This window comes from Callionymus lyra, chromosome 18, assembly GCF_982586985.1.
Source record: "Callionymus lyra chromosome 18, fCalLyr1.hap1.1, whole genome shotgun sequence".
Classification (NCBI taxonomy): Eukaryota; Metazoa; Chordata; class Actinopteri; order Syngnathiformes; family Callionymidae; genus Callionymus; species Callionymus lyra.
Genome location: NC_141835.1, coordinates 12,417,397 through 12,539,292, shown reverse-complemented (window position 1 = coordinate 12,539,292; position 121,896 = coordinate 12,417,397). Strand labels below are relative to the sequence as shown.

At 44.3% G+C, this 121,896-nt stretch overlaps 11 protein-coding genes, 2 long non-coding RNA genes and 5 pseudogenes across 15 annotated transcripts; all 18 read left to right on the top strand.

The window, feature by feature from the left end:
- Nucleotides 1-319: 319 nt before the first annotated feature.
- On the top strand, nucleotides 320-6,006 carry LOC148060524 (uncharacterized; the record flags this gene model as incomplete). Its single annotated transcript, XM_087780419.1, has 15 exons — nucleotides 320-403; nucleotides 461-517; nucleotides 770-934; nucleotides 1,031-1,144; nucleotides 1,384-1,432; nucleotides 1,497-1,587; nucleotides 1,653-1,794; nucleotides 2,797-2,901; nucleotides 2,970-3,069; nucleotides 3,132-3,282; nucleotides 3,361-3,435; nucleotides 3,497-3,596; nucleotides 4,074-4,162; nucleotides 4,351-4,466; nucleotides 5,943-6,006. Coding segments are annotated over 15 exons (1,479 nt in total), but the record flags the coding sequence as incomplete, so codon positions are not given.
- Nucleotides 6,007-6,075: 69 nt separating this feature from the next.
- LOC148060523 (tripartite motif-containing protein 16-like) lies at nucleotides 6,076-7,674 on the top strand. Its single transcript, XM_087779273.1, has one exon. The coding sequence runs from the start codon at nucleotides 6,076-6,078 to the stop codon at nucleotides 7,672-7,674; it is 1,599 nt and encodes a 532-aa protein (XP_087635399.1).
- Nucleotides 7,675-20,806: 13,132 nt separating this feature from the next.
- On the top strand, nucleotides 20,807-22,432 carry LOC148060522 (tripartite motif-containing protein 16-like). Its single transcript, XM_087779775.1, has one exon. The coding sequence runs from the start codon at nucleotides 20,807-20,809 to the stop codon at nucleotides 22,430-22,432; it is 1,626 nt and encodes a 541-aa protein (XP_087635901.1).
- Nucleotides 22,433-28,515: 6,083 nt separating this feature from the next.
- Nucleotides 28,516-30,042, top strand: LOC148060521 (tripartite motif-containing protein 16-like). Its single transcript, XM_087779779.1, is given in 2 exon segments — nucleotides 28,516-29,871; nucleotides 29,933-30,042. Coding segments are annotated over 2 exon segments (1,446 nt in total). The 5' UTR covers nucleotides 28,516-28,535.
- Nucleotides 30,043-36,595: 6,553 nt separating this feature from the next.
- LOC148060520 (uncharacterized) lies at nucleotides 36,596-40,850 on the top strand. 3 transcript variants are annotated; one of them, XM_087779776.1, is made up of 9 exons: nucleotides 36,730-36,852; nucleotides 36,922-37,062; nucleotides 37,884-37,989; nucleotides 38,058-38,157; nucleotides 39,239-39,389; nucleotides 39,463-39,537; nucleotides 39,609-39,708; nucleotides 40,173-40,261; nucleotides 40,467-40,850. In XM_087779776.1, exons 3-9 carry the CDS (start codon nucleotides 37,987-37,989, stop codon nucleotides 40,597-40,599), a joined length of 651 nt encoding a protein of 216 aa, XP_087635902.1. In that variant the 5' UTR covers nucleotides 36,730-36,852; nucleotides 36,922-37,062; nucleotides 37,884-37,986; the 3' UTR covers nucleotides 40,600-40,850. The 3 variants fall into 3 exon arrangements, with proteins under 3 accessions (XP_087635903.1, XP_087635904.1, XP_087635902.1); XM_087779777.1 differs by lacking the exons at nucleotides 39,463-39,537; nucleotides 39,609-39,708; nucleotides 40,173-40,261; nucleotides 40,467-40,850 and having other exon boundaries at nucleotides 36,596-36,852; nucleotides 39,215-39,362; XM_087779778.1 differs by lacking the exons at nucleotides 39,239-39,389; nucleotides 39,463-39,537; nucleotides 39,609-39,708; nucleotides 40,173-40,261; nucleotides 40,467-40,850 and adding an exon at nucleotides 38,220-38,255 and having other exon boundaries at nucleotides 36,596-36,852.
- Nucleotides 40,851-42,368: 1,518 nt separating this feature from the next.
- On the top strand, nucleotides 42,369-44,000 carry LOC148060519 (tripartite motif-containing protein 16-like). Its single transcript, XM_087780414.1, has 2 exons — nucleotides 42,369-43,277; nucleotides 43,308-44,000. Exons 1-2 carry the CDS (start codon nucleotides 42,369-42,371, stop codon nucleotides 43,998-44,000), a joined length of 1,602 nt encoding a protein of 533 aa, XP_087636540.1.
- Nucleotides 44,001-44,269: 269 nt separating this feature from the next.
- LOC148060518 (uncharacterized) lies at nucleotides 44,270-46,444 on the top strand (annotated as a pseudogene).
- A 419-nt stretch (nucleotides 46,445-46,863) lies between these two features.
- LOC148060516 (tripartite motif-containing protein 16-like) lies at nucleotides 46,864-59,718 on the top strand. Its single transcript, XM_087780413.1, has 4 exons — nucleotides 46,864-47,802; nucleotides 54,964-55,316; nucleotides 59,447-59,564; nucleotides 59,632-59,718. The coding sequence occupies exons 1-4, from the start codon at nucleotides 46,864-46,866 to the stop codon at nucleotides 59,716-59,718; spliced, it is 1,497 nt and encodes a 498-aa protein (XP_087636539.1).
- On the top strand, nucleotides 51,913-52,703 carry LOC148060517 (uncharacterized). The gene is made up of 3 exons (XR_015709295.1): nucleotides 51,913-51,931; nucleotides 52,002-52,101; nucleotides 52,616-52,703. It is a non-coding gene; the product is annotated as an uncharacterized LOC148060517 (long non-coding RNA).
- Nucleotides 59,719-63,476: 3,758 nt separating the features above from the next.
- Nucleotides 63,477-65,895, top strand: LOC148060515 (uncharacterized; annotated as a pseudogene).
- Nucleotides 65,896-66,198: 303 nt separating this feature from the next.
- LOC148060514 (tripartite motif-containing protein 16-like) lies at nucleotides 66,199-67,938 on the top strand. The gene has a single exon (XM_087780086.1). The coding sequence runs from the start codon at nucleotides 66,234-66,236 to the stop codon at nucleotides 67,881-67,883; it is 1,650 nt and encodes a 549-aa protein (XP_087636212.1). The 5' UTR covers nucleotides 66,199-66,233; the 3' UTR covers nucleotides 67,884-67,938.
- A 6,015-nt stretch (nucleotides 67,939-73,953) lies between these two features.
- Nucleotides 73,954-75,615, top strand: LOC148060513 (tripartite motif-containing protein 16-like). The gene is made up of 2 exons (XM_087780087.1): nucleotides 73,954-74,862; nucleotides 74,923-75,615. The coding sequence occupies exons 1-2, from the start codon at nucleotides 73,954-73,956 to the stop codon at nucleotides 75,613-75,615; spliced, it is 1,602 nt and encodes a 533-aa protein (XP_087636213.1).
- A 269-nt stretch (nucleotides 75,616-75,884) lies between these two features.
- LOC148060512 (uncharacterized) lies at nucleotides 75,885-78,058 on the top strand (annotated as a pseudogene).
- A 419-nt stretch (nucleotides 78,059-78,477) lies between these two features.
- Nucleotides 78,478-80,112, top strand: LOC148060511 (tripartite motif-containing protein 16-like; annotated as a pseudogene).
- Nucleotides 80,113-82,889: 2,777 nt separating this feature from the next.
- LOC148060510 (uncharacterized) lies at nucleotides 82,890-83,281 on the top strand. Its single transcript, XR_015709261.1, has 3 exons — nucleotides 82,890-83,008; nucleotides 83,077-83,176; nucleotides 83,239-83,281. It is a non-coding gene; the product is annotated as an uncharacterized LOC148060510 (long non-coding RNA).
- Nucleotides 83,282-86,174: 2,893 nt separating this feature from the next.
- On the top strand, nucleotides 86,175-87,701 carry LOC148060509 (tripartite motif-containing protein 16-like; annotated as a pseudogene).
- Nucleotides 87,702-97,688: 9,987 nt separating this feature from the next.
- LOC148060508 (E3 ubiquitin/ISG15 ligase TRIM25-like) lies at nucleotides 97,689-102,362 on the top strand. Its single transcript, XM_087780412.1, has 5 exons — nucleotides 97,689-98,601; nucleotides 98,656-99,066; nucleotides 99,254-99,313; nucleotides 100,660-101,580; nucleotides 101,665-102,362. Exons 1-5 carry the CDS (start codon nucleotides 97,689-97,691, stop codon nucleotides 102,357-102,359), a joined length of 3,000 nt encoding a protein of 999 aa, XP_087636538.1. The 3' UTR covers nucleotides 102,360-102,362.
- Nucleotides 102,363-103,590: 1,228 nt separating this feature from the next.
- Nucleotides 103,591-105,486, top strand: LOC148060507 (tripartite motif-containing protein 16-like). Its single transcript, XM_087779566.1, has one exon. It carries the CDS (start codon nucleotides 103,696-103,698, stop codon nucleotides 105,295-105,297), a length of 1,602 nt encoding a protein of 533 aa, XP_087635692.1. The 5' UTR covers nucleotides 103,591-103,695; the 3' UTR covers nucleotides 105,298-105,486.
- Nucleotides 105,487-121,896: the final 16,410 nt, after the last annotated feature.

Here is a 121,896-nt window from a genome sequence, read left to right as displayed (position 1 = left end):
TTTCCTGGTGACATGTTTTCATCCTCTACGTCTTGTCGTCTCTTCTTATGTGTCCTTTATCCTCCATTTGTCTTTTTTACTCATGTTTAAATTCTTTCTTTCACAACTCAATTCTTCTGTACTATATTATGGCTGGTTTGTCCAGTTCTCTATTGTATTTGAATCATGCACATGATGATTTAGTCAAACATTTGAAAACCTTCTTGTATTTGTTCATTTATTTGAAGAGAGATTTGTGAGTTTGTGTGCATCAGCAAGAATCGAGGTGTGTCCAGGTCAATGTCCAGAATCAACACGTGATTTCAAGGAAGTTTGATAATATGTGAGTCAGCAGATTGGAGAGCTGATAGAACAAGAGGAACGGCTAAAAGAAAAAGCTGCTCGGGTTAAGTGTAAAAAGAAGGTGAGATTTACTTATGAGGAATTAGACGAGTTTCTTGTACATCGGTTTTGTTCACAGCGTAAGAACGAGAAGAAACGTCTGGCGAAGGAAAATGCACTTCAAGAAAATTCATCTGTGAGTGTTGAGGTGCAACATCTACTAACCTTCCCTTCACCTCCTTCTCTTGAATCAGACATTTTTAACCCCTCCATCCTAAAGTCAACTACCTGTTATTATTTATCTAAACATCAAATAAAGTTGAACAATTACTACTCAATGTCTAAAACTCTTCCATCATCTCTTGTTCTTTCCGTTTCCTTGTTGAATTCACTGTGAGCTCGATTGTTTTAGTCTGTCTCCTCACAGTCATCGTTGCTTTCATCACAGTCTATAGCAGACGACGAGCAGAAAATCGAAGACGATGGAAATTCCATCACGTCCGACAACTCCGCTGAATCTTCTTCGGGTCGTAACCACGACGACGACGAGGACAAAGACAAAGAGAATGATGGAGAAGAAGTTTGCCGGACCACAACGACGCGGCGAAAAGAGGTGACTTTAGTTGTCGGATCACTTTTAATCCGTGTCCCTTTTCTCAACCGAGTTTCTTGGATTTCCCAGAGAGTGAAGCCCAAACTGAAGCGTTAGCAAAAGAGGAGCAACACGCCCGCAGAAGCAGCAACGAAAGAGGAAACGAAGACGGACAAATCCAGCAAAATGGTGGAGAATCTGGTGGAGAAGAGCCTTGAAACCGAAGCAGAGGTGAGTGATGGTAACTTGTTGCTCTGGTTTGGATTCTTGTGCTGTTGCTTTACCGTCATTCCGAGAAACTAAGTCTCGTTTATATTGAATGAAATGGCAATAAAAATGTTTTTATGTTCAATATTTTTGTGGAATTGCTTTAACAGCTTAAATTCCCCCATATTTTGAAAGAATAAAAGAATATTGTATCATAGAATTTTATACTGAGTCTCTTCACATTCCTTTCATTTGTGGAACAGAAACCTCCGGCAGCAGAGCTGCACCTCAGACAAAGCGCTCAGCTCGCAGGTACAACGTTTGTTGTCATGTTGTTCACTTCCACGAGACGATGACGTTTCTGACCCTCCCGCAGACTCCGGAAATCATCTGGCGGCCACCGGACAGTACGAGCTGGCGGTGAAATATTTCACCGACGCCATCAAACTCACCCCGCTTGAGTTCAAGTGAGATGGTGGGAGGCGGGATTTTTGAAGGAACAGTTTGAGTGAAAACTTTTTTTTTCTTTCAGGTTATTTGGAAACCGCTCCTTGTGTTTGGAGAGGATGCAGCAGTACGAGAGGGCTCTGGCCGACGCCAACATCGCTCTCTCCATGGAGCCCAGCTGGATTAAAGGCTTGTTCAGGAAAGGGAAAGCTCTCCTCGGGCTGAAGGTACCGTGAACCGCTCGATTGTTCGTGTTTGTTTGAGGAAATGGAGACTTTCATCTGCTGTGTTGATTTAAGTGCATCTTAAATATATGTTGGACTCTATGGTATCATCGGTGTCTGTTTGTACAAAACTCTTTTCGTTTAAAATGATCTTAAGCCCCGCCCGCTGAAAACACTTTGTTTTTCTGGAGATTAAATCTTGTTGACCATAACCACACCCACTCTGCTGTGGTTGGTCAAACGTGGAGGTTTGTCACCACACGTCATCAATCCAATAAGTCTCCACCCCAAGGTGACTCGTTGTATAAACAAAGCATGGTGTGATTACAGGAGGAGGAGTGAAGCCATTATTACGTCATAATGGACTCTCGTAACCTCTCGTTCGCCCAGATTTCAGAGCAACTTAATAAAGCAATCATTTGAAAACATGGACATGATGAGGAACTTACTGCATCTTGGAGAAGAAGATTCAACATTTGAAACATGCCAGTCAGGAGAGTTGGAGTCTGACATTAGTTGACCTTGAATAATTTAGACTTTTTTCTTTAAAGCTTAAAAAAGAGCTGTGGGTAATTGGATTATCTGCAGTAAAAAAAAGGATTTTCTCTCGGCATGGATCAGACTTTATTTATGCGGCCCTCGTAATGTCAAAGTAAGATCATGTATAAATGGTTCTAATGCATTAACAAATCTATTTTGTATTTATTATTAATTTACATTTTCACATAACAATAAACATAAAATTGCAGCTTATTTATCTTAATAAATGTCACGGCCTAATGACGCATGTCAATTTGTTTTAGGGATTTTTTCGTCTTTCTTTTTTCTTGACGGCCCCTAACGACATTCACAGAATTGAATGTGGCCCTTGAAGAATTTTAATTGCCCACCCCTTGGCATAGACCCTTGTATGTATATTTTTCTCACCAAAACATTTCTCTATAAAGTTCCTCAACTGGTAAAAAGCAACAAAGACTCATAAAGATTCTCTTCTGTCTCCCGCAGAGATACTATGATGCCACGCTGGTCTTTCAGGAGCTTTTAAATCTGGACAGTTCAAGTGCAGACGCAAGAAAAGAGCTCGAGCGAGCGCAAACGCTTCATCTCATGGTGGGAAACACTGTCATGATGATCATTTCAAGGAACTTGACATCTGAGGTGTGATCTGATCTTTCTAGGAGATGGGCTTCACTCAGGAGCAGAGCAGCGAAGCCTTGAGGTCTCACCCGACACTGGAGGAAGCTCTTCAGTCTCTGTTCGGCGGGAATCTTCCAGAAGGTTTGTACGTTTTTCTTCATCTCGACTTTGGGTTTTAGTTCAAACGTTCACTTGGATCGTAGATCAGTCCGAGGAGGAAGACAACGACTGGATCGTTCATCAGCCTCATCGTCCAAAAGCATCACAACTCAAAGAGCCTGACGATCACAAGGAAACTCTGGCGAAAGTACAAGTTAAAAATGTGCCTCTGAGACCAAAGAATGCTGTGAAACCGTAGGTTCTGATGATCGCGTTATTTTCTTTGTCTGTCACTATTCTTTTTTTTTTTTTTAAACCTCTGTTTGTGTTCAGGGATCTTCCCTCCGTTCTCGTCGCATCGATCGCTTCTTCAGTGACTTACGCTGCTCTTTACCAGCTGTTCAACGGGTACATTTGTCTTGAGAGTTTGAATTTATTTAAACGTCCTTTTTTTTTTCGCCCCCACAAGAGTCGGGTCAGTCTTCAGCATCAAGATGTTGCTCGACAGCCAGAGTGCTTTTGTCATCTACAAGCAGAAGGAAGACTGTGACAAAGCCGTTCAACTACATGTGTGTACTCTCTGTTCTATGGATTTTTAAAACGCATTTAACTTGATTGATCACAAAAGAAAAAATACAGATAAAACCAAAATGGAAGCAAGAAGAAGTAAAACTGTTTTGTTTTTTTCTTACCTCTTTAATTATTCTTCAGTTTGTACAAACAAATTTCTACAGATATCCATAAAATACAAAACGTATATCTCGTCCTGTAGTATCTATATTAAACAATTAAGACAGGGTTTGATTTGATTTATTAAAAAAAAAAAAAAAAGTTTAATTTAACACCATTTTTAATATTTCCATTGTTAAAAAAATTGACCAGAAAAGTTGTATTTTTAGTAAATATCTCTAATATATTTTTCACAAACGATTAGTGAAAAGAAATATTTAAAAACATTTATAATTGTATTTAAAAATGGCAACATTTGGGTGAAACTAAAACCACATGTGGTTTGATTTGATTTGAGAAGTTTTTTTCGTCCACAGGGAACAGTTCTGGAAGGATCTGCTCTGTCTGTGCAACACTGTGACAAAAGAACCAGAATCTTCGCTGACTTTAACCTCACCGTCCCAGGGTGAGGAGATTAACTAGATTAGATCAACTTTAAACTGCTTTTCTTGTGATTTTGACGAGAGGGGGAAAAAAAGAAGAGCTGAGCCAAAGCCTCGACTTGTAGTCGTTAAAATAAAAAGTACTATTGTTTTCATGAGTTTTGTTTTAAGGGAAATATATATTTTTTAATGATTCACTTTCCTTTGTCAGGTACAAGAGGGAGTGTTTCTTCTGGAGGACGGTGGGCTGCACACGCGAGGCCTGCACCTTCAGACATGTTCCCGAACACAAGGGCATCGACAAAGACAAGTTCGATGGTAGACCTGGTCTGTCTCACACTTGAACACCGACCTCTCTGCTCGTGACACACGTTATTACCTCAGGTTATTATGAAATTTAACATCCATGCGTGTTAGAAGTGGGTTATTATCTCTATATTATTTTATTCAGCTGTTCTTGCCAATTGCTCGTTTCGCCACTAGGTGGCGCCATCACCGTTCACTTACTCGTGAAGGAAATGGGAACTGTTTTATTTTTTTATGGTTTTAGTGGGTTTCAACCGCCGTATGGTTCATGTAACTAGTCGCTGACATCTAGAGAAAGACTTGAAACACAATCACTGTCATTAAAATCAAGTTTAAAACCGGGTTAACAAAGGTTTCACATTTATAATGACTGCTTGAGACTCAAACTCAGGATTAGAAAGTAAATCTTGAAAAATATGTGATTTAAAAGAAAAAAAGTGTAGCTCCTGGGTCACATGACTGCTTCACCGTCAGCTTTGTTATGTAATCTTTGGTATGAATTCCACATCACGACTCGCTGGGCCTCGTCGAGGACTGAAGGATCCAGTCTGGGAGGAGAGTCGGATTCTTGGCCTTCCCGTCAGATTTCGGGTCACAAAAGCCCCTCTGGTCTGTGTGAGAGCCAGGAGCCCGTAACTGGACCCCCATGAACTCTGGCCGAACTCTTGATAAATGATCCACCTGCACGAGATAAGAGGTCCGACTCTAAACGTCACACACAGAACCGACCTCTCGCTCCACCACAGCAAGAACGTCTCGTTTAAACGTTTGTGGATCTTTTTAAAGTCCGTCGAACACAAACACTGCTTCTTTAGAATGGCGTGTCTGGCGCCCCCCAGAGGACACGGGGAGGACTTTTATTCACATTGATGAAGTGATGACGAATGTTCATTAAATCTTCATCCATCTTTGGAGTCTTTTTTTTAAAAGTAAGTAAGTAAGTTAGTAATATTTATTTATATAGCGCTTTTCCAGACCAGGGTCACAAAGCGCTTAAACAAACAAAACAATACTCAAAAAAGTATATACACTTTAAAGATCAAGATAATACTGAGAACAACACAGGAGTTCCAGAAAATCAAGGAAAAGCCTGAACAAATAGAAGCGTCTTAAGATGTTTATTAAAGTCTCAAACTTTCATTCAGTATAAGTAATACTTTATTTTGTTTAGACTTCCTACATGCTTGTCCTTTTTTTTCAGCAAAATTCTACCTTTCACTCCTTCTTTATCCTTTTCTTTAACATCTTTTAGTCCGAAGATCTCACCGTGTTTTCATCCTCATGTATAACTCTCTCTAGCATCTTCATCCTCTTTCAATCCTTCTATTTTACTTTACCTTCATCTTTTAATATTTCATCCTTTGGTCAGCTCAATTGTATTTGAATCATTCACATGATGATTTAGTCAAACATTTGAAAACATTCTTGTATTTGTTCATTAATTTGAAGAGCGATTTGTGAGTTTGTGTGCGTGAGCAAGAATCGAGGTGTGTCCAGGTCAATGTCCAGAATCAACACGTGATTTCAAGGAAGTTTGATAATATGTGAGTCAGCAGATTGGATCATATTGTGGCAGCGTCATGAGAGTATAAAAGTGTTGAACTGTGAAGGGAGTGTTTCAGTCGCAGACATGGAGAAGACTAGAGTTGACCTGTTGTCTTGTTCCATCTGTCTGGATCTACTGAAGTATCCAGTCTCTCTTACCTGTGGACACAACTACTGTAAGGTCTGTGTTGAAGGTCACTGGCAGGACAAGAACATCTACAAGTGTCCTCAGTGCAGACAGAGATTCGGAGAGAGACCTCTCCTGCAGAAGAACACTGTGTTAGCAGAGTTAGTGGAGCAGCTGAAGAAGACTGGAGCAGCTAAGGACGTCTGCTCTGCTGGACCTGAAGATGTGGCCTGTGACGTCTGCACTGGGAGGAAGATGAAAGCTGTGAAGTCCTGTCTGGTGTGTCTGGTCTCCTACTGTGAGGAACATCTTCAGCCTCATCTAGAGGCTCCGGCCTACAGGAGACACAAGCTGGTCCAGTCGTCCAAGCAGCTCCAGGAGATGATCTGCTCTGAACACCAGGAGGAGAAGAAGATGTTCTGTCGTTCTGATCAGCAGCTCATCTGTACTCTCTGTGTGGACCAACACAAAGATCATGACATCGTCTCGACCACAGCAGAGAGGAGGGAGCGAGACAAGGATGTGGATCAGAGTCGAGGAAGGATCCAGCAGAGAATTCAGAAGAGAGAGAAGGAAGGGACGCTGCTCCAGCAGGAGAGAAAGAACATCGAAGTCTCCGCTGATGAATCAGTGAAGACCACTCAGGAGACCCTTGGCCAGATGATCCAGATCCTCCAGAGAAGAATGTCAGATGTGGAGCAGCAGATCAGATCTCAGAAGGAGAATGAAGACGACCGAGTCCGAGGACTTCAGGAGCAGCTGGAGCAGGAGATCCCTGAGCTGAAGAAGAAAGATGCTGAGCTGCAGCAGCTGTCACTCACCGAGAGTCACACCGTCTTCCTGCAGACGTTGACCTCACTCTCAGAGGTCAGTGAAGACACGTTCTCCATCACGACCCTTCAGCAAACTCGACGCCGCTTTGAGGAAGTAACAGCAGTCGTGTCAGCCTGCAGAGACCAAGTCCAGGACCTTCTGAGAGACACATGGTCCAACATTCTTCTGATGTTTGATCCAGAGAGCAGGACCAGAGACTGGTTCCTCACATACTCACAGGACATCACTCTGGATCCAAACACTGCATACTCACAGTTGATGTTGTCTGAAGGAAACAGGAAAGTGACAAACATGGGAAAAGATCAGCCTCGTCCTGATCATTCAGACCGATTCATTGATAAGTGGCAGGTCTTGAGTGAAGAGTCTCTGACTGGACGTTGTTACTGGGAGGTGGAGATAACAAAAGGACATGCTCTAGTAGCAGTTTCATTCAAGAACATCAGCAGATCAGGAAAGGAAAGTTTTTTTGGAAAAAATGATAATTCTTGGTGTTTAAATTGTAACTCTGGTTGTTCATTCGGACACAACAAATTAAACACTACAGTCTCTAATATAAAACCCTCCACAGTCGGGGTGTTCCTGGATCACTCTGCAGGTCTTCTGTGCTTCTACAGCGTCTCTGAGACCATGACTCTCCTCCACATGCTCCAGACCAGGTTCACTCAGTCTCTATATGCTGGAGTCTATGTTCAGTCCTCATGTGAGTTTGTGAAGCTGAAGTAGACAACGGTGTGAGTTTGTGTCTCCAGGAGTGACATCATCACATGAAGCTTCAATGTTTGGATGAAAGTCTGAGAACTTTGTTGTTTGTTTGTGATTCACGTGTGGATTTAATCATCTTATAACTGATGGTGACGAGAATGTCTTCATGCAACTTCAGTAAATCTTCTTAATAAACATGGTTCATGGTCAGACTGGTGTGATTCCTTCTTCTGACGAGTCAAACCTTCACATCCTGAGAGAAAATATCTTTAAAAATTATGATTTAAAACATGCAAGAGGTTCCACACTGTGCAACATCTCATGGAGGGAAGTCAGAGCTGACACCTGTGCTGGCCAGGAGGATTTTGAAAGAGGTGGAAAAGAATCCAAGGCCATCTTGGAGAATCTGGACTCTGCTGGTGGCAACATCTGGAGGTGGACTGTTCCACAGACACTGACCACTGATGAGTTCCATGTACCAGACCAAGGAAGGCACCACTTCTACAGTTAAGGCTCACAAACGCCCGCGTGACCTTTGCAAAGGCTCACGTGGACAAAGAAGAAGACTTCTGGTCATCTGCTTTATGGTCACACGAAAAACTTTCAATAAAAGTAGCTCTTAGTCTAGATGTGCTGGAGGTATGAACAACTTTGGGCTCCACTGTACACACACACACACACACACAAGCATGCATACGCTCACATACACACACTCGCCAACATACACACAGACATGCAAGAATACAAACTCTCACACACAAACATACACTTTCTCAGTCACGAAAATACACTCATGTACACAGAAACTGACACACAAATACACTGAAAGACACACATGCACTCAAATACAAACATACACTCATGTACACAAAAACTGACACATAAATACACTGAAAGACACACATGCACTCAAATACAAACATACACTCATGTTTACAGACACACAAATATACTGACGGACACACATGCACTCAAATACAAACATACACTCATGTACAAAGAAACTGACACATAAATACACTGAAAGACACACATGCACTCAAATACAAACATACACTCATGTACACAGAAACTGACACACAAATACACTGAAAGACACACATGCACTCAAGTACAAACATACACTCATGTACACTGTTCTACGTCATATTGGTGCTCCGCCCTCTAATGGCTTCACTATTGGTTTACCCCGAGGCACCGCCTCGTCTCTGAGAAAGCTTTATGAACTCGCCACCCAGCAGGGGGCAGTCCACTTCCTATAAAGGCGGGAAACACCCGCCGCACTTCCTCCTTTACAACTCAGCGAGAAAGCTCCTGACATGTAATGATGGCGAATGAATATTGAAGTGAACCATGTGTGCACGAAGACTCCCTGACACACAAGACACACATGTCTGCTTCGTTTGCCTAGGCCCAAATCACATGTGATGATTATGTGGCCTTCGGAGCGCTTCTCACGGCTTTTGACAGTGACGGGAAGTGTTCGAGGCTTGTCGACTCACGCCGCCTCAGATCATGATTATGATCAACACAGGTTTATGCAATGTTGTTTAAGGAAAACAAACAACATGGCAGTCCTGTGCGGTGTACTCGACGGGTTCACCTGAGAGAGATGTTAGTAGTGTGCGTGTGTTTCCGCCTGTGAGTGTGACGTATTCACAGGTGTCATTAGAAACTTTCGCCGCTAATGCTAAGCTAACATGCACCGCCGTTCATAGACGGCGAGAGTTTCCTCTCAGAACACAGTTCGAAGGAGGTTTTAAACCCCTTCGTCCGGGTCATGCTGAGACTGTAATAATGGAGTCTGTCCACACGAATGAGGGGCAGACTCCAACCACATGTGTTTTATTTACAGGCGAGCAGAGGTCCGCGGTGCCGCCTTCAGCGGTGTTTACTCCCGCGTCGACCAGCGCTCGTGCCCGACAGAGCTTGACAGCTGAGGTGAGTGGAACTAGTCCGGACATGTCTATATTGACCGGAGGTTGTTCCTTCCCCCACAGCGCTGTCAACAAGTCATTGGCACCGTGGAGGATGTCACTTATGGCGGCAGAAAAGAGAAAACGGCATGGAACTGACGCAACGCGGCGCTTTACGCGTGAGTTTTCTCGCCGTTCTGAGACCAGGCGAGGGCAAGGAGCTTTCGCCCCTTCTGGTCGATCATCTGGAGAGGTGCGTGGCGGTCGGATCTCACGAGTGATGAGCAGGTCAGGACCGCCAGCGGAGTTTGAGAATGTACTAGACGCGGTGAGTGATACGGTGTTGACGCGCGCACGACCTGTTCTGAACTCACATCAGCTCTGGTTTAATTCTCCAGCACATTCCTCCACATCTCGGGTTTTGTCAGCTCCGGTGACACTAAGAAGTGCTCAGGGAGCTGGGAAGACTCCCGGGGGGGGGAAGGGAACACGCACGATACGCATCTGAGTTTTCTCACGCGCACTTGCGCGTTTCTCCCACAGAGCCGGTTTTTATGTATGAGAGTGGGGGTTCTAGTGAATCCAGCTCGAGTACATGCTCTGTTCATTCAAGAGATAGAGAAGCGGCTTGTGTGATGCCCTTTCGTCTACGGCCCGCTCTGGGACGTTCGCAGGGGCGGGCCGGAGGACAACCCAAAGTTCGTCAGGGCTGCGGTTCTGACAGAACATTATTCGGCTTAGAGTCGCCTGGTTTTACTTCATTCCAGATCTCAGAGGGAAGTAATCAGGCGGGGCTATGCGCTCCAATTTGCCCGTCATCCCCCGCGTTTTTCAGGGATTCTCTGGACACGCGTGGCGGAGCAGGAAAAATTATCCTGTCTAAGAAACGAGGTCTCTACTCTGCTGCGGTAGAGCTGCTTCCTGTAGCAGAGATGATGACAGGGTTTTACTCCCGGTACTTCCTTGTGGAAAAGAAGACCGGGGGTCGGAGACCCATACGGGACCTCAGCTATTTGAAGAAATTCATAGCTACCCGCCCGTTTCGCACGTTGACGGTCAAGAAACTGCTCACAGGTGTTAGTCCAGGAGATTGGATGACATCTATCGACCTGACCGCGTACTTTCACATCGAAAGTACTTGCTTTTGCCCTCGAGAATCATGTGTTTCAATACACTCTGTTCCCGTTCGGCTACGCTCTGGCACCCAGGACCTTCACCAAGTGTGTGGAGGCGGCACTGGAGCCATAAAGAGTGAGTGGGGTGAGGATCTTGACCTATCTGGACGACTGGTTGATCCTTGCCCGGTCAGAGGCAGAAAGTTACACTCACACACAGAAGGTGTTGAGCCATATTGCCACCCTGGGGTTCACGGTAAACCTCAGCAAGAGCGCTCTGACTCCAGTTCAACAGTTAGTTTACCTGGGGGTACTGTTGAACATGGAGGAGGGATACGCGCGCCTCCTGGACGTGCGTATCCAGTCCATTCTCCGACTGACAACACAGTTGCTGGAAGCTTGGCGTCATGTGACGACAGCAGGCACTGTTATGTCCCTCCTGGGGCTCATGGCAGCAGCTCACACGGTAGTTTGGCTGTTCTTTCTGCATATGAGGGAGCTTCAGAGATGGTAGGTCGTTTCAAGCTAGACCTCAAGCGGGAACAGGGTCGAAAGTGCGCCTTCCCGCTCGGGTTTTGCAGGACATCCAGTTTTTGGGACTCTCTAGCCAACCTCAGATGGAGAGTTCCATTGGGTTGCATCCTTTACAACCTTTGGGTTGATCCTTTGGGTTGATCCTTTGGGTTGGTCCTGCGGCGGTGTTCTTGAAAGACTTTAGTGACTTCTTATCTTCCATTATTCAAATGGAATCTGTTCTTATTCTTGGAGACTTTAATCTTCATGTTGATGACGTCACATCTTGTTCTGCTAAAGAACTTTTAACTTTAACTGAAGCCTTTAATTTTGAGCAACATGTTTCTGAACCCACTCATCAAAAAGGCCACATTTTAGACTTAGTTTTTACTCTTGGCCTGAACATTTCTAATGTATCTGTACATGATGTCCATCTGAGTGATCATTCTCTTGTCTTGTTCAACCTGGACTTCATCCCTGAACCTAAGCCTTTGAAAGTTAGGTCTCAGAGGCGTGTCATCTCAGCCGATACTGCAGACAGTTTTTCTGCTATGTTTGACCGTCTTTCCTTTGATGACTGTCCAGATGTGGACAGTTTGATTCACTGTTACACTGATCATTGTGTTGAAATACTGGATCAAGTGGCACCTGTTAAATCGAACTTGAAAATTCAGAAAAAACGGTGCCCTTGGACAAATGAAGATCACCTGAGTCTGAAGAGACTTTGTCGAAAGACTGAGCGTCTCTGGAAGTCTACTAAACTTGAGGTGCACAGACTTCACCTCAGGGATCTGTTGACTTCTTACAATGAGATGGTAGAAACTGCTAGATCTGATTACATCAGAAAACTGGTAGCAGCAAATAGGAAAAACCCCAAAGTTTTGTTTGACACGATTAATTCTCTCGTGTCTCCTGCTCCTCAAATCACGCCGGTCTTCTGTGAAGCTGACAGCAATGCATTGTTGAGATTTTTCATTGACAAAATTAAATTGATCAAAGAGAAAATCTCTCCCCCTTTGTTGGGAACCCCTACTGTCTCTGAGCCCATCTCCTCCTCTTGGTCATCCTTCACTGCTGTATCTTTGGGTGATATTTCAGCACTAGTGAACAAGATGAAACCCTCCTCTTGCTCAGATGACGTCCTTCCTTGTAGGCTTTTTATCAAAGGTTACCAATATGGTGAACCTCTCCCTTTCCACAGGGGTTTTTCCCAATACATTTAAACATGCCATTGTGGAGCCTCTGCTCAAAAAACCAGGCTTAGACCCAACTGACCTCAGTAATTTCAGGCCTATTTCTAAGCTCCCTTTCTTGTCCAAGATCTTGGAGAAGGTGGTGTCCGAGCAGCTGTCTTTGTTCCTGGATCAGAGCGACATCCATGAGAAGTTTCAGTCTGGCTTCCGTAAACATCACTCTACGGAGACAGCTTTATTGAAAGTGTCCAGTGACATCATGATGTCGGCTGACTCTGGCAAATTCACTGTTCTGGTTCTCTTGGATCTGTCGTCAGCCTTTGACACAGTTGATCACCAGATCCTGCTGAGAAGACTAAGGGATGAAGTGGGACTGTCTGGGTCTGTGTTAGAATGGTTCTCATCTTACCTTTCTGGGCGCAGTTTTAGTGTATCTGCCAATCAAATGAGGTCTGAATCGGCAGATCTGTTGTGTGGAGTCCCTCAAGGTTCTGTTCTGGGTCCTTTATTGTTTTTGCTGTACTTGATTCCCCTTGGTAAAATCATTCAGAGATTTCCAGATGTTTCTTATCACATTTTTGCTGATGACATCCAGCTCTACTGCTCTTTTGACCCAACTGAGCCCCAAAGGCTGAACAGCTTAGTCAATTGTTTGCTAGAAATCAAACAATGGCTGAGTGAAAACACTTTACAGCTTAATGTGGACAAAACTGAAACTCTGGTGATTGCTCCTGATGATAAGATTCCAGGGTTGAGTCAGTACTTGGGTGACTTAGGTCAGTCTGTCAAACTGAGCCTGAGAAACCTGGGTGTTGTATTTGATAAAGACACGTCTCTTGTTCAACACTGCAGAAAACTGACCAGAAACTGTTTCCTTCAACTGAGAAAAATCTCTAAACTTAGGAAAATGTTGTCACAACATGATCTGGAGCTTGTAATCCATGCGTTTGTTTCTTCTCGTCTGGACTATTGTAACAGTTTGTTTTCATGTCTTAACAAGAAGGAGCTGTCTCGTCTGCAGTTGATTCAGAACTCTGCAGCGAGAATTCTGACCCGCTCAAGTAGGAGAACTCACATTTCTCCGATCCTTAAAACTCTTCACTGGCTTCCAGTTTCTTTCAGGATCAACTTTAAAATTCTGGTTCTTACTTTCAGAGCTATTCATGGTCAGGCTCCTCCTTACATCACTGATCTGATCCAGCCTTACACCCCAGCTCGGTCTCTGAGGTCTGTGGATCAGAATCTACTTATGGTTCCACGCACACGGCTCAGGACCAGAGGAGAGAAATCTTTTCAGGCTGTTGCTCCTAAGCTTTGGAACAATCTTCCTCTCTCTTTGCGCTTGATGGAGTCTACTGACTCCTTTAAGAAACATCTTAAGACGTTTCTATTTGTTCAGGCTTTTCCTTGAATTTCTCGAACTCCTGTGTTGTTCTCGGTGTTGTCTTTGATCTTTGAAGTATGTACTGTTTTGAGTATTGTTTTGATTGTTAAAGCGCTTTGTGACCCTGGTCTCGAAAAGCGCTATATAAATAAATATTACTTACTTACTTACTTACTTTACAATCAGGTGTTTCCGGACGCTTCTCTGACAGGTTGGGGAGGCACCTCGGGTCAGGCCTACGCCAGCGGGATAGACCAGTGTACAGTCACATAAACTGGCTAGAGCTAAAGGCAATTTACAACGTCCTGCTTCACCTCTCTCCCCAACTGTCACGGTCCAACGTCCTAGTGCTATCCGACAGCTCCAGCGCCGTGGCGTACATAAATCCCCAAGGTGGAGCCAGATCCCCAGCCCTTCTGAGTGTGGCAAAGAAGATTTGGCTGTGGGCAGACCGTCACTTGCTTTCTCTCAGAGCTCAGCATGTACCGGGCGAGATGAACGCAGTAGCGGACAGACTGTCGGGTGGGGGCCGTCCACGACGAATGGGGTCTGTCCGAGGCAGTGGAGAGCCGAGATATGGTCTCGGTTCGGTCACCCGGTGGCAGACCTCTTCGCCAGCAAAGAGAACTTCAGATGTCCTCTCTGGTTCTCCCTCAGGGCGTCGGATTGCCCCCACTAGGCTCGGACGCTTTAGCCCACTTGAGTTGGCTGGCCGGACTACTGTTCGCCTTCCCTCCTCCGCGGCTCCTCCTCCCCTTAGTTCGGAGGACGAGGCGGGAGGCGCTGAGGTTAATACTGGTAGCGCCACCCTCTGGTGGCGCGTTTTTCTTACGGGGTGCCTGCAGGCTTCGACCTCCTGCAAGGCCTTCCAGCCCTCAGTGGGATCTCCAGTTTGTACTGGACTCTCTCACAGGCCCAACCTTCGAGCCTCTTGACCAAGTCCCACTGGATATCTTGTCTTCAAGGTATTGCTCCTTGCCATCCCTTGGGCCCCGCTGCCCTGGGCCGGCCTCTCAAGTGTGGCTCCTGCACGGGACGAGCTGAGCGGGACTTTGGACCCGGGCGTTCTCCACACCCTGTCGACACGCGGGTTTCATGCCTCGAAGTGGGGTATTTTCTCCCGCTGGTGTGCAGACAGGTCCTTGGACCCCAGCTCCTGTTTGGTCTTATGCTGTCCTGTCTTTCCCGCAACTTTTGGTGCGGGGTGCCTCAGTGGGATCTCCAGTTGTACTGGACTCTCTCACAGGCCGGACCTTAGCCTCTTGACCAAGTCCCACTGGATATCTTGTCTTCAAGGTATCGCTCCTTCTGACACTAACAACCACGAAGATTGCGAGTGAGCTTGTGCTCTCTCCAATAGCACCGAGTGTCTTTTCTTGGCGTCGAGGAGATTTCGGTGTCTTGCTGCCAGTGGCTGTGTTTAGGCGCTCTGATGCCCTATTCATCTGCCGCAGTAGATGCCGAAGGGGTGAGGCGATCTCCTCCCAGAGGTTTCTCATTGGGTGAGATCGGCCATTATCCGGGCCTACCAAGCAGCGGGTGGATCTGCTCCTAGCGGACTGAGGGCACATTCCACCCGTGGTGTTGCAGCCTCAGTGGTTTTTTCACTGGGTGTGGCAGCAGAGGACATCTGCTCAGCTGCGTCTTGGGCGGCCACGTCAACCTTTGCTAACGCCTATCTCCTCGACGTGACGGCGGGATCAGTAGCTCATACGCTTTTGAGCGCTGCTGTGCCCCTCTCGAGGCCCACGGCTCCAGTAGACTTAGATCCTGGGCTGGCAGGGCCCTAGCAATGCTGCTTCAGGAGCGGCGTCCAGCTGGGGGTACATTTATCCCGTCAGGCTTCGCCTTGGGTTTAAACCAATAGCGAAGCCGTTAGAGGCCTCAGGTTCTACGAATTGGTGCGAAGCCCTCTAACCTCGTCGCCCAGCGGCCGCCCTTCTCGCTGAGTTTTCAGTTGAAGGAAGTGCGTCGGGTGTTTCCCGCCTTTATAGGAAGTGGACTGCCCCCTGCTGGGTGGCGAGTTCATTAAGCTTTCTCAGAGACGAGGCGGTGCCTCGGGGTAAACCAATAGCGAAGCCGTCAGAGGGCTTCGCACCAATTCGTAGAACCTGAGGTTATGATAGATAACTCAGGGGTTATGTCTCGTGTGTCTTTCTTGGTGTTTCCTGTTTTTATTTTGAAACCTGCTCCCTTCTGTGTCTGTGAGTTTCCTTTCCGGTCCCTCCCCCTGCTGATTGTTATTGTCTCCACCTGTCTTGCTTTCTCCCGTTCTGCAGCTGCCAGTGATTGCTGGCAGCCTTCATATTCTTCTCACTCTCTCAGTCTTTGTCGGTTCGTCACACTTGTTGTCCCGTGTTCGTCTAGTTCGTGTTTCACGTTTCAGACTTCCAATTCGAGATTGTTTTGCCTTCCCGTTTTTGACCCTGGTACGTTTTCTCGTTTTTCTGCCTGCCTGTGCCCTTGACCTGTTTTTCTGGATATCGTACCCGTTTGCTGTTTACTCCTGAACTACCTGTGACGATCCCTCTGCCTGCTCCAAATAAATCTGTCAAGTTTGACAATCAGACACTTTCTGTGCCTGGGTTTCCTTCCGCATCCTGACATGCAGACAAACAATTACATTGAAAGACACACATTCACTCAAATACAAACATACACTCATGCACACAGACACACAAATACACTGACGGACACACACATGCACTCACATACAAACATACACTCATGCACACAGACACACAAATACACTGACGGACACACGCATGCACTCACATACAAACATGCACACAGACACACAAATACACTGACGGACACAAACATGGACTCGCATACAAACATACACTCATGCACACAAACACACAAATACGCTGAAGGGCACACACATGCACTCACATACAAACATACACTCATGTACACAGACACACAAATACGCTGAAGGGCACACACATGCACTCACATACAAACATACACTCATGTACACAGACACACAAATACACTGAAAGACACACATGCACTCAAATACAAACATACACTCATGCACACAGACACACAAATACGCTGAAGGGCACACACATGCACTCACATATAAACATACACTCATGTACACAGACACACAAATACACTGACGGACACACATGCACTCACATACATACACTCATGCACACTGACACACATACACTGACGGACACACACATGCACTCACATACAAACATACACTCATGCACACAGACACACAAATACACTGAAAGACACACATGCACTCAAATACAAACATACACTCGCGTTCAAAGACACTGACACAGAAAATCGAAGACGATGGAAATTCCATCACGTCCGACAACTCCGCGGAATATTCTTCAGGTGGTAGTCACGACGACGGCGAAGACAAAGACAAAGAAAATGATGGAGAAGAAGTTTGCCGGACCACAACGACGCGGCGAAAAGAGGTGAGGTTTAGTTGTCGGATCACTTTTAGTTTGTGTCCCTTTTCTCAACCGAGTTTCTTGGATTTCCCAGAGAGTGAAGCCCGAACTGAAGCGTGAGCAAAAGAGGAGCAACACGCCCGCAGAAGCAGCAACGAAAGAGGAAACGAAGTCGGACAAATCAAGCAAAATGGTGGAGAATCTGGTGGAGAAGAGCCTTGAAACCGAAGCAGAGGTGAGTGATGGTAACTTGTTGCTCTGGTTTGGATTCTTGTGCTGTTGCTTTACCGTCATTCGGAGAAACTAAGTCTCATTTATATTGAATGAAATGGGAAAAAAATGTTTTTATGTTCAATATTCATGTGGAATTGCTTTAACAGCTCAGTGTCTGTTTGTACAAAACTCTTTTCGTTGAAATGATAGAAAATTATCTTAAGCCCCGCCCACGGAAAACACTTTTTTCTGGAGATTTAATCTTGTTGAGCATAACCACACCCACTCTGCTGTGATTGCTCAAACGTGGAGGTTTGTCACCGCACGTCATCAATCCAATAAGTCTCCACCCCAAGGGGACTTGTTGTATAAACAAAGCGGGGTGTGATTACAGCAGCAGAAGGAGGAGTGAAGCCATTATTATGTCATAATGGACTCTCGTAACCTCTCGTTGCCCAGATTTCAGAGCAATTTAATTCAAGTTGAAAACATGGACATGATGAGGGACTTACTGCATTTTGGAGAAGAATTGGAGTCTGACATTAGTTGACCTTGAATAATTTAGACTTTTTTTTTTAAGTTTAAAAAATAGCTGTGGGTAAATGGATTATCTATCGTCAATAAAAGGATTTTCTCAGCATAGATCAAACATTATTTAGTCGTCCCTCGCAACGTCAAAGTAAGATCATGTATAAATGGTTCTTATGCATTAACAAATGTATTTTGTATTTATTATTTATTATTTACACATAAAATTGCAGCTTATTTATCTTAATAAATGTCACGGCCTAATGACACATGTCATATTTTTTAGGGATTTTTTCGTCTTTCTTTTTGCTTGACGGCCCCTAACAACATTCACAGAATTGAATGTGGCCCTTGAAGAATTTTAATTGCCCAACCCTTGGCATAGACGCTTGTATGGATATTTTTTTCACCAAAACATTTTCTCTATAAAGTTCCTCAACTGGTAAAAAGCAACAAAGACTCATAAAGATTCACTTCTGTCTCCCGCAGAGATACTATGATGCCACGCTGGTCTTTCAGGAGCTTTTAAATCTGGACAGTTCAAGTGCAGACGCAAGAAAAGAGCTTGAGCGAGCGCAAACGCTTCATCTCATGGTGGGAAACACTGTCATGATGATCATTTCAAGGAACTTGACATCTGAGGTGTGATCTGATCTTTTTAGCATTATCTCTATATTATTTTATTCAGCTGTTCTCGCGTTGCCAATTGCTCGTTTTGCCACTAGGTGGCGCCATCACCGTTCACTTACTCGTGAAGGAAAAGGGAACTGTTTTATTATTTTATTATTTTTTATATGGTTTATGGTTCATGTTACTACTCGCTGACATGTAGAGAAAGACTTGAAACACAATCACAGGTTTCACATTTATAATGACTGCTCGAGACTCAAACCCGGGATTAGAAAGTAAACTTTTCTGATTTAAAAAAAAAAAAAAAAGTGTAGCTGCTGGGTCAGAACTTTGTTATGTAATCTTTGGTATGAATTCCACATCACGACTCGCTGGGCCTCGTCGAGGACTGAAGGATCCAGTCTGGGAGGAGAGTCGGATTCTTGGCCTTCCCGTCAGATTTCGGGTCACAAAAGCCCCTCTGATCTGTGTGAGAGCCATGAGCCCGTAACTGGACCACCATGAACTCTGGCCGAACTCTTGATAAATGATCCACCTGCACGAGATAAGAGGTCCGACTCTAAACGTCACATACAGAACCGACCTCTCGCTCCACCACAGCAAGAACGTCTCGTTTAAACGTTTGTGGATCTTTTTAAAGTCCGTCGAACACAAACACTGCTTCTTTAGAATGGCGTGTCTGGCGCCCCCTAGAGGACACGGAGAGGACTTTTATTCCCATGGATGAAGTGATGACGAATGTTCATTAAATCTTCAACCATCTTTGGAGTCTTTTTTTTTTTAAGTCTAATCCTTTCATCTTGTATAAGTAATACTTTATTTTGTTTAGACTTCCTACATGCTTGTCCCTTTTTTTTTCAGCCAAATTCTACCATTCACTCCTTCTTTTCCCTTTTCTTTAACATCTTTTAGTCCGAAGATCTCACCGTGTTTTCATCCTTACATCCTTCTTTTATTTTATCTTTAATTCAGTCTTTTTAAATCCCTTTCTCTTGCCATGTTTAACTTTTTTTTGCTCTTCCCATGTTTTCATCCTTTCATTCTATTCTCTAATCTTTTCATCTTTAACTATGTTTATACTTTTATTCTTCTTCTCATGTATAACTCTCTCCAGCATCTTCCTCCTCTTTCAATCCTTCTATTTTACTTTACCTTAATCTTTTAGTATCTCATCCTTTGATCAGTGCTTCTTTCCTTCTTTTCCTGGTGACATGTTTTCATCCTCTACTTCTTTTTTACATCCTTTGATTCCAAACAAATCCTTCTCTAAAGTTTTGTCTCTTCTTATGTGTCCTTTATCCTCCATTTGTCTTTTTTACTCATGTTTAAATTCTTTCTTTCACATCTCAATTCTTCTGTACCATATTATGGCTGGTTTGTCCGGTTCTCAATTTTATTTGAATCATGCACATGATGATTTAGTCAAACATTTAAAACCTTCTTGTATTTGTTCATTTATTTGAAGAGAGATTTGTGAGTTTGTGTGAGTGAGCAAGAATCGAGGTGTGTCCAGTGCTGTGTCTCAAATCGCATACTAATCTTAGTATGCTAGAAGTTAGTATGCATCAGTTTAGTATGCATACTAACTAGTACGCAAATTCTCCGCAGATAGTATGTCTCAAATCAAACCCTGAAGTTACACACTAACCGGAAATCACATGACAGCTTCTTCTTCTACTTCTATTTAACGATGTTTCAAGCAGCTGTTTGAATGCTATCGCCGACACCTGCTCGCAGCACGTATTGCAACTTTGGAAAAAGAAATAAAGAAAAAATATGAGAATCTAAATAATCGCGAGATATTTAAGCTGGTATCAGCAGTGAAGACGTGTTTATCCTCTTACTGCTGCTGAAAATACACATTTAAGTATATGCATATATATGCATTTATATATGACGTAACTTCCGTTTAAAACGTCACTAAAATGGCGGCTGTTTAGTATGGTTAGTGTCCATCGAACCATGCTTGTTTTGTGGGCGTGTTAGTATGCCAAATTAGTATGCATGGCGCACTCAATTTCGCATACTAAGAATTGAGACACACTAACGTACTAAAAATACTAACTTTTAGTACGCTAGTATGCGATTTGAGACACAGCACTGGTCAATGTCCAGAATCAACACGTGGTTTCAAGGAAGTTTGATAATATGTGAGTCAGCAGGTAGGATCACATTGTGGCAGCGTCATGAGAGTATAAAAGTGTTGAACTGTGAAGGGAGTGTTTCAGTCGCAGACATGGAGACGACTAGAGTTGACCTGTTGTCTTGTTGTATCTGTCTGGATCTACTGAAGGATCCAGTCTCTCTTCCCTGTGGACACAACTACTGTAAGGTCTGTGTTGAAGGTCACTGGCAGGACAAGAACATCTACGAGTGTCCTCAGTGCAGACAGAGCTTCAGAGAGAGACCTCTCCTGCAGAAGAACACTGTGTTAGCAGAGTTAGTGGAGGAGCTGAAGAAGACTGGAGCAGCTAAGGACGTCTGCTCTGCTGGACCTGAAGATGTGGCCTGTGACGTCTGCACTGGGAGGAAGATGAAAGCTGTGAAGTCCTGTCTGGTGTGTCTGGTCTCCTACTGTGAGGAACATCTTCAGCCTCATCTAGAAGCTCCGGCCTACAGGAGACACAGGCTGGTCCAGCCGTCCAAGCAGCTCCAGGAGATGATCTGCTCTGAACACCAGGAGGAGAAGAAGATGTTCTGTCGTTCTGATCAGCAGCTCATCTGTTCTCTCTGTGCTGTGGACCAACACAGAGATCATGACATCGTCTCGACCACAGCAGAGAGGAAGGAGCGAGAGAAGGATGTGGATCAGAGTCGAGGAAGGATCCAGCAGAGAATCCAGAAGAGAGAGAAGGAAGTGAAGCTGCTCAAGCAGGAGAAAAAGAACTTCGAAGTCTCTGCTGATAAAGCAATGAAGACCAGTCAGGAGACCCTCAGCCAGATGATCCAGATCCTCCAGAGAAGAATGTCTGATGTGGAGCAGCAGATCAAATCTCAGAAGGAGACTGAAGACGCTCGAGTCCAAGGACTTCAGGAGCAGCTGGAGCAGGAGATCTCTGAGCTGAAGAAGAAAGATGCTGAGCTGCAGCAGCTGTCACTCACAGAGAGTCACACCGTCTTCCTGCAGACCTTGACCTCACTCTCAGAGGTCAGTGAAGACACAACCTCACTCTCAGAGATCAGTGAAGACACCACGACCCTTCAGCAAACTCAATGCCGCTTTGAGGAAGTAACAGCAGTCGTGTCAGCCTGCAGAGACCAAGTCCAGGACCTTCTGAGAGACACGTGGTCCAACATCCTTCTGATGTTTGATCCAGAGAGCAGGACCAGAGACTGGTTCCTCACACACTCACAGGACATCACTCTGGATCCAAACGCTGCACACTCACGGTTGATGTTGTCTGAAGGAAACAGGAAAGTGACAAACATGAGAGAAGATCAGCCTCGTCCTGATCATCCAGACCGATTCATTAATATGTGGCAGGTCTTGAGTGAAGAGTCTCTGACTGGACGTTGTTATTGGGAGGTGAAGATAACAGAAGGAGATGCTCAAGTAGCAGTTTCATACAAGAACATCAGCAGATCAGGAGTAGAAAGTTGTTTTGGAAATAATGATGAATCTTGGAGTTTAATATGTGAAATCTCTGGTTGTTCATTCGGACACAACAAATTAAAAACTACAGTCTCTAATATTAAACCCTCCACAGTCGGGGTGTTCCTGGATCATTCTGCAGGTCTTCTGTGCTTCTACAGCGTCTCTGAGACCATGACTCTCCTCCACAGAGTCCAGACCAGGTTCACTCAGCCTCTACATGCTGGAGTCTGGGTTGAGTCCTCGTGTGAGTTTGTGAAGCTGAAGTAGACAACAGTGTGAGTGTGTGTCTCCAGGAGTGACATCATCACATGAAGCCTCAATGTTTTGATGAAGGTCTGAGAACTTTGGTGTTTGTTTGTGATTCACGTGTGGATTTAATCATCTTATAACTGATGGTGACGAGAATGTCTTCATGCAACTTCAGTAAATCTTCTTAATAAACATGGTTCATGGTCAGACTGGTGTGTTTCCTTCTTCTGACGAGTCAAACCTTCACATCCTGAGAGAAAATATCTTTAAAAATGATGATTTGAAACATGCAAGAGGTTCCACACTGTGCAACATCTCATGGAGGGAAGTCAGAGCTGACACCTGTGCTGGCCAGGAGGATTTTGAAAGAGGTGGAAAAGAATCCAAGGTGATCCTGGAGAACCTGGACTCTACTAGTGGCAACATCCCGATGTGGACTGTTCCACAGACACTGACCACTGATGAGTTCCTGTGCAGTAAATACACAATGAACAAAAACAATAACAAAAGATAAGATGCTAGTTTCATCTCTGTGAAATAAAGAAACAACTGCAAAATACTTTTAAGAAAAAGAGTGTGTTGTCGAGATTCTGTTGATACGATACAGGGTCAACGATACGATTTATTGTGATACTGTAGTAACAACGAAAATTGTGTAGTATTGTTGAGTACTTGACTCGACTCTGGTGTTGCAGAATTTACAGACCACATGACTCTTGACGAAGTCGCTTTCATTTGATTTTGAAGCCAAAATACGTCCAAATATCAACAGCTGCTGGAGTCACTGTATCCTCTCGTCCTCAGTCGATCTCGCAGGATTTGATTGTCCCTTCGCAATACATAATGCAAGTCTTCTGTCAAGCATAACATATTTTGTCTGTGTTATAAACCTTTAAGCACACGTTAAAAACACTTTCCTGATCTCAGCAGGTCAGTGAAACTGTGAATGGCTCTTCTTCAGGTGCTTCAAGGGACTACAAGTATTGTATTATGACTTTTACTACTCACTTCATCTTCCACCACTTGTTTTTCTATGTACCTAAATACAATGTTTATTATTAAAGGACGAAGAAGAACACTTCTGGTCATCTGCTTTATGGTCACATGAAAAACTTCGAATAAAAGTACCTCTTAGTCTAAAAGTGCTGGAGGTATGAACAACTTTGGGCTCCACTGTACACACATACACACACACACACTCACATACACCTATTCACACACACTCACTCACCAACAAACACTCACGCAGCGACAAACACACACACATACAAGCATGCTTACGCTCACATACACACTCGCCAACATACACACAGACAAACAAGAATACAAACTCTCACACACATACATACACTTGCTCAGTCACGAACAAACACTCATGTACACAGACACTGACAGACAAAAACACTGAAAGACACACATGCACTCAAATACAAACATACACTCACGTTCAAAGACACTGACACAGTAAATCAAAGACGATGGAAATTCCATCACGTCCGACAACTCCGCGGAATATTCTTCGGGTGGTAGTCACGACGACTGCGAGGACAAAGAAAATGATGGAGAAGAAGTTTGCCGGACCACAACGACGCGGCGAAAAGAGGTGACTTTAGTTGTCGGATCACTTTTAATTTGTGTCCCTTTTCTCAACCGAGTTTCTTGGATTTCCCAGAGAGTGAAGCCCAAACTGAAGCGTGAGCAAAAGAGGAGCAACACGCCCGCAGAAGCAGCAACGAAAGAGGAAACGAAGTCGGACAAATCAAGCAAAATGGTGGAGAATCTGGTGGAGAAGAGCCTTGAAACCGAAGCAGAGGTGAGTGATGGTAACTTGTTGCTCTGGTTTGGATTCTTGTGCTGTTGCTTTACCGTCATTCCGAGAAACTAAGTCTCATTTATATTGAATGAAATGGGAAAAAAATGTTTTTATGTTCAATATTCATGTGGAATTGCTTTAACAGCTCAGTGTCTGTTTGTACAAAACTCTTTTCGTTGAAATGATAGAAAATGATCTTAAGCCCCGCCCACGGAAAACACTTGTTTTTTTCTGGAGATTTAATCTTGTTGAGCATAACCACACCAACTCTTCTGTGATTGGTCAAACGTGGAGGTTTGTCACCGCACGTCATCAATCCAATAGGTCTCCACCCCAAGGGGACTTGTTGTATGAACAAAGCGTGGTGTGATTACAGGAGGAGGAGTGAAGCCATTATTACGTCATAATGGACTCTCGTAACCTCTCGTTCGCCCAGATTTCAGAGCAACTTAATAAAGCAATAATTTGAAAACATGGACATGATGAGGGACTTACTGCATCTTGGAGAAGAAGATTCAACATTTGAAACATGCCAGTCAGGAGAGTTGGAGTCTGACATTAGTTGACCTTGAATATTTTAGACTTTTTTCTTTAAAGCTTAAAAAAGAGCTGTGGGTAATCGAATTATCTGCAGTAAAAAAAGGATTTTCTCTCAGCATAGATCAGACTTTATTTATGTGGCCCTCGTAATGTCAAAGTATGATCATGTATAAATGGTTCTAATGCATTAACAAATGTATTTTGTATTTATTATTTATTATTTACACTAAACATAAAATTAAAGCTTATTAATGTCACGGCCTAATGATGCATGTCAATTTTTTTCGTCTTTCTTTTTGCTTGACGGCCCCTGACAACATTCACAGAATTGAATGTGGCCCTTGAAGAATTTTAATTGCCCACCCCTTGGCATAGACGCTTGTATTGATATTTTTTCTCACCAAAACATATTTTCTCTATAAAGTTCCTCAACTGGTAAAAAGCAACAAAGACTCATAAAGATTCTCTTCTGTCTCCCGCAGAGATACTATGATGCCACGCTGGTCTTTCAGGAGCTTTTAAATCTGGACAGTTCAAGTGCAGACGCAAGAAAAGAGCTCGAGCGAGCGCAAACGCTTCATCTCATGGTGGGAAACACTGTCATGATGATCATTTCAAGGAACTTGACATCTGAGGTGTGATCTGATCTTTTTAGGAGATGGGCTTCACTCAGGAGCAGAGCAGCGAAGCCTTGAGGTCTCACCCGACACTGGAGGAAGCTCTTCAGTCTCTGTTCGGCGGGAATCTTCCAGAAGGTTTGTACGTTTTTCTTCATCTCGACTTTGGGTTTTAGTTTAAACGTTCACTTGGATCGTAGATCAGTCCGAGGAGGAAGACAACGACTGGATCGTTCATCAGCCTCATCGTCCAAAAGCAGCACAACTCAAAGAGCCTGACGATCACAAGGAAACTCTGGCGAAAGTACAAGTTAAAAATGTGCCTCTGAGACCAAAGAATGCTGTGAAACCGTAGGTTCTGATGATCGCGTTATTTTCTTTGTCTGTCACTATTCTTTTTTTTTTTTAATCTCTGTTTGTGTTCAGGGATCTTCCCTCCGTTCTCGTCGCATCGATCGCTTTTTCAGTGACTTACGCTGCACTTTACCAGCTGTTCAACGGGTACGTTTGTCTTGACAGTTTGAATATATTTAAAAAAAAGATTAAACTGTCTTCAGCATCAAGATGTTGCTCGACAGCCAGAGTGCTTTTGTCATCTACAAGCAGAAGGAAGACTGTGACAAAGCCGTTCAACTACATGTGTGTACTCTCTGTTCTATGGATTTTTAAAACGCATATAAATGAATTGATCACAAAAGAAAAAATACAGATAAAGCCAAAATGGAAGCAGGAAGAAGTAAAAATGTTTTTGTTTTTTTCTTACCTCTTTAATTATTCTTCAGTTTGTTGAAAGAAAAAAACCTACAGATATCCATTAAATACATAACGTATATCTCGTCCTGTTTTATCTATATTACATAATTAACATTATATACAGTATGTACTATCAACTCATGTTATAATATTAATGTTAACTTTAAGACAGGGTTTGATTTTATTAAAAAAAGAAAATAAATTTTAAATATTTCCATGGATAAGAAAATCGACCATAAAAGTTGTATTTTTAGTAAATATCACTAATATACGATTAGTGAAAAGAAATGTTTAAAAACATTTATAATTGTTTTTAAAAATGGCAAGATTTGGGTGAAACTAAAACCTCATGTGGTTTGATTTGAGTTCAAAGTTAAAGTAAAGTTATTTTCGTCCACAGGGAACAGTTCTGGAAGGATCTGCTCTGTCTGTGCAACACTGTGACAAAAGAACCAGAATCTTCGCTGACTTTAACCTCACCGTCCCAGGGTGAGGAGATTAATTAGATTAGATCAACTTTAAACTGCTTTTCTTGTGATTTTGACGAGAGGGAAAAAAAAGAAGAGCTGAGCCAAAGCCTCGACTTGTAGTCGTTAAAATAAAAAGTACTATTGTTTTCATGAGTTTTGTTTTAAGGGAAATATATATTTTTTAATGATTCACTTTCCTTTGTCAGGTACAAGAGGGAGTGTTTCATCTGGAGGACGGTGGGCTGCACACGCGAGGCCTGCACCTTCAGACATGTTCCCGAACACAAGGGCATCGACAAAGACAAGTTCGATGGTAGACCTGGTCTGTCTCACACTTGAACACCGACCTCTCTGCTCGTGACACACGTTATTACCTCAGGTTATTATCAAATTGAACATCCATGCGTGTTAGAAGTGGGTTATTATCTCTATATTATTTTATTCAGCTGTTCTTGCCAATTGCTCGTTTCGCCACTAGGTGGCGCCATCACCGTTCACTTACTCGTGAAGGAAATGGGAACTGTTTTATTTTTTTATGGTTTTAGTGGGTTTCAACCGCCGTATGGTTCATGTAACTAGTCGCTGACATCTAGAGAAAGACTTGAAACACAATCACTGTCATTAAAATCAAGTTTAAAACCGGGTTAACAAAGGTTTCACATTTATAATGACTGCTTGAGACTCAAACTCAGGATTAGAAAGTAAATCTTGAAAAATATGTGATTTAAAAGAAAAAAGTGTAGCTCCTGGGTCACATGACTGCTTCACCGTCAGCTTTGTTATGTAATCTTTGGTATGAATTCCACATCACGACTCGCTGGGCCTCGTCGAGGACTGAAGGATCCAGTCTGGGAGGAGAGTCGGATTCTTGGCCTTCCCGTCAGATTTCGGGTCACAAAAGCCCCTCTGGTCTGTGAGAGCCAGGAGCCCGTAACTGGACCCCCATGAACTCTGGCCGAACTCTTGATAAATGATCCACCTTCACGAGATAAGAGGTCCGACTCTAAACGTCACACACAGAACCGACCTCTCGCTCCACCACAGCAAGAACGTCTCGTTTAAACGTTTGTGGATCTTTTTAAAGTCCGTCGAACACAAACACTGCTTCTTTAGAATGGCGTGTCTGGCGCCCCCCAGAGGACACGGGGAGGACTTTTATTCACATTGATGAAGTGATGACGAATGTTCATTAAATCTTCATCCATCTTTGGAGTCTTTTTTTTAAAAGTAAGTAAGTAAGTTAGTAATATTTATTTATATAGCGCTTTTCCAGACCAGGGTCACAAAGCGCTTAAACAAACAAAACAATACTCAAAAAAGTATATACACTTTAAAGATCAAGATAATACTGAGAACAACACAGGAGTTCCAGAAAATCAAGGAAAAGCCTGAACAAATAGAAGCGTCTTAAGATGTTTCTTAAAGTCTCAAACTTTCATTCAGTATAAGTAATACTTTATTTTGTTTAGACTTCCTACATGCTTGTCCTTTTTTTTCAGCAAAATTCTACCTTTCACTCCTTCTTTATCCTTTTCTTTAACATCTTTTAGTCCGAAGATCTCACCGTGTTTTCATCCTCATGTATAACTCTCTCTAGCATCTTCATCCTCTTTCAATCCTTCTATTTTACTTTACCTTCATCTTTTAATATTTCATCCTTTGGTCAGCTCAATTGTATTTGAATCATTCACATGATGATTTAGTCAAACATTTGAAAACATTCTTGTATTTGTTCATTAATTTGAAGAGCGATTTGTGAGTTTGTGTGCGTGAGCAAGAATCGAGGTGTGTCCAGGTCAATGTCCAGAATCAACACGTGATTTCAAGGAAGTTTGATAATATGTGAGTCAGCAGGTTGGATCATATTGTGGCAGCGTCATGAGAGTATAAAAGTGTTGAACTGTGAAGGGAGTGTTTCAGTCGCAGACATGGAGAAGACTAGAGTTGACCTGTTGTCTTGTTCCATCTGTCTGGATCTACTGAAGTATCCAGTCTCTCTTACCTGTGGACACAACTACTGTAAGGTCTGTGTTGAAGGTCACTGGCAGGACAAGAACATCTACAAGTGTCCTCAGTGCAGACAGAGATTCGGAGAGAGACCTCTCCTGCAGAAGAACACTGTGTTAGCAGAGTTAGTGGAGCAGCTGAAGAAGACTGGAGCAGCTAAGGACGTCTGCTCTGCTGGACCTGAAGATGTGGCCTGTGATGTCTGCACTGGGAGGAAGATAAAAGCTGTGAAGTCCTGTCTGGTGTGTCTGGTCTCCTACTGTGAGGAACATCTTCAGCCTCATCTAGAGGCTCCGGCCTACAGGAGACACAAGCTGGTCCAGTCGTCCAAGCAGCTCCAGGAGATGATCTGCTCTGAACACCAGGAGGAGAAGAAGATGTTCTGTCGTTCTGATCAGCAGCTCATCTGTACTCTCTGTGTGGACCAACACAAAGATCATGACATCGTCTCGACCACAGCAGAGAGGAGGGAGCGAGACAAGGATGTGGATCAGAGTCGAGGAAGGATCCAGCAGAGAATTCAGAAGAGAGAGAAGGAAGGGACGCTGCTCCAGCAGGAGAGAAAGAACATCGAAGTCCCTGCTGATGAATCAGTGAAGACCACTCAGGAGACCCTCGGCCAGATGATCCAGATCCTCCAGAGAAGAATGTCAGATGTGGAGCAGCAGATCAGATCTCAGAAGGAGAATGAAGACGATCGAGTCCGAGGACTTCAGGAGCAGCTGGAGCAGGAGATCCCTGAGCTGAAGAAGAAAGATGCTGAGCTGCAGCAGCTGTCACTCACCGAGAGTCACACCCTCTTCCTGCAGACGTTGACCTCACTCTCAGAGGTCAGTGAAGACACGTTCTCCATCACGACCCTTCAGCAAACTCGACGCCGCTTTGAGGAAGTAACAGCAGTCGTGTCAGCCTGCAGAGACCAAGTCCAGGACCTTCTGAGAGACACATGGTCCAACATTCTTCTGATGTTTGATCCAGAGAGCAGGACCAGAGACTGGTTCCTCACATACTCACAGGACATCACTCTGGATCCAAACACTGCACACTCACGGTTGATGTTGTCTGAAGGAAACAGGAAAGTGACAAACATGGGAAAAGATCAGCCTCGTCCTGATCATTCAGACCGATTCATTGATAAGTGGCAGATCTTGAGTGAAGAGTCTCTGACTGGACGTTGTTACTGGGAGGTGGAGATAACAAAAGGACATGCTCTAGTAGCAGTTTCATACAAGAACATCAGCAGATCAGGAAAGGAAAGTTTTTTTGGAAAAAATGATAATTCTTGGTGTTTAAATTGTAACTCTGGTTGTTCATTCAGACACAACAAAATAAAAACTACAGTCTCTAATATAAAACCCTCCACAGTCGGGGTGTTCCTGGATCACTCTGCAGGTCTTCTGTGCTTCTACAGCGTCTCTGAGACCATGACTCTCCTCCACATGCTCCAGACCAGGTTCACTCAGCCTCTACATGCTGGAGTCTGGGTTCAGTCCTCATGTGAGTTTATGAAGCTGAAGTAGACAACTGTGTGAGTGTGTGTCTCCAGGAGTGACATCATCACATGAAGCTTTAATGTTTGGATGAAGGTCTGAGAACTTTGTTGTTTGTTTGTGATTCACGTGTGGATTTAATCATCTTATAACTGATGGTGACGAGAATGTCTTCATGCAACTTCATTAAATCTTCTTAATAAACATGGTTCATGGTCAGACTGGTGTGTTTCCTTCTTCTGACGAGTCAAACCTTCACATCCTGAGAGAAAATATCTTTAAAAATGATGATTTAAAACATGCAAGAGGTTCCACACTGTGCAACATCTCATGGAGGGAAGTCAGAGCTGACACCTGTGCGGGCCAGGAGGATTTTGAAAGAGGTGGAAAAGAATCCAAGGCCATCTTGGAGAATCTGGACTCTGATGGTGGCAACATCTGGAGGTGGACTGTTCCACAGAGACTGACCACTGATGAGTTCCATGGACCAGACCAAGGAAGGCACCACTTCTCCAGTTAAGGCTCACAAACGCCCGCGTGACCTTTGCAAAGGCTCACATGGACAAAGAAGAAGACTTCTGGTCATCTGCTTTATGGTCACACGAAAAACTTTCAATAAAAGTAGCTCTTAGTCTAAATGTGCTGGAGGTATGAACAACTTTGGGCTCCACTGTACACACACACACACACACACAAGCATGCATACGCTCACATACACACACTCGCCAACATACACACAGACATGCAAGAATACAAACTCTCACACACATACATACACTTGCTCAGTCACGAAAATACACTCATGTACACAGAAACTGACACACAAATACACTGAAAGACACACATGCACTCAAATACAAACATACACTCATGTACACAAAAACTGACACATAAATACACTGAAAGACACACATGCACTCAAATACAAACATACACTCATGTTTACAGACACACAAATACACTGACGGACACACATGCACTCAAATACAAACATACACTCATGTTTACAGACACACAAATACACTGACGGACACACATGCACTCAAATACAAACATACACTCATGTACAAAGAAACTGACACACAAATACACTGAAAGACACACATGCACTCAAATACAAACATACACTCATGTACACAGAAACTGACACACAAATACACTGAAAGACACACATGCACTCAAGTACAAACATACACTCATGTACACTGTTCTACGTCATATTGGTGCTCCGCCCTCTAATGGCTTCACTATTGGTTTACCCCGAGGCACCGCCTCGTCTCTGAGAAAGCTTTATGAACTCGCCACCCAGCAGGGGGCAGTCCACTTCCTATAAAGGCGGGAAACACCCGCTGCACTTCCTCCTTTACAACTCAGCGAGAAAGCTCCTGACATGTAATGATGGCGAATGAATATTGAAGTGAACCATGTGTGCACGAAGACTCCCTGACACACAAGACACACATGTCTGCTTCGTTTGCCTAGGCCCAAATCACATGTGATGATTATGTGGCCTTCGGAGCGCTTCTCACTGCTTTTGACAGTGACGGGAAGCGTTCGAGGCTTGTCGACTCACGCCGCCTCAGATCATGATTATGATCAACACAGGTTTATGCAATGTTGTTTAAGGAAAACAAACAACATGGCAGTCCTGTGCGGTGTACTCGACAAGCTCACGTTCCAACGTGTTGGACCCTGATGAGTCGAGCTGAGTCGTCCCTCGATCATGAACAGACGCCGACGAGGAGGACGACTGGCTCGCTGCATGGAGTCGACCATGAGGTATGCGAGAGCGATCAGGTAAGTATCTCTTGCAGGCCACATGGCCCTCCTGCAGCGCACTCGACGGGTTCACCTGAGAGAGATGTTAGTAGTGTGCATGTGTTTCCGCCTGTGAGTGTGACGTATTCACAGGTGTCATTAGAAACTTTCGCCGCTAATGCTAAGCTAGCATGCTCCGCCGTTCATAGACGGCGAGAGTTTCCTCTCAGAACACAGTTCAAAGGAGGTTTTAAACCCCTTCGTCCGGGTCATGCTGAGACTGTAATAATGGAGTCTGTCCACACGAATGAGGGGCAGACTCCAACCACATGTGTTTTATTTACAGGCGAGCAGAGGTCCGCGGTGCCGCCTTCAGCAGTGTTTACTCCCGCGTCGACCAGCGCTCGTGCCCGATAGAGCTTGACAGCTGAGGTGAGTGGAACTAGTCGGGACATGTCTATGTTGACCGGAGGTTGTTCCTTCCCCCACAGCGCTGTCAACAAGTCATTGGCACCGTGGAGGATGTCACTTATGGCGGCAGAAAAGAGAAAACGGCATGGAACTGACGCAACGCGGCGCTTTACGCGTGAGTTTTCTCGCCGTTCTGAGACCAGGCGAGGGCAAGGAGCTTTCGCCCCTTCTGGTCGATCATGTGGAGAGGTGCGTGGCGGTCGGATCTCACGATTGATGAGCAGGTCAGGACCGCCAGCGGAGTTTGAGAATGTACTAGACGCGGTGAGTGATACGGTGCTGACGCGCGCGCGACCTGTTCTGAACTCACATCAGCTCCGGTTTAATTCTCCAGCACATTCCTCCACATCTCGGGTTTTGTCAGCTCCGGTGACACTAAGAAGTGCTCAGGGAGCTGGGAAGACTTCCGGGGGGGAAAGGGAACACACACGATACGCATCTGAGTTTTCTCACGCGCACTTGCGCGTTTCTCCCACAGAGCCGGTTTTTATGTATGAGAGTGGGGGTTCTAGTGAATCCAGCTCGAGTACATGCTCTGTTCATTCAAGAGATAGAGAAGCGGCTTGTGTGATGCCCTTTCGTCTACGGCCCGCTCTGGGACGTTCGCGGGGGCGGGCCGGAGGACAACCCAAAGTTCGTCAGGGCTGCGGTTCTGACAGAACATTATTCGGCTTAGAGTCGCCTGGTTTTACTTCATTCCAGATCTCAGAGAGAAGTAATCAGGCGGGGCTATGCGCTCCAATTTGCCCGTCATCCCCCGCGTTTTTCAGGGATTCTCTGGACACGCGTGGCGGAGCAGGAAAGATTATCCTGTCTAAGAAACGAGGTCTCTACTCTGCTGCAGTAGAGCTGCTTCCTGTAGCAGAGATGATGACAGGGTTTTACTCCCGGTACTTCCTTGTGGAAAAGAAGACCGGGGGTCGGAGACCCATACGGGACCTCAGCTATTTGAAGAAATTCATAGATACCCGCCCGTTTCGCACGTTGACGGTCAAGAAACTGCTCACAGGTGTTAGTCCAGGAGATTGGATGACATCTATCGACCTGACCGCGTACTTTCACATCGAAAGTACTTGCTTTTGCCCTCGAGAATCATGTGTTTCAATACACTCTGTTCCCGTTCGGCTACGCTCTGGCACCCAGGACCTTCACCAAGTGTGTGGAGGCGGCACTGGAGCCATTAAGAGTGAGTGGGGTGAGGATTTTGACCTATCTGGACGACTGGTTGATCCTTGCCCGGTCAGAGGCAGAAAGTTACACTCACAAACAGAAGGTGTTGAGCCATATTGCCACCCTGGGGTTCACGGTAAACCTCAGCAAGAGCGCTCTGACTCCAGTTCAACAGTTAGTTTACCTGGGGGTACTGTTGAACATGGAGGAGGGATACGCGCGCCTCCTGGACGTGCGTATCCAGTCCATTCTCCGACTGACAACACAGTTGCTGGAAGCTCGGCGTCATGTGACGACAGCAGGCACTGTTATGTCCCTCCTGGGGCTCATGGCAGCACCTCACACGGTAGTTCGGCTGTGCTTTCTGCATATGAGGGAGCTTCAGAGATGGTAGGTCGTTTCAAGCTAGACCTCAAGCGGGAACAGGGTCGAAAGTGTGCCTTCCCGCTCGGGTTTTTGGGACTCTCTAGCCAACCTCAGATGGAGAGTTCCATTGGGTTGCATCCTTTACAATCAGGTGTTTACGGACGCTTCTCTGACAGGTTGGGGAGGCACCTCGGGTCAGGCCTACGCCAGCGGGATAGACCAGTGTACAGTCACATAAACTGGCTAGAGCTAAAGGCAATTTACAACGTCCTGCTTCACCTATCTCCCCAACTGTCACGGTCCAACGTCCTAGTGCTATCCGACAGCTCCAGCGCCGTGGCGTACATAAATCCCCAAGGTGGAGCCAGATCCCCAGCCCTTCTGAGTGTGGCAAAGAAGATTTGGCTGTGGGCAGACCGTCACTTGCTTTCTCTCAGAGCTCAGCATGTACCGGGCGAGATGAACGCAGTAGCGGACAGACTGTCGGGTGGGGGCCGTCCACGACGAATGGGGTCTGTCCGAGGCAGTGGAGAGCCGAGATATGGTCTCGGTTCGGTCACCCGGTGGCAGACCTCTTCGCCAGCAAAGAGAACTTCAGATGTCCTCTCTGGTTCTCCCTCAGGGCGTCGGATTGCCCCCACTAGGCTCGGACGCTTTAGCCCACTTGAGTTGGCCGGCCGGACTACTGTTCGCCTTCCCTCCTCCGCGGCTCCTCCTCCCCTTAGTTCAGAGGACGAGGCGGGAGGCGCTGAGGTTAATACTGGTAGCGCCACCCTCTGGTGGCGCGTTTTTCTTACGGGGTGCCTGCAGGCTTCGACCTCCTGCAAGGCCTTCCAGCCCTCAGTGGGATCTCCAGTTTGTACTGGACTCTCTCACAGGCCCAACCTTCGAGCCTCTTGACCAAGTCCCACTGGATATCTTGTCTTCAAGGTATTGCTCCTTGCCATCCCTTGGGCCCCGCTGCCCTGGGCCGGCCTCTCAAAGTGTGGCTCCTGCACGGGACGAGCTGAGCGGGACTTTGGACCCGGGCGTTCTCCACACCCTGTCGACACGCGGGTTTCATGCCTCGAAGTGGGGTATTTTCTCCCGCTGGTGTGCAGACAGGTCCTTGGACCCCAGCTCCTGTTTGGTCTCTGCTGTCCTGTCTTTCCTGCAACTTTTGGTGCGGGGTGCCTCAGTGGGATCTCCAGTTGTACTGGACTCTCTCACAGGCCTGACCTTAGCCTCTTGACCAAGTCCCCCTGGATATCTTGTCTTCAAGGTATCGCTCCTTCTGACACTAACAACCACGAAGAGAGCGAGTGAGCTTGTGCTCTCTCCACTAGCCCTGAGTGTCTTTTCTTGGCGTCAAGGAGTTTTCGGTGTCTTGCTGCCAGTGGCTGTGTTTAGGCGCTCTGATGCCCTATTCATCTGCCGCAGTAGATGCCGACGGGGTGAGGCGATCTCCTCCCAGAGGTTTCTCATTGGGTGAGATCGGCCATTATCCGGGCCTACCAAGCAGCGGGTGGATCTGCTCCTAGCGGACTGAGGGCACATTCCACCCGTGGTGTTGCAGCCTCAGTGGTTTTTTTCACTGGGTGTGGCAGCAGAGGACATCTCCTCAGCTGCTTCTTGGGCATCCACGTCAACCTTTGCTAACGCCTATCTCCTCGACGTGACGGCGGGATCAGTAGCTCATACGCTTTTGAGCGCTGCTCTGCCCCTCTCGAGGCCCACGGCTCCAGTAGACTTAGATCCTGGGCTGGCAGGGCCCTAGCAATGCTGCTTCAGGAGCGGCGTCCAGCTGGGGGTACATTTATCCCGTCAGGCTTCGCCTTGGGTTTAAACCAATAGCGAAGCCGTTAGAGGCCTCAGGTTCTACGAATTGGTGCGAAGCCCTCTAACCTCGTCGCCCAGCGGCCGCCCTTCTCGCTGAGTTTTCAGTTGGAGGAAGTGCGTCGGGTGTTTCCCGCCTTTATAGGAAGTGGACTGCCCCCTGCTGGGTGGCGAGTTCATTAAGCTTTCTCAGAGACGAGGCGGTGCCTCGGGGTAAACCAATAGCGAAGCCGTCAGAGGGCTTCGCACCAATTCGTAGAACCTGAGGTTATGATAGATAACTCAGGGGTTATGTCTCGTGTGTCTTTCTTGGTGTTTCCTGTTTTTATTTTGAAACCTGCTCCCTTCTGTGTCTGTGAGTTTCCTTTCCGGTCCCTCCCCCTGCTGATTGTTATTGTCTCCACCTGTCTTGCTTTCTCCCGTTCTGCAGCTGCCAGTGATTGCTGGCAGCCTTCATATTCTTCTCACTCTCTCAGTCTTTGTCGGTTCGTCACACTTGTTGTCCCGTGTTCGTCTAGTTCGTGTTTCACGTTTCAGACTTCCAATTCGAGATTGTTTTGCCTTCCCGTTTTTGACCCTGGTATGTTGACCCTCGTTTCTCTGCCTGCCTGTGCCCTTGACCTGTTTTTCTGGATATCGTACCCGTTTGCTGTTTACTCCTGAACTACCTGTGACGATCCCTCTGCCTGCTCCAAATAAATCTGTCAAGTTTGACAATCAGACACTTTCTGCGCCTGGGTTTCCTTCCGCATCCTGATATACAGACAAACAATTACATTGAAAGACACACATTCACTCAAATACAAACATACTCATGTACACAGACACACAAATACACTGACGGACACACACATGCACTCACATACAAACATACACTCATGCACACAGACACACAAATACACTGACGGACACACACATGCACTCACATACAAACATACTCATGCACACAGACACACAAATACACTGACGGACACACATGCGCTCAAATACAAACGTACACTCGCGTTCAAAGACACTGACACAGAAAATTGAAGACGATGGAAATTCCATCACGTCCGACGACTCCGCGGAATCTTCTTCGGGTCGTAACCACGACGACGGCGAGGACAAAGACAAAGAAAATGATGGAGAAGAAGTTTGCCGGACCACAACGACGCAGCGAAAAGAGGTGACTTTAGTTGTCGGATCACTTTTAGTTTGTGTCCCTTTTCTCAACCGAGTTTCTTGGATTTCCTAGAGAGTGAAGCCCAAACTGAAGCGTGAGCAAAAGAGGAGCAACACGCCCGCAGAAGCAGCAACGAAAGAGGAAACGAAGTCGGACAAATCAAGCAAAATGGTGGAGAATCTGGTGGAGAAGAGCCTTGAAACCGAAGCAGAGGTGAGTGATGGTAACTTGTTGCTCTGGTTTGGATTCTTGTGCTGTTGCTTTACCGTCATTCCGAGAAACTAAGTCTCATTTATATTGAATGAAATGGAAAAAAAAAGTTTCCACGGGGGCTCGTTGTATAAACAAAGCGGGGTGTGGTTACAGCAGCAGGAGGAGGAGTGAAGCCGTTATTACGTCATAATGGACTCTCGTAACCTCTCGTTCGCCCAGATTTCAGAGCAACTTAATTCAAGTTGAAAACATGGACATGATGAGGAACTTACTGCATCTTGGAGAAGAAGATTCAACATTTGAAACATGCCAGTCAGGGGAGTTGGAGTCTGACATTAGTTGAGCTTGAATAATTTGGCCTTTTTTTTAAAACATAAAGAGCTGTGGATAAGTGGATCATCCGCAGTCAAAAAGGATTTTCTCTCATCATAGATCAGACTTTATTTATGCGGCCCTCGTAATGTCAAAGTATGATCCTGTATAAATGGTTCTAATGCATTAACAAATGTATTTTGTATTTATTATTAATTTACATTTTCACATAACACTAAACATAAAATTGCAGCTTATTTATCTTAATAAATGTCACGGCCTAATGAGGCATGTCATTTTTTTTAGGGACTTTTTCGTCTTTCTTTTTGCTTGACGGCCCCTAACGACATTCACAGAATTGAATGTGGCCCTTGAAGAATTTTAATTGCCCACCCCTTGGCATAGACGCTTGTATTGATATTTTTCTCACCAAAACATTTTCTCTATAAAGTTCCTCAACTGGTAAAAAGCAACAAAGACTCATAAAGATTCACTTCTGTCTCCCGCAGAGATACTATGATGCCACGCTGGTCTTTCAGGAGCTTTTAAAATCTGGACAGTTCAAGTGCAGACGCAAGAAAAGAGCTCGAGCGAGCGCAAACGCTTCATCTCATGGTGGGAAACACTGTCATGATGATCATTTCAAGGAACTTGACATCTGAGGTGTGATCTGATCTTTTTAGGAGATGGGCTTCACTCAGGAGCAGAGCAGCGAAGCCTTGAGGTCTCACCCGACACTGGAGGAAGCTCTTCAGTCTCTGTTCGGCGGGAATCTTCCAGAAGGTTTGTACGTTTTTCTTCATCTGGACTTTGGGTTTTAGTTTAAACGTTCACTCGGATCGTAGATCAGTCCGATGAGGAAGACGACGACTTGATCGTTCATCAGCCTCATCGTCCAAAAGCAGCGCAACTCAAAGAGCCTGACGATCACAAAGAAACTCTGGCGAAAGTACAAGTTAAAAATGTGCCTCTGAGACCAAAGAATGCTGTGAAACCGGCAACCACAGGTTCTGTGGGGATTTTGTGTTCCGATGAACCGACCCCTCCCCAGCCTCGTACCTGGTGGTGGAATGAAGGACAGACACATGGATGAGTTTAAGAAAAATGCTCGTTTAGTGAATTATGCAAAAGTCAGAGACAAACTTACGTGAACACGGGCGCTAGCAAGCAGAGAGATCTATCGCAGACGTCTTCGGATGCCAGAACGCAAAGATCACACAAAATGGTGGATCTTTATAGTAGAATATTCAGGTTAACGCCACTAGTCAAATGTGAATGTAGGATTGGTCAGTAACTGTAAACACTTGATTCTAAGATGGCCGGTCGCACGTGATCGTAGTGGAAACTTACCAAAAGTTGTTGACTTCTTGAGAGAGAGTTTGTTCCCAGCAGCTTACTGGACTGTTGTGTCTTTCAGAGCGAGTTCTCAAACAGGTGTCCAGACTTCCTGGAATCTGGGATTGTTTAATCTTTCTGTGTGTGCAAGACTTTGTGACCTCGTCCTTGTGTTGCAGCAGTCAGTGAATGCAATGCAAGAATAGGCTTATTTAATATGAATTAAATATGAAAGATTATCAGTTAATCAAGTGACTATTTGAAATGTGTGTTAAATCTAGATGATTGATTACAGTAAAGTTGTCATCGCGTTATTTTCTTTGTCACTATTTATTTTAAAACCTCTGTGTTTAGGGATCTTCCCTCTGTTCTCGTTGCATCGATCGCTTCTTCAGTGACTTACGCTGCACTTTACCAGCTGTTCAACGGATACGTTTGTCTTGACAGTTTGAATGTATTTAAAAAAAAGATTTACCTTTTTCTTAATTTTGACTTTGGGTTTTAGTTTAAACGTTCACTTGGATCGTAGATCAGTCCGAGGAGGAAGACGACGACTGGATCGTTCATCAGCCTCATCGTCCAAAAGCAGCACAACTCAAAGAGCCTGACGATCACAAGGAAACTCTGGCGAAAGTACAAGTTAAAAATGTGCCTCTGAGACCAAAGAATGCTGTGAAAGCGTAGGTTCTGATGATCGCGTTATTTTCTTTGTCTGTCACTATTCTTTTTTGAATAACCTCTGTTTGTGTTTAGGGATCTTCCCTCCGTTCTCGTCGCATCGATCGCTTCTTCAGTGACTTACGCTGCACTTTACCAGCTGTTCAACGGGTACGTTTGTCTTGACAGTTTGAATTTATTTAAAAAAAAGATTAAAAGTCTGTTTTTTTCGCCCCCACAAGAGTCGGGTCAGTCTTCAGCATCAAGATGTTGCTCGACAGCCAGAGTGCTTTTGTCATCTACAAGCAGAAGGAAGACTGTGACAAAGCCGTTCAACTACATGTGTGTACTCTCTGTTCTATGGATTTTTAAAACGCATATAACTTGATTGATCACAAAAGAAAAAATTCAAACAAGAAGTAAAAATGTTTTTTTTTTTCTAACCTCTTTAATTATTCTTCAGTTTGTCGCAAGAAAAAACCTACAGATATCAATAAAATACATAACGTATATCTCGTCCTGTATTATCTATATTACACAATTAAGACAGGGTTTGATTTGATTTATTTTTAAAAAAGAGTTTAATTTAATACCATTTTAAATATTTCCATTGATAAAAAAATCGAGCCGAAAAGTTGTATTTTTTGGAAAATATCTCTTAATATATTTTTCACAAACGATTAGTGAAAAAAAATGTTTAAAAACATTTATAATTGTATTTAAAAATGGCAACATTTGGGTGAAACTAAAACCTCATGTGGTTTGATTTGAGTTCAAAGTTAAAGTAAAGTTATTTTCGTCCACAGGGAACAGTTCTGGAAGGATCTGCTCTGTCTGTGCAACACTGTGACAAAAGAACCAGAATCTTCGCTGACTTTAACCTCTCCGTCCCAGGGTGAGGAGATTAACTAGATTAGATTAACTTTAAACTGCTTTTCTTGTGATTTTGACGAGAGAGGAAAAAAAAGAAGAGCTGAGCCAAAGCCTTGACTTGTAGTAGTTAAAATAAAAAGTACTATTGTTTTCATCAGTTTTGTTTTAGGGGAACTATTCTGAAATACTTTTTTCTTTTTTTTTATAAATTCACTTTCATTTGTCAGGTACAAGAGAGAGTGTTTCTTCTGGAGGACGGTGGGCTGCACACGCGAGGCCTGCACCTTCAGACATGTTCCCGAACACAAGGGCATCGACAAAGACAAGTTCGATGGTAGACCTGGTCTGTCTCACACTTGAACACCGACCTCTCTGCTCGTGACACACGTTATCACCTCAGGTTATTATCAAATTGAACATCCATGCGCGTTCGAAGTGGGTTATTATCTCTATTATTTTATTCAGCTGTTCTCGCCAATTGCTCGTTTCGCCACTAGGTGGCGCCATCACCGTTCACTTACTCGTGAAGGAAATGGGAACTGTTTTATTTTTTAATTATTTTTTAATGGTTTTAATGGGTTTCAACCGCCGTATGGTTCATGTAACTACTCGCTGACATGTAGAGAAAGACTTGAAACACAATCACTGTCATTAAAATCAAGTTAAAAACCGGGTTAACAAAGGTTTCACATTTATAATGACTGCTCGAGACTCAAACTCGAGATTAGAAAGTAAATCTGGACAAATGTGTGATTTAAAGAAAAAGTGTAGCTCCTGGGTCACATGACGGCTTCACCGTCAGCTTTGTTATGTAATCTTTGGTATGAATTCCACATCCCGACTCGCTGGGCCTCGTCGAGGACTGAAGGATCCAGTCTGGGAGGAGAGTCGGATTCTTGGCCTTCCCGTCAGATTCCGGGTCACAAAAGCCCCTCTGGTCTGAGTGAGAGCCAGGAGCCCGTAACTGGACCACCATGAACTGTGATAAATGATCCACCTGCACGAGATAAGAGGTCCGACTCTAAACGTCACTCACAGAACCGACCTCTCGCTCCACCACAGCAAGAACGTCTCGTTTAAACGTTTGTGGATCTTTTTAAAGTCCGTCGAACACAAACACTGCTTCTTTAGAATGGCGTGTCTGGCGCCCCCCAGAGGACACGGAGAGGACTTTTATTCCCATGGATGAAGTGATGACGAATGTTTATTAAATCTTCATCCAGCCTTGGAGTCTTTTTTTTTTTTAGGTCTCATCCTTTCATCTTGTAGCCCTTTCATTTTATATTTCATCCCTCTCTTTCGACACATCCATCTGTTCAATCTCTTCTCAGTATAAGTAATACTTTTTAGACTTCCTACATGCTTGTACTTTTTTTTCCAGCAAAATTCTACCTATCACTCCTTCTTTATCCTTTCTTTAACGTCTTTTAGTCCGAAGATCTCACCATGTTTTCATCCTTGCATCCATCTTTTATTTTATCTTTCATTCAGTCTTTTTAAATCCATTTGTTTTACCATGTTTAACTTTTTTTGCTCTTCCCATGTTTTCATCCTTTCATTCTATTCTCTAATCTTTTCATCTTTAACTATGTTTATACTTTTATTCTTCTTCTCATGTATAACTCTCTCCAGCATCTTCCTCCTCTTTCAATCCTTCTATTTTACTTTACCTTAATCTTTTAGTATCTCATCCTTTGATCAGTGCTTCTTTCCTTCTTTGTCATGTTTTCATCCTCTAGTTCTTTTTTACATCCTTTGATTCCAAACAAATCCTTCTCTAAAGTCTTGTCTCTTCTTATGTGTCCTTTATCCTCCATTTGTCTTTTTTTTCTTGTTTAAATTCGTTCTCAATTGTATTTGAATCATGCACATGATGATTAAGTCTTTTATTTGTTCATTAATTCGAAGAGGGGTTTGTGAGTTTGTGTGCGTGAGCAAGAATCGAGGTGTGTCCAGGTCATTGTCAAGAATAATAAGTAATAATAGAATTATATATAATAATAATAAGAAGAAACACGTGGTTTCAAGGAAGTTTGATAATATGTGAGTCAGCAGGTAGGATCACATTGTGGCAGCGTCATGAGAGTATAAAAGTGTTGAACTGTGAAGGGAGTGTTTCAGTCGCAGACATGGAGACGACTAGAGTTGATCTGTTGTCTTGTTCCATCTGTCTGGATCTACTGAAGGATCCAGTCACTCTTCCCTGTGGACACAACTACTGTAAGGCCTGTGTTGAAGGTCACTGGCAAGACAAGAACATCTACCAGTGTCCTCAGTGCAGACAGAGTTTCGGAGAGAGACCTGTCCTGCAGAAGAACACTGTGTTAGCAGAGTTAGTGGAGGAGCTGAAGAAGACTGGAGCAGCTAAGGACGTCTGCTCTGCTGGACCTGAAGATGTGGCCTGTGACGTCTGCACTGGGAGGAAGATGAAAGCTGTGAAGTCCTGTCTGGTGTGTCTGGTCTCCTACTGTGAGGAACATCTTCAGCCTCATCTAGAGGCTCCGGCCTACAGGAGACACAAGCTGGTCCAGCCGTCCAAGCAGCTCCAGGAGATGATCTGCTCTGAACACGAAGAGGAGAAGAAGATGTTCTGTCGTTCTGATCAGCAGCTCATCTGTTCTCTCTGTGTGGACCAACACAAAGATCATGACATTGTCTCGACCACAGCAGAGAGGAGGGGTCGTGAGAAATATGTGGATCAGAGTCGAGGAAGGATCCAGCAGAAGATCCAGAAGAGAGAGAAGGAAGTAACGCTGCTCAAGCAGAAGAGAAAGAACATCGAAGTCTCTGCTGATGAAGCAGTGAAGACCAATCAAGAGACCCTCGGCCAGATGATCCAGATCCTCCAGAGAAGAATGTCTGATGTGGAGCAGCAGATCAGATCTCAGAAGGAGACTGAAGACGCTCGAGTCCAAGGACTTCAGGAGCAGCTGGAGCAGGAGATCTCTGAGCTGAAGAAGAAAGATGCTGAGCTAAAGCAGCTGTCACTAACAGAGAGTCACACCGTCTTCCTGCAGACCTTGACCTCACTCTCAGAGGTCAGTGAAGACACAACCTCACTCTCAGAGGTCAGTGAAGACACGTTCTCCATCACGACCCATGAGCAAACTCTACGCCGCTTTGAGGAAGTAACAGCAGTCGTGTCAGCCTGCAGAGACCAAGTCCAGGACCTTCTGAGAGACAGGTGGACCAACATCCTTCTGATGTTTGACCCAGAGAGCAGGACCAGAGACTGGTTCCTCACATACTCACAGGACATCACTCTGGATCCAAACACTGCACACTCATGGTTGATGTTGTCTGAAGGAAACAGGAAAGTGACAAACATGGGAGAAGATCAGCCTCGTCCTGGTCCTCCAGACCGATTCATTGATAAGTCTCAGGTCTTGAGTGAAGAGTCTCTGACTGAACGTTGTTACTGGGAGGTGAAGATAACAGAAGGAGATGCTCTAGTAGCAGTTTCATACAAGAACATCAGCAGATCAGGAAAAGAAAGTTGTTTTGGACAAAATGATAAATCATGGAGTTTATATCGTTACAAGTCTGATTGTTTTTATAAACACAACAATGTAACAACTAAAGTCTCTAATATAAAACCCTCCACGGTTGGGGTGTTCCTGGATCACTCTGCAGGTCTTCTGTGCTTCTACAGCGTCTCTGAGACCATGACTCTCCTCCACAGAGTCCAGACCAGGTTCACTCAGCCTCTACATGCTGGAGTCTGGGTTCAGTCCTCGTGTGAGTTTGAGAAGCTGAAGTAGACAACAGTGTGAGTGTGTGTCTCCAGCAGTGACATCATCACATGAAGCCTCAATGTTTTGATGAAGGTCTGAGAACTTTGTTGTTTGTTTGTGATTCACGTGTGGATTTAATCATCTTATAACTGATGGTGACGAGAATGTCTTCATGCTACTTCAGTAAATCTTCTTAATAAACATGGTTCATGGTCAGACTGGTGTGTTTCCTTCTTCTGACGAGTCAAACCTTCACATCCTGAGAGAAACTATCTTTAAAAATGATTATTTAAAACATGCAAGAGGTTCCACACTGTGCAACATCTCATGGAGGGAAGTCAGAGCTGACACCTGTGCTGGCCAGGAGGATTTTGAAAGAGGTGGAAAAGAATCCAAAGCCATCCTGGAGAATCTGGACTCTGCTGGTGGCAACATCTGGAGGTGGACTGTTCCACAGACACTGACCATTGATGAGTTCCATGGACCAGACCAAGGAAGGCACCACTTCTCCAGTTAAGGCTCACAAACGCCCGCGTGACCTTTGCAAAGGCTCACGTGGACAAAGAAGAAGACTTCTGGTCATCTGCTTTATGGTCACACGAAACAAAAATGGACTTGTTTGGTCACAATGATGTAGCCTACATTAGGTGTGAAAAGAGGAGAGGCCTTCAACCCGAAGAATAACATCCCTAGTGTCAGACATAGTGGTGGAACCTAATGCTTTGAGGTTGTTTTTCATCCAAACATGTTCATACAATTATTCTTCTTCCCATGTATAACTCTCTCCAGCATCTTCCTCCTCTTTTTATCCTCTACTTCTTTTTTACATCCTTTGATTCCAAACAAATCCTTCTCTAAAGTCTTGTCGTCTCTTCTTATGTGTCCTTCATCTTCCATTTGTCTTTTTTCTCTTGTTAAAATTCTTTCTTTCACAACTCAATTCTTCTGTACCATATTATGGCCCTTCACGATAGGAGGTGTCAACTGTGAGAGAGAAGCCAGTAAAGAGTCTGGGCAAGATCTACGACTGCACCTTAAAAGACACCGCAGGACTCCGATCAACAACAGAAGAGTTGGGAACCTGGCTCACAGGGGTGGATAAGTCGGGGCTTCCAGGCAAGTTTAAAGCCTGGATCTACCAACACGGCATCTTGGCACGACTCCTCTGGCCACTGCTGGTGTATGATGTGCCAATGACCACCGTCGAGTGTTTCGAGAGGAAAGTCAGCTGTTTCCTCAGGAAGTGGTTTGGCCTACCACGAAGCCTCAGCAGCATTGCCCTGTACGGGAAAAACAACAAACTAAGACTGCCCTTTAGTAGTCTGACGGAGGAGTTTATGGTTACCCGTGCTAGAGAGGTGCTGTTGTACAGGGACTCCACCGACAACAAGGTCTCCTCGGCAGGCATAGAAGTGAGGACGGGCAGGAAGTGGAAGGCTCAGGAGGCTGTTACCAAGGCTGAGGCACGGTTGTGACACAGTGAGCTGGTGGGAACAGTAGCATCTGGACGGGCAGGTCTTGGAAGTAACCCAAGACCTCGCTACAACAGGTCCCAGGGAAAGGAGAGGCGACAGCTGATCCAGGAGGAGGTCCGAGCAGGGGTGGAGGAAGCCCGCTGCAGTAGGATAGTAGGGATGCAGCAACAGGGCGCATGGACACGATGGGAAGAGGCAGCTGACGGGAGGATCTCATGGTCAGAGCTATGAAGATCTCAGCCACATCGGGTCAAGTTCCTTATTCAGTCGGTGTATGATGTACTCCCAAGCCCATCCAACCTCTTCCGCTGGGGCTTAGCCGAGACCCCACTGTGCTCTCTCTGCCAGAAAGCCGGATCTTTGGAGCACATCCTAAGCTGCTGCCCACCTGTACTTGGAGATGGGCGTTACCGTTGGCGCCATCACCAGGTGCTGCGGGTCATTGCAGAGGTCATCAGCACAGGCATCTCCACCAGCAAAAATCAACAACCAACAAGGCAGTCCATCGCCTTTTATAAGAGCTGGGGAGAAGCCACAGCAGCGCAGGACTCAAGCAGGGGGGCTGCTGGCAACATCTCGGGACTGGCAGCTGAAGGTGGACCTAGGAAGACAGCTCAAGTTCCCTGATAACATTGCGGCGACCAAACTCGGGCCAGACATAGTCCTGGTGTCTGAAACAACCAAGTAAGTGGTCCTGCTGGAGCTGACTGTCCCCTGGGAAGACCGGATGGAGGAGGCCTTCGAGAGAGAGAAGAGGGCCAAGTATGAGGAGTTGGCAGGCGAATGCCAAAGCAGGGGATGGAGGAGACGATGCAACCCAATCGAGGTCGAGTGCAGAGTGTTCGTTGGCCAGTCTCTCATCAGGGCACTCAAAATGTTGGGAGTGAAGGGACTGCACATAAGGAAAGCCACCAGAGATATCACCGACGCAGAAAAAAAGCGTCAAGGTGGCTGTGGATCAAGCGGGGAGATCCGTGGGCTAAACAAGCTACTTAGACACAAGCCGAGGTCTGATAAACCCTGGCTGGGTCGCCTGGGCGAGGGTGTCTGTTACGAGACCCGAAACACCCTATGAACCCAGGATACAACACTGATGATGTGTCTAAGTTGCACCAAGATTGTTTGCTGTAACATGGCTGGTTTGTCAAAGTTCTCAATTGTATTTGAATCATGCACATGATATTTAAAGAGAGATTTGTGAGTTTGTGTGCGTGAGCAAGAATCGAGGTGTGTCCAGGTCATTGTCAAGAATAATAAGTAATAATATAATTATATAATTATATATAATAAGAAGAAGAAACACGTGGTTTCAAGGAAGTTTGATAATATGTGAGTCAGCAGGTTGGATCACATTGTGGCAGCGTCATGAGAGTATAAAAGTGTTGAACTGTGAAGGGAGTGTTTCAGTCGCAGACATGGAGACGACTAGAGTTGATCTGTTGTCTTGTTCCATCTGTCTGGATCTACTGAAGGATCCAGTCACTCTTCCCTGTGGACACAACTACTGTAAGGTCTGTGTTGAAGGTCACTGGCAGGACAAGAACATCTACGAGTGTCCTCAGTGCAGACAGAGCTTCAGAGGGAGACCTCTCCTGCAGAAGAACACTGTGTTAGCAGAGTTTGTGGAGGAGCTGAAGAAGACTGGAGCAGCTAAGGACGTCTGCTCTGCTGGACCTGAAGATGTGGCCTGTGACGTCTGCACTGGGAGGAAGATGAAAGCTATGAAGTCCTGTTTGGTGTGTCTGGTCTCCTACTGTGAGGAACATCTTCAGCCTCATCTAGAGGCTCCGGCCTACAGGAGACACAAGCTGGTCCAGTCGTCCAAGCAGCTCCAGGAGATGATCTGCTCTGAACACGAAGAGGAGAAGAAGATGTTCTGTCGTTCTGATCAGCAGCTCATCTGTACTCTCTGTGTGGACCAACACAAAGATCATGACATCGTCTCGACCACAGCAGAGAGGAGGGAGCGAGAGAAGGATGTGGATCAGAGTCGAGGAAGGATCCAGCAGAGAATCCAGAAGAGAGAGAAGGAAGTGAAGCTGCTCAAGCAGGAGAGAAAGAACATCGAAGTCTCTGCTGATGAAGCAGTGAAGACCAATCAGGAGACCCTCGGCCAGATGATCCAGATCCTCCAGAGAAGAATGTCTGATGTGGAGCAGCAGATCAGATCTCAGAAGGAGACTGAAGACGCTCGAGTCCAAGGACTTCAGGAGCAGCTGGAGCAGGAGATCTCTGAGCTGAAGAAGAAAGATGCTGAGCTGCAGCAGCTGTCACTCACCGAGAGTCACACCGTCTTCCTGCAGACCTTGACCTCACTCTCAGAGGTCAGTGAAGACACAACCTCACTCTCAGAGGTGAGTGAAGACACGTTCTCCACCACGACCCTTCAGCAAACTCACCACCGCTTTGAGGAAGTAACAGCAGTCGTGTCAGCCTGCAGAGACCAAGTCCAGGACCTTCTGAGAGACACGTGGACCAACATCTCACTGATGGTCCATCAAGAGAGAGAGCAGTTCCTCACATACTCACAGGACATCACTCTGGATCCAAACACGGCAGACTCATGGTTGATGTTGTCTGAAGGAAACAGGAAAGTGACAAACATGGGAAAAGATCAGCCTCGTCCTGATCATCCAGACCGATTCATCATATATAATCAGGTCTTGAGTAAAGAGTCTCTGACTGGACGTTGTTACTGGGAGGTGAAGATAACAGAAGGAGATGCTCTAGTAGCAGTTTCATACAAGAACATCAGCAGATCAGGAGAAGAAAGTTGTTTTGGACAAAATGATAAATCATGGAGTTTATATCGTCAGAACTCTGATTGTTTTTATAAACACAACAACGTAACAACTAAAGTCTCTAAAATAAAACCCTCCACAGTCGGGGTGTTCCTGGATCACTCTGCAGGTCTTCTGTGCTTCTACAGCGTCTCTGAGACCATGACTCTCCTCCACAGAGTCCAGACCAGGTTCACTCAGCCTCTACATGCTGGAGTCTGGGTTCAGTCCTCGTGTGAGTTTGTGAAGCTGAAGTAGACAACAGTGTGAGTGTGTGTCTCCAGGAGTGACATCATCACATGAAGCCTCAATGTTTTGATGAAGGTCTGAGAACTTTGTTGTTTGTTTGTGATTCACGTGTGGATTTAATCATCTTATAACTGATGGTGACGAGAATGTCTTCATGCAACTTCATTAAATCTTAATAAACATGGTTCATGGTCAGACTGGTGTGTTTCCTTCTTCTGACGAGTCAAACCTTCACATCCTGAGAGAAAATATCTTTAAAAATGATGATTTAAAACATGCAAGAGGTTCCACACTGTGCAACATCTCATGGAGGGAAGTCAGAGCTGACACCTGTGCTGGCCAGGAGGAATTTGAAAGAGGTGGAAAAGAATCAAAGGTGATCCTGGAGAACCTGGACTCTGCTGGTGGCAACATCTCGATGTGGACTGTTCCACAGACACTGACCACTGATGAGTTCCTGTGCAGTAAATACACAATGAACAAAAACAATAACAAAAGATAAGATGCTAGTTTCATCTCCGTGAAATAAAGAAACAACTGCAAAATACTTTTAAGAAAAAGAGTGTGTTGTCGAGATTCTGTTGATACGATACAGGGTCAACGATACGATATATTGTGATACTGTAGTAACAACGATAATTGTGTAGTATTGTCGAGTACTTGACTCTGGTGTTGCAGAATTTACAGACCACATGACTCTTGACGAAGTCGCTTTCATTTGATTTTGAAGCCAAAATACGTCCAAATATCAACAGCTGCTGGAGTCACTGTATCCTCTCGTCCTCAGTCGATCTCGCAGGATTTGATTGTCCCTTCGCAATACATAATGCAAGTCTTCTGTCAAGCATAACATATTTTGTCTGTGTTATAAACCTTTAAGCACACGTTAAAAACACTTTCCTGATCTCAGCAGGTCAGTGAAACTGTGAATGGCTCTTCTTCAGGTGCTTCAAGGGACTACAAGTATTGTATTATGACTTTTACTACTCACTTCATCTTCCACCACTTGTTTTTCTATGTACCTAAATACAATGTTTATTATTAAAGGACAAAGAAGAACACTTCTGGTCATCTGCTTTATGGTCACATGAAAAACTTCGAATAAAAGTACCTCTTAGTCTAAAAGTGCTGGAGGTATGAACAACTTTGGGCTCTACTGTACACACAAGCACACACACACTCACATACACCTATTCACACACACTCACTCACCAACAAACACTCACGCAGCGACAAACACACACACATACAAGCATGCTTACGCTCACATACACACACTCGCCAACATACACACAGACAAACAAGAATACAAACTCTCACACACATACATACACTTGCTCAGTCACGAAAATACACTCATGTACACAGACACTGACAGACAAAAACACTGAAAGACACACATGCACTCAAATACAAACATACACTCACGTTCAAAGACACTGACACAGTAAATCAAAGACGATGGAAATTCCATCACGTCCGACAACTCCGCGGAATATTCTTCGGGTGGTAGTCACGACGACTGCGAGGACAAAGAAAATGATGGAGAAGAAGTTTGCCGGACCACAACGACGCGGTGAAAAGAGGTGACTTTAGTTGTCGGATCACTTTTAATTTGTGTCCCTTTTCTCAACCGAGTTTCTTGGATTTCCCAGAGAGTGAAGCCCGAACTGAAGCGTGAGAAAAAGAGGAGCAACACGCCCGCAGAAGCAGCAACGAAAGAGGAAACGAAGTCGGACAAATCAAGCAAAATGGTGGAGAATCTGGTGGAGAAGAGCCTTGAAACCGAAGCAGAGGTGAGTGATGGTAACTTGTTGCTCTGGTTTGGATTCTTGTGCTGTTGCTTTACCGTCATTCCGAGAAACTAAGTCTCATTTATATTGAATGAAATGGAAATAAAAATGTTTCTATGTTCAATATTCATGTGGAATTGCTTTAACAGCTCAGTGTCTGTTTGTACAAAACTCTTTTCGTTGAAATGATAGAAAATGATCTTAAGCCCCGCCCACGGAAAACACTTGTTTTTTTCTGGAGATTTAATCTTGTTGAGCATAACCACACCAACTCTTCTGTGATTGGTCAAACGTGGAGGTTTGTCACCGCACGTCATCAATCCAATAGGTCTCCACCCCAAGGGGACTTGTTGTATGAACAAAGCGTGGTGTGATTACAGGAGGAGGAGTGAAGCCATTATTACGTCATAATGGACTCTCGTAACCTCTCGTTCGCCCAGATTTCAGAGCAACTTAATAAAGCAATAATTTGAAAACATGGACATGATGAGGGACTTACTGCATCTTGGAGAAGAAAACTTCAACATTTGAAACATGCCAGTCAGGAGAGTTGGAGTCTGACATTAGTTGACCTTGAATATTTTAGACTTTTTTCTTTAAAGCTTAAAAAAGAGCTGTGGGTAATTGAATTATCTGCAGTAAAAAAAGGATTTTCTCTCAGCATAGATCAGACTTTATTTATGCGGCCCTCGTAATGTCAAAGTATGATTATGTATAAATGGTTCTAATGCATTAACAAATGTATTTTGTATTTATTATTTATTATTTACACTAAACATAAAATTAAAGCTTATTAATGTCACGGCCTAATGATGCATGTCAATTTTTTTCGTCTTTCTTTTTGCTTGACGGCCCCTGACAACATTCACAGAATTGAATGTGGCCCTTGAAGAATTTTAATTGCCCACCCCTTGGCATAGACGCTTGTATGGATATTTTTTCTCACTAAAACATTTTCTCTATAAAGTTCATGAACTGGTAAAAAGCAACAAAGACTCATAAAGATTCTCTTCTGTCTCCCGCAGAGATACTATGATGCCACGCTGGTCTTTCAGGAGCTTTTAAATCTGGACAGTTCAAGTGCAGACGCAAGAAAAGAGCTTGAGCGAGCGCAAACGCTTCATCTCATGGTGGGAAACACTGTCATGATGATCATTTCAAGGAACTTGACATCTGAGGTGTGATCTGATCTTTCTAGGAGATGGGCTTCACTCAGGAGCAGAGCAGCGAAGCCTTGAGGTCTCACCCGACACTGGAGGAAGCTCTTCAGTCTCTGTTCGGCAGGAATCTTCCAGAAGGTTTGTACGTTTTTCTTCATCTCGACTTTGGGTTTTAGTTTAAACGTTCACTTGGATCGTAGATCAGTCCGAGGAGGAAGACGACGACTGGATCGTTCATCAGCCTCATCGTCCAAAAGCAGCACAACTCAAAGAGCCTGACGATCACAAGGAAACTCTGGCGAAAGTACAAGTTAAAAATGTGCCTCTGAGACCAAAGAATGCTGTGAAACCGTAGGTTCTGATGATCGCGTTATTTTCTTTGTCTGTCACTATTCTTTTTTTTTTTTAATCTCTGTTTATGTTCAGGGATCTTCCCTCCGTTCTCGTCGCATCGATCGCTTCTTCAGTGACTTACGCTCCACTTTACCAGCTGTTCAACGGGTACGTTTGTCTTGACAGTTTGAATGTATTTAAAAAAAAGATTAAATGTCCGTTTTTTTCTCCCCACAAGAGTCGGGTCAGTCTTCAGCATCAAGATGTTGCTCGACAGCCAGAGTGCTTTTGTCATCTACAAGCAGAAGGAAGACTGTGACAAAGCCGTTCAACTACATGTGTGTACTCTCTGTTCTATGGATTTTTAAAACGCATATAAATGAATTGATCACAAAAGAAAAAATACAGATAAAGCCAAAATGGAAGCAGGAAGAAGTAAAAATGTTTTTGTTTTTTTCTTACCTCTTTAATTATTCTTCAGTTTGTTGAAAGAAAAAAACCTACAGATATCCATTAAATAAATAACGTATATCTCGTCCTGTTTTATCTATATTACATAATTAACATTATATACAGTATGTACTATCAACTCATGTTATAATATTAATGTTAACTTTAAGACAGGGTTTGATTTTATTAAAAAAATAAAATACATTTTAAATATTTCCATGGATAAAAAAATCGACCATAAAAGTTGTATTTTTAGTAAATATCTCTAATATACGATTAGTGAAAAGAAATGTTTAAAAACATTTATAATTGTTTTTAAAAATGGCAACATTTGGGTGAAACTAAAACCTCATGTGGTTTGATTTGAGTTCAAAGTTAAAGTAAAGTTATTTTCGTCCACAGGGAACAGTTCTGGAAGGATCTGCTCTGTCTGTGCAACACTGTGACAAAAGAACCAGAATCTTCGCTGACTTTAACCTCACCGTCCCAGGGTGAGGAGATTAACTAGATTAGATTAACTTTAAACTGCTTTTCTTGTGATTTTGACGAGAGTAAAAAAAAAAGAAGAGCTGAGCCAAAGCCTCGACTTGTAGTCGTTAAAATAAAAAGTACTATTGTTTTCATGAGTTTTGTTAAAGAAAGAAAAGAGTGTAGCTGCTGGGTCACATGACTGCTTCACCGTCAGCTTTGTTATGTAATCTTTGGTATGAATTCCACATCACGACTCGCTGGGCCTCGTCGAGGACTGAAGGATCCAGTCTGGGAAGAGAGTCGGATTCTTGGCCTTCCCGTCAGATTTCGGGTCACAAAAGCCCCTCTGGTCTGTGAGAGAGCCAGGAGCCCGTAACTGGACCCCCATGAACTCTGGCCGAACTCTTGATAAATGATCCACCTTCACGAGATAAGAGGTCCGACTCTAAACGTCACACACAGAACCGACCTCTCGCTCCACCACAGCAAGAACGTCTCGTTTAAACGTTTGTGGATCTTTTTAAAGGCCGTCGAACACAAACACTGCTTCTTTAGAATGGCGTGTCTGGCGCCCCCCAGAGGACACGGAGAGGACTTTTATTCCCATGGATGAAGTGATGACGAATGTTTATTAAATCTTCATCCATCTTTGGAGTCTTTTTTTTAAAAGTAAGTAAGTAAGTTAGTAATATTTATTTATATAGCGCTTTTCCAGACCAGGGTCACAAAGCGCTTAAACAAACAAAACAATACTCAAAAAAGTATATACACTTTAAAGATCAAGATAATACTGAGAACAACACAGGAGTTCCAGAAAATCAAGGAAAAGTCTGAACAAATAGAAACGTCTTAAGATGTTTCTTAAAGTCTCAAACTTTCATTCAGTTTAAGTAATACTTTATTTTGTTTAGACTTCCTACATGCTTGTCCTTTTTTTTCAGCAAAATTCTACCTTTCACTCCTTCTTTATCCTTTTCTTTAACATCTTTTAGTCCGAAGATCTCACCGTGTTTTCATCCTCATGTATAACTCTCTCTAGCATCTTCCTCCTCTTTCAATCCTTCTATTTTACTTTACCTTCATCTTTTAATATTTCATCCTTTGGTCAGCTCAATTGTATTTGAATCATTCACATGATGATTTAGTCAAACATTTGAAAACATTCTTGTATTTGTTCATTAATTTGAAGAGCGATTTGTGAGTTTGTGTGCGTAAGCAAGAATCAATGTGTGTCCAGGTCAATGTCCAGAATCAACACGTGATTTCAAGGAAGTTTGATAATAAGTGAGTCAGCAGGTAGGATCACATTGTGGCAGCGTCATGAGAGTATAAAAGTGTTGAACTGTGAAGGGAGTGTTTCAGTCGCAGACATGGAGACGACTAGAGTTGACCTGTTGTCTTGTTCCATCTGTCTGGATCTACTGAAGGATCCAGTCTCTCTTACCTGTGGACACAACTACTGTAAGGTCTGTATTGAAGGTCAATGGCAGGACAAGAACATCTACAAGTGTCCTCAGTGCAGACAGAGATTCGGAGAGAGACCTCTCCTGCAGAAGAACACTGTGTTAGCAGAGTTAGTGGAGGAGCTGAAGAAGACTGGAGCAGCTAAGGACGTCTGCTCTGCTGGACCTGAAGATGTGGCCTGTGACGTCTGCACTGGGAGGAAGATAAAAGCTGTGAAGTCCTGTCTGGTGTGTCTGGTCTCCTACTGTGAGGAACATCTTCAGCCTCATCTAGAGGCTCCGGCCTACAGGAGACACAAGCTGGTCCAGTCGTCCAAGGAGCTCCAGGAGATGATCTGCTCTGAACACCAGGAGGAGAAGAAGATGTTCTGTCGTTCTGATCAGCAGCTCATCTGTACTCTCTGTGTGGACCAACACAAAGATCATGACATCGTCTCGACCACAGCAGAGAGGAGGGAGCGAGACAAGGATGTGGATCAGAGTCGAGGAAGGATCCAGCAGAGAATTCAGAAGAGAGAGAAGGAAGTGAAGCTGCTTAAGCAGAAGAGAAAGAACATCAAAGTCTCTGCTGATGAATCAGTGAAGACCACTCAGGAGACCCTCGGCCAGATGATCCAGATCCTCCAGAGAAGAATGTCAGATGTGGAGCAGCAGATCAGATCTCAGAAGGAGAATGAAGACGATCGAGTCCGAGGACTTCAGGAGCAGCTGGAGCAGGAGATCCCTGAGCTGAAGAAGAAAGATGATGAGCTGCAGCAGCTGTCACTCACCGAGAGTCACACCGTCTTCCTGCAGACGTTGACCTCACTCTCAGAGGTCAGTGAAGACACGTTCTCCATCACGACCCTTCAGCAAACTCGACGCCGCTTTGAGGAAGTAACAGCAGTCGTGTCAGCCTGCAGAGACCAAGTCCAGGACCTTCTGAGAGACACATGGTCCAACATTCTTCTGATGTTTGATCCAGAGAGCAGGACCAGAGACTGGTTCCTCACATACTCACAGGACATCACTCTGGATCCAAACACTGCATACTCACAGTTGATGTTGTCTGAAGGAAACAGGAAAGTGACAAACATGGGAAAAGATCAGCCTCGTCCTGACTCTCCTCCACATGCTCCAGACCAGGTTCACTCAGCCTCTATATGCTGGAGTCTGGGTTCAGTCCTCGTGTGAGTTTGAGAAGCTGAAGTAGACAACAGTGTGAGTGTGTGTCTCCAGCAGTGACATCATCACATGAAGCCTCAATGTTTTGATGAAGGTCTGAGAACTTTGTTGTTTGTTTGTGATTCACGTGTGGATTTAATCATCTTATAACTGATGGTGACGAGAATGTCTTCATGCAACTTCAGTAAATCTTCTTAATAAACATGGTTCATGGTCAGACTGGTGTGATTCCTTCTTCTGACGAGTCAAACCTTCACATCCTGAGAGAAAATATCTTTAAAAATGATGATTTAAAACATGCAAGAGGTTCCACACTGTGCAACATCTCATGGAGGGAAGTCAGAGCTGACACCTGTGCGGGCCAGGAGGATTTTGAAAGAGGTGGAAAAGAATCCAAGGCCATCTTGGAGAATCTGGACTCTGCTGGTGGCAACATCTGGAGGTGGACTGTTCCACAGACACTGACCACTGATGAGTTCCATGGACCAGACCAAGGAAGGCACCACTTCTACAGTTAAGGCTCACAAACGCCCGCGTGACCTTTGCAAAGGCTCACGTGGACAAAGAAGAAGACTTCTGGTCATCTGCTTTATGGTCACACGAAAAACTTTCAATAAAAGTAGCTCTTAGTCTAGATGTGCTGGAGGTATGAACAACTTTGGGCTCCACTGTACACACACACACACACACACAAGCATGCATACGCTCACATACACACACTCGCCAACATACACATAGACATGCAAGAATACAAACTCTCACACACATACATACACTTGCTCAGTCACGAAAATACACTCATGTACACAGAAACTGACACACAAATACACTGAAAGACACACATGCACTCAAATACAAACATACACTCATGTACACAAAAACTGACACATAAATACACTGAAAGACACACGTGCACTCAAATACAAACATACACTCATGTTTACAGACACACAAATACACTGACGGACACACATGCACTCAAATACAAACATACACTCATGTACAAAGAAACTGACACACAAATACACTGAAAGACACACATGCACTCAAATACAAACATACACTCATGTACACAGAAACTGACACACAAATACACTGAAAGACACACATGCACTCAAGTACAAACATACACTCATGTACACTGTTCTACGTCATATTGGTGCTCCGCCCTCTAATGGCTTCACTATTGGTTTACCCCGAGGCACCGCCTCGTCTCTGAGAAAGCTTTATGAACTCGCCACCCAGCAGGGGGCAGTCCACTTCCTATAAAGGCGGGAAACACCCGCCGCACTTCTTCCTTTACAACTCAGCGAGAAAGCTCCTGACATGTAATGATGGCGAATGAATATTGAAGTGAACCATGTGTGCACGAAGACTCCCTGACACACAAGACACACATGTCTGCTTCGTTTGCCTAGGCCCAAATCACATGTGATGATTATGTGGCCTTCGGAGCGCTTCTCACGGCTTTTGACAGTGACGGGAAGCGTTCGAGGCTTGTCGACTCACGCCGCCTCAGATCATGATTATGATCAACACAGGTTTATGCAATGTTGTTTAAGGAAAACCAACAACATGGCAGTCCTGTGCGGTGCAGAGGAGTCGAGCTGAGTCGTCCCTCGATCATGAACAGACGCCGACGAGGAGGACGACTGGCTCGCTGCATGGAGTCGACCATGAGGTATGCGAGAGCGATCAGGTAAGTATCTCTTGCAGGCCACATGGCCCTCCTGCAGCGCACTCGACGGGTTCACCTGAGAGAGATGTTAGTAGTGTGCATGTGTTTCCGCCTGTGAGTGTGACGTATTCACAGGTGTCATTAGAAACTTTCGCCGCTAATGCTAAGCTAACATGCTCCGCCGTTCATAGACGGCGAGAGTTTCCTCTCAGAACACAGTTCGAAGGAGGTTTTAAACCCCTTCGTCCGAGTCATGCTGAGACTGTAATAATGGAGTCTGTCCACACGAATGAGGGGCAGACTCCAACCACATGTGTTTTATTTACAGGCGAGCAGAGGTCCGCGGTGCCACCTTCAGCACTGTTTACTCCCGCGTCGACCAGCGCTCGTGCCCGACAGAGCTTGACAGCTGAGGTGAGTGGAACTAGTCGGGACATGTCTATGTTGACCGGAGGTTGTTCCTTCCCCCACAGCGCTGTCAACAAGTCATTGGCACCGTGGAGGATGTCACTTATGGCGGCAGAAAAGAGAAAACGGCATGGAACTGACGCAACGCGACGCTTTACGCGCGAGTTTTCTCGCCGTTCTGAGACCAGGCGAGGGCAAGGAGCTTTCGCCCCTTCTGGTCGATCATCTGGAGAGGTGCGTGGCGGTCGGATCTCACGAGTGATGAGCAGGTCAGGACCGCCAGCGGAGTTTGAGAATGTACTAGACGCGGTGAGTGATACGGTGCTGACGCGCGCGCAACCTGTTCTGAACTCACATCAGCTCCGGTTTAATTCTCCAGCACATTCTTCCACATCTCGGGTTTTGTCAGCTCCGGTGACACTAAGAAGTGCTCAGGGAGCTGGGAAGACTTCCGGGGGGGAAAGGGAACACGCACGATACGCATCTGAGTTTTCTCACGCGCACTTGCGCGTTTCTCCCACAGAGCCGGTTTTTATGTATGAGAGTGGGGGTTCTAGTGAATCCAGCTCGAGTACATGCTCTGTTCATTCAAGAGATAGAGAAGCGGCTTGTGTGATGCCCTTTCGTCTACGGCCCGCTCTGGGACGTTCGCGGGGCCGGGCCGGAGGACAACCCAAAGTTCGTCAGGGCTGCGGTTCTGACAGAACATTATTCGGCTTAGAGTCGCCTGGTTTTACTTCATTCCAGATCTCAGAGGGAAGTAATCAGGCGGGGCTATGTGCTCCAATTTGCCCGTCAACCCCGCGTTTTTCAGGGATTCTCTGTACACGCGTGGCGGAGCAGGAAAAATTATCCTGTCTAAGAAACGAGGTCTCTACTCTGCTGCAGTAGAGCTGCTTCCTGTAGCAGAGATGATGACAGGGTTTTACTCCCGGCACTTCCTTGTGGAAAAGAAGACCGGGGGTCGGAGACCCATACGGAACCTCAGCTATTTGAAGAAATTCATAGCTACCCGCCCGTTTCGCACGTTGACGGTCAAGAAACTGCACACAGGTGTTAGTCCAGGAGATTGGATGACATCTATCGACCTGACCGCGTACTTTCACATCGAAAGTACTTCGAGAATCATGTGTTTCAATACACTCTGTTCCCGTTCGGCTACGCTCTGGCACCCAGGACCTTCACCAAGTGTGTGGAGGCGGCACTGGAGCCATTAAGAGTGAGTGGGGTGAGGATCTTGACCTATCTGGACGACTGGTTGATCCTTGCCCGGTCAGACGCAGAAAGTTACACTCACACACAGAAGGTGTTGAGCCATATTGCCACCCTGGGGTTCACGGTAAACCTCAGCAAGAGCGCTCTGACTCCAGTTCAACAGTTAGTTTACCTGGGGGTACTGTTGAACATGGAGGAGGGATATGCACGCCTCCTGGACGTGCGTATCCCTTCTCCAGTCCAGTCCATTCTCCGACTGACAACACAGTTGCTGACAACACAGTTGCTGGAAGCTCGGTGTCATGTGACGACAGCAGGCACTGTTATGTCCCTCCTGGGGCTCATGGCAGCAGCTCACACAGTAGTTCGGCTGTGCTTTCTGCATATGAGGGAGCTTCAGAGATGGTAGGTCGTTTCAAGCTAGACCTCAAGCGGGAACAGGGTCGAAAGTGCGCCTTCCCGCTCGGGTTTTGCAGGACATCCAGTTTTTGGGACTCTCTAGCCAACCTCAGATGGAGAGTTCCATTGGGTTGCACCCTTTACAATCAGGTGTTTACGGACGCTTCTCTGACAGGTTGGGGAGGCACCTCGGGTCAGGCCTACGCCAGCGGGATAGACCAGTGTACAGTCACATAAACTGGCTAGAGCTAAAGGCAATTTACAACGTCCTGCTTCACCTATCTCCCCAACTGTCACGGCCAACGTCCTAGTGCTATCCGACAGCTCCAGCGCCATGGCGTACATAAATCCCCAAGGTGGAGCCAGATCCCCAGCCCTTCTGAGTGTGGCAAAGAAGATTTGGCTGTGGGCAGACCGTCACTTGCTTTCTCTCAGAGCTCAGCATGTACCGGGCGAGATGAACGCAGTAGCGGACAGACTGTCGGGTGGGGGCCGTCCACGACGAATGGGGTCTGTCCGAGGCAGTGGAGAGCCGAGATATGGTCTCGGTTCGGTCACCCGGTGGCAGACCTCTTCGCCAGCAAAGAGAACTTCAGATGTCCTCTCTGGTTCTCCCTTAGGGCGTCGGATTGCCCCCACTAGGCTCGGACGCTTTAGCCCACTTGAGTTGGCCGGCCGGACTACTGTTCGCCTTCCCTCCTCCTTAGTTCGGAGGACGAGGCGGGAGGCGCTGAGGTTAATACTGGTAGCGCCACCCTCTGGTGGCGCGTTTTTCTTACGGGGTGCCTGCAGGCTTCGACCTCCTGCAAGGCCTTCCAGCCCTCAGTGGGATCTCCAGTTTGTACTGGACTCTCTCACAGGCCCAACCTTCGAGCCTCTTGACCAAGTCCCACTGGATATCTTGTCTTCAAGGTATTGCTCCTTGCCATCCCTTGGGCCCCGCTGCCCTGGGCCGGCCTCTCAAAGTTTGGCTCCTGCACGGGACAAGCTGAGCGGGACTTTGGACCCGGGCGTTCTCCACACCCTGTCGACACGCGGGTTTCATGCCTCGAAGTGGGGTATTTTCTCCCGCTGGTGTGCAGACAGGTCCTTGGACCCCAGCTCCTGTTTGGTCTCTGCTGTCCTGTCTTTCCCGCAACTTTTGGTGCGGGGTGCCTCAGTGGGATCTCCAGTTGTACTGGACTCTCTCACAGGCCTGACCTTAGCCTCTTGACCAAGTCCCCCTGGATATCTTGTCTTCAAGGTATCGCTCCTTCTGACACTAACAACCACGAAGAGAGCGAGTGAGCTTGTGCTCTCTCCACTAGCCCTGAGTGTCTTTTCTTGGCGTCGAGGAGATTTCGGTGTCTTGCTGCCAGTGGCTGTGTTTAGGCGCTCTGATGCCCTATTCATATGCCGCAGTAGATGCCGACGGGGTGAGGCGATCTCCTCCCAGAGGTTTCTCATTGGGTGAGATCGGCCATTATCCGGGCCTACCAAGCAGCGGGTGGATCTGCTCCTAGCGGACTGAGGGCACATTCCACCCGTGGTGTTGCAGCCTCAGTGGTTTTTTCACTGGGTGTGGCAGCAGAGGACATCTCCTCAGCTGCTTCTTGGGCGTCCACGTCAACCTTTGCTAACGCCTATCTCCTCAGGTTCTACGAATTGGTGCGAAGCCCTCTAACCTCGTCGCCCAGCGGCTGCCCTTCTCGCTGAGTTTTCAGTTGGAGGAAGTGCGTCGGGTGTTTCCCGCCTTTATAGGAAGTGGACTGCCCCCTGCTGGGTGGCGAGTTCATTAAGCTTTCTCAGAGACGAGGCGGTGCCTCGGGGTAAACCAATAGCGAAGCCGTCAGAGGGCTTCGCACCAATTCGTAGAACCTGAGGTTATGATAGATAACTCAGGGGTTATGTCTCGTGTGTCTTTCTTGGTGTTTCCTGTTTTTATTTTGAAACCTGCTCCCTTCTGTGTCTGTGAGTTTCCTTTCCGGTCCCTCCCCCTGCTGATTGTTATTGTCTCCACCTGTCTTGCTTTCTCCCGTTCTGCAGCTGCCAGTGATTGCTGGCAGCCTTCATATTCTTCTCACTCTCTCAGTCTTTGTCGGTTCGCCACACTTGTTGTCCCGTGTTCGTCTAGTTCGTGTTTCACGTTTCAGACTTCCAATTCGAGATTGTTTTGCCTTCCCGTTTTTGACCCTGGTATGTTTTCTCGTTTCTCTGCCTGCCTGTGCCCTTGACCTGTTTTTCTGGATATCGTACCCGTTTGCTGTTTACTCCTGAACTACCTGTGACGATCCCTCTGCCTGCTCCAAATAAATCTGTCAAGTTTGACAATCAGACACTTTCTGCGCCTGGGTTTCCTTCCGCATCCTGACATACAGACAAACAATTACATTGAAAGACACACATTCACTCAAATACAAACATACTCATGTACACAGACACACAAATACACTGACGGACACACACATGCACTCACATACAAACATACACTCATGCACACAGACACACATACACTGACGGACACACACATGCACTCACATACAAACATACTCATGCACACAGACACACAAATACACTGACGGACACACATGCGCTCAAATACAAACGTACACTCGCGTTCAAAGACACTGACACAGAAAATTGAAGACGATGGAAATTCTATCACGTCCGACGACTCCGCGGAATCTTCTTCGGGTCGTAACCACGACAACGGCGAGGACAAAGACAAAGAAAATGATGGAGAAGAAGTTTGCCGGACCACAACGACGCGGCGAAAAGAGGTGACTTTAGTTGTCGGATCACTTTTAGTTTGTGTCCCTTTTCTCAACCGAGTTTCTTGGATTTCCCAGAGAGTGAAGCCCGAACTGAAGCGTGAGCAAAAGAGGAGCAACACGCCCGCAGAAGCAGCAACGAAAGAGGAAACGAAGTCGGACAAATCAAGCAAAATGGTGGAGAATCTGGTGGAGAAGAGCCTTGAAACCGAAGCAGAGGTGAGTGATGGTAACTTGTTGCTCTGGTTTGGATTCTTGTGCTGTTGCTTTACCGTCATTCCGAGAAACTAAGTCTCATTTATATTGAATGAAATGGGAGAAAAAAAGTTTTTATGTTCAATATTCATGTGGAATTGCTTTAACAGCTCAGTGTCTGTTTGTACAAAACTCTTTTCGTTGAAATGATAGAAAATGATCTTAAGCCCCGCCCACGGAAAACACTTGTTTTTTTCTGGAGATTTAATCTTGTTGAGCATAACCACACCCACTCTTCTGTGATTGGTCAAACGTGGAGGTTTGTCACCGCACGTCATCAATCCAATAAGTCTCCACCCCAAGGGGACTTGTTGTATAAACAAAGCGGGGTGTGATTACAGCAGCAGGAGGAGGAGTGAAGCCATTATTATGTCATAATGGACTCTCGTAACCTCTCGTTGCCCAGATTTCAGAGCAATTTAATTCAAGTTGAAAATATGGACATGATGAGGGACTTACTGCATCTTGGAGAAGAATTGGAGTCTGACATTAGTTGACCTTGAATAATTTAGACTTTTTTTTTTAAGTTTAAAAAATAGCTGTGGGTAAATGTATTATCTACCGTCAAAAAAAGGATTTTCTCAGCATAGATCAAACATTATTTAGTCGTCCCTCGTAACGTCAAAGTAACATCATGTATAAATGGTTCTTATGCATTAACAAATGTATTTTGTATTTATTATTTATTATTTACACTAAACATAAAATTGCAGCTTATTTATCTTAATAAATGTCACGGCCTAATGACACATGTCATATTTCTTAGGGATTTTTTCGTCTTTCTTTTTGCTTGACGGCCCCTAACAACATTCACAGAATTGAATGTGGCCCTTGAAGAATTTTAATTGCCCAACCCTTGGCATAGACGCTTGTATGGATATTTTTTTCACCAAAACATTTTCTCTATAAAGTTCATCAACTGGTAAAAAGCAACAAAGACTCATAAAGATTCACTTCTGTCTCCCGCAGAGATACTATGATGCCACGCTGGTCTTTCAGGAGCTTTTAAAATCTGGACAGTTCAAGTGCAGACGCAAGAAAAGAGCTCGAGCGAGCGCAAACGCTTCATCTCATGGTGGGAAACACTGTCATGATGATCATTTCAAGGAACTTGACATGTGAGGTGTGATCTGATCTTTTTAGGATTATCTCTATATTATTTTATTTAGCTGTTCTCGCGTTGCCAATTGCTCCTTTCGCCACTAGGTGGCGCCATCACCGTTCACTTACTCGTGAAGGAAAAGGGAACTGTTTTATTATTTTATTATTTTTTATATGGTTTATGGTTCATATTACTACTCGCTGACATGTAGAGAAAGACTTGAAACACAATCACAGGTTTCACATTTATAATGACTGCTTGAGACTCAAACCCGGGATTAGAAAGTAAACTTTTCTGATTTAAAAAAAAAAGAAAAAGTGTAGCTGCTGGGTCAGAACTTTGTTATGTAATCTTTGGTATGAATTCCACATCCCGACTCGCTGGGCCTCGTCGAGGACTGAAGGATCCAGTCTGGGAGGAGAGTCGGATTCTTGGCCTTCCCGTCAGATTTCGGGTCACAAAAGCCCCTCTGATCTGAGTGAGAGCCAGGAGCCCGTAACTGGACCCCCATGAACTCTGGCCGAACTCTTGATAAATGATCCACCTGCACGAGATAAGAGGTCCGACTCTAAACGTCACACACAGAACCGACCTCTCGCTCCACCACAGCAAGAACGTCTCGTTTAAACGTTTGTGGATCTTTTTAAAGTCCGTCGAACACAAACACTGCTTCTTTAGAATGGCGTGTCTGGCGCCCCCCAGAGGCCACGGAGAGGATTTTTATTCCCATGAATGAAGTGATAACGAAATGATGACATCCTTACATCCTTCTATTATTTTATCTTTCATTCAGTCTTTTTTAATCCCTTTGTTTTACCATGTTTAACTTTTTTTGCTCTTCCCATGTTTTCATCCTTTCATTCTATTCTCTAATCTTTTCATCTTTAATTATGTTTATTATTTTATTCTTCTTCTCATGAATAACTCTCTCCAACATCTTCCTCTTCTTTCAATCCTTCTATTTTACTTTACCTTCATCTTTTAGTATTTCATCCTTTGATCAGTGCTTCTTTCCTTCTTTTCCTGGTGACATGTTTTCATCCTCTACTTCTTCTTTACATCCTTTGATTCCAAACAAATCCTTCTCTAAAGTCTTGTCGTCTCTTCTTATGTGTCCTTCATCTTCCATTTGTCTTTTTTACTCATGTTTAAATTCTTTCTTTCACAACTCAATTCTTCTGAACCATATTATGGCCCTTCACGATAGGAGGTGTCAACTGTGAGAGAGAAGCCAGTAAAGAGTCTGGGCAAGATCTACGACTGCACCTTAAAAGACACCGCAGCACTCCGATCAACAACAGAGGAGTTGGGAACCTGGCTCACAGGGGTGGATAAGTCGGGGCTTCCAGGCAAGTTTAAAGCCTGGATCTACCAGCACGGCATCTTGCCACGACTTCTCTGGCCACTGCTGGTGTATGATATGCCAATGACCACCGTCGAGTGCTTCGAGAGGAACGTCAGCTGTTTCCTCAGGAAGTGGTTGGGCCTACCACGAAGCCTCAGCAGCATTGCCCTGTACGGGAAAAACAACAAACTGAAACTGCCCTTCAGTAGTCTGACGGAGGAGTTTATGGTTACCCGAGCTAGAGAAGTGCTGCTGTACAGGGACTCCAACGACAACAAGGTCTCCTCGGCAGGCATAGAAGTGAGGACGGGCAGGAAGTGGAAGGCTTAGGAGGCTGTCAACAAGGCTGAGGCACGGTTGCGACACAGTGAGCTGGTGGGAACAGTAGCATCTGGACGGGCAGGTCTTGGAAGTAACCTAAGACCTCGCTACAACAAGTCCCAGGGAAAGGAGAGGCGACAGCTGATCCAGGAGGAGGTCCGAGCAGGGGTGGAGGAAGCCCGCTGCAGTAGGATAGTAGGGATGCGGCAGCAGGGCGCATGGACACGATGGGAAGAGGCAGCTGACGGGAGGATCTCATGGTCAGAGCTTTGGAGATCTGAGCCACATCGGATAAGTTCCTTATTCAGTCGGTGTATGATGTACTCCCAAGCCCATCCAACCTCTTCCGCTGGGGCTTAGCCGAGGCCCCACTGTGCTCTCTCTGCCAGAAAGCTGGATCGTTGGAGCACATCCTAAGCTGCTGCCCACATGCACTTGGAGATGGGCGTTACCGTTGGCGCCATCACCAGGTGCTGCGGGTCATTGCAGAGGTCATCAGCACAGGCATCTCCACCAGCAAAAATCAACAACCAACAAGGCAGTCCATCGCCTTTTATAAGAGCTGGGGAGAAGCCACAGCAGCACAGGACTCAAGCAGGGGGGCTGCTGGCAACAGCTCGGGACTGGCAGCTGAAGGTGGACCTAGGAAGACGGCTCAAGTTCCCTGATAACATCGCGGCGACCAAACTCGGGCCAGAAATAGTCCTGGTGTCTGAAACAACCAAACAAGTGGTCCTGCTGGAGCTGACCACTTGGAAGACCGGATGGAGGAGGCCTTCGAGAGGAAGAGGGCCAAGTATGAGGAGTTGGCAGGCGAATGCCGACACAGGGGATGGAGGACACGATGCAACCCAATCGAGGTCGGCTGCAGAGGGTTCATTGGCCAGTCTCTCATCAGGGCACTCAAAATGTTGGGAGTGAAGGGACTGCACATAAGGAAAGCCACCAGAGATATCACCGACGCAGCAGAAAAAGCGTAAAGGTGGCTGTGGATCAAGCGGGGAGATCCGTGGGCTAAACAAGCTACTTAGACACAAGCCGGGGTTCTGATCAACCCTGGCTGGGTCGCCTAGGCGAGGGTGTCTGTTGCGAGACCCGAAACACCCTATGAACACAGGATACAACACTAATGATGTGTCTAAGTTGACCAAGAGTGTTTGCTGTAACATGGCTGGTTTGTCCAGTTCTCAATTATATTTGAATCATGCACATGATATTTAAAGAGAGATTTGTGAGTTTGTGTGCGTGAGCAAGAATCGAGGTGTGTCCAGGTCATTGTCAAGAATAATAAGTAATAATATAATTATATAATTATATATAATAATAATAAGAAACACGTGGTTTCAAGGAAGTTTGATAATATGTGAGTCAGCAGGTTGGATCACATTGTGGCAGCGTCATGAGAGTATAAAAGTGTTGAACTGTGAAGGGAGTGTTTCAGTCGCAGACATGGAGACGACTAGAGTTGACCTGTTGTCTTGTTCCATCTGTCTGGATCTACTGAAGGATCCAGTCACTCTTCCCTGTGGACACAACTACTGTAAGGTCTGTGTTGAAGGTCACTGGCAGGACAAGAACATCTACGAGTGTCCTCAGTGCAGACAGAGCTTCGGAGAGAGACCTCTCCTGCAGAAGAACACTGTGTTAACAGAGTTAGTGGAGGAGCTGAAGAAGACTAGAGCAGCCAAGGACGTCTGCTCTGCTGGACCTGAAGATGTGGCCTGTGACGTCTGCACTGGGAGGAAGATGAAAGCTATGAAGTCCTGTCTGGTGTGTCTGGTCTCCTACTGTGAGGAACATCTTCAGCCTCATCTAGAAGCTCCGGCCTACAGGAGACACAAGCTGGTCCAGCCGTCCAAGCAGCTCCAGGTGATGATCTGCTCTGAACACCAGGAGGAGAAGAAGATGTTCTGTCATTCTGATCAGCAGCTCATCTGTTCTCTCTGTGTGGACCAACACAAAGATCATGACATCGTCTCGACCACAGCAGAGAGGAGGGAGCGAGAGAAGGATGTGGATCAGAGTCGAGGAAGGATCCAGCAGAGAATCCAGAAGAGAGAGAAGGAAGTGAAGCTGCTCCAGCAGGAGAGAAAGAACTTTGAAGTTTCTGCTGATGAAGCAGTGAAGACCACTCAGGAGACCCTCGACCAGATGATCCAGATCCTCCAGAGAAGAATGTCTGATGTGGAGCAGCAGATCAGATCTCAGAAGGAGACTAAAGACGCTCGAGTCCGAGGACTTCAGGAGCAGCTCGAGCAGGAGATCTCTGAGCTGAAGAAGAAAGATGCTGAGCTGCAGCAGCTGTCACTCACCGAGAGTCACACCGTCTTCCTGCAGAACTTGACCTCACTCTCAGAGGTCAGTGAAGACACAACCTCACTCTCAGAGGTCAGTGAAGACACAACCTCACTCTCAGAGGTCAGTGAAGACACCACGACCCTTGAGCAATCTCGACGCCGCTTTGAGGAAGTAACAGCAGTCGTGTCAGCCTGCAGAGACCAAGTCCAGGACCTTCTGAGAGACACGTGGTCCAACATTCTTCTGATGTTTGATCCAGAGAGCAGGACCAGAGACTGGTTCCTCACATACTCACAGGACATCACTCTGGATCCAAACACTGCACACTCACGGTTGATGTTGTCTGAAGGAAACAGGAAAGTGATAAACATGGGAGAAGATCAGCCTCGTCCTGATCATCCAGACCGATTCATTGATAAGTGGCAGGTCTTGAGTGCAGAGTCTCTGACTGGACGTTGTTACTGGGAGGTGGAGATAACAAAAGGATATGCTCTAGTAGCAGTTTCATACAAAAACATCAGCAGATCAGGAAATGAAAGTTTTTTTGGAAAAAATGATGAATCTTGGTGTTTAAATTGTAACTCTGGATGTTCATTCGGACACAACAAATTAAACACTACAGTCTCTAATATAACACCCTCCACAGTCGGGGTGTTCCTTGATCACTCTGCAGGTCTTCTGTGCTTCTACAGCGTCTCTGAGATCATGACTCTCCTCCACATGCTCCAGACCAGGTTCACTCAGCCTCTACATGCTGGAGTCTATGTTCAGTCCTCGTGTGAGTTTGTGAAGCTGAAGTAGACAACAGTGTGAGTGTGTGTCTCCAGGAGTGACATCATCACATGAAGCCTCAATGTTTTGATGAAGGTCTGAGAACTTTGTTGTTTGTTTGTGATTCACGTGTGGATTTAATCATCTTATAACTGATGGTGACAAGAATGTCTTCATGCAACTTCACTAAATCTTCTTAATAAACATGGTTGATGGACAGACTGGTGTGTTTCCTTCTTCTGACGAGTCAAACCTTCACATCCTGAGAGAAAATATCTCTTAAATGATGATTTAAAACATGCAAGAGGTTCCACACTGTGCAACATCTCATGGAGGGAAGTCAGAGCTGACACCTGTGCGGGCCAGGAGGATTTTGAAAGAGGTGGAAAAGAATCCAAGGCCATCCTGGAGAATCTGGACTCTGCTGGTGGCAACATCTGGAGGTGGAAATTCCATCACGTCCGACAACTCCACGGAATATTCTTCAGGTGGTAGTCACGACGAAGGCGAGGACAAAGACAAAGAAAATGATGGAGAAGAAGTTTGCCGGACCAACACGACGCGGCGAAAAGAGGTGACTTTAGTTGTCGGATCACTTTTAATTCGTGTCCATTTTCTCAACCGAGTTTCTTGGATTTCCCAGAGAGTGAAGCCCGAACTGAAGCGTGAGCAAAAGAGGAGCAACACGCCCGCAGAAGCAGCAACGAAAGAGGAAACGAAGTCGGACAAATCAAGCAAAATGGTGGAGAATCTGGTGGAGAAGAGCCTTGAAACCGAAGCAGAGGTGAGTGATGGTAAATTGTTGCTCTGGTTGGGATTCTTGTGCTGTTGCTTTACCGTCATTCCGAGAAACTAAGTCTCATTTATATTGAATGAAATGGAAAAAAAAAGTTTCCACGGGGGCTCGTTGTATAAACAAAGCTAGGTGTGGTTACAGCAGCAGGAGGGGGAGTGAAGACGTTATTACGTCATAATGGACTCTCGTAACCTCTCGTTCGCCCAGATTTCAGAGCAACTTAATTCAAGTTGAAAACATGGACATGATGAGGAACTTACTGCATCTTGGAGAAGAAGATTCAACATTTGAAACATGCCAGTCAGGAGAGTTGGAGTCTGACATTAGTTGACCTTGAATAATTTGGCCTTTTTTTTAAAACATAAAAAAGAGCTGTGGATAAGTGGATCATCCGCAGTCAAAAAGGATTTTCTCTCAGCATAGATCAGACTTTATTTATGCGGCCCTCGTAATGTCAAAGTATGATCCTGTATAAATGGTTCTAATGCAATAACAAATGTATTTTGTATTTATTATTAATTTACATTTTCACATAACACTAAACATAAAATTGCAGCTTATTTATCTTAATAAATGTCACGGCCTAATGAGGCATGTCATTTTTTTTTAGGGACTTTTTCGTCTTTCTTTTTGCTTGACGGCCCCTGACGACATTCACAGAATTGAATGTGGCCCTTGAAGAATTTTAATTGCCCACCCCTTGGCATAGACGCTTGTATTGATATTTTTCTTACTAAAACATTTTCTCTATAAAGTTCATCAACTGGTAAAAAGCAACAAAGACTCATAAAGATTCTCTTCTGTCTCCCGCAGAGATACTATGATGCCACGCTGGTCTTTCAGGAGCTTTTATATCTGGACAGTTCAAGTGCAGACGCAAGAAAAGAGCTCGAGCGAGCGCAAACGCTTCATCTCATGGTGGGAAACACTGTCATGATGATCATTTCAAGGAACTTGACATCTGAGGTGTGATCTGATCTTTTTAGGAGATGGGCTTCACTCAGGAGCAGAGCAGCGAAGCCTTGAGGTCTCACCCAACACTGGAGGAAGCTCTTCAGTCTCTGTTCTGCGGGAATCTTCCAGAAGGTTTGTACGTTACGTTTTTCTTCATCTCGACTTTGGGTTTTAGTTCAAACGTTCACTCGGATCGTAGATCAGTCCGAGGAGGAAGACGACAACTGGATCGTTTATCAGCCTCATCGTCCAAAAGCAGCGCAACTCAAAGATCCTGACGATCTCAAGGAAACTCTGGCGAAAGTACAAGTTAAAAATGTGCCTCTGAGACCAAAGAATGCTGTGAAACCGTAGGTTCTGTGGGGATTTTGTGTTCCGATGAACCGACCCTCCCCAGCCTCGTACGTGGTGGTGGAATGAAGGACAGACACATGGATGAGTTTAAGAAAAATGCTTGTTTAGTGAATTATGCAAAAGTCAGAGACAAACTTACGTGAACACGGGCGCTAGCAAGCAGAGAGATCTATCGCAGACGTCTTCGAATGCCACAACGCAAAGATCACACAAAATGGTGGATCTTTATAGTAGAATATTCAGGTTAACGCCTCTAGTCAAATGTGAACGTAGGATTGGTCAGTAACTGTAAACACTTGATTCTAAGATTGCCGGTCACACCTGATCGTAGTGGAAACTTACCAAAAGTTGTTGACTTCTAGAGAGAGAGTTTGTTCCCAGCAACTTACTGGACTGTTGTGTCTTTCAGTACGAGTTCTCAAACAGGTGTCCAGACTTCCTGGAATCTGGGATTGTTTAATCTTTCTGTGTGTGCAAGGCTTTGTGACCTCAGCCTTGTGTTGCAGCAGTCAGTGAATGCAATGCAAGAATAGGATTATTTAATATGAATTAAATATGAAAGATTATCAGTTAATCAAGTGACTATTTGAAATGTGTGTTAAATCTAGATGATTGATTACAGTAAAGTTGTCATCGCGTTATTTTCTTTGTCACTATTTATTTTAAAAAGTTTGTGTTCAGGGATCTTCCCTCCGTTCTCGTCGCATCGATCGCTTCTTCAGTGACTTACGCTGCACTTTACCAGCTGTTCAACGGGTACGTTTGTCTTGACAGTTTGAATGTATTTAAAAAAAAAGATTTACGTTTTTCTTAATTTTGACTTTGGGTTTTAGTTTAAACGTTCACTTGGATCGTAGATCAGTCCGAGGAGGAAGACGACGACTGGATCGTTCATCAGCCTCATCGTCCAAAAGCAGCACAACTCAAAGAGCCTGACGATCAAAAGGAAACTCTGGCGAAAGTACAAGTTAAAAATGTGCCTCTGAGACCAAAGAATGCTGTGAAAGCGTAGGTTCTGATGATCGCGTTATTTTCTTTGTCTGTCACTATTCTTTTTTGAAAAACCTCTGTTTGTGTTCAGGGATCTTCCCTCCGTTCTCGTCGCATCGATCGCTTCTTCAGTGACTTACGCTGCACTTTACCAGCTGTTCAACGGGTACGTTTGTCTTGACAGTTTGAATTTATTTAAAAAAAAGATTAAAAGTCTGTTTTTTTCGCCCCCACAAGAGTCGGGTCAGTCTTCAGCATCAAGATGTTGCTCGACAGCCAGAGTGCTTTTGTCATCTACAAGCAGAAGGAAGACTGTGACAAAGCCGTTCAACTACATGTGTGTACTCTCTGTTCTATGGATTTTTAAAACGCATATAACTTGATTGATCACAAAAGAAAAAATTCAAACAAGAAGTAAAAATGTTTTTTTTTTTCTAACCTCTTTAATTATTCTTCAGTTTGTCGCAAGAAAAAACCTACAGATATCCATAAAATACATAACGTATATCTCGTCCTGTATTATCTATATTACACAATTAAGACAGGGTTTGATTTGATTTATTTTTAAAAAAGAGTTTAATTTAATACCATTTTAAATATTTCCATTGATAAAAAAATCGAGCCGAAAAGTTGTATTTTTTGGAAAATATCTCTTAATATATTTTTCACAAACGATTAGTGAAAAAAAATGTTTAAAAACATTTATAATTGTCTTTAAAAATGGCAACATTTGGGTGAAACTAAAACCTCATGTGGTTTGATTTGAGTTCAAAGTTAAAGTAAAGTTTTATCGTCCACAGGGAACAGTTCTGGAAGGATCTGCTCTGTCTGTGCAACACTGTGACAAAAGAACCAGAATCTTCGCTGACTTTAACCTCACCGTCCCAGGGTGAGGAGATTAACTAGATTAGATTAACTTTAAACTGCTTTTCTTGTGATTTTGACGAGAGAAGAAAAAAAAGAAGAGCTGAGCCAAAGCCTTGACTTGTAGTAGTTAAAATAAAAAGTACTATTGTTTTCATCAGTTTTGTTTTAGGGGAACTATTCTGAAATACTTTTTTCTTTTTTTTTATAAATTCACTTTCCTTTGTCAGGTACAAGAGTGAGTGTTTCTTCTGGAGGACGGTGGGCTGCACACGCGAGGCCTGCACCTTCAGACATGTTCCCGAACACAAGGGCATCGACAAAGACAAGTTCGATGGTAGACCTGGTCTGTCTCACACTTGAACACCGACCTCTCTGCTCGTGACACACGTTATCACCTCAGGTTATTATCAAATTGAACATCCATGCGCGTTAGAAGTGGGTTATTATCTCTATTATTTTATTCAGCTGTTCTCGCCAATTGCTCGTTTCGCCACTAGGTGGCGCCATCACCGTTCACTTACTCGTGAAGGAAATGGGAACTGTTTTATTTTTTAATTATTTTTTAATGGTTTTAATGGGTTTCAACCGCCGTATGGTTCATGTAACTACTCGCTGACATGTAGGAAAGACTTGAAACACAATCACTGTCATTAAAATCAAGTTAAAAACCGGGTTAACAAAGGTTTCACATTTATAATGACTGCTCGAGACTCAAACTCGAGATTAGAAAGTAAATCTGGACAAATGTGTGATTTAAAGAAAAAGTGTAGCTCCTGGGTCACATGACTGCTTCACCGTCAGCTTTGTTATGTAATCTTTGGTATGAATTCCACATCCCGACTCGCTGGGCCTCGTCGAGGACTGAAGGATCCAGTCTGGGAGGAGAGTCGGATTCTTGGCCTTCCCGTCAGATTCCGGGTCACAAAAGCCCCTCTGATCTGAGTGAGAGCCAGGAGCCCGTAACTGGACCACCATGAACTCTGGCCGAACTCTTGATAAATGATCCACCTGCACGAGATAAGAGGTCCGACTCTAAACGTCACTTACAGAACCGACCTCTCGCTCCACCACAGCAAGAACGTCTTGTTTAAACGTTTGTGGATCTTTTTAAAATCCGTCGAACACAAACACTGCTTCTTTAGAATGGCGTGTATGGCGCCCCCCAGAGGACACGGAGAGGACTTTTATTCCCATGGATGAAGTGATGACGAATGTTTATTAAATCTTCATCCAGCCTTGGAGTCTTTTTTTTTTTAAGTCTCATCCTTTCATCTTGTAGCCCTTTCATTTTATATTTCATCCCTCTCTTTCGACACATCCATCTGTTCAATCTCTTCTCAGTATAAGTAATACTTTTTAGACTTCCTACATGCTTGTACTTTTTTTTTCAGCAAAATTCTACCTATCACTCCTTCTTTATCCTTTCTTTAACGTCTTTTAGTCCGAAGATCTCACCATGTTTTCATCCTTGCATCCATCTTTTATTTTATCTTTCATTCAGTCTTTTTAAATCCATTTGTTTTACCATGTTTAACTTTTTTTGCTCTTCCCATGTTTTCACCCTTTCATTCTATTCTCTAATCTTTTCATCTTTAACTATGTTTATACTTTTATTCTTCTTCTCATGTATAACTCTCTCCAGCATCTTCCTCCTCTTTCAATCCTTCTATTTTACTTTACCTTAATCTTTTAGTATCTCATCCTTTGATCAGTGCTTCTTTCCTTCTTTGTCATGTTTTCATCCTCTACTTCTTTTTTACATCCTTTGATTCCAAACAAATCCTTCTCTAAAGTCTTGTCTCTTCATATGTGTCCTTTATCCTCCATTTGTCTTTTTTTTCTTGTTTAAATTCGTTCTCAATTGTATTTGAATCATGCACATGATGATTAAGTCTTTTATTTGTTCATTAATTCGAAGAGAGATTTGTGAGTTTGTGTGCGTGAGCAAGAATCGAGGTGTGTCCAGGTCATTGTCAAGAATAATAAGTAATAATATAATTATATATAATAATAATAAGAAGAAACACGTGGTTTCAAGGAAGTTTGATAATATGTGAGTCAGCAGGTAGGATCACATTGTGGCAGCGTCATGAGAGTATAAAAGTGTTGAACTGTGAAGGGAGTGTTTCAGTCGCAGACATGGAGACGACTAGAGTTGATCTGTTGTCTTGTTCCATCTGTCTGGATCTACTGAAGGATCCAGTCACTCTTCCCTGTGGACACAACTACTGTAAGGCCTGTGTTGAAGGTCACTGGCAAGACAAGAACATCTACCAGTGTCCTCAGTGCAGACAGAGTTTCGGAGAGAGACCTCTCCTGCAGAAGAACACTGTGTTAGCAGAGTTAGTGGAGGAGCTGAAGAAGACTGGAGCAGCTAAGGACGTCTGCTCTGCTGGACCTGAAGATGTGGCCTGTGACGTCTGCACTGGGAGGAAGATGAAAGCTGTGAAGTCCTGTCTGGTGTGTCTGGTCTCCTACTGTGAGGAACATCTTCAGCCTCATCTAGAGGCTCCGGCCTACAGGAGACACAAGCTGGTCCAGCCGTCCAAGCAGCTCCAGGAGATGATCTGCTCTGAACACGAAGAGGAGAAGAAGATGTTCTGTCGTTCTGATCAGCAGCTCATCTGTTCTCTCTGTGTGGACCAACACAAAGATCATGATATTGTCTCGACCACAGCAGAGAGGAGGGGTCGTGAGAAATATGTGGATCAGAGTCGAGGAAGGATCCAGCAGAAGATCCAGAAGAGAGAGAAGGAAGTAACGCTGCTCAAGCAGAAGAGAAAGAACATCGAAGTCTCTGCTGATGAAGCAGTGAAGACCAATCAAGAGACCCTCGGCCAGATGATCCAGATCCTCCAGAGAAGAATGTCTGATGTGGAGCAGCAGATCAGATCTCAGAAGGAGACTGAAGACGCTCGAGTCCAAGGACTTCAGGAGCAGCTGGAGCAGGAGATCTCTGAGCTGAAGAAGAAAGATGCTGAGCTAAAGCAGCTGTCACTAACAGAGAGTCACACCGTCTTCCTGCAGACCTTGACCTCACTCTCAGAGGTCAGTGAAGACACAACCTCACTCTCAGAGGTCAGTGAAGACACAACCTCACTCTCAGAGGTCAGTGAAGACACGTTCTCCATCACGACCCATGAGCAAACTCTACGCCGCTTTGAGGAAGTAACAGCAGTCGTGTCAGCCTGCAGAGACCAAGTCCAGGACCTTCTGAGAGACAGGTGGACCAACATCCTTCTGATGTTTGACCCAGAGAGCAGGACCAGAGACTGGTTCCTCACATACTCACAGGACATCACTCTGGATCCAAACACTGCACACTCATGGTTGATGTTGTCTGAAGGAAACAGGAAAGTGACAAACATGGGAGAAGATCAGCCTCGTCCTGGTCCTCCAGACCGATTCATTGATAAGTCTCAGGTCTTGAGTGAAGAGTCTCTGACTGAACGTTGTTACTGGGAGGTGAAGATAACAGAAGGAGATGCTCTAGTAGCAGTTTCATACAAGAACATCAGCAGATCAGGAAAAGAAAGTTGTTTTGGACAAAATGATAAATCATGGAGTTTATATCGTTACAAGTCTGATTGTTTTTATAAACACAACAATGTAACAACTAAAGTCTCTAATATAAAACCCTCCACGGTTGGGGTGTTCCTGGATCACTCTGCAGGTCTTCTGTGCTTCTACAGCGTCTCTGAGACCATGACTCTCCTCCACAGAGTCCAGACCAGGTTTACTCAGCCTCTACATGCTGGAGTCTGGGTTCAGTCCTCGTGTGAGTTTGAGAAGCTGAAGTAGACAACAGTGTGAGTGTGTGTCTCCAGCAGTGACATCATCACATGAAGCCTCAATGTTTTGATGAAGGTCTGAGAACTTTGTTGTTTGTTTGTGATTCACGTGTGGATTTAATCATCTTATAACTGATGGTGACGAGAATGTCTTCATGCTACTTCAGTAAATCTTCTTAATAAACATGGTTCATGGTCAGACTGGTGTGTTTCCTTCTTCTGACGAGTCAAACCTTCACATCCTGAGAGAAACTATCTTTAAAAATGATTATTTAAAACATGCAAGAGGTTCCACACTGTGCAACATCTCATGGAGGGAAGTCAGAGCTGACACCTGTGCTGGCCAGGAGGATTTTGAAAGAGGTGGAAAAGAATCCAAAGCCATCCTGGAGAATCTGGACTCTGCTGGTGGCAACATCTGGAGGTGGACTGTTCCACAGACACTGACCATTGATGAGTTCCATGGACCAGACCAAGGAAGGCACCACTTCTCCAGTTAAGGCTCACAAACGCCCGCGTGACCTTTGCAAAGCTCACGTGGACAAAGAAGAAGACTTCTGGTCATCTGCTTTATGGTCACACGAAACAAAAATGGACTTGTTTGGTCACAATGATGTAGCCTACATTAGGTGTGAAAAGAGGAGAGGCCTTCAACCCGAAGAATAACATCCCTAGTGTCAGACATAGTGGTGGAACCTAATGCTTTGAGGTTGTTTTTCATCCAAACATGTTCATACAATTATTCTTCTTCCCATGTATAACTCTCTCCAGCATCTTCCTCCTCTTTTTATCCTCTACTTCTTTTTTACATCCTTTGATTCCAAACAAATCCTTCTCTAAAGTCTTGTCGTCTCTTCTTATGTGTCCTTCATCTTCCATTTGTCTTTTTTCTCTTGTTAAAATTCTTTCTTTCACAACTCAATTCTTCTGTACCATATTATGGCCCTTCACGATAGGAGGTGTCAACTGTGAGAGAGAAGCCAGTAAAGAGTCTGGGCAAGATCTACGACTGCACCTTAAAAGACACCGCAGGACTCCGATCAACAACAGAAGAGTTGGGAACCTGGCTCACAGGGGTGGATAAGTCGGGGCTTCCAGGCAAGTTTAAAGCCTGGATCTACCAACACGGCATCTTGGCACGACTCCTCTGGCCACTGCTGGTGTATGATGTGCCAATGACCACCGTCGAGTGTTTCGAGAGGAAAGTCAGCTGTTTCCTCAGGAAGTGGTTTGGCCTACCACGAAGCCTCAGCAGCATTGCCCTGTACGGGAAAAACAACAAACTAAGACTGCCCTTCAGTAGTCTGACGGAGGAGTTTATGGTTACCCGTGCTAGAGAGGTGCTGTTGTACAGGGACTCCACCGACAACAAGGTCTCCTCGGCAGGCATAGAAGTGAGGACGGGCAGGAAGTGGAAGGCTCAGGAGGCTGTTACCAAGGCTGAGGCACGGTTGTGACACAGTGAGCTGGTGGGAACAGTAGCATCTGGACGGGCAGGTCTTGGAAGTAACCCAAGACCTCGCTACAACAGGTCCCAGGGAAAGGAGAGGCGACAGCTGATCCAGGAGGAGGTCCGAGCAGGGGTGGAGGAAGCCCGCTGCAGTAGGATAGTAGGGATGCAGCAACAGGGCGCATGGACACGATGGGAAGAGGCAGCTGACGGGAGGATCTCATGGTCAGAGCTATGAAGATCTCAGCCACATCGGGTCAAGTTCCTTATTCAGTCGGTGTATGATGTACTCCCAAGCCCATCCAACCTCTTCCGCTGGGGCTTAGCCGAGACCCCACTGTGCTCTCTCTGCCAGAAAGCCGGATCTTTGGAGCACATCCTAAGCTGCTGCCCACATGTACTTGGAGATGGGCGTTACCGTTGGCGCCATCACCAGGTGCTGCGGGTCATTGCAGAGGTCATCAGCACAGGCATCTCCACCAGCAAAAATCAACAACCAACAAGGCAGTCCATCGCCTTTTATAAGAGCTGGGGAGAAGCCACAGCAGCGCAGGACTCAAGCAGGGGGGCTGCTGGCAACATCTCGGGACTGGCAGCTGAAGGTGGACCTAGGAAGACAGCTCAAGTTCCCTGATAACATTGCGGCGACCAAACTCGGGCCAGACATAGTCCTGGTGTCTGAAACAACCAAGTAAGTGGTCCTGCTGGAGCTGACTGTCCCCTGGGAAGACCGGATGGAGGAGGCCTTCGAGAGAGAGAAGAGGGCCAAGTATGAGGAGTTGGCAGGCGAATGCCAAAGCAGGGGATGGAGGAGACGATGCAACCCAATCGAGGTCGAGTGCAGAGTGTTCGTTGGCCAGTCTCTCATCAGGGCACTCAAAATGTTGGGAGTGAAGGGACTGCACATAAGGAAAGCCACCAGAGATATCACCGACGCAGAAAAAAAGCGTCAAGGTGGCTGTGGATCAAGCGGGGAGATCCGTGGGCTAAACAAGCTACTTAGACACAAGCCGAGGTCTGATAAACCCTGGCTGGGTCGCCTGGGCGAGGGTGTCTGTTACGAGACCCGAAACACCCTATGAACCCAGGATACAACACTGATGATGTGTCTAAGTTGCACCAAGATTGTTTGCTGTAACATGGCTGGTTTGTCAAAGTTCTCAATTGTATTTGAATCATGCACATGATATTTAAAGAGAGATTTGTGAGTTTGTGTGCGTGAGCAAGAATCGAGGTGTGTCCAGGTCATTGTCAAGAATAATAAGTAATAATATAATTATATAATTATATATAATAAGAAGAAGAAACACGTGGTTTCAAGGAAGTTTGATAATATGTGAGTCAGCAGGTTGGATCACATTGTGGCAGCGTCATGAGAGTATAAAAGTGTTGAACTGTGAAGGGAGTGTTTCAGTCGCAGACATGGAGACGACTAGAGTTGATCTGTTGTCTTGTTCCATCTGTCTGGATCTACTGAAGGATCCAGTCACTCTTCCCTGTGGACACAACTACTGTAAGGTCTGTGTTGAAGGTCACTGGCAGGACAAGAACATCTACGAGTGTCCTCAGTGCAGACAGAGCTTCAGAGAGAGACCTCTCCTGCAGAAGAACACTGTGTTAGCAGAGTTTGTGGAGGAGCTGAAGAAGACTGGAGCAGCTAAGGACGTCTGCTCTGCTGGACCTGAAGATGTGGCCTGTGACGTCTGCACTGGGAGGAAGATGAAAGCTATGAAGTCCTGTTTGGTGTGTCTGGTCTCCTACTGTGAGGAACATCTTCAGCCTCATCTAGAGGCTCCGGCCTACAGGAGACACAAGCTGGTCCAGTCGTCCAAGCAGCTCCAGGAGATGATCTGCTCTGAACACGAAGAGGAGAAGAAGATGTTCTGTCGTTCTGATCAGCAGCTCATCTGTACTCTCTGTGTGGACCAACACAAAGATCATGACATCGTCTCGACCACAGCAGAGAGGAGGGAGCGAGAGAAGGATGTGGATCAGAGTCGAGGAAGGATCCAGCAGAGAATCCAGAAGAGAGAGAAGGAAGTGAAGCTGCTCAAGCAGGAGAGAAAGAACATCGAAGTCTCTGCTGATGAAGCAGTGAAGACCAATCAGGAGACCCTCGGCCAGATGATCCAGATCCTCCAGAGAAGAATGTCTGATGTGGAGCAGCAGATCAGATCTCAGAAGGAGACTGAAGACGCTCGAGTCCAAGGACTTCAGGAGCAGCTGGAGCAGGAGATCTCTGAGCTGAAGAAGAAAGATGCTGAGCTGCAGCAGCTGTCACTCACAGAGAGTCACACCGTCTTCCTGCAGACCTTGACCTCACTCTCAGAGGTCAGTGAAGACACAACCTCACTCTCAGAGGTCAGTGAAGACACGTTCTCCACCACGACCCTTCAGCAAACTCACCACCGCTTTGAGGAAGTAACAGCAGTCGTGTCAGCCTGCAGAGACCAAGTCCAGGACCTTCTGAGAGACACGTGGACCAACATCTCACTGATGGTCCATCAAGAGAGAGAGCAGTTCCTCACATACTCACAGGACATCACTCTGGATCCAAACACGGCAGACTCATGGTTGATGTTGTCTGAAGGAAACAGGAAAGTGACAAACATGGGAAAAGATCAGCCTCGTCCTGATCATCCAGACCGATTCATCATATATAATCAGGTCTTGAGTAAAGAGTCTCTGACTGGACGTTGTTACTGGGAGGTGAAGATAACAGAAGGAGATGCTCTAGTAGCAGTTTCATACAAGAACATCAGCAGATCAGGAGAAGAAAGTTGTTTTGGACAAAATGATAAATCATGGAGTTTATATCGTCAGAACTCTGATTGTTTTTATAAACACAACAACGTAACAACTAAATTCTCTAAAATAAAACCCTCCACAGTCGGGGTGTTCCTGGATCACTCTGCAGGTCTTCTGTGCTTCTACAGCGTCTCTGAGACCATGACTCTCCTCCACAGAGTCCAGACCAGGTTCACTCAGCCTCTACATGCTGGAGTCTGGGTTCAGTCCTCGTGTGAGTTTGAGAAGCTGAAGTAGACAACAGTGTGAGTGTGTGTCTCCAGGAGTGACATCATCACATGAAGCCTCAATGTTTTGATGAAGGTCTGAGAACTTTGTTGTTTGTTTGTGATTCACGTGTGGATTTAATCATCTTATAACTGATGGTGACGAGAATGTCTTCATGCAACTTCATTAAATCTTAATAAACATGGTTCATGGTCAGACTGGTGTGTTTCCTTCTTCTGACGAGTCAAACCTTCACATCCTGAGAGAAAATATCTTTAAAAATGATGATTTAAAACATGCAAGAGGTTCCACACTGTGCAACATCTCATGGAGGGAAGTCAGAGCTGACACCTGTGCTGGCCAGGAGGATTTTGAAAGAGGTGGAAAAGAATCAAAGGTGATCCTGGAGAACCTGGACTCTGCTGGTGGCAACATCTCGATGTGGACTGTTCCACAGACACTGACCACTGATGAGTTCCTGTGCAGTAAATACACAATGAACAAAAACAATAACAAAAGATAAGATGCTAGTTTCATCTCCGTGAAATAAAGAAACAACTGCAAAATACTTTTAAGAAAAAGAGTGTGTTGTCGAGATTCTGTTGATACGATACAGGGTCAACGATACGATATATTGTGATACTGTAGTAACAACGATAATTGTGTAGTATTGTCGAGTACTTGACTCTGGTGTTGCAGAATTTACAGACCACATGACTCTTGACGAAGTCGCTTTCATTTGATTTTGAAGCCAAAATACGTCCAAATATCAACAGCTGCTGGAGTCACTGTATCCTCTCGTCCTCAGTCGATCTCGCAGGATTTGATTGTCCCTTCGCAATACATAATGCAAGTCTGCTGTCAAGCATAACATATTTTGTCTGTGTTATAAACCTTTAAGCACACGTTAAAAACACTTTCCTGATCTCAGCAGGTCAGTGAAACTGTGAATGGCTCTTCTTCAGGTGCTTCAAGGGACTACAAGTATTGTATTATGACTTTTACTACTCACTTCATCTTCCACCACTTGTTTTTCTATGTACCTAAATACAATGTTTATTATTAAAGGACAAAGAAGAACACTTCTGGTCATCTGCTTTATGGTCACATGAAAAACTTCGAATAAAAGTACCTCTTAGTCTAAAAGTGCTGGAGGTATGAACAACTTTGGGCTCTACTGTACACACACACACACACACACACTCACATACACCTATTCACACACACTCACTCACCAACAAACACTCACGCAGCGACAAACACACACACATACAAGCATGCTTACGCTCACATACACACACTCGCCAACATACACACAGACAAACAAGAATACAAACTCTCACACACATACATACACTTGCTCAGTCACGAACATACACTCATGTACACAGACACTGACAGACAAAAACACTGAAAGACACACATGCACTCAAATACAAACATACACTCACGTTCAAAGACACTGACACAGTAAATCAAAGACGATGGAAATTCCATCACGTCCGACAACTCCGCGGAATATTCTTCGGGTGGTAGTCACGACGACTGCGAGGACAAAGAAAATGATGGAGAAGAAGTTTGCCGGACCACAACGACGCGGTGAAAAGAGGTGACTTTAGTTGTCGGATCACTTTTAATTTGTGTCCCTTTTCTCAACCGAGTTTCTTGGATTTCCCAGAGAGTGAAGCCCGAACTGAAGCGTGAGAAAAAGAGGAGCAACACGCCCGCAGAAGCAGCAACGAAAGAGGAAACGAAGTCGGACAAATCAAGCAAAATGGTGGAGAATCTGGTGGAGAAGAGCCTTGAAACCGAAGCAGAGGTGAGTGATGGTAACTTGTTGCTCTGGTTTGGATTCTTGTGCTGTTGCTTTACCGTCATTCCGAGAAACTAAGTCTCATTTATATTGAATGAAATGGGAAAAAAATGTTTTTATGTTCAATATTCATGTGGAATTGCTTTAACAGCTCAGTGTCTGTTTGTACAAAACTCTTTTCGTTGAAATGATAGAAAATGATCTTAAGCCCCGCCCACGGAAAACACTTGTTTTTTTCTGGAGATTTAATCTTGTTGAGCATAACCACACCAACTCTTCTGTGATTGGTCAAACGTGGAGGTTTGTCACCGCACGTCATCAATCCAATAGGTCTCCACCCCAAGGGGACTTGTTGTATGAACAAAGCATGGTGTGATTACAGGAGGAGGAGTGAAGCCATTATTACGTCATAATGGACTCTCGTAACCTCTCGTTCGCCAAGATTTCAGAGCAACTTAATAAAGCAATAATTTGAAAACATGGACATGATGAGGGACTTACTGCATCTTGGAGAAGAAGATTCAACATTTGAAACATGCCAGTCAGGAGAGTTGGAGTCTGACATTAGTTGACCTTGAATATTTTAGACTTTTTTCTTTAAAGCTTAAAAAAGAGCTGTGGGTAATCGAATTATCTGCAGTAAAAAAAGGATTTTCTCTCAGCATAGATCAGACTTTATTTATGCGGCCCTCGTAATGTCAAAGTATGATCATGTATAAATGGTTCTAATGCATTAACAAATGTATTTTGTATTTATTATTTACACTAAACATAAAATTAAAGCTTATTAATGTCACGGCCTAATGATGCATGTCAATTTTTTTCGTCTTTCTTTTTGCTTGACGGCCCCTGACAACATTCACAGAATTGAATGTGGCCCTTGAAGAATTTTAATTGCCCACCCCTTGGCATAGACGCTTGTATGGATATTTTTCTGACTAAAACATTTTCTCTATAAAGTTCATGAACTGGTAAAAAGCAACAAAGACGCTCATAAAGATTCTCTTCTGTCTCCCGCAGAGATACTATGATGCCACGCTGGTCTTTCAGGAGCTTTTAAATCTGGACAGTTCAAGTGCAGACGCAAGAAAAGAGCTCGAGCGAGCGCAAACGCTTCATCTCATGGTGGGAAACACTGTCATGATGATCATTTCAAGGAACTTGACATGTGAGGTGTGATCTGATCTTTTTAGGAGATGGGCTTCACTCAGGAGCAGAGCAGCGAAGCCTTGAGGTCTCACCCGACACTGGAGGAAGCTCTTCAGTCTCTGTTCGGCGGGAATCTTCCAGAAGGTTTGTACGTTTTTCTTCATCTCGACTTTGGGTTTTAGTTCAAACGTTCACTTGGATCGTAGATCAGTCCGAGGAGGAAGACGACGACTGGATCGTTCATCAGCCTCATTGTCCAAAAGCAGCACAACTCAAAGAGCCTGACGATCACAAGGAAACTCTGGCGAAAGTACAAGTTAAAAATGTGCCTCTGAGACCAAAGAATGCTGTGAAACCGTAGGTTCTGATGATCGCGTTATTTTCTTTGTCTGTCACTATTCTTCTTTTTTTTTTTAAACCTCTGTTTGTGTTCAGGGATCTTCCCTCCGTTCTCGTCGCATCGATCGCTTTTTCAGTGACTTACGCTGCACTTTACCAGCTGTTCAACGGGTACGTTTGTCTTGACAGTTTGAATATATTTAAAAAAAAGATTAAACTGTCTTCAGCATCAAGATGTTGCTCGACAGCCAGAGTGCTTTTGTCATCTACAAGCAGAAGGAAGACTGTGACAAAGCCGTTCAACTACATGTGTGTACTCTCTGTTCTATGGATTTTTAAAACGCATATAAATGAATTGATCACAAAAGAAAAAATACAGATAAAGCCAAAATGGAAGCAGGAAGAAGTAAAAATGTTTTTGTTTTTTTCTTACCTCTTTAATTATTCTTCAGTTTGTTGAAAGAAAAAAACCTACAGATATCCATTAAATACATAACGTATATCTCGTCCTGTTTTATCTATATTACATAATTAACATTATATACAGTATGTACTATCAACTCATGTTATAATATTAATGTTAACTTTAAGACAGGGTTTGATTTTATTAAAAAAAGAAAATAAATTTTAAATATTTCCATGGATAAGAAAATCGACCATAAAAGTTGTATTTTTAGTAAATATCTCTAATATACGATTAGTGAAAAGAAATGTTTAAAAACATTTATAATTGTTTTTAAAAATGGCAAGATTTGGGTGAAACTAAAACCTCATGTGGTTTGATTTGAGTTCAAAGTTAAAGTAAAGTTATTTTCGTCCACAGGGAACAGTTCTGGAAGGATCTGCTCTGTCTGTGCAACACTGTGACAAAAGAACCAGAATCTTCGCTGACTTTAACCTCACCGTCCCAGGGTGAGGAGATTAACTAGATTAGATTAACTTTAAACTGCTTTTCTTGTGATTTTGACGAGAGGGAAAAAAAAGAAGAGCTGAGCCAAAGCCTCGACTTGTAGTCGTTAAAATAAAAAGTACTATTGTTTTCATCAGTTTTGTTTTAAGGGAAATATATATTTTTTAATGATTCACTTTCCTTTGTCAGGTACAAGAGGGAGTGTTTCATCTGGAGGACGGTGGGCTGCACACGCGAGGCCTGCACCTTCAGACATGTTCCCGAACACAAGGGCATCGACAAAGACAAGTTCGATGGTAGACCTGGTCTGTCTCACACTTGAACACCGACCTCTCTGCTCGTGACACACGTTATCACCTCAGGTTATTATCAAATTGAACATCCATGCGTGTTAGAAGTGGGTTATTATCTCTATATTATTTTATTCAGCTGTTCTTGCCAATTGCTCGTTTCGCCACTAGGTGGCGCCATCACCGTTCACTTACTCGTGAAGGAAATGGGAACTGTTTTATTTTTTTATGGTTTTAGTGGGTTTCAACCGCCGTATGGTTCATGTAACTACTCGCTGACATCTAGAGAAAGACTTGAAACACAATCACTGTCATTAAAATCAAGTTTAAAACCGGGTTAACAAAGGTTTCACATTTATAATGACTGCTTGAGACTCAAACTCAGGATTAGAAAGTAAATCTTGAAAAATATGTGATTTAAAAGAAAAAAGTGTAGCTCCTGGGTCACATGACTGCTTCACCGTCAGCTTTGTTATGTAATCTTTGGTATGAATTCCACATCCCGACTCGCTGGGCCTCGTCGAGGACTGAAGGATCCAGTCTGGGAGGAGAGTCGGATTCTTGGCCTTCCCGTCAGATTTCGGGTCACAAAAGCCCCTCTGGTCTGTGTGAGAGCCAGGAGCCCGTAACTGGACCCCCATGAACTCTGGCCGAACTCTTGATAAATGATCCACCTGCACGAGATAAGAGGTCCGACTCTAAACGTCACACACAGAACCGACCTCTCGCTCCACCACAGCAAGAACGTCTCGTTTAAACGTTTGTGGATCTTTTTAAAGTCCGTCGAACACAAACACTGCTTCTTTAGAATGGCGTGTCTGGCGCCCCCCAGAGGACACGGGGAGGACTTTTATTCACATTGATGAAGTGATGACGAATGTTCATTAAATCTTCATCCATCTTTGGAGTCTTTTTTTTTAAAGTAAGTAAGTAAGTTAGTAATATTTATTTATATAGCGCTTTTCCAGACCAGGGTCACAAAGCGCTTAAACAAACAAAACAATACTCAAAAAAGTATATACACTTTAAAGATCAAGATAATACTGAGAACAACACAGGAGTTCCAGAAAATCAAGGAAAAGCCTGAACAAATAGAAGCGTCTTAAGATGTTTCTTAAAGTCTCAAACTTTCATTCAGTATAAGTAATACTTTATTTTGTTTAGACTTCCTACATGCTTGTCCTTTTTTTTCAGCAAAATTCTACCTTTCACTCCTTCTTTATCCTTTTCTTTAACATCTTTTAGTCCGAAGATCTCACCGTGTTTTCATCCTCATGTATAACTCTCTCTAGCATCTTCATCCTCTTTCAATCCTTCTATTTTACTTTACCTTCATCTTTTAATATTTCATCCTTTGGTCAGCTCAATTGTATTTGAATCATTCACATGATGATTTAGTCAAACATTTGAAAACATTCTTGTATTTGTTCATTAATTTGAAGAGCGATTTGTGAGTTTGTGTGCGTGAGCAAGAATCGAGGTGTGTCCAGGTCAATGTCCAGAATCAACACGTGATTTCAAGGAAGTTTGATAATATGTGAGTCAGCAGGTTGGATCATATTGTGGCAGCGTCATGAGAGTATAAAAGTGTTGAACTGTGAAGGGAGTGTTTCAGTCGCAGACATGGAGAAGACTAGAGTTGACCTGTTGTCTTGTTCCATCTGTCTGGATCTACTGAAGTATCCAGTCTCTCTTACCTGTGGACACAACTACTGTAAGGTCTGTGTTGAAGGTCACTGGCAGGACAAGAACATCTACAAGTGTCCTCAGTGCAGACAGAGATTCGGAGAGAGACCTCTCCTGCAGAAGAACACTGTGTTAGCAGAGTTAGTGGAGCAGCTGAAGAAGACTGGAGCAGCTAAGGACGTCTGCTCTGCTGGACCTGAAGATGTGGCCTGTGACGTCTGCACTGGGAGGAAGATGAAAGCTGTGAAGTCCTGTCTGGTGTGTCTGGTCTCCTACTGTGAGGAACATCTTCAGCCTCATCTAGAGGCTCCGGCCTACAGGAGACACAAGCTGGTCCAGTCGTCCAAGCAGCTCCAGGAGATGATCTGCTCTGAACACCAGGAGGAGAAGAAGATGTTCTGTCGTTCTGATCAGCAGCTCATCTGTACTCTCTGTGTGGACCAACACAAAGATCATGACATCGTCTCGACCACAACAGAGAGGAGGGAGCGAGACAAGGATGTGGATCAGAGTCGAGGAAGGATCCAGCAGAGAATTCAGAAGAGAGAGAAGGAAGGGACGCTGCTCCAGCAGGAGAGAAAGAACATCGAAGTCTCCGCTGATGAATCAGTGAAGACCACTCAGGAGACCCTTGGCCAGATGATCCAGATCCTCCAGAGAAGAATGTCAGATGTGGAGCAGCAGATCAGATCTCAGAAGGAGAATGAAGACGACCGAGTCCGAGGACTTCAGGAGCAGCTGGAGCAGGAGATCCCTGAGCTGAAGAAGAAAGATGCTGAGCTGCAGCAGCTGTCACTCACCGAGAGTCACACCGTCTTCCTGCAGACGTTGACCTCACTCTCAGAGGTCAGTGAAGACACGTTCTCCATCACGACCCTTCAGCAAACTCGACGCCGCTTTGAGGAAGTAACAGCAGTCGTGTCAGCCTGCAGAGACCAAGTCCAGGACCTTCTGAGAGACACATGGTCCAACATTCTTCTGATGTTTGATCCAGAGAGCAGGACCAGAGACTGGTTCCTCACACACTCACAGGACATCACTCTGGATCCAAACACTGCATACTCACAGTTGATGTTGTCTGAAGGAAACAGGAAAGTGACAAACATGGGAAAAGATCAGCCTCGTCCTGATCATTCAGACCGATTCATTGATAAGTGGCAGGTCTTGAGTGAAGAGTCTCTGACTGGACGTTGTTACTGGGAGGTGGAGATAACAAAAGGATATGCTCTAGTAGCAGTTTCATACAAGAACATCAGCAGATCAGGAAAGGAAAGTTTTTTTGGAAAAAATGATAATTCTTGGTGTTTAAATTGTAACTCTGGTTGTTCATTCGGACACAACAAATTAAACACTACAGTCTCTAATATAAAACCCTCCACAGTCGGGGTGTTCCTGGATCACTCTGCAGGTCTTCTGTGCTTCTACAGCGTCTCTGAGACCATGACTCTCCTCCACATGCTCCAGACCAGGTTCACTCAGTCTCTATATGCTGGAGTCTATGTTCAGTCCTCATGTGAGTTTGTGAAGCTGAAGTAGACAACGGTGTGAGTTTGTGTCTCCAGGAGTGACATCATCACATGAAGCTTCAATGTTTGGATGAAAGTCTGAGAACTTTGTTGTTTGTTTGTGATTCACGTGTGGATTTAATCATCTTATAACTGATGGTGACGAGAATGTCTTCATGCAACTTCAGTAAATCTTCTTAATAAACATGGTTCATGGTCAGACTGGTGTGATTCCTTCTTCTGACGAGTCAAACCTTCACATCCTGAGAGAAAATATCTTTAAAAATTATGATTTAAAACATGCAAGAGGTTCCACACTGTGCAACATCTCATGGAGGGAAGTCAGAGCTGACACCTGTGCGGGCCAGGAGGATTTTGAAAGAGGTGGAAAAGAATCCAAGGCCATCTTGGAGAATCTGGACTCTGCTGGTGGCAACATCTGGAGGTGGACTGTTCCTCAGACACTGACCACTGATGAGTTCCATGGACCAGACCAAGGAAGGCACCACTTCTACAGTTAAGGCTCACAAACGCCCGCGTGACCTTTGCAAAGGCTCACGTGGACAAAGAAGAAGACTTCTGGTCATCTGCTTTATGGTCACACGAAAAACTTTCAATAAAAGTAGCTCTTAGTCTAGATGTGCTGGAGGTATGAACAACTTTGGGCTCCACTGTACACACACACACACACACACAAGCATGCATACGCTCACATACACACACTCGCCAACATACACACAGACATGCAAGAATACAAACTCTCACACACATACATACACTTTCTCAGTCACGAAAATACACTCATGTACACAGAAACTGACACACAAATACACTGAAAGACACACATGCACTCAAATACAAACATACACTCATGTACACAAAAACTGACACATAAATACACTGAAAGACACACGTGCACTCAAATACAAACATACACTCATGTTTACAGACACACAAATACACTGACGGACACACATGCACTCAAATACAAACATACACTCATGTACAAAGAAACTGACACACAAATACACTGAAAGACACACATGCACTCAAATACAAACATACACTCATGTACACAGAAACTGACACACAAATACACTGAAAGACACACATGCACTCAAGTACAAACATACACTCATGTACACTGTTCTACGTCATATTGGTGCTCCGCCCTCTAATGGCTTCACTATTGGTTTACCCCGAGGCACCGCCTCGTCTCTGAGAAAGCTTTATGAACTCGCCACCCAGCAGGGGGCAGTCCACTTCCTATAAAGGCGGGAAACACCCGCCGCACTTCCTCCTTTACAACTCAGCGAGAAAGCTCCTGACATGTAATGATGGCGAATGAATATTGAAGTGAACCATGTGTGCACGAAGACTCCCTGACACACAAGACACACATGTCTGCTTCGTTTGCCTAGGCCCAAATCACATGTGATGATTATGTGGCCTTCGGAGCGCTTCTCACGGCTTTTGACAGTGACGGGAAGCGTTCGAGGCTTGTCGACTCACGCCGCCTCAGATCATGATTATGATCAACACAGGTTTATGCAATGTTGTTTAAGGAAAACCAACAACATGGCAGTCCTGTGCGGTGCAGAGGAATCGAGCTGAGTCGTCCCTCGATCATGAACAGACGCCGACGAGGAGGACGACTGGCTCGCTGCATGGAGAAGACCATGAGGTATGCGAGAGCGATCAGGTAAGTATCTCTTGCAGGCCACATGGCCCTACTGCAGCGCACTCGACGGGTTCACCTGAGAGAGATGTTAGTAGTGTGCATGTGTTTCCGCCTGTGAGTGTGACGTATTCACAGGTGTCATTAGAAACTTTCGCCGCTAATGCTAAGCTAACATGCTCCGCCGTTCATAGACGGCGAGAGTTTCCTCTCAGAACACAGTTCGAAGGAGGTTTTAAACCCCTTCGTCCGGGTCATGCTGAGACTGTAATAATGGAGTCTGTCCACACGAATGAGGGGCAGACTCCAACCACATGTGTTTTATTTACAGGCGAGCAGAGGTCCGCGGTGCCGCCTTCAGAACTGTTTACTCCCGCGTCGACCAGCGCTCGTGCCCGACAGAGCTTGACAGCTGAGGTGAGTGGAACTAGTCGGGACATGTCTATGTTGACCGGAGGTTGTTCCTTCCCCCACAGCGCTGTCAACAAGTCATTGGCACCGTGGAGGATGTCACTTATGGCGGCAGAAAAGAGAAAACGGCATGGAATTGACGCAACGCGGCGCTTTACGCGCAAGTTTTCTCGCCGTTCTGAGACCAGGCGAGGGCAAGGAGCTTTCGCCCCTTCTGGTCGATCATCTGGAGAGGTGCGTGGCGGTCGGATCTCACGAGTGATGAGCAGGTCAGGACCGCCAGCGGAGTTTGAGAATGTACTAGACGCGGTGAGTGATACGGTGCTGACGCGCGCGCGACCTGTTCTGAACTCACATCAGCTCCGGTTTAATTCTCCAGCACATTCTTCCACATCTCGGGTTTTGTCAGCTCCGGCGACACTAAGAAGTGCTCAGGGAGCTGGGAAGACTTCCGGGGGGGAAAGGGAACACGCACGATACGCATCTGAGTTTTCTCACGCGCACTTGCGCGTTTCTCCCACAGAGCCGGTTTTTATGTATGAGAGTGGGGGTTCTAGTGAATCCAGCTCGAGTACATGCTCTGTTCATTCAAGAGATAGAGAAGCGGCTTGTGTGATGCCCTTTCGTCTACGGCCCGCTCTGGGACGTTCGCGGGGGCGGGCCAGAGGACAACCCAAAGTTCGTCAGGGCTGCCGTTCTGACAGAACATTATTCGGCTTAGAGTCGCCTGGTTTTACTTCATTCCAGATCTCAGAGGGAAGTAATCAGGCGGGGCTATGCGCTCCAATTTGCCCGTCAACCCCGCGTTTTTCAGGGATTCTCTGGACACGCGTGGCGGAGCAGGAAAAATTATCCTGTCTAAGAAACGAGGTCTCTACTCTGCTGCAGTAGAGCTGCTTCCTGTAGCAGAGATGATGACAGGGTTTTACTCCCGGTACTTCCTTGTGGAAAAGAAGACCGGGGGTCGGAGACCCATACGGGACCTCAGCTATTTGAAGAAATTCATAGCTACCCGCCCGTTTCGCACGTTGACGGTCAAGAAACTGCTCACAGGTGTTAGTCCAGGAGATTGGATGACATCTATCGACCTGACCGCGTACTTTCACATCAAAAGTACTTTGAGAATCATGTGTTTCAATACACTCTGTTCCCGTTCGGCTACGCTCTGGCACCCAGGACCTTCACCAAGTGTGTGGAGGCGGCACTGGAGCCATTAAGAGTGAGTGGGGTGAGGATCTTGACCTATCTGGACGACTGGTTGATCCTTGCCCGGTCAGAGGCAGAAAGTTACACTCACACACAGAAGGTGTTGAGCCATATTGCCACCCTGGGGTTCATGGTAAACCTCAGCAAGAGCGCTCTGACTCCAGTTCAACAGTTAGTTTACCTGGGGGTACTGTTGAACATGGAGGAGGGATACGCGCGCCTCCTGGACGTGCGTATCCAGTCCATTCTCCGACTGACAACACAGTTGCTGGAAGCTCGGCGTCATGTGACGACAGCAGGCACTGTTATGTCCCTCCTGGGGCTCATGGCAGCAGCTCACACGGTAGTTCGGCTGTGCTTTCTGCATATGAGGGAGCTTCAGAGATGGTAGGTCGTTTCAAGCTAGACCTCAAGCGGGAACAGGGTCGAAAGTGCGCCTTCCCGCTCGGGTTTTGCAGGACATCCAGTTTTTGGGACTCTCTAGCCAACCTCAGATGGAGAGTTCCATTGGGTTGCATCCTTTACAATCAGGTGTTTACGGACGCTTCTCTGACAGGTTGGGGAGGCACCTCGGGTCAGGCCTACGCCAGCGGGATAGACCAGTGTACAGTCACATAAACTGGCTAGAGCTAAAGGCAATTTACAACGTCCTGCTTCACCTATCTCCCCAACTGTCACGGTCCAACATCCTAGTGCTATCCGACAGCTCCAGCGCCGTGGCGTACATAAATCCCCAAGGTGGAGCCAGATCCCCAGCCCTTCTGAGTGTGGCAAAGAAGATTTGGCTGTGGGCAGACCGTCACTTGCTTTCTGTCAGAGCTCAGCATGTACCGGGCGAGATGAACGCAGTAGCGGACAGACTGTCGGGTGGGGGCCGTCCACGACGAATGGGGTCTGTCCGAGGCAGTGGAGAGCCGAGATATGGTCTCGGTTCGGTCACCCGGTGGCAGACCTCTTCGCCAGCAAGGAGAACTTCAGATGTCCTCTCTGGTTCTCCCTCAGGGCGTCGGATTGCCCCCACTAGGCTCGGACGCTTTAGCCCACTTGAGTTGGCCGGCCGGACTACTGTTCGCCTTCCCTCCGCGCTGAGGTTAATACTGGCCTCTGGTGGCGCGTTTTTCTTACGGGGTGCCTGCAGGCTTCGACCTCCTGCAAGGCCTTCCAGCCCTCAGTGGGATCTCCAGTTTGTACTGGACTCTCTCACAGGCCCAACCTTCGAGCCTCTTGACCAAGTCCCACTGGATATCTTGTCTTCAAGGTATTGCTCCTTGCCATCCCTTGGGCCCCGCTGCCCTGGGCCGGCCTCTCAAAGTGTGGCTCCTGCACGGGACGAGCTGAGCGGGACTTTGGACCCGGGCGTTCTCCACACCCTGTCGACACGCGGGTTTCATGCCTCGAAGTGGGGTATTTTCTCCCGCTGGTGTGCAGACAGGTCCTTGGACCCCAGCTCCTGTTTGGTCTCTGCTGTCCTGTCTTTCCCGCAACTTTTGGTGCGGGGTGCCTCAGTGGGATCTCCAGTTGTACTGGACTCTCTCACAGGCCTGACCTTAGCCTCTTGACCAAGTCCCCCTGGATATCTTGTCTTCAAGGTATCGCTCCTTCTGACACTAACAACCACGAAGAGAGCGAGTGAGCTTGTGCTCTCTCCACTAGCCCTGAGTGTCTTTTCTTGGCGTCGAGGAGATTTCGGTGTCTTGCTGCCAGTGGCTGTGTTTAGGCGCTCTGATGCCCTATTCATCTGCCGCAGTAGATGCCGACGGGGTGAGGCGATCTCCTCCCAGAGGTTTCTCATTGGGTGAGATCGGCCATTATCCGGGCCTACCAAGCAGCGGGTGGATCTGCTCCTAGCGGACTGAGGGCACATTCCACCCGTGGTGTTGCAGCCTCAGTGGTTTTTTCACTGGGTGTGGCAGCAGAGGACATCTCCTCAGCTGCTTCTTGGGCGTCCACGTCAACCTTTGCTAACGCCTATCTCCTCGACGTGACGGAGGGATCAGTAGCTCATACGCTTTTGAGCGCTGCTCTGCCCCTCTCGAGGCCCACGGCTCCAGTAGACTTAGATCCTGGGCTGGCAGGGCCCTAGCAATGCTGCTTCAGGAGCGGCGTCCAGCTGGGGGTACATTTATCCCGTCAGGCTTCGCCTTGGGTTTAAACCAATAGCGAAGCCGTTAGAGGCCTCAGGTTCTACGAATTGGTGCGAAGCCCTCTAACCTCGTCGCCCAGCGGCTGCCCTTCTCGCTGAGTTTTCAGTTGGAGGAAGTGCGTCGGGTGTTTCCCGCCTTTATAGGAAGTGAACTGCCCCCTGCTGGGTGGCGAGTTCATTAAGCTTTCTCAGAGACGAGGCGGTGCCTCGGGGTAAACCAATAGCGAAGCCGTCAGAGGGCTTCGCACCAATTCGTAGAACCTGAGGTTATGATAGATAACTCAGGGGTTATGTCTCGTGTGTCTTTCTTGGTGTTTCCTGTTTTTATTTTGAAACCTGCTCCCTTCTGTGTCTGTGAGTTTCCTTTCCGGTCCCTCCCCCTGCTGATTGTTATTGTCTCCACCTGTCTTGCTTTCTCCCGTTCTGCAGCTGCCAGTGATTGCTGGCAGCCTTCATATTCTTCTCACTCTCTCAGTCTTTGTCGGTTCGTCACACTTGTTGTCCCGTGTTCGTCTAGTTCGTGTTTCACGTTTCAGACTTCCAATCCGAGATTGTTTTGCCTTCCCGTTTTTGACCCTGGTATGTTTTCTCGTTTTTCTGCCTGCCTGTGCCCTTGACCTGTTTTTCTGGATATCATAAATCTGTCAAGTTTGACAATCAGACACTTTCTGTGCCTGGGTTTCCTTCCGCATCCTGACATGCAGACAAACAATTACATTGAAAGACACACATTCACTCAAATACAAACATACACTCATGCACACAGACACACAAATACACTGACGGACACACACATGCACTCACATACAAACATGCACACAGACACACAAATACACTGACGGACACACACATGGACTCGCATACAAACATACACTCATGCACACAGACACACAAATACACTGACGGACACACGCATGCACTCACATACAAACATACACTCATGCACACAGACACACAAATACACTGACGGACACACACATGCACTCACATACAAACATACACTCATGCACACAGACACACAAATACACTGACGGACACACGCATGCACTCACATACAAACATACACTCATGCACACAGACACACAAATACACTGACGGACACACGCATGCACTCACATACAAACATGCACACAGACACACAAATACACTGACGGACACACACATGGACTCGCATACAAACATACACTCATGCACACAGACACACAAATACGCTGAAGGGCACACACATGCACTCACATACAAACATACACTCATGCACACAGACACACAAATACACTGACGGACACACACATGCAATCACATACAAACATACACTCATGTACACAGACACACAAATACACTGAAAGACACACATGCACTCAAATACAAACATACACTCGCGTTCAAAGACACTGACACAGAAAATCGAAGACGATGGAAATTCCATCACGTCCGACGACTCCGGAATCTTTTTCGGGTCGTAACCACGACGACGGCGAAGACAAAGACAAAGAAAATGATGGAGAAGAAGTTTGCCGGACCACAACGACGCGGCGAAAAGAGGTGAGGTTTAGTTGTCGGATCACTTTTAGTTTGTGTCCCTTTTCTCAACCGAGTTTCTTGGATTTCCCCGAGAGTGAAGCCCAAACTGAAGCGCGAGCAAAAGAGGAGCAACACGCCCGCAGAAGCAGCAACGAAAGAGGAAACGAAGTCGGACAAATCAAGCAAAATGGTGGAGAATCTGGTGGAGAAGAGCCTTGAAACCGAAGCAGAGGTGAGTGATGGTAACTTGTTGCTCTGGTTTGGATTCTTGTGCTGTTGCTTTACCGTCATTCCGAGAAACTAAGTCTCATTTATATTGAATGAAATGGGAGAAAAAAAGTTTTTATGTTCAATATTCATGTGGAATTGCTTTAACAGCTCAGTGTCTGTTTGTACAAAACTCTTTTCGTTGAAATGATAGAAAATGATCTTAAGCCCCGCCCACGGAAAACACTTGTTTTTTTCTTGTTGAGCATAACCACACCCACTCTTCTGTGATTGGTCAAACGTGGAGGTTTGTCACCGCACGTCATCAATCCAATAAGTCTCCACCCCAAGGGGACTTGTTGTATAAACAAAGCGGGGTGTGATTACAGCAGCAGGAGGAGGAGTGAAGCCATTATTATGTCATAATGGACTCTCGTAACCTCTCGTTGCCCAGATTTCAGAGCAATTTAATTCAAGTTGAAAATATGGACATGATGAGGGACTTACTGCATCTTGGAGAAGAATTGGAGTCTGACATTAGTTGACCTTGAATAATTTAGACTTTTTTTTTTAAGTTTAAAAAATAGCTGTGGGTAAATGTATTATCTACCGTCAAAAAAAGGATTTTCTCAGCATAGATCAAACATTATTTAGTCGTCCCTCGTAACGTCAAAGTAACATCATGTATAAATGGTTCTTATGCATTAACAAATGTATTTTGTATTTATTATTTATTATTTACACTAAACATAAAATTGCAGCTTATTTATCTTAATAAATGTCACGGCCTAATGACACGTCATATTTCTTAGGGATTTTTTCGTCTTTCTTTTTGCTTGACGGCCCCTAACAACATTCACAGAATTGAATGTGGCCCTTGAAGAATTTTAATTGCCCAACCCTTGGCATAGACGCTTGTATGGATATTTTTTTCACCAAAACATTTTCTCTATAAAGTTCATCAACTGGTAAAAAGCAACAAAGACTCATAAAGATTCACTTCTGTCTCCCGCAGAGATACTATGATGCCACGCTGGTCTTTCAGGAGCTTTTAAATCTGGACAGTTCAAGTGCAGACGCAAGAAAAGAGCTCGAGCGAGCGCAAACGCTTCATCTCATGGTGGGAAACACTGTCATGATGATCATTTCAAGGAACTTGACATGTGAGGTGTGATCTGATCTTTTTAGGATTATCTCTATATTATTTTATTTAGCTGTTCTCGCGTTGCCAATTGCTCGTTTTGCCACTAGGTGGCGCCATCACCGTTCACTTACTCGTGAAGGAAAAGGGAACTGTTTTATTATTTTATTATTTTTGATATGGTTTATGGTTCATGTTACTACTCGCTGACATGTAGAGAAAGACTTGAAACACAATCACAGGTTTCACATTTATAATGACTGCTCGAGACTCAAACCCGGGATTAGAAAGTAAACTTTTCTGATTTAAAAAAAAAAGAAAAAAGTGCAGCTGCTGGGTCAGAACTTTGTTATGTAATCTTTGGTATGAATTCCACATCACGACTCGCTGGGCCTCGTCGAGGACTGAAGGATCCAGTCTGGGAGGAGAGTAGGATTCTTGGCCTTCCCGTCAGATTTCGGGTCACAAAAGCCCCTCTGATCTGTGAGAGCCAGGAGCCCGTAACTGGACCCCCATAAACTCTGATAAATGATCCACCTGCACGAGATAAGAGGTCCGACTCCAAACGTCACATACAGAACCGACCTCTCGCTCCACCACAGCAAGAACGTCTCGTTTAAACGTTTGTGGATCTTTTTAAAGGCCGTCGAACACAAACACTGCTTCTTTAGAATGGCGTGTTTGGCGCCCCCTAGAGGACACGGAGAGGACTTTTATTCCCATGGATGAAGTGATGACGAATGTTCATTAAATCTTCAACCATCTTTGGAGTCTTTTTTTTAAAAGTAATAATCTAATCCTTTCATCTTGTATAAGTAATACTTTATTTTGTTTAGACTTCCTACATGCTTGTCCCTTTTTTTTCAGCCAAATTCTACCATTCACTCCTTCTTTTCCCTTTTCTTTAACATATTTTAGTCCGAAGATCTCACCATGTTTTCATCCTTACATCCTTCTTTATTTTATCTTTAATTCAGTCTTTTTAAATCCCTTTCTCTTGCCATGTTTAACTTTTTTTTGCTCTTCCCATGTTTTCATCCTTTCATTCTATTCTCTAATCTTTTCATCTTTAACTATATTTATACTTTTATTCTTCTTATGTTTAACTCTCTCCAGCATCTTCCTCCTCTTTCAATCCTTCTATTTTACTTTACCTTCATCTTTTAGTATCTCATCCCTTGATCAGTGCTTCTTTCCTTCTTTTCCTGGTGACATGTTTTCATCCTCTACTTCTTTTTTACATCCTTTGACTCCAAACAATCCTTCTCTAAAGTCTTGTCGTCTCTTCTTATGTGTCCTTTATCCTCCATTTGTCTTTTTTCTCTTGTTTGAATTCGTTCTCAATTGTATTTGAATCATGCACATGATGATTAAGTCTTTTATTTGTTCATTAATTCAAAGAGGGGTTTGTGTGCGTCAGCAAGAATCGAGGTGTGTCCAGGTCATTGTCAAGAATAATAAGTAATAACATAATAATATAATTATATATAATAAGAAGAAGAAACATGTGGTTTCAAGGAAGTTTGATAATATGTGAGTCAGCAGGTCGGATCACATTGTGGCAGCGTCATGAGAGTATAAAAGTGTTGAACTGTGAAGAGAGTGTTTCAGTCGCAGACATGGAGACGACTAGAGTTGACCTGTTGTCTTGTTCCATCTGTCTGGATCTACTGAAGGATCCAGTCACTCTTCCCTGTGGACACAACTACTGTAAGGTCTGTGTTGAAGGTCACTGGCAGGACAAGAACATCTACGAGTGTCCTCATTGCAGACAGAGCTTCAGAGAGAGACCTCTCCTGCAGAAGAACACTGTGTTAGCAGAGTTAGTGGAGAAGCTGAAGAAGACTAGAGCAGCTAAGGACGTCTGCTCTGCTGGACCTGAAGATGTGGTCTGTGACGTCTGCACTGGGAGGAAGATGAAAGCTGTGAAGTCCTGTCTGGTGTGTCTGGTCTCCTACTGTGAGGAACATCTTCAGCCTCATCTAGAAGCTCCGGCCTACAGGAGACACAAGCTGGTCCAGTCGTCCAAGCAGTTCCAGGAGATGATCTGCTCTGAACACGAAGAGGAGAAGAAGATGTTCTGTCGTTCTGATCAGCAGCTCATCTGTACTCTCTGTGTGGACCAACACAAAGATCATGACATCATCTCGACCACAGCAGAGAGGAGGGATCGAGAGAAGGATGTGGATCAGAGTCGAGGAAGGATCCAGCAGAAGATCCAGAAGAGAGAGAAGGATGTAACGCTGCTCAAGCAGGAGAGAAAGAACATCGAAGTCTCTGCTGATGAAGCAGTGAAGACCAATCAGGAGACCCTCGGCCAGATGATCCAGATCCTCCAGAGAAGAATGTCTGATGTGGAGCAGCAGATCAGATCTCAGAAGGAGACTGAAGACGCTCGAGTCCGAGGACTTCAGGAGCAGCTGGAGCAGGAGATCTCTGAGCTGAAGAAGAAAGATGCTGAGCTGCAGCAACTGTCACTCACAGAGAGTCACACCGTCTTCCTGCAGACCTTGACCTCACTCTCAGAGGTCAGTGAAGACACAACCTCACTCTCAGAGGTCAATGAAGACACAACCTCACTCTCAGAGATCAGTGAAGACACCACGACCCTTGAACAAACTCGACGCCACTTTGAGGAAGTAACTGCAGTCGTGTCAGCCTGCAGAGACCAAGTCCAGGACCTTCTGAGAGACACGTGGACCAACATCTCACTGATGGTCCATCAGGAGAGAGAGCAGTTCCTCACACACTCACAGGACATCACTCTGGATCCAAACACTGCACACTCACGGTTGATGTTGTCTGAAGGAAACAGGAAAGTGACAAACTTCGGAAAAGATCAGCCTCGTCCTGATCATCCAGACCGATTCATTAATATGTGGCAGGTCTTGAGTAAAGAGTCTCTGACTGGACGTTGTTACTGGGAGGTGAAGATAACAGAAGGAGATGCTCGAGTAGCAGTTTCATACAAGAACATCAGCAGATCAGAAGACAAAAGTTTTTTTGGACATAATGATGAATCTTGGAGTTTACGTCGTGAAATCACTGGTTGTTCATTTGGACACAACAAAGTCGAAACTACAGTCTCTAAAATAAAACCCTCCACAGTCGGGGTGTTCCTGGATCACTCTGCAGGTCTTCTGTGCTTCTACAGCGTCTCTGAGACCATGACTCTCCTCCACAGAGTCCAGACCAGGTTCACTCAGCCTCTACATGCTGGAGTCGGGGTTCAGTCCTCGTGTGAGTTTGTGAAGCTGAAGTAGACAACAGTGTGAGTGTGTGTCTCCAGGAGTGACATCATCACATGAAGCCTCAATGTTTTGATGAAGTTCTGAGAACTTTGTTGTTTGTTTGTGATTCACGTGTGGATTTAATCATCTTATAACTGATGGTGACGAGAATGTCTTCATGCAACTTCAGTAAATCTTCTTAATAAACATGGTTCATGGTCAGACTAGTGTGTTTCCTTCTTCTTACGAGTCAAACCTTCACATCCTGAGAGAAAATATCTTTAAAAATGATGATTTAAAACATGCAAGAGGTTCCACACTGTGCAACATCTCATTGAGGGAAGTCAGAGCTGACACCTGTGCTGGCCAGGAGGATTTTGAAAGAGGTGGAAAAGAATCCAAGGCCATTCTAGAGAATCTGGACTCTGCTGGTGGTAACATCTCGAGGTGGAATGTTCCTCAGACACTGACCACTGATGAGTTCCATGGACCAGACCAAGGAAGGCACCACTTCTCCAGTTAAGGCTCACAAACGCCCGTGTGACCTTTGCAAAGCTCACGTGGACAAAGAAGAAGACTTCTGGTCATCTGCTTTATGGTCACACGAAACAAAAATGGACTTGTTTGGTCACAATGATGTAGCCTACATTAGGTGTGAAAAGAGGAGAGGCCTTCAACCCGAAGAATAACATCCCTAGTGTCAGACATGGTGGTGGAACCTAATGCTTTAAGGTTGTTTTTCATCCAAACATGTTCATACTTTTATTCTTCTTCTCATGTATAACTCTCTCCAGCATCTTCCTCCTCTTTCAATCCTTCTATTTAACTTTACCTTCATCTTTTAGTATCTCATCCCTTGATCAGTTCTTCTTTCCTTCTTTTCCTGGTGACATGTTTTCATCCTCTACTTCTTTTTTACATCCTTTGATTCCAAACAAATCCTTCTCTAAAGTCTTGTTGTCTCTTCTTATGTGTCCTTTATCCTCCATTTGTCTTTTTTACTCATGTTTAAATTCTTTATTTCACAACTCAATTCTTCTGTACCATATTATGGCTGGTTTGTCCAATTGTATTTGAATCATGCACATGATGGTTTAGTCAAACATTTGAAAACCTTCTTGTATTTGTTTGTTTATTTGGAGAGAGATTTGTGAGTTTGTGTGAGTGAGAAAGAATCGAGGTGTGTCCAGGTCAATGTCAAGAATAATAAGTAATAATATAATTATATAATTATATATAAGAAGAAGAAGAAACACGTGGTTTTAAGGAAGTTTGATTATATGTGGGTCAGCAGGTTGGATCATATTGTGGCAGCGTCATGAGAGTATAAAAGTGTTGAACTGTGAAGGGAGTGTTTCAGTCGAAGACATGGAGACGACTAGAGTTGACCTGTTGTCTTGTTCCATCTGTCTGGATCTACTGAAGGATCCAGTCACTCTTCCCTGTGGACACAACTACTGTAAGGTCTGTGTTGAAGGTCACTGGCAGGACAAGAACATCTACGAGTGTCCTCATTGCAGACAGAGCTTTAGAGAGAGACCTCTCCTGCAGAAGAACACTGTGTTAGCAGAGTTAGTGGAGGAGCTGAAGAAGACTGGAGCAGCTAAGGACATCTGCTCTGCTGGACCTGAAGATGTGGCCTGTGACGTCTGCACTGGGAGGAAGATGAAAGCTATGAAGTTCTGTCTGGTGTGTCTGGTCTCCTACTGTGAGGAACATCTTCAGCCTCATCTAGAGGCTCCGGCCTACAGGAGACACAAGCTGGTCCAGCCGTCCAAGCAGCTCCAGGAGATGATCTGCTCTGAACACGAAGAGGAGAAGAAGATGTTCTGTCGTTCTGATCAACAGCTCATCTGTACTCTCTGTGTGGACCAACACAAAGATCATGACATCGTCTCGACCACAGCAGAGAGGAGGGATCGAGAGAAATATGTGGATCAGAGTCGAGGAAGCATCCAGCAGAAGATCCAGAAGAGAGAGAAGGAAGTGAAGCTGCTCCAGCAGGAGAGAAAAAACATCGAAGTCTCTGCAGATGAAGCAGTGACGACCAATCAGGAGACCCTCGCCCAGATGATCCAGATCCTCCAGAGAAGAATGTCTGATGTGGAGCAGCAGATCAGATCTCAGAAGGAGACTGAAGACGCTCGAGTCCGAGGACTTCAGGAGCAGCTGGAGCAGGAGATCTCTGAGCTGAAGAAGAAAGATGCTGAGCTGCAGCAGCTGTCACTCACAGAGAGTCACACCGTCTTCCTGCAGACCTTGACCTCACTCTCAGAGGTCAGTGAAGACACAACCTCACTCTCAGAGGTCAGTGAAGACACGACCTCACTCTCAGAGGTCAGTGAGGACAGGACCTCACTCTCAGAAGTCAGTGAAGACACGTTCTCCATCAAGACCCTTGAGCAAACTCACCGCCACTTTGAGGAAGTAACAGCAGTCGTGTCAGCCTGCAGAGACCAAGTCCAGGACCTTCTGAGAAACATGTGCACCTACATCCTTGTGATGTTTGATCCAGAGAGCAGGACCAGAGACTGGTTCCTCACATACTCTCAGGACATCACTCTGGATCCAAACACTGCACACTCATGGTTGATGTTGTCTGAAGGAAACAGGAAAGTGACAAACATGGTAGAAGATCAGCCTAGTCCTGATCATCCAGACCGATTCATTAAATATTATCAGGTCTTGAGTGAAGAGTCTCTGACTGGATGTTGTTACTGGGAGGTGGAGATAACAGAAGGAGATGCTCTAGTAGCAGTTTCATACAAGAACATCAGCAGATCAGGAGAAGAAAGTTTTTTTGGAAATAATTATAATTCATGGAGTTTAATATGTGAAAACTCTGGTTGTTCATTCAGACACAACACAATTAAAACTACAGTCTCTAATATTAAACCCTCCACAGTCGGGGTGTTCCTGGATCACTCTGCAGGTCTTCTGTGCTTCTACAGCGTCTCTGAGACCATGACTCTCCTCCTCAGAGTCCAGACCAGGTTCACTCAGCCTCTACATGCTGGAGTCTGGGTTTGGTCCTCGTGTGAGTTTGTGAAGCTGAAGTAGACAACGGTGTGAGTGTGTGTCTCCAGGAGTGACATCATCACATGAAGCCTCAATGTTTTGATGAAGGTCTGAGAACTTTGTTGTTTGTTTGTGATTCACGTGTGGATTTAATCATCTTATAACTGATGGTGACAAGAATGTCTTCATGCAACTTCAGTAAATCTTCTTAATAAACATGGTTCATGGTCAGACTGGTGTGTTTCCTCGTTCTGAAGAGTCAAACCTTCACATCCTGTGAGAAAATATCTTTAAAAATGATGATTTAAAACATGCAAGAGGTTCCACACTGTGCAACATCTCATGGAGGGAAGTCAGAGCTGACACCTGTGCTGGCCAGGAGGATTTTGAAAGAGGTGGAAAAGAATCCAAGGCCATCCTGGAGAATCTGGACTCTGCTGGTGGCAACATCTGGAGGTGGACTGTTCCTCAGACACTGACCACTGATGAGTTCCATGGACCAGACCAAGGAAGGCACCACTTCTCCAGTTAAGGCTCACAAACGCCCGTGTGACCTTTGCAAAGGCTCACATGGACAAAGAAGAAGACTTCTGGTCATCTGCTTTATGGTCACACGAAACAAAAATGGACTTGTTTGGTCACAATGATGTAGCCTACATTAGGTGTGAAAAGAGGAGAGGCCTTCAACCCGAAGAACAACATCCCTAGTGTCAGACATGGTGGTGGAACCTAATGCTTTAAGGTTGTTTTTCATCCAAACATGTTCATACTTTTATTCTTCTTCCCATGTATAACTCTCTCCAGCATCTTCCTCCTCTTTCAATCCTTCTATTTTACTTTACCTTCATCTTTTAGTATTTCATCCCTTGATCATTGCTTCTTTCCTTCTTTTCCTGGTGACATGTTTTCATCCTCTACTTCTTTTTTACATCCTTTGATTCCAAAAAAATCCTTCTCTAAAGTCTTGTCGTCTCTTCTCATGTGTCCTTTATCCTCCATTTGTCTTTTTTACTCATGTTTAAATTCTTTATTTCACAACTCAATTCTTCTGTACCATATTATGGCTGGTTTGTCCAGTTGTATTTGAATCATGCACAAGATGGTTTAGTCAAACATTTGAAAACCTTCTTGTATTTGTTTGTTTATTTGGAGAGAGATTTGTGAGTTTGTGTGCATCTGCAAGAATCGAGGTGTGTCCAGGTCATTGTCAAGAATAATAAGTAATAATATAATTATATAATTATATATAATAATAAGAAGAAACACGTGGTTTCAAGGAAGTTTGATAATATGTGAGTCAGCAGGTTGGATCACATTGTGGCAGCGTCATGAGAGTATAAAAGTGTTGAACTGTGAAGGGAGTGTTTCAGTCGCAGACATGGAGACGACTAGAGTTGACCTGTTGTCTTGTTCCATCTGTCTGGATCTACTGAAGGATCCAGTCACTCTTCCCTGTGGACACAACTACTGTAAGGTCTGTGTTGAAGGTCACTGGCAGGACAAGAACATCTACGAGTGTCCTCAGTGCAGACAGAGCTTCAGAGAGAGACCTCTCCTGCAGAAGAACACTGTGTTAGCAGAGTTAGTGGAGGAGCTGAAGAAGACTGGAGCAGCTAAGGACGTCTGCTCTGCTGGACCTGAAGATGTGGCCTGTGACGTCTGCACTGGGAGGAAGATGAAAGCTATGAAGTCCTGTCTGGTGTGTCTGGTCTCCTACTGTGAGGAACATCTTCAGCCTCATCTAGAGGCTCCGGCCTACAGGAGACACAAGCTGGTCCAGCCGTCCAAGCAGCTCCAGGAGATGATCTGCTCTGAACACCAGGAGGAGAAGAAGATGTTCTGTCATTCTGATCAGCAGCTCATCTGTTCTCTCTGTGTGGACCAACACAAAGATCATGACATCGTCTCGACCACAGCAGAGAGGAAGGAGCGAGAGAAGGATGTGGATCAGAGTCGAGGAAGGATCCAGCAGAGAATCCAGAAGAGAGAGAAGGAAGTGAAGCTGCTCCAGCAGGAGAGAAAGAACATCGAAGTCTCTTCTAAAAAAGCAGTGAAGACCATTCAGGAGACCCTCGGACAGATGATCCAGATCCTCCAGAGAAGAATGTCTGATGTGGAGCAGCAGATCAGATCTCAGAAGGAGACTGAAGACGCTCGAGTCCGAGGACTTCAGGAGCAGCTGGAGCAGGAGATCTCTGAGCTGAAGAAGAAAGATGCTGAGCTACAGCAGCTGTCACTCACAGAGAGTCACACCGTCTTCCTGCAGACCTTGACCTCACTCTCAGAGGTCAGTGAAGACACAACCTCACTCTCAGAGGTCAGTGAAGACACGACCTCCATCACGACCCTTCAGCAAACTCTACGCCGCTTTGAGGAAGTCCAAGTCCAGGACTTTATGAGAGACACGTGGACAAACATGCTTCTGATGTTTGATCCAGAGAGCAAGACCAGAGACTGGTTCCTCACATACTCACAGGACATCACTCTGGATCCAAACACTGCACACTCACAGTTGATGTTGTCTGAAGGAAACAGGAAAGTGACAAACATGGGAAATAATCAGCCTCGTCCTGATCATCCAGACCGATTCATTAATATGTGGCAGGTCTTGAGTGAAGAGTCTCTGACTGGACGTTGTTACTGGGAGGTGAAGATAACAGAAGGAGATGCTCTACTAGCAGTTTCATACAAGAACATCAGCAGATCAGGAGAAGAAAGTTTTTTTGGAAAAAATAATAAATCTTGGTGTTTAAATTGGAACTCTTGTTGTTCATTCAGACACAACCAATTAAACACTACAGTCTCTAATATTAAACCCTCCACAGTCGGGGTGTTCCTGGATCACTCTGCAGGTCTTCTGTGCTTCTACAGCGTCTCTGAGACCATGACTCTCCTCCACAGAGTCCAGACCAGGTTCACTCAGCCTCTACATGCTGGAGTCTGGGTTCTGTCCTCGTGTGAGTTTGTGAAGCTGAAGTAGACAACAGTGTGAGTGTGTGTCTCCAGGAGTGACATCATCACATGAAGCCTCAATGTTTTGATGAAGGTCTGAGAACTTTGTTGTTTGTTTGTGATTCACGTGTGGATTTAATCATCTTATAACTGATGGTGACGAGAATGTCTTCATGCAACTTCAGTAAATCTTCTTAATAAACATGGTTCATGGTCAGACTGGTGTGTTTCCTTCTTCTGACGAGTCAAACTTACACTGAAAGACACACAAATACACTGAAAGACACACATTTACTCAAGTACAAACATACACTCATGTACACAGATACACAAATAAATTGAAATACACACATGCATTCAATCGCTATATAAATAAAAAATACTTATCTACTTACTTACTTACTTACAAACATACACTCACGTACAGTACAGTAAACATACACACTCACACAAGCATAAGCAGATGTACACACACCAACACACTTGTGTGCGAGGGTAGATGCTTTGCTGCTTGGTTCTATTTTTTCTATTTCTCATTTTGTCTGTTATATTATTTCATTTTTGTATTCTGTGCTGACACCACAAGAATGTTGTGTTTACAACACTGGCAACAAAAGTGGCTGATTCTGATATGAGTGTGTGTGTGTGTCTTTGAGTGTGTAGTTGTCTGTGTTTAAATGAGTGTGTGTGTGTGTGTATGAGAGAGTGTATGTGTGTGTGTGCAGGTTGTTAAGCAGCAGGATAATGACGTTGACTCTCTTTGTTGTCGTTTGTGATGAATCACAGTTTAGAGGTTAAAGACTAGTCTCTCTCTCTCTCTCTCTCTCTGTCTACCGTGCTCGATCGCCCGGCTCAGTGGCAGGCCGTCATTATCCGGATTAGAAGGCCGTAAACCAAAAAACGGGCCGAACTGGGATGTGAAAGAAAAAAAAAGGAACACGCCTTAACCTGTTTCCGCCTTCATGTTGGAGACACGTGTGAGTGGAGGTCATTAAAACCTCCAGGTTGTATTTCAAGAGTGAGCTGCAGGTTAAAGGGCGTGACGTGAATCCTCTCCCTGTTAGTTTGAATTATTACACGGTATTTATGCGGCAACCGACGCGTTTAAATCTTATTTGCTTCCTTTTTCTGTCCATCGATATATATATTTTTTTCCCAGGCGTCAACCACTAGGCCGTCACCGCGAAGATACGGTTTTATTCCCGAGAGGGAGATTTATAACAGGAGACACGTGTAATAAAACGTCCACCTCCAGGCGAAAGTGTGCGTTTCCTCACAGATGGAACCTGCTTCCTGTAATACCGATATGAACACGGACAAATCAACTTTGTTTATGATTGGACGTGAAATTTGACGCTGATTCTGTCGCCGCGGGCGCTCGAAACTCTGCAGTAAATACACGATGAACAAAAACAACACTTCCAATAACTCGCAACAAAAGATAAGATGCTAGTTTCATCTACGTGAAATAAAGAAACAACTGCAAAATACTTCTAAGAAAAACAGTGTGTTGTCAAGATTCCGTTGATACAATACAGGGTCAACGATACGATTGTGATACTGTAGTAACAAGGATATATGTGTAGTATTGTCGAGTACTTGAATCTGGTATTGTAGAATTTACAGACCACATGACTCTTGACGTAGTCGCTTTCGTTTGTTTTTATCCAAAATACGTCCAAACGTATACAAAAGCTGCTGGAGTCGACTGTATCCTCTCGTCCTCAGTCGATCTCGCAGGATTTGATTGTCCCTTAGCAATGAATCATGCAAGTCTGCTGTCAAGCATGACATATTTTGTCTGTGTTATAAACCTTTAAGCACACGTTAAAAACACTTTCCTGATCTCAGCAAGTCAGTGAAACTGTGAACGGCTCTTCTTCAGGTGCTTCAAGGGACTACAAGTATTGTTTTATGACCTTTACTACTCACTTCATCTTCCACCACTTGTTTTTCTATGTACCTAAATACAATGTTTATTATTCAAGCCTTAGAATGATATAAAATAATATAAAAAAATATATAAAGAAACAGTAAAAAGCCTTCTTTAAATATTTAGAATTTTTTTTTTCCTTTTTTTGTTAAACTATCGTAAACTATCATAAAAAAAAAAAAATACAACAATTATTACCATTATAAAATATTAATTACTCTTTAAGAATAAATTGCAGCATGAATAGGATATAACAATAGTTATGGTACATTTTTTGTCATATAACAGCAAGATATTATTTAAACTGATTATATATTTACCATTTACATATTCAATTAGATTGATTTAACTACTAAATAACTAGCAGCAAACTTATTGTTACATTTTTTTGTAACAAATTCTGTCCAACAATTTCGATGTAAAACTTAATTATCATAAAATAAATTAATAATAGTCTCATAACATTGTATAAGGTAGAAAGCACTGAGACAGCACATACCCCTGTCAAGGAGCTTATTTGATTCCACTTTATTAAAAGACAAGAAATCTGGAAGTGAATATTTATGTTTGTCTTCAAATGTGTACTTTTGGAATTTCAATTAGTTTTCCTTCTTTATTCACATTGTTACTGTTTTTTTTATTGCACAGTAACTTCATCGCAGCCATAGTTTGAATAATGATCAGGGACTAGTAGATTTGGATCATAATAAATGTATTTTTTTGTGCCGTTTATAGTTTTATTGTGGAAACGTCTTATGTTTTAGAAGCTCCTCAATAGCAAAACAACTGGTTTATAACAGGCGATGATTCACCCTCGCATTCCTGCCGTTAGCCAAAGCAAACACCGGTTAGTTAATATTAACGGCTGTCGATCTGCTTCCTGCTTCTGCTGGTTGTGGCGCCTCCTGCGACGCTCGACGCCTTGCAGCCATCCATCCCTGCTGCAATGAACCTCGCCGGGGCCACCCCCCTCACGTGAAGCCAACCCCAGTACCGGAGAGATTCATTACCGCGGAAATGTGAGCTTTTGTTCCGTTTTTTTTTTCTCCAGCGAAACCCCATTAATCTCCCTGGCTGGCTCCTGGCATCCCGGCCAGGTAGTGTCCCCGTAATTACAGTTAATCATCATTCACACACGGACGATTGGCTCCTCGGAGAACACCCTCTTATTTACCCCCCTCCAGCCCCCCTGCCGCGTTTGAATCCCCGCAAAAACAGGATGATTTGTGTCCGGCGGGATTTTTCCGTCGCTAGAACCTGGTCTCTCCACCGCCCAAATATTTACACCGTCCAGCTGTCAGCGTCTCGCTCACCTGCTGTTTATGATTGTGATTAATGGGCGGATGATCAGAGGGATGATTTTCGGGGGCAACCGGCAGAAAGAAGCCATCTGGGACTCGCCTCTCGCGGAATAGATGGATATCTTCATCGCCGCCGTCGTGGCCTGCCGGCTCATATGAGAACACATATTTCATTTGTAGGGCGAGGAACGCCTCAGAGAGACACACCAAAGTTTATTGAACAGACGGGCGGCAGTGTTTCCCCGAGAAGATCCGATTAAGTCTTAGTGTAAAGAAACATTTTCTAGCAGAACCTTTTGTCGTCGTGGGCGTCACCAGTTCGACCTGTTCAGAAAATATTGTGAAAGAGTTAGATCTGTGTAAATAAAAATGTTAAAAAGCTAGCTCTGTGTAAATAAAGTTGTTAAAGAACTAGCTCTGTGTAAATAAAGTTGTTAAAGAACTAGCTCTGTATAAATAAAATTGTTAAAGAACTAGCTCTGTATAAATAAAGTTGTTAAAGAACTAGCTCTGTGTAAATAAAGTTGTTAAAGAACTAGCTCTGTATAAATAAAGTTGTTAAAGAACTAGCTCTGTATAAATAAAGTTGTTAAAGAACTAGCTCTGTATAAATAAAGTTGTTAAAGAGCTAGCTCTGTATAGATTAAAGTTATTAAAGAACTAGCTCTGTATAAATAAAGTTATTAAAGAACTAGCTCTGTGTAAATAAAGTTGTTAAAGAGCTAGGTCTGTATAAATAAAGTTGTTAAAGAGCTAGGTCTGTATAAATAAAGTTGTTAAAGAACTAGCTCTGTATAGATTAAAGTTATTAAAGAACTAGCTCTGTATAAATAAAGTTATTAAAGAGCTAGGTCTGTATAAATAAAGTTATTAAAGAACTAGCTCTGTGTAAATAAAGTTATTAAAGAACTAGCTCTGTGTAAATAAAGTTGTTAAAGAACTAGCTCTGTGTAAATAAAGTTATTAAAGAACTAGCTCTGTGTAAATAAAGTTATTAAAGAACTAGCTCTGTATAAATAAAGTTATTAAAGAACTAGCTCTGTGTAAATAAAGTTATTAAAGAACTAGCTCTGTATAAATAAAGTTATTAAAGAACTAGCTCTGTGTAAATAAAGTTATTAAAGAACTAGCTCTGTGTAAATAAAGTTGTTAAAGAACTAGCTCTGTGTAAATAAAGTTGTTAAAGAACTAGCTCTGTGTAAAAAAAGTTGTTAAAGAGCTAGGTCTGTATAAATAAAGTTGTTAAAGAACTAGCTCTGTGTAAATAAAGTTGTTAAAGAACTAGCTCTGTATAAATAAAGTTGTTAAAGAGCTAGGTCTGTATAAATACAGTTGTTAAAGAACTAGCTCTGTATAAATAAAGTTGTTAAAGAACTAGCTCTGTATAAATAAAGTTGTTAAAGAACTAGCTCTGTATAAATAAAGTTGTTAAAGAACTAGCTCTGTATAAATAAAGTTGTTAAAGAACTAGCTCTGTGTAAATAAAGTTATTAAAGAACTAGCTCTGTGTAAATAAAGTTATTAAAGAACTAGCTCTGTATAAATAAAGTTGTTAAAGAACTAGCTCTGTGTAAATAAAGTTATTAAAGAACTAGCTCTGTATAAATAAAGTTATTAAAGAACTAGCTCTGTGTAAATAAAGTTATTAAAGAACTAGCTCTGTGTAAATAAAGTTATTAAAGAACTAGCTCTGTGTAAATAAAGTTATTAAAGAACTAGCTCTGTGTAAATAAAGTTATTAAAGAACTAGCTCTGTGTAAATAAAGTTATTAAAGAACTAGCTCTGTGTAAATAAAGTTATTAAAGAACTAGCTCTGTGTAAATAAAGTTGTTAAAGAGCTAGCTCTGTATAAATAAAGTTATTAAAGAGCTAGTCTGTATAAATAAAGTTGTTAAAGAACTAGCTCTGTGTAAATAAAGTTGTTAAAGAACTAGCTCTTTATAAATAAAGTTGCTTAAGAGCTATCTCTGTATAAATACATTTCTTAAAGAGCTAGCTCTGTGTAAATAAAGTTGTTAAAGAACTGGCTCTTTATAAATAAAGTTGTTAAATAGCTAGCCCTGTATAAATAAAGTTCTTAAAGAGCTAGTCCTGTATAAATAAAGTTCTTAAAGAGCTAGTCCTGTATAAATAAAGTTCTTAAAGAGCTAGCCCTGTATAAATAAAGTTCTTAAAGAGCTAGCTCTGTATAAATAAAGTTCTTAAAGAGCTAGCTCTGTATAAATAAAGTTGTTAGACTCTAGTCCAACGATACAACCTAACAAGTTCAGTGATGGAAAGGAAACATGCTATTTAGCCTCTCGTGCTCGGAAGCTAAGGTATGAACAAGTTATCGGTTCCATGTTTCTTCATATTGTCGATCTCTGCTCCTACGTTTGTGTTCATTAAAACCGTGATTGAAGTATTTTATGTTCGACCTTCTTCTTCCTCGTCACCTCTGCGACCTCGAACCTCCCACATGACTCTTTGTGCGGCACCTGAAAACCTCTCGGGGGTTCGACCCAATCATTTGGCACTTTTTGCGACGTGGAATAGAAAAAAAAAAAAAAGGCAAAAATGAGAAAGCGAAGGAGGAGGCGGAGGAGTTTCCACTTGAGTGAAAGGCTCTCTTTGTTGACCCCCCCACCCTTCCTTCCCTCCACCTCCACCTTCCCTTCCAGAGCGAGGGCGGATTTTTCATTAAACGCTATCGGTGACGTGACTGCTTCTATTCATAGGCAGATGGACGCCCGGTGGCTCTCTGCTGGAGAATGACAGGAATCTGGTGAGGAGGTGAAGAGAAATGAGATCCATCACATATTTGTTTTTTATTTCCTGCTCACATTCTTTCAGCGACACCCGCCCCCCCTTTTTTATACGCTACGACGCTCGACTGATGTTTCTCTCTGTTGCCAGGCAGACGAACGTGTCACTTTAACACTTAAACATCCATTTATGTTCCATACGGTGTCTTTTATAGCCGTCATTACCGTCTTATTATCTTTCTTTTGATGTGTTTTCTCGTTACTTCAGTGTATTAGTTGTACTATAGTCCGTAAAAAACTAAAATATGGGATTAAATTTTGGACTTGTTATCACAGAATCATACTTTCAACCACCTTATTATTTCACATTTTACTTGTATTTTATTTTTATTCTGTTATATTTTCTTCTATTTTACTTTTTTTTTTATTACTTTTACTGTTTGTTCTTTTCAATTTTTGGACGCTATTAATTTATCCATTTATTAGTTTATTATTGACATTATGTGACATAAGAAAATATAGATAGAAAATGTGTTTTTTAGAATTAAAATAAAACTACAAATAAATTACATAAATGAATTGAATTAAATATATTTCAACCAATAGTTTTCTGTTAAGTGTTCAATTATTTATACTTTTTTTCCATTAATTAATTGAATTAAATATATTTCAACCAATATTTTTTTTTAATGTATTCAATTATTTCTTCTTTTTTATTTTCCCCATTACAGTACGTTCTCTTTATCTAAATAAAATGATAAATGGTCATAAAATAAATTAATAATAATTTTAATGACACAAACATATGTTTTATTTGCAAAGAACAAGGTTTAAAAAAATAATAAGACTATTATTATTATTATTATTATACATTTATTTTGACTTTTATTTAGTCAAATCAAAGCTTTTTTTCCATTTAATTGTTGTTACTATGACAGAAAAGTCGTACGTTATTCAATCATAATGTGACCTTTGACCAACAAAACAAGCACAGATCTTCCCTCCGTCTCTTCTCCGTCTCTTCTTCTTCTTCTTCTGCTTTAATTCAAGTCGCAGCAATGATTTCTCTCCAGTTGTTCGACAACGACGCCTCTTGACTAAGAACCGGTCGAGGGGCACGGGTCGGATGCAACACAAACAATGATTTCCGCAACAGCAATTTAATCCCCGGGCGTTAAAACCCGACACAAAAGTGCACAAAAGACGGGAATAAACCCCCTCAATCTGAAGATTAAGAAGAGAAAAAAAAAAAGACAGGAGTCTTTTCAGGAAAAAAAGGAGCCTTTATGTGCTTTTTGAAGTCGGTGAGACCTGCCAGACGCGCCTTTGTAGTCCGGGTCCTGCTGCAGACCAGCTCACACTCATTTAGCCGTCATGTCGGGCAATTAACGCCTTTCGGAAAAAAACAGGAAGTTCTCAGAGTAACTACGTGAATGAAAATTCAGACTATATTTTTCTATATATATATATTTAACACCTTCTATTGAAGACGCACACGTCGTGAATAATAATACAGAAATATCTTGACCCTTGTGTTGTCTCTGGGTCAAGGTGACCCGAAGGCCCCCCAAAAAAATGTGTTTGTGGTATCCCTTGTGTTGTCTCTGGGTCAAGGTGACCCGAAGAACGCAAAGAGAAACGTGTTTGTTGTATCACTTGGGTTGTCTCTGGCTCAAGGTGACCCGAAGACCCCAAAAACAATTGTGTTTGTGGTATCCCTTGTGTTATCTCAGGGTCAAGGTGACCTGAAGACCGTAAACAACAAATGTGTTTGTTGTATCCATTGTGTTGTCTCTGGGTCACGGTGAACCCCGAAGAACACAAAAACAAGTGTGTTTGTGGTATCCCTTGTGTTGTCTCTGGGTCAAGGTGAATCCGAAGATCACAAAAACAAATGTGTTTGTGGTATCCCTTGTGTTGTCTCTGGGTCAAGGTGGCTTGAATATCGTAAACAACAGATGTGTTTGTGGCATCCCTTGTGTTGTCTCTGGGTCAAGGTGACCCGAAGACCCCAAAAACAAGTGTGTTTGTGGTATCCTTTGTGTTGTCTCAGGGTCAAGGTGACCCCGGTCCGCAAAAACAAATGTGTTTGTGGTATCCCTTGTGTTGTCTCTGGGTCAAGGTGACCCGGAAGACCGAAAAAAACAAATGTGTTTTTGGTATCCCTTGTGTTGTCTCTGGGTCTAAGAACACCTAAGAACACAAAAAAATGCATGTTTTGTTGCTGTTTGTTCGTCTATATGTGCTCAGTTGGACTGGCTATTTCTCTAGGGTGCCCCCCCCCCCCCCCCCGTCTCTCTTTCTATGTCCTGACGGCATTTTATTTTGAAAAAAAAACCCTATAAGAACTGTTACCCGGCAACAGATCAACAGATGAAAACTGAGTCCTATAAGAAAAGTTAATTGATCAATTTGGCTTCTTTCATCGCGGGCAGACTCTGCCGACCTTAATGAATATTTCAACGCCTCGGCTCAATAAACATCCCATAATGTCCCCGTGATTAACTGTGGCGCGCCTCACATCTCCCACTTCTTAAAGTGTGAAGACTTTTTTCTTTTTTTTTAATTCTCTGACCTTCCCGCCCTCTCTCTCACGGGTCTACTCTGGGGACTCCCACTGTCTCTTCCTCCTCTGCGGCGGCGGCGGCGGCGCATGGAATAAAGCCTCCATTTGCATTACGTAATTTCATGCATTATTCAGGGGTTCGGAGAATCATTTCGGCTCGACAACTCCTCGGAGAGCAGCCGCGAGATAACCGTCGGTGACAGCAGCAGCTCATGAAATGCAGAGCGACTTAACCACCCAATCTGCAGATATTACCCCCAGACTCAATTGGAAATAGATGCTGACACACACACACACACACACACACACACGGTAGCTTGTGTGCGGGGGTCTCTGCGGGGGAACAAGTTATATCAGAAGCACATTTACCGCAGCTTTTATTTCTAAGTAGGACGTCGGAAGTTTCAGTCCCTTAAATAAGTAACAGCGTCGAGTCTCGGCTATATTTTATTCTTCTTCTTCTGAAGCTAGGCCACAAAAAAAAGAAGAAAAAATACATTTTTATTGAAGTTAGCGTTCCAGTCAGAGCAGTTGTTGTTGTTTTTTACCACCCCGTTACGGAACAAGATACACGGAACGTTTTCAATTTGATATTAGAAATGAGAGAATAAGAGAATAAAAAAAAGACTTTATTTTCCAAGTATATGTCAACAATATACATGGAATTTGTCTCTGGCTGTTTGTGCATCATCAGGTGACATAGAAAAAATAATAATAATAATAGAAATAAGATAGAAAAAAAAAACAAAAATATGTAAAGGTTTTATAGGCTTGTTTTTTATTAGATTTTATTATTTTATTTTAATCTTCAAAATGTATAAAGACAAAAGCTTACAGGACATTTTTACCATAGAATGACTAGCTAGCTAAGCTAGCATCAAGTTCAAATTTTACAAACGCAATAAACTAAATGAAAATGTTTTCTCATCTGTATTTTTTTTTTATTAGAATCAGTTTTATTGCCAGTGTTTTAAACACAACATGTGATTTGTGTGTGTTAGTATGGGGTGGTTCATTTCCCCTCAGAATGACTGCAGCTAGCATTGCTATTGACTAGCTCAGCTAGTTATTGTAGCGTCAAGTTCAAATTTTAAAAACACAAAAAACGAAATAAAAATGTTTCCGAATTTCAGAATCAAAAAGTCGTGTTGCCAGTTTGTAAACCACACATATTTTGTGGTGGTATGGGGTGGTTCATTTCCCCTCATAAAGACTGCAGCTAGCACTGTTATTCATTTGCTTAGCTAGCATCAAGATCAAATTTTACAAACACAAAAAAACTAAATGAAAACGTTTCCTCATCTATAATATGTTATCAACATCAGTTGTATTGCCACTGTTTTAAGAACAACATTGTATTTTTTGTGGTAGTATGGGGTGGTTTATTTCGCCTCTGAATGACAGCATTTAGTAATGCTATTTACTAGCTTAGCTAGCTAACATTCCACACAACCTTTGTACACACAACAACAACAACAACAACAAATAGAACTGAAAGAAAACGTTGGTTTTCTGGTTTATAACTTGTTCCGGGGTGGAGAGAACACCGTGTGGACCTGTGTGTTTGGACTGGCAGTGGAACGTGTCCAACGTGTGTTGACCTTGGCTCCAGCCATGGTTTGAATATGTTGTCTGTGATGTGGATTGAGTAAACATTGTCTTTGTTCCGGGGTGATATGTTTCACTGGAATAGCATAAATCGTGTTTTTTTTATATATATATATACGATAAATAGTACTTTTATTTCTAAACAAACAAACATAAAGTTTAGTATCAAAAGCAAAATAAAATGGAATGGAAGTTTTTAAGGTAATATTTTAGATGCAAATTCTATCTTGGACTTTTCTAGACGAAATTGTCAAAATGACTTAAAAATATAGATTCATATTAACAATGACATTCATGATTTAATTCATGAAACTTAAACCCTCAGTTTTTATCCTTTTTGAGACATTTTTCCATTTGACCACTGTTGTTTCTTTACTGCTTACATTGACTCTATCAAGTTCATTTTTTATTCGCGTGAATAATGGAATTTTCCGACCGCCTCGAATGCAACACTCGCACCTATAAATATTAACAACAAGTGACATCAATTTAAAAGCGGTTCTGTCTGGTCTTTCACGTCCAAACGTCAGCCCGAAAAAAGCATCTTCTTATCGGGGCGACGGAACCCCCGGCACAGCCCGCGAGCAGGCACAGCGACCGGACTGTGTGTTGTTATTGTTCGACGCCGCTTGAATGGCGTGAATGGGCTTCGACTCCAATGGCGCTGCAGTCGCTCTCGCAGCCGGGGGAACACTGCGGCAGCCCCGAGTTAAAGCCTCTGCCATCTAATCAGAGACAATGGAGTGTATTTCATTACGCCCGGATAATGGCGTGTGCATTTCATTACCATATATAACTAGGAATATTTAGATGAGCGATGAGGTGCTCATAAAGCGCCAGCGGGTAGCCATGGTAACCTGGATCACGGCAAACAAAAGAGTCCGGGGGAAATGTTTGCCCGGGGAAAAGGGGAGAGGGAACGGCAGAGAGGAAGTCCCGGCCGCGGGAGGTCGTCTCTGAGTCGCGCGACTTCAGTATTTTAAGAGTTACAGACGATAACGCACCTCGATGCCCCCGAGGTAAAGTCGAGGTGGTGAGAAACACCCCCCCCACCCCCCCCCCCACCACCACCATCACCCCAACCACAGTCCGAGCTCACGCCCTCACTCAAACCTGTCTTCGATGTCGAAGCAAATTCCAAATGACGAATTTGGAATTCAGACCAACCCCCGTGACCTTGACCTCGAGAGATGGATTTCGGTTATTTCTATTGCGGGGGATGTCACTGACACCGGGGTGGGTTTCATTACGAACAAAGATTTTTTTTCTTCTATCAGCGACTACTGAGCTTTTTCCAGCTCGATTCATGTCGAAAAGACAGAAAACTTACATTTTATTTGAAATAACCTGTTGATCCTAATTTATTTAAGCTGAAAATGAATCTCTATTTTGGCCGGGGTAGGTACTTTAACTTTATATCCATAACTTCTTGTCAGTACCTTTCTTTTTTCGCTTTCCTGATCCAGTTAGTGTCAGGTTAAGGGGCATTTTTTTGCGGTTGCAGGGTGTTCAGGTAAGGCTAGAGCGAGGGGGATATGGTTAGGTAGTTATGATTATCTTAAGGTAATTTTACCTTCAATGGACTGCTGTGGTCTGGTTAGAGTTTGGGACTAGGTGTTGGGGGGATAAGAAGGTTTAGGGGGATTTCGTCAGCAGTGGTGCGCTGGTTGAGAGGTTTAGGGTTGGGAGGTTATGGGGCATAGGTTAAAGGTAAGGGTTGAGCTCCTGTATGGGGGTGAAGGTTAGGAAATAATCTTGGGTTATCTTGGGTTAGGTACAGGCGGTTTGGGTAAAATTAAAGTGCACTTAATGTGCAGATTTAAGTGTGCGTTAAATTGTTCTAGGACCTCTATTATACTCATCAGTTTCTTTCTGCACAAAACTCTCATTTAATAAAGATATTTACATTAGAAAATATGCTTAAGCCCCGCCCACTTAATATGCGCTGTTTTGGCTGAGACTAAATCTTGTCCGAGCAGCCACGCCCACTCTGTTCACGTAAATTTCAAACTCACCCCTAAAATTCCCGTTTTGTACATTAAAAACCAATAATAAAAAGAAAGTTTGCTGCTTAATGTACACATTACAAAAACACCTAAAGGCAGAAGTAACTCTCACCATGTTTACATAAATATTTATTTTGTTTCATTATTAACATGTAGGTTCTTAAGTGATTTAGGGCTTCCTGCACCAGAGTGATGTCAGAATGTATAATTTAAACCGTAATCTCTTTTGGCGGCATTTCAGACGAGAACTTTATTAAGTAATAACTTCAAAACGGAGCAACGTCATGATGCATTTTGAAGAGGACGACATGTGAATAAGTCAGGAGAGTTGGGTTTTCACAGTAGGTTCCCTTTCAGGTTGGGAGTTTAGGTTGGGGATGAAGTCGGGGCAAGTTTATGGAACCGATTGCGTGTCAGACCTGGGCAAAGTGTGGCCTTTTAATTTGTTTTTTTGCGGCCATTCTGAGGTCAGAGTGTAGTAACGTATACTACTGTAGAAACGTTCGTAATCGTTTGTCTCTTTTATCTCATCCCTTTTTTCTCTGCTTGACGTCTCACTGAATATACAGTAACTCGTCCCCTTAGAAAATCATGTTGTCCACTTCTAAAAATAATGTTGTGTCTGTCTCCATCGGACTTGAAAATGCTTGATCAGCTCCAGAGGCAGAAAATATCTTCAGATTATACGAAACCTGATAGCGTCCCATACGGACAACCATGTTCTTGTCGGGTCGTCCACTCAAGCAGGAATGTGGCGCAACTGTCACTCGGTCACAGTCACAAATACGGTTTGACTTTTGGACGCAAACGTCGACGGTCTGGTATTGTTATTGCGTGGATCGAAAGCTAATCTTCTGACCTGGATCGACCTAGATGCAAACTACAAAAAAACCCATGTGGGTTTTGGGTTTCACGCCCACAACCTGCAGTGACACCTGAGCCTTCTGTGCCTGGGATTTGTTCTTATTCTCCTGCAATCCTGTAACCTGACGCTCTCCACTCCAGCAGAGGAACACTTGGCTAAGGTAAGGACACTCAGCTAACCAAAGCATTTGCTCCGACGCTCCTTCAACCTCCAACAGTCAATTTTAATGATTAACATTGTTGCCATGGAAACTGTGCAAACTCATTAATGCTCCGACCACACACACACACACACACACAAAAGGGGTGGATCCAGAACCTGACATTCGGGCATGATAATGTAGATTCCCTTGGTGATGTTTGCATCTATGGAACCAGACTCCAGTCTTGGCCCCGCGGTAATCGGATCAGTCTGTTTCGGGCCCCGACAGGCACCGCACCACTCAGGGTGGCCCATCTGGCCCGGTGACCGAGCTGGAACCCATCTGTGGTGCCGCGCGGCATCGACCGTTTTTTCCAACCGCCAGTCCAAACACAAGGGGTCCACGCCGGCGTTTTTCTCTGCAGATGGGGGTCAATTAATATCAGCAAATCACCCGGTGATCGCCCGTGTTACCTGTCGGCGAGGTGCAGGTGGAACGCCGCTCGTAACAGATTGCTGTTTTACATAAGTGAGTGAAGCAGACGGGAAAGAATCTGGTGGCAGATTTTTAATTTTTTTATTCCCACTTTCATGCCAGGATTTCCATTCCAGTAATGCTCGCTACACGAAATGATCCGAGTCCAGGACGACTTGGTCCTCAACACGGTGTTTGAATAGTTATAGTGGAAGGAAACCATGGCTTCACTCGGCTAATGGAACCAACCATTGATGTCCCAGGAAGCTTTTTCAAATAAGACTAGGAGTAGAGCTTACAAGTTGCCAAAAAAAAGGGACCAAGTTGTACTGAAAGTGTTAAACGGTAGACATAGGTTTTAAGACAGGAACTGGAAAAGGGATAATTTATACACATTTCAATTGATGTTTCTTATTTTATTGTGGCTTGAGTTTCAAATATTATCCTGTGTTTATGACTCGCTTTGCAACTGTTATTACAGACATGGTAAAAAAAAAGGTTTTATTAATTTGTGGCCTCGAAATATTAAGTCATGTCGTTGCCACAAATTAATTACAGGACATTTTTACCGTAGAATGATTAGCTAGCTAATCTCATCTATATTTTTATTACAGTTAATTAATTCATGAATGGCAGTTCATACTGTTCACGTCATCATTATAGCTCATGGCTACTGCGTACGGCAAGATTCACCCTCAAGATTCCGGCTTTCGAGTCCCGGATTTTAGTTCTTGTCATTTCCAAATGATTGTTTTGAATATCGTATTGTGTTGTAGAGAATTCAATATTTAGGTATTGGTCTCAAAAGAGACGTTGTTCTGAGGAATAACTAAAACGTTGAAAAATAGTTCAATTCTCGTTTATTTTGAAGAATATACTACCCTTAGATTACCACCATTTGTTAGACTAGAAGAGAAAATCTGAATAGTTATACAGAACCAAGTTTGAAACAAGGACCTTGAAGCTCGCCTGGCTAAACAAACCTTCACTGGAAACGACAAGGAAAGGAATGAGAGAATAATTTTGTGGCCACAAATGCATTCCATGTCATGTTTGGAGCTTCTTAGTTTCCCAGGTTGTTTATATTTGGCGCAACAATCGTTTGTTGCCTATTGTAATCATAAATTAGCCGTAGATTGTGTGTCACTATTTGGCTCAACAAAGATCCGACCCACTCTTAGGGGTTCTAAGAACCGGTCTCAGTCAGCGGAAATGACAATTTTTGATCATTTGATAAACCTTAAAATCCTGGTTAAGATGGTAGAGAAGTCTAAGAGGTTGTCCCTGAGCAAAACACTAGACTAGTTGGTTCACTTCCCATGTTGCATCGCAGCCTACTGCCATCACTGTATGAGGTTGCGAATAGCATCTTTGTACGCGAGTCACTCACAAGGAAAACTAACACAACTCGTAGCACTTGACGTTTAGCAATTAGTTGTCGCAGACAATGATGTCTGGGAACCCGATGCTTCACACTCCGAAATCAAAAAGGGGTCTTATCTCGCTAAGGGGGGGACGAGGAGAGTTGGGGAGTTGTGAGAAACCAAATGACCCGACTTGGTCTACAGGACTCGAGGCTCGGCTCTTCGTACATCAATTGATCCGCTAATTTTATTAGTCGAGTTGCGTGAACCCGGTCTTGGAACCCGGTCTTGGATGTCGCTGCTCGTAAAAACCTTTTTTTTTTTTTTCTTCCCGCGCGTTCACACTTTAAGTGTCGCTTCACAAGCCGTTACCTGCGTATATACGTTCAGCCCAAGCGGCCGTGTCGCTGATTAAAATCCACGCTTGTGCAACTGTGATGTTTCATCATAAACCCTCGACGCTTGTATCAGCGTTGTCTCGGAGCGGTGAGCTTTAACAAGTCGACTTCAAACGCCTTTTTCGCTCCTCTCGCCTGGCTGCACTGTTTAAAAGCCCGACATGGTGTGTGGGACAATGGAAGCCCCTCGAATGGAGGGAGGTAATCAGGGGCCGATGGAATTTTTCCCTGCATCATTAAAAAAGGATTGGTCTGCTGGCTGCGTTCATGGGAAGTGGCGTTAGTTAACCCGACAAAGGTGCTCTGGCTGTGCAGACTCGCATATAAAGGGCATCGCGGGGGCTTGACCAATCCACCCCTTAATCCCGTCGGCCCCCTTTGTACCCTAACACTCCAGAAGCCTTTGACGACTTCCCGCTCTCATCTGGACACAGTGCTGGTTAAACAGGCGGCTGATCCGTCGACGTACAAGTTCCCCAACATATGTGTCTCGTCAAGAGACTCACGACTGAAACGACAACAGAATTATAATCCAACGTAAAAGGCTTGGAATCTGGATATTGTGTTTACTGACACCACTAGACAACAATTAGCTTTTGAAAAGTAAGTAAGTCATTTATATTTATAGAGCGCTTTTCTAGACCAGTGTCACAAAGCGCTTAAACAATCAAACAAAATACTCAAAAAATATATACTCCAAAGCTTAGGAGCAACAGTCTGGAAAGGATTTCTCTTCTCTGGTCCTGAACTTTGTGCGAGAAACCATCAGTAGATTCTGATCCACAGACCTCAGAGCCCGAGCTGGGGTGTAAGTCTGGATCAGATCACTGATGGAAGGTCTGACCATGAATAGATCTGAAAGTAAGAACCAGAATATTAAAGTTGATCCTGAAATATACTGGAAGCCAGTGAAGAGTTTCAAGGATCGGAGAAATGTAAGTTCTTCTACTAGAGCAGAACAGTATTCTCGCTGCAGAGTGATTTAATAAGCAGGGGGTGATATTGGGTGAAAATAACTCAAAAAACGATGTTTTCTAGAACTTTAAGTATAGGTTGAAAGTGGTTGGGGATTGAATCTTCGTGGGGTTTTGTAGTTCCACCTTGATCAAGAAAGGTTCTCAAGGTTTCGTCTTCTCACGGCTGCTTCTCACGCACCAAACTAAGACAAAAACAAAGAAAAGACTTTCCGAAAATTCAGATAAATCCCTAAAATGAGTCAAGTTAC

Excerpts from the sequence above, each read along its gene's own strand:
- LOC148060523 (XM_087779273.1), top strand. The coding sequence starts at position 6,076 with ATGGAGAAGACTAGAGTTGACCTGTTGTCTTGTTCCATCTGTCTGGAT.
- LOC148060522 (XM_087779775.1), top strand. The coding sequence starts at position 20,807 with ATGGAGACGACTAGAGTTGACCTGTTGTCTTGTTGTATCTGTCTGGAT.
- LOC148060520 (XM_087779776.1), top strand. Across the intron at positions 38,158-39,238 it reads CGGCGGGAATCTTCCAGAAG|ATCAGTCCGAGGAGGAAGAC; the intron begins GTTTGTACGTTT and ends CTTGGATCGTAG. Across the intron at positions 39,390-39,462 it reads CCAAAGAATGCTGTGAAAGC|GGATCTTCCCTCCGTTCTCG; the intron begins GTAGGTTCTGAT and ends GTTTGTGTTTAG.
- LOC148060519 (XM_087780414.1), top strand. The coding sequence starts at position 42,369 with ATGGAGACGACTAGAGTTGATCTGTTGTCTTGTTCCATCTGTCTGGAT. Across the intron at positions 43,278-43,307 it reads CCTTGACCTCACTCTCAGAG|GTCAGTGAAGACACGTTCTC; the intron begins GTCAGTGAAGAC and ends TCACTCTCAGAG.
- LOC148060516 (XM_087780413.1), top strand. The coding sequence starts at position 46,864 with ATGGAGACGACTAGAGTTGATCTGTTGTCTTGTTCCATCTGTCTGGAT. Across the intron at positions 47,803-54,963 it reads ACACAACCTCACTCTCAGAG|GTCAGTGAAGACACGTTCTC; the intron begins GTGAGTGAAGAC and ends TCACTCTCAGAG. Across the intron at positions 55,317-59,446 it reads AGTCTGGGTTCAGTCCTCGT|AGCTCAGCATGTACCGGGCG; the intron begins GTGAGTTTGAGA and ends GCTTTCTCTCAG.
- LOC148060514 (XM_087780086.1), top strand. The coding sequence starts at position 66,234 with ATGGAGACGACTAGAGTTGACCTGTTGTCTTGTTCCATCTGTCTGGAT.
- LOC148060513 (XM_087780087.1), top strand. The coding sequence starts at position 73,954 with ATGGAGACGACTAGAGTTGATCTGTTGTCTTGTTCCATCTGTCTGGAT. Across the intron at positions 74,863-74,922 it reads CCTTGACCTCACTCTCAGAG|GTCAGTGAAGACACGTTCTC; the intron begins GTCAGTGAAGAC and ends TCACTCTCAGAG.
- LOC148060508 (XM_087780412.1), top strand. The coding sequence starts at position 97,689 with ATGGAGACGACTAGAGTTGACCTGTTGTCTTGTTCCATCTGTCTGGAT. Across the intron at positions 98,602-98,655 it reads GACCTCACTCTCAGAGGTCA|AGATCAGTGAAGACACCACG; the intron begins GTGAAGACACAA and ends CCTCACTCTCAG. Across the intron at positions 99,067-99,253 it reads CAGCAGATCAGAAGACAAAA|AGTCCAGACCAGGTTCACTC; the intron begins GTTTTTTTGGAC and ends TCTCCTCCACAG.
- LOC148060507 (XM_087779566.1), top strand. The coding sequence starts at position 103,696 with ATGGAGACGACTAGAGTTGACCTGTTGTCTTGTTCCATCTGTCTGGAT.